General features: G+C 39.5%; 3 protein-coding genes across 6 annotated transcripts; 2 read left to right on the top strand and 1 right to left on the bottom strand.

The window, feature by feature from the left end:
* The first annotated feature begins 37120 nt into the window (after nucleotides 1-37120).
* On the top strand, nucleotides 37121-71581 carry LOC118691672 (RCC1 and BTB domain-containing protein 2). 4 transcript variants are annotated; one of them, XM_036391022.1, is made up of 13 exons: nucleotides 37121-37208; nucleotides 43867-43927; nucleotides 45890-46048; nucleotides 46534-46684; nucleotides 48185-48351; nucleotides 49037-49195; nucleotides 50175-50282; nucleotides 52359-52501; nucleotides 54223-54413; nucleotides 57951-58077; nucleotides 62188-62324; nucleotides 62932-63062; nucleotides 70321-71581. In XM_036391022.1, the coding sequence occupies exons 2-13, from the start codon at nucleotides 43889-43891 to the stop codon at nucleotides 70345-70347; spliced, it is 1539 nt and encodes a 512-aa protein (XP_036246915.1). In that variant the 5' UTR covers nucleotides 37121-37208; nucleotides 43867-43888; the 3' UTR covers nucleotides 70348-71581. The 4 variants fall into 4 exon arrangements, 3 of the variants coding, with proteins under 3 accessions (XP_036246915.1, XP_036246907.1, XP_036246923.1); XM_036391014.2 differs by lacking the exon at nucleotides 70321-71581 and adding an exon at nucleotides 66354-69990; XM_036391030.1 differs by lacking the exons at nucleotides 37121-37208; nucleotides 70321-71581 and adding exons at nucleotides 37329-37421; nucleotides 66354-69990.
* On the bottom strand, nucleotides 70834-142274 carry RB1 (RB transcriptional corepressor 1). The gene is made up of 27 exons (XM_036391002.2): nucleotides 142105-142274; nucleotides 141804-141921; nucleotides 131767-131879; nucleotides 129711-129845; nucleotides 128772-128810; nucleotides 127913-127980; nucleotides 126313-126423; nucleotides 123958-124106; nucleotides 123140-123217; nucleotides 119491-119600; nucleotides 118490-118567; nucleotides 115966-116053; nucleotides 115393-115509; nucleotides 114646-114702; nucleotides 114531-114562; nucleotides 114376-114452; nucleotides 113962-114164; nucleotides 78864-78982; nucleotides 78293-78441; nucleotides 77488-77633; nucleotides 76833-76937; nucleotides 75752-75865; nucleotides 75501-75667; nucleotides 74600-74630; nucleotides 74133-74278; nucleotides 73829-73878; nucleotides 70834-72831 (listed from the first exon to the last, which is right to left on the bottom strand). The coding sequence occupies exons 1-27, from the start codon at nucleotides 142194-142196 to the stop codon at nucleotides 72758-72760; spliced, it is 2766 nt and encodes a 921-aa protein (XP_036246895.1). The 5' UTR covers nucleotides 142197-142274; the 3' UTR covers nucleotides 70834-72757.
* Nucleotides 97863-100784, top strand: LPAR6 (lysophosphatidic acid receptor 6). The gene is given in 2 exon segments (XM_036391046.2): nucleotides 97863-99333; nucleotides 99336-100784. Coding segments are annotated over 2 exon segments (939 nt in total). The 5' UTR covers nucleotides 97863-98453; the 3' UTR covers nucleotides 99395-100784.
* Nucleotides 142275-144179: the final 1905 nt, after the last annotated feature.

The raw sequence follows: 144179 nt of genomic DNA, 5'->3' as shown, positions 1-144179 counted from the left end.
GTGAAGGCTGTGTTTGCCTAGCATATTTATCACTGTTCTTGCTTTCCACATGCTAGACTGGTTTTAACAACATCTTGCCTGCCTGAGAGACAAGAGGCAAAACACACAGCAGGCTGTCAGTAGATTTCCAGTTCAGATGAAATCTCATGGCTTTTGTCACACAGATTTTGTGCTTTGTCCCAATGAGACCCTCATGTGCATCAGACAACCACTGCTGCCACAGGAATCTCTCATGAGCTCAACCAATTCTCCTAGGATCAGAACATCAGCGCTGGGAAAAGGAAAGCTCTTATCAGTGAAAATTATGTGTCTGACCAACAAACTGATGTTTTGCATCTCTCAGTGTTGACTAATGTAATTTTTCTTTCTTGCTACAATCACCAGTACCCATCCACAGGACAAGAGTGGGACTGAGGCCCATCACATCTGGTTGAGATGCTTAAACTTTGCTAGGTTATTTTGTGATGCTAAAGTTATTACAGAAAGTCAAAGGCTTATGTAAAGAAGAAACAAGATGAAGTTAATATGCTTTAAAATCAAGGCAGCAGCTTACCTTTTGTATCTGATAATGACTTGAGAGAACTACATGATGCAGACTAAAAAACATCACTGAGGAAAGTTCCACAGAACAAGACCTTTATTATGTCTTTTGCACTTCATTTGCTTCATTCTACTTTTTAATTTCCTAAGCATCGCCTAAGTGCATTCAGTGGGATAGTAAGTATAATTCCTATGAGCTAGCTAAATTACTTCTAACAAATTTGTATCAGCACTTAGATTGTATTAGCATCATTACATTATAATTTAAACTTTTCATTTCACCACTAATCAAAGACAATTTTTGCATATAAACCAAATCTTCTAATTTGCCTAGATTCATGTCTTACTTTCTTTTTTCATAATTAAGCATGGGCACTATAGCCTCTGTAGGTAATAGAGTAGCTTCTACATATCAGCAACATTGCCTTTTGTCAAGCAAAATTCCTAGGTCCAATATCCTCTGCTTGCATCTCTGCAAAGCAGCATTATGTACAATATCCACCAGATATAACACTGGAAAATTCTGCTTCCCTTTGACAAGCAATACTGAAAACATCTGCTGGTGTAAGCAAATTGGCTGAGGAAACTGCATGCTCCCACTTTAGGAATGTTTCCTATTCATTTTTCATCTCTCTAGTGCATAGATCCATCACTTGTATTGCTGACACATATTAGAACAGGAATTGTAACACTAAAGTGCTGGAATTATCCAAAAGACGAAAGCACAATTTTGCTATGTCAAGAGTTTGCAAATGGGTGATAGAAGCTCTTTGCTATTTGAAATGGCAAACTGTAGTAAACCTAACACAATTTTAAATATTCTAAAATGAGAACTTCCTTTGCTTCAGAACAAGAAATCTTAGCCATAGCTAAGAGTCTCATCAATAAAGATACCTTCCAAATTACGTTTGGCTCTTTCTTGAGATACAATATACAATATCTGCAGGCCATAGCCATAGAAACATAAATATTTTGCTTCCCTTTTATGCAACTATTCAATAGAAGGAAAAAAGAAATCAAACTAGTGATGAAGAGCTGGTGTATATGTACGAACTCACTTCTGGGTGACCATCAGGCCATGCTTGTGTTCACCAGCAACAGGAGAGACTGTAGCTAGAAAGCAGGGACTGCCTTTGATGGTGCACAATAGTGACCTTCTTTAAACAATTCAGAATTATAAGCTATACAATAATAATTAGCCTTGTATCTCCACCATTTGTGTGAGCCTGGGAAAAAGCTCTTTCTGGTGTCAGTGATTAAAACAAACGAGATGATATATCCAAAATACTGCTGCCAGCTGACTGTTAAAAAAAAAACAAGCTTTATCATGAAGATCAGGTTTTGGGAGATCAAACCTATGGATGTACACATTCTTCACATCACTGCAAGAGCAAGTCAAATGTCAAGAAAGGCCACACAAAATCAGTCAAGATGCTCACTTTGCCTGGCACCCTGATTGTAACAGGGGACAAATCAAGGATGCCTGTGGAGCAGTTCAATAAAAAACAAGTATGTAGTGATGTTTTCCTATAATAGTCTTTCAGCTGTCTACAATTCTTGCTTAAAGATTTGCTGCAGGAGAAAAGTCTGGAGATTTAATAACCCTTGATGGGTTTTCCTTCAGTGAATGTCAGCCTTTGGCAACACAACATCTCGCACAGCAGAATTCCTTGAAATGAGTACACATCATGGAAAAAAATGCTGCAGAATTAGATCACGTACATTAGGCACAGATACATTAGAACCACCTGTGTGAAAAATCATATCCTTTCATCTTTATTGAACCTGCTGACTGTCACCTTTCTTTGAGACTCCTTGCTTCTTCTACTGAAAAAGGAGAGGAAAAAGTTGTTCCTTCCTATATTTGAAGAAAACATTGTCTGGTTCAGAATGAGGATGTACCTAGAGCAGCATCCAGTCTTCTGTGTGCGTGACAAAATACGGGAACAAGGCAAACTTACATACTACTTCCTTTAGTATTCTGCCACCTTGCAATTATTTTTAGCATGGACAATTTTGTTTGCTTATTCTAAATTATTTTTGGCCCCTTGAGCCAGAACAGAAAATCACGGTGCACATGACAGAAAGTATGCATCTTTCTGGCATTTACATTGGTGAAAGATTTTCTTTGATTTCCAAACTTGGTGTGAGTACAATCAATTTGTAATCACCCCTTCCAGGCTGTAGACCTTTGACACAACTCCAGGTCATTTCTGGCAGGTTAGAGGGTCCCAGCCTCCACATTCAATCCATGTATGGAAGCCAGGTTGCTCACCTTGCTCATTTTTAGCTGTAAATCTTATTGGAATTAATAACCACTGAGCAGGGCCCCTCAAAGTCACACAGAATGTAAAAAGCTCTGGATTTACCCAGTGGTGCAGTAACTTGGGGTTTTTGTCTTCTCCTGAACTCCTAGGTCTTCATACAATGAACTTTTGTGTTTGAGAGGCAGCTGTGAGCTCAGAGGGACCCCATCTTAAGGATGAAGGTAAAACTGCCAAATACAGAGTCTTCTGATGCACATCATTTTGCATACATCTCTGCTAAATTTCATGTGTCATTTAATTACTGTTATTCATACTCACATGGTGCTTTTGCAGCTCTTCAAAGTCAATCCTCATCTTTTCTGTTTTGCAGAATGGCAAAGTATTCTGCATATCATCTTCAAATTTTATCACCTCACTTTTTACCTTCCTTTCTAGACTGTTTTATTATGTAGAACAGCTAAGCCCCAGTAAAGGCTTCTAGAGCACACAGGTAGCAACCCCTTTTTGCCCTTAAAAAATTATTTTCCTCTACACTTTCTCCTAATTATTAATATAAGGACCTTCCCTTCTAGGCACCAGCTGCTCAATTGTTTGAAAGGTTTACGTTTATTGTTTAAACATCATCAGATATGCTGAATCCAGACCTCCTTCATTCTCATAACTTTTCATTTAGAGGAACCCAGTATGCTCTTAGTGATACAATTTACCACTGTAAAATTTCTTCCTCAATAGAAAAAAGTTCTTCCCCACACTGTCTGGTTTATGCATGTATCCACTAATTCTCTATGGTTCTTTAAGAGCATTACTAGTCATTTGCCCGGTACACATGCCACGTTTCCAAATTAGTGGCCTAATTTTTCACATTAACTCTCTTCCATTCATTTGGTAGTAATACAGCTCTAAGTGCAGTGTTATACATTACAGTGAGAAATGCAGCACTTTCTGCCTGGAGCTTCTTGGGTGCACTTTGGATAAAAACCATCAAGTAATGGGGACTCATTAAGGTTAATAATTTCTGCTTGTTCCAAGACACTTTTAGTTAAAATTGAGATGTCTACTGATATGTTCTCTGCAAGAAGAGGTATCCAGACTCTTCTTCAGTGGATAGATCCAAAAAGCATGAATACTTTTTTTTTTTTCTGTCTGTGGCTTTTTCTTCCCTGCGTGTTTCACACTCCAGTCATTGAGCTACTGAAACAAACCCCTGTCAGGCTTTCTGACATGGTTTTAGGATTTATTAATTGATTTTAGTAAATAACTGGATTATTTGAATTTGGAAGGGAGATTTAGGAGGAAGTTTTTTGGACTGCCTTGCCACACTTTTGATCTTAATTACAGCAAACAGATCTTCTTGTTTGGGCACAATTGTTTGGGCACAATTTCAGCTGCTCAAAGGAAGTCTTCTTGTCTGTAACAGCATTCCCTTCAATGGTATCCGTGTATGCTGCCCTCCTTCTGTGCTTTATCAAATCTATTTTGATTAACAGAAAGTATTTGTTTTCTTCCTCTGCTGTAGAACTCTTACCTGGTACTAAAGTTGTGTGCAGAGATTCAATGCCCTTGTAAACACTTAATAACACACTCTCCTTTATATAGCTCCCTCTTGCAAAATTTAAAAGCTGTAAGGTGTTTGTTGCTTCTTTGAGTGTTGTTGCTTCTTTTGATCCTGAAAATGCTGTGAATTCATGTACATCAGGGTCCTTTGGTACATGATGACCAAAGGGCTCTTCCACAGTAAGTGGCTAAATGCTAATATTGTTCCTTTGTGAAGTCCCAGGTAATCTACTCCAGCTGAGGCAGAGTGACTGGACTAGACAATATCCAGAGGTGCCTACAACTGTGATATTATTACAATATCTGTGACATTATTAAGTAATATTATTGATTAACAATAATATACCCAAAAATAATGTAATATGGTGATTTAACCGTGATTTTCTTGGCTAAGAACAGTACAATAATTGAAATAAAGTTAAATATAGTGCTACTACTAATAGCAATTGTAATGAAAAGAGAGATGGCAAAAAATGAGAGAAAATAATGCAGAATACATTACTTACTGCCCATTGGCCAATGCCCAAGTGTTGCCCTGTGTGGCCATTGGCCCCTACTCTCTCCCCCCAGCTGGAATTACATCTCTGTCTCTTCTTGGGCTTGCACAATGTGGCAGGAGCCTTTTGGACAGCACAGCCAGAGAGATCCTGATACTCAGCTTTCTTCTGAGCACAGGTCACAAGTAGCAACACCTCTCCAGTATTTCCTAGAAGCTGGTTCAGATGCACTTTGAGGTTCACTTGGCAAGGAAGCCACTGCTATGAGTTCAGTTATTTATGTGGGTGATGATCAAACTGGCCACTGCTACAGCTTTTCCTCCCTTCAATGGGCATCTCTGCCTCCAGAGGGTTAACCTTATGCAAGCAGCTTAATTCTGATATATAAGACATGGGGGAGGGAAGGGAGTGATGGCAGCTACTTCATTCTGATTAGTAAGGGAAATACAGCAATATCAGGGCACCCCTGGGAAAAAATTCATCTACTTGTGGTTTCCACTGTAAGGTAGAAATATGTCAGTATTAAGTTACTCCTGAAACAGTTATTTAAGGACTTAATAAAGGACTTAATTTCTCAAATTAAAGATCAGGGGATTAATTTTAGCCTGATAATAATATGTCTGATGCAGGAGAATCTGTTTTTATTGAAGCCAGTAGGCCAGCTAGTAGGCCACACTTGGGTCATACTGGAAATTAAATGCCTTCCTAAGTGACAGTAAAACTCTGCAGCAAAAGAGGGGAAGGTTTTAAGACTGAAGATTTAACTGAAAGGCTGTAAGGGGGCTTCTTGAAGCACAGGAAGAGCTAAAAGGAATCAAGGGAAAATGGTGGGTTTGGTTTTTTTTTTTCATTTTTATAGCACAAGATGACAGATTCAGACATGTTTAGTACTTGTCAGACCGTCACTGGAAGGCCTCAGAAGATGGGCAGAGATGTCTCCATCTCTCCCTGTGGCATCACTAATCAATAGATAAAGACAGGCTGAAGAGCAAAACACACAGATCAACACTAAGACCTGAACTGACAGAGACAAGGAATTGTCTTATGGGAATTCCAGTTTGTTCATATCCATGATGCCTGTTTATACTTGGAAAAGTATTAATAAAATGGGGACAGCAACAGAATGAGGTGGATTGTTGCTAACACAGCTGTGAAAGAGTATTGATAACGCAAATGCTTGTTTCTCTCCCAGGAACTGGGCTGGCAAAGCTGGGTTTGAAGGAACCTTGAATACTATCATTCAAAATAGTGCTGGGAGACACTGAGGCCTTTGGTGCCCAGACATTCATTAGGAGCACAAGTCAGGTCCTTTGAAGGCTGTTTTGGGCTTGAGCATCCAATTGCTGCATGGCTAAAATTCAATCCACCAGGAGGACAAGACCCAAGGTATGCAATTTGTTGAGGGTGACTTTCTAAATCAAGAAACAAAGGAAAGAATAGTTTTGTTAACAGACTTCATCCAGTTGTAGGAAGGATATCAGAGTCTGCAACAGATAGATATGGCTGGGTACACTAGGAGAATAGACTCAGAAAAGAAATATCCTCAGCTTCTGAGGCAGGGGAAGACTGTCACCAAGGTCACCAGTGTACTTTGTCCACTGAAAGCTGTCCCTGGGATCTCCTCAAACACAGGTGAGGAGGATCTGGCAGAAATTACCAACAACTCTATGTATCTATGATTTGAGATGAACAGTGAACATTTGCAGTAGAAAAAAATGCTAACCTTAGATGTTATTTCTGGAAAACCCCCCACTGGGAAATCTCATAAATGGATATTTCTAGGAAGACCGTGAATCTGTGGAACAGCTATTTTAACACATGCAGGCTAAAATGAGAAGAATGAAATGATACATGCCCAGAGATGTCCTCAGATGTCAGAAGTGTTCCCAGATAGTGCTAAATGGTTAAAACAATCTGGTACTGGGAATGCCAGCCTGGGGTCTTCCAATTTCCGTGTATGTTTTGGAAGTTACCGGGGTCACTGCGATGGGCCATTCGGAAAACACAGGGTCATAAAGTCTGAAGCAGCCAGTTTTGCAATGTGTGTGTAGGTCATTCAGCTCAGTGTTAGAGGATGGTTCAGCACACTAATTAGTTTAGCCAGAGTCATGGGAATTGCAATAGGTCTGGGAAGTGAGATGAAAAATAGGAATGACTATAGTGTATCAGAGCAGACTCCTCTGTAATTCAGAGATTCAGGACAAGAATTGAGGCATGATCTTGTTGGGAAACAGGAGGTTTCTGAGTAAATAAAATATGACTTTATAAGAAAACAGACAGATTTGAATTGAGGGAGAGGATCCTTGGCTGCAAAAACAATTTAGAGTGGCTCCCAAAGCAGGGAAAAGACATTGAAAAATATATTAACAATTGCCTACCATGCAAAGGCACCAACACTAATTGTAATGAAATGAGCATTCCTACTTTCAATATAATATCTTGTCCATGGAGTAGATTACCAGGAGATTTTACAAAACCACTGCCACTTGGCAGGCATACATACTGATTCAGCATTGAAATATTTCCCATTAAAGGCAAAAGAGAGAAAAACCTACGTGGAGATGTCAAGAAGAAGAGAGACTTTGCCAGAGGAGTTGCTTTTTTGGGAGACATTACTAAATTGTACCTCAGATCCACAATGATGAATGAATTAGCCTGTGAGCCCTTATTCCCCTTTCCCTCAGTGCAACAAGCCTGCAGAGAACACTGGGGCTATGAAATTTTTGATTACACTGCAGCAGAGAAAACAGTATTAGAGTAAGGATAGACAATATTCCAGTTAATTTAAAGGGTACCTGTTTTTACTTTGTTTCTGTTGATGCACAAACACTTGTCTATTGGCATAGGGTGCTGCTAGAAGTCTGGTTAAAGAATTATTTGCCTGAGCAAAGGTAATCCATGGAGCTGGGGTGTGCAAAGCCTTGCAGAAGTACGAGCAAAATGTGCAAAAAGGAAAATGATGACTAGTCTTACAACCCACCCATCTGTGTCTCTTCTGTCCAAAGAGCAGGTGTTCTATTAATGTGACCTTGACTCCAAAGCAAGTCTTGAACTGATGCTTTGATGTCTCATCTTTGTGACTGCACCTCTGACAGGTAATGCAGTGATATTTCACTAAGCAGGGTATGTGCACAAAGTTTACTTGATGCAGATGGCTTTCTTATATAAACTATTGTAAAACTCCCAAAATAAGCTGAAGGAACAGCCTGAGTTATTCTAGAGTGCATCTGACTGAGGAGCTGGACTACCTATGCTAAACCAAATCTTTCTCTACTGAAATTCACTTGGATATATTTCTGTTTTAAGACTGGTTGTTCTTGGCAACTTATTAGCAAAAGCAACAAAAAGCTTTCAGAAAATGGCTTAAGGACTTTGATCTAAGCAGTCAGTAGTCTAAAACTACAAATGTCTAGTGCATGTATGGACGAATAGGAAAGTCTTTTTTACAGCAAAATTACTTACCTATGCAGCAAGAAAGATTCTTTGAAGTGAATCAATATGCATTCATTTCTGATACACATTAAAATTATGGCTTCATCAGTGAGAAAATCATGACAGTGAATAAAAGGAAAGGCTATTAATTTTGAAATAAGTTTGGGCTGTTGTCTCATTATCATTGTATGCCAGAAGAAAGTAATGTTCAAGGCACTTTGTAGATCTTGCCTTTCCAGCCTACCTGTGGAAGGAAGTCATTCTAAGAAACCATCTTCATAAAGGTACAGAAAATAAGTCTAGAAAATACCAAGGAACAGCTAAATTGTATCTATTTAGGGAAATATCTGTAAGAGATTTTACTTAGAGCTCTTCCTTCCCACACTCTGGTGTATTGGCAACTGCATTGCCTACCTGAAGTGTCCAGGAAGATGAAGATTGCAAAATACAGAAGTGTTACTTAATGTACAGTGACATTAATTCTCAAATGCAGTATTTTCTTTGTATGTGTTCCTGTTACTAGCTATGGGTAAATTATATGGCACCTAAAATAGTCCCTCTGGTACTGTTCTATTGCAAGTAATGGTTGTACTGTGCCTAGCACGTCAGCTCCCAAGCCAAGGCTTGAGGACAATGTCATAAAGTGCACCAAGTTCATTTTGTGCTTGATCTCTTTCCTTGCCAAGTGCCAATGAAGAGTGATGGGCTTTGCTGGGTTTATTGTGGATGAGAGATGATATGTCAAGAACGATCTGAGAGGTGACAAATCCCTGACTGTCAGAAGGGACAGTGTCTTCAAGGATCCCAGGGGTACTGCAGCCCCTGAACTGAATACCCCAGCAGAGCCAGAGCTCCAAAGAAACTAGACAGTGAGAGTTACATATTAAAGGGCCAAAATGTGGATGGTCACCTCCTCAACATGGTGCTCCTTGCATTAGGTGTCCCGTTCAATAATATCTCCATGTAGATAGAGGAAAAAAATCTGAAAAACAAGCCTGAGCAAAGAACTGAAGGCAAAGTTGTGATCTCAGAAGACATATTTTAAAGTATCTGCAGTTTTATGAACCACCAAAACAAGTACAGGCAGACACTGCATTAAGAAGTACTTCAACACCCTCTACAGGAACCAGAAATGAAAAAGAAAGTAATTTATACCTGTAGCTAATTCTGACAAAATTTAACAAGAAGACTAAAATGATTTTAGATTACTCAGACAATCTTCAAACTCTCGTTTTTCTGACCAGGTTAATAAGTGTGTTATTTCCTAGAAGCTATTATTTGTCATGTTTATATCTCAGAAAAGATGTTGCCTTGAAGGATACAAACCTCCCTCACCTTGTCACTTGTCACTTTCTTAGTTTTAGGAATGGATTGTTACCACCATGCACTTTCTGAAGAACTTTAATGTTAATGTTTGAAAGTAAATTTAGTCCAAGCAGTCCATGCTATATCTAGAAGCCAAATGTGCCTCTTGGCCAGCATCTACTAACAACATTGTAGATAGTTTCTGTGTAAAATTCTAAGCCCTAACTTATTTTGGAAGTGCTGGGAAGGATTTACTTCATTCCTATTAGTTCCTATTGTGCCTCAGCATATGAAAACATTGTTTTCACCAAGCTGGCTTCCTCCTGCCACAGAACAAGGGAGAACAAGATCAGGTGGCCATGAGATAACACAGACACACAGATAAACCACCAGCACACTGAGGCCTTCTTCTGGCGTGGGGTAAGGTCCTGAAGGCCTTCTTCCACAGAAGAAGCTTACAAGCCTCAGACAAATGCAGCACACCTCGGGAGCACCCATGGACATGGCCGACCACATGCCTAGGCCATGGGAGAGGGGGGACAACTGTCCTCAGGGATTTATTCTTGGGTGTGATGAAGGAGTGGTGTGGGATTTGGGAGCTTTAATGCAACAAGTCAGGATGCAAGGCACACACAGTCAAGCAGTACACATTTCATTTCCACTTCCACTGCTAGGCTTAACACGTTTGTTTTCCTTCCTCACTGCAGACACTGCAGGGCTCTCAGGGGCAGTGTCCTGAGGAAGCCCTGCGGAAGTCACATGAGCCTGGGTCTGCAGCCTGACACACTGCGTGCCCAGGGGAGCCTGCCCAGGGCACTCAGGCAGGAGACAGGCAGCAGCAAGAGAACTCCTGATGGCCACAGCCCCACAGCTCTCACTGCACCCCTAGTCTGCAGCACAGTGAGGCTCCCCTGAGAAAGATGCACAATTCCCTGTGTGCCCAAGTAGAACCTGTGGGAGAAGTCAGACACATGTACCCTCAACCCACACTTCAGGGGAAGCCATCAAGGCAAAATCAGGGTGTCAGCTCTGTTGTTTGGGTTTTCCATCTCCATCTGTTTTATAAATCAGGCCATGTGCTGCAATGCTCTGAGCCCTGAAGGCCTGTCAATCTGTGCTGTGTCTGTCAAAATGTTAGGAGGGTGATGACACACGTTCAAGCCAGGACAGGCTGTGGCTGCAAACAGCAGCTACTCAAGCATAAAATCTCTTCAGGCACATACCTGTTGTGAGGTAAATTTGAGTCCCTTGGCCGTGGGGCAGCACTGAGGCAGGAGATGCCATTGAGGGGTGGTGCAAGGTCTGAGCAAGGCCAGATGTGCCAGCTGTGTACTGGGCAAGTCTGTCCTTGACAGCAGAAGAGAGGAGCTCGGTTATTCTGGAGTGTGACAGCACTTGGACAGCAGTGCTGGAGTGATGCAGGATTTGGTCTGGGGTGCTGCTGACAGGGTCGTACCAGTGTAAATACAGGCAGAATGCCAGCACATGCAGCCACAGTGCCCACAGGCTTAAATACCTCACACAAAATTGGATAATTTGTTAGCCACAAGCCTCTTGCCTCTTCTTGTGCCTGACTTTATTAGCCTCTCCTAACAGATTTGATGTGATTCAAGACATGGGATGGCAAAGCCTCTATTAGCCAAAGCTGTTCACAGTGAAGCTTCAGTTCATCTTTGAAAAGGTCAGACTTCTCACTTGCATGCTTGGAAAAAGCAACAATTGTGTTATAGAAGAACTAAAAATACCTAAAAACTGACTTGGAATTAATTCTCAAAGAGGTGTCAATCTGCTCGCTAAGTGAATTTGTCTGAATAGGAAGAATTGGTGTGAATAGGGAGAGCAGAATTTCAGGCATGCTGGTTCTTGCAGTCTCTTAATGGATGCCTATTTGTCATATAATTTTGCCATTTGCTATTTGATTAAGGGGTTTTTAACTTTTCCAGTAATCTGCTGAATTATGTGTGATCCGTGGGTGTGAGCATTCTTTGATCTCCATTTATATCTACAGAGTTAGCAAAAGTCCCTGCCAGTTCCTGTTAAAGGAAGAAAGCAAGTTCTTACGTGTAGAGTGGTTCATATGACACTTTGCAATCATCTGGATTAAAAACAGTGATTTTTTTTACTGAAGTGGCTTTGGAATTAAAATTCCTCAATTAAGCCTTTTTCAGTCTGAACTCCAAACTTGCTTTTATATACACTTGTATTTTCTCTCCCATGTATATCAAAAGAGAGACCAGGGAGTTTTGTTCTTTCTATGGTTGAAGCATGAGGGCTATTTTTAGGAACAGCACAGTGTCACTGCAGCATGGCAGAGGACTGTCATCTTTGTGCTTATGATGCACAGAGAATGTTCCAAGAGGTGCACAGGCAGTTCTGTTTGCAGGTTCTGCAGCTGATGGCTGACATCCACTCCAATACTGAAAGTTTGTTTCTGGAAGAAACAAAAAAATACCACAGGAAAGAGAAGGGAGAAAGCGAGAAGTGTCTGAGTGAATAGTCAGAGCAGGAAGAGCAGTGATGGGGATCCAGATGAGAATCGTCCTTTGGTAGCCCCTTAGGTGGAAGCATGTAAATTACTGGACAATACTCATTAAGTGTGTAAACTACTTCTATCTACTTTACTAAAAATATGTTTTAGATTTCTCTGATTCAAACTACAAAATGAGATATAAGGAAAAAGGGGAAATAAGCTGGCAGACTACTGCCAGTGGTAATTGTCCCCTGTGAAAATACATTATAACCATGCTTGGATTTGCAGGTACAAAACCATGAAAAGAGCATGAAAAACCACATAAGGATGAGCCCAACAAGGTAAAGGCACCTCTTCAGAAGCTCTGAAATCTGCTACCACAACAGCTGTGGTGAGAGGCTGTAGAGCTGGGAGTAAAATGCAGGATGCAGGGCTGCAAACAGCAGCCACTCAGCACGACCAAGGCAGTGGGACTGAGGTATTGAAGGTGCAGAGCAGCACCCATCCTGGGAGCTGGGCAGAAAAGCACCAGGTCCAGGCACAGACACCTGCTACAGCAGGGCTCCCTCTTCCCTGTGCCACCCAGGCAGCTGCTGGCTGCTGAAACAAATCTCAGCATCAAAGCTGTGAGTCACAGACAGATGTTTTCAGTTCAAGATTTCCAACGGGGAATGAAATCCTGAAGGAAATCAAAACGATAAAAACTGGTTTTAACCTTCAGGTATGCCACAAAATCCTCCTTCTTCTTTCAACATTCCTACTAGAAAAGCCAGAAAATCCCAGTTCCACCGAGGGCATTTGGGGTTTTGGATGACACATGCTGTAGAAAACCTTGTGAGTGACAGGTATGGATTTTGACTAGCAGAGCAATATAATAAAAAATCTGTTAGGCAGGGTGGGTAGACAAAGAAAAAGTTGGTCCAGACTTCAGAAAGCAACAACACCCTTGTAAAAAAAAACAAAAACATTACTTTAAGGAATAGCTCTTTATACCTAACTGCTCCTTTTCTTGGTTCTTTGTATGATTCATCTGAAAGTAAAAGACATCATCTTCGCTTGAAACAAGTGAGTGTGGAAAATCACATTTCTTTGTAATCAGAGACATGCATCCTGCAGGAAGAACTAATTTAAATGCTTTACCACCAATTAGGTGGTAAAGCATTTAAAACTACAGTAATATAAAGAATACAAACTGAACTGCATCAGTTACATGTGCAAGGATACCACAAACCCCCTGATTTCTTCCTTATACATGAACTGTGATGTCTCAGCACAAACAGGCTCCATTCTGCTCTTAGAGAATGTCTGTTCCTATGGGGCTGCTCTCTTGAGGGCCCAGGAGCATGGAAAAATTGGACTAATATCTTTAATCTTCTTTCATATTTGTTAACTGGCATGTTCCATTTAATAAGGCATAAAACAGGTGTAAAAGAAATACTAAAATCATGAACACCTGCAGAAAATGTTCCGTGCCATAAAGTCAAGACTGTGTGAAAAATAACAGCCACTGGCAAAAGTTAGCAGAACAGGATGCAAACCTGGGTCTTGGCAAATACCTATTTCAGTCATTTACATAAGCAGTCATTAAAATAAAAACATAAAAATAAGACGCATGGGGAGCAAGGAGCCATCTCAGTAATGAGACACTGGCGCCATCTAGAAGAGGAATAAAACACACACCCAAAAAAAGTGAAGTGGAGCATAAAAAGCAGCTCAGCCTGGTTTACGGAGTATAAAAGGCATTTCCCACCCACAGTATTTTTATGAATGACAAGGACACGTTTCAGTGAAAATTGTTCTCCTCTTTTCTAACTCTCAGTGACTCTAAAAAATACTTTAAAGTGTATTAATCCTGTTTTTATGCATATTTTTCATATGACCTAGACCCTGGATGTTTCTGCCCCATGAAGCACGAATTTTTAGGGAATTCTTGGTCAGCTCCTGCCCCCACTTTTCCTGTCACTGGGAGGGCCACAGCAAGGCTGAGAGAAGCACTGTGAATTGCAGTGGTCTGTGTGACTGTGGCTTGCTGCTGGGGAAGCTGAGGGAGGAGTGAGGGAAGGAATGAAGGCTTTTTTCTTTCATTGCCACAACAGTTTAGAACAGATAAGGAACCATTTCCAGATGGGAGAGCAAAGGTGGGAAACAGAATTGGTTTTGCTGGTGTGTTGAAAATCAACTCTTTGTGCTGTCCTTATTGAACTCTGGTGTTCACAAATATTTTGGACATTATTGAACCTTGTGACACAAGAGTCACTACTCACATATAGAATGGATATGTGGAGTCTCTCCCCTCCTTTTATGAGGGAGATATTGGGCAACATTCCTGCAACAAGGAGATACAGCAGATACAACTTGTCCTCTCTGCTAGTAGATCCATACGGAGAAAGACCAGACCCAATGAGCCATAGCACAGCTCAAACTTGTCGCAGACATCTTTCATGAAAAATCCTTTCTTAGGATTTTTCCTTATGAGAAGCTGCAGTTTCAGCAACCAAAGTAAACAATGGTTATCTGCTGCTGTGGAATGCAACAGGTAGACCCATGATTGGTCTCCTGTGGGTGTTTGGATTTCTTGACCACTCATGGCAGAGCTGGCTCTTGCTCTGTCTGAGACACAGATCTTTGTTATTCTTCTTTTCTATTCTTAGCTTAGCTAGCTTCTGAAGAAACCTTTTCCTTTCTATTGCTTTTTAGTATAGTCTTAATGTAACATATATCATAAAATAATAAATCAAGCCTTCTGATGATAGAGTCAACATTCTCGTCTCTTCTTCATCCTGAAAACCCTTGTGACCACAGTCACACAAACTGATCACCAGGAACCAGAGGATCAGCTATCCAAGATATCCCATTAACTGGGAATTCCCATCTGCAACTGCCATGTCTTGAAAGCATCTACCTGTGCTGTGTTTTTACACACACATCCCTAATTTTGCAATCTTGTCTTCTTCTTCATGTGCTGTTGTACTAAAGAGAAGAACTGACTGCTCTTCTTAGTCCCATTTGCCATGAAGAAACTGTTCTGTCCTTTCACTTATAAAGGACAAATCAAAGGCCTTAGCACATACCCTCTTTCAGGTTTAAATTCCATCTGATGTCCACCTGGGTTCAAATGACTTTCGGTTTGATTCTGTTTCTTTTGTGTGCTTGAGTCAACAAGTTTCATAACTGTGGTACAAAGTCTCTAGCATGTTTCCATGAGACTAGACAGGCCATAATTTCTGAGTTCAAAACCTGCCTATACACCCATGCTGCTCAGAGAGTGTACTCAATCCATAAATTAGCTAAAAAAAAAGGAGAAAGAAAACATAAAAGTATTATAATCTGTGGTTCCAAAACAGAACATTTAGACAAGATGGTACCAAACAAGGAGAGCTGTAAATGCCCATTTACCAGAAGATTTATATGTGATTTATGTGCCTCATGCATTCATTCCCTCAGCAAAACCCAGGGCAGAAGCCATTAACAAGGGTCATATTACTGGGTCACAGAGGTTCACAGAGGCAGCACTAGAAACACCAGGGACAGTTTCACCAGCATCTTAGGAGTAGCTGAATGAAGGCATGTGGGTATGATGCATGTGCCTCTGTGGCTGCCAGACAAGTGGCTGGACAGGGCTGTGGTTCTGAGCTGCACACTGCTGACCAGGTCAGCTGGTCACTGCTGCAGGGCTGCTCGAGAGGCCGAGGGGGCTGAGACCCTGCTTGAGGTGCTCTAAGGGAAGTGTCAACCATCTGTCTTTGAAGCAGCAGCTCTCATGAGACATGTGTAAGGTCACTGAGAGCATTCAAGATCCTAATATAGCCATAGTGACATAGACATAACTGAAGCTTGACCTATGGGAAACGGCCACAAAATAGCCAGAAAATTGCATGATTTGGGCAAAGGCTCAGGAATGCTTTTGGAAATGCCCTCCAAGCTCATTGCCCTTACATCTGCTCTTTCTCTTCTTCTGGCCTGAAAAGCAGCTTGTGAGCATGAAAAGCATAATAAGCTAATATGAAGTTATTCTTTGTGATTTTATTTTAATATATTGTAACAATTGTAGATGTTAACTCTACCTCCTGATTTCTGTTTAACTAAGCTTCTGACTTCAGTGTTACACTCTTGGAATGAGTTATCCAAATCATTCCCAGCTAAAATAAGCTCTGTTGGCACTATGTCCAAACTCAATTTAATCAGATGTACTTCTGTGTGTTTAATTCCAAGAAAACTGAGATTAAATTAAAATCCAAAAGTGGACTCCAGACTTTCCGGTCTCTGAATTTTCAAAACATTCAGACTTGGATCAAGATGTTGATATGGAAAACTTGAAATGTAGGAAAGTTGTCAGTCATGTTTGATTCAGCCTCTGAACTTTGAAGGCTGGCAAGCTCTTTTCCCCTGTGGTAAGCCTAAAGTAATAGCAGTCATGACATGGCACAAAGTCCATAGGGCCAATATTTTAATGAGGTCAGGCTTTTCTTTGGATAAGAAACCTACAAGCAAAGCCAAAATGTGACAAGAAAAACTACTGTGAGTGGAAGATAATTTATCTGAACCAGAGTCTTAACTCAGTGCTGGAGCTGACCTATGGACTGCTAGATATTCTGTATTTCAGATGTAGCTTTAAACCAGAGCCAAGGTGGTTACTTAATGCCAAGACAATTTTTTAAAGAAGGTTCTTGTAAAGAGCTATTCCTGGGAGACCCTTCCACTGTACTGAGGTAGCTGAGGAAGTTTCCTGATGTGGCTCAGGGGAATGAAAGCCCAGACTGAGGTAGCTGGAGAAGTGAAGGGGGCCAAGAGGAAGGCAGACCTGGAGCAGGAAGACCCGATCTAACAGAAATTGTAAGAGAACTGATGAATAAGGTAAGGGAAGGAGGAGAAAGCTGTGAAGTTCGGCTGACAGAAAGATGGTGTGGAGAAGAAAGCTCTGTTTCCAGGATCCTGAATGATGCTGAGCAGATTGTCTGCTCAAGGCCATTCACAGTGGCTCACAAAGTGCATTTTTCTGGGCTTGCCCTGAATCCTGTGAGGTGATCTGGACTTCATGTATCAACACAGAGCTACAGCCAAAGGCAACTCCGTCTTAATTTATATATAATGCTTAGTACATGGAAGCCAAAATTAACAGGGTTTTTTATTGTTATTCAGAATATCAGCTCTCAACAGATAAATGAGAGTTGTGTCATCCCCTCATTTTACAGGACCTTGAAAAAATGTTATAATTTGTAAAGCACTGAGATACTGAACCAATATGTATCATGGCAAATCACAAAGGGAAATTAACCATTGTTTGGAGAAAAGGAACAGAACATTTTCTGTAAACAAGGCTTATGGAACAGGTTTTTTTCACCTAAATAAATGCTCATTTAAAGTGCATGATACAAGCACTTATTCACCTTAAGCTCTCTGCTGCAGAAAGGTGAGAAAGAAATGCTTCCAGAAAGTAACTCAAAACCTATGCTGAACTGAAAAACTCTGAGGAAGCACTAATGTGTCTCCACTGACTCCAGAGGGAGCTTTGGACAACTGTCCTCTACTTTCATTGCCAGTAAACTAGGTCAAAGGCTGAAGGCTAAAGCAGGATAAAACAAACTGAGGAGCAGCTCTTGAATAATCAGCACTCTTCCTCTTTGTGCAGATCAAGGCAGAAATTCTTTGGAGGAAAAGTAACAGCTAAAGCCCATATTATAACATGTCTGTACAAAGGGGGGAAATTAAGGCTGCCTGTGCATTTTTTTCCCTGGCATTTCCTAACATTTTAGAGATTGGGTCCAAAGCATTCATGCTCTTTTAGCACAGCTTGGTGTGCCAGATGTGCAGGTACCTCTCATGTATTCAGGCTGTCTCTTGTTGCCAGATCTAAATACATCAGTCTCAACTTACTGACCAAAATGGCAACCAAAGACCAGTCATAATACTCAGCCTTTTTCCTTCTTGTCACCTTTTAATTTTCAGTTTTCAGTTGGATGCAGGATTTATTTAAACTTCAGCATTGCTCTGTGAATATGTGAGCTGGGTTTTAGATCACGCAATCTCTTATTTTAAACACAATATGCTGAGGTATATTATAATACACAGTATATTTAGGAGTAGCATTAGGCAATAAAAACATGCCTGAATGAAGAGGATTTTTTTAGAGAAAATAACAATATCTCAGTGATGACTGGATTCTGGTTTTCCTTAGTTTTTTGTGAGAGGAAGAAACGTGGCTTTGACAGCCCCCTCTTCTGTACCTGTGTTAAAGGCAGCTGAGATACTCCCTTTGTGAGGCTGAGAAAGAGGTTACAAGCAAGTGCCCTAATTCAAGTACAGATGTTTCCAGAGAGGATACAGAGTTCATTTCTAAAAAGCAGTGTTGAGCAGCTTTAAAGGGAGCTTTCCCAGGAGCCACAGAAAATTTCAGCCTGCAGCAGCACCACCAGCAAAATGCCTTTGGCCAGAACTGCTGGTGAGCTGCCACTTCTCATCTTCCCCTTTTCCTGCAGCTCTGGGTGGAAAAGCCACATCACTGCATATCTGGAACATACCCAATTGTATATGGAAACATTATTTATAGAGTATGATTATGTAAGCAGCACTGTCTTTGGGTAGAATTGCATACAGTATCATTCTTCCTGTATTTCTCCCTACTAAGGGAATTAGCTACTGCAATGATTTACACACTTGAGTAGGAATATTTGAGTTAAACCTTTGGTTACTACTGTCATGTTAGGAAAACAGCCATGTTATAGCAAACTACTTTGGTGAAGTTTCACAGGAATAAAAGATATTTTAGGAAAGGAGACTTTACTTCCATTTCCAACATGTCCCATCAGATATAAGCAAACAGAGTGACAAGTTATAGCTATTGACACATGGCAGCACGCACAGGCTGGTACAGCAAACAGTGCTGTGCTTCACAAAGCAAACACAGCTGCATGGTGTTATGCAATCTACCTGGCCTTGCTCCTTCTTGTGCTCTTCCAGGAACACAGTGGGAATTATCAAATTACAGGCAATCCAGAATAAAATCTAGAACCAATTATAGACCTCAGTAAAACAAAGGGTGACCTCTTTCTTTACTTATTTTCTGAATCTACATCCATCTATGGTCTGTCAGAATTTTTCTCCATGGTCTAATTACTGGCTGATTTGTGGCCAGGAGTCAAACTTTGAAACCATTTTGCTTCAACTCAGTAATTTCTCCCTCTGCAGTAGCTCTAAGTGTTGGCACTGCTCTCTTGTTTTCAGTTATTTCAGACTGAATACCTTATTACATCCATGATCTGATTCAATTCATGCAGCATTGGCTAGGGTCACAGGAAATGTTTAATGTGCCTTTTAATTCTGAGTGGCAATTCCAATCTAAACACTGTCTTACTGTAAATTCCAAGCAAGCTGGAAGACACTATTATAGTAATATGAAAAATTAAAATTTGGTTTTAAGGTGCCACTATTTCCGAAGTAGAATTCCTATTAGTGCCAAATTGTACACAAGTTACGATCTGTGTAGTTTTACCTGTATCCGATGCTTTCTTTACAGTAAAAAGAAGTGAGCAGGCATATCTGAGGCAGTGCATTCATTTCAGTTCAGACATTTAAAAAGGAATCAGGCCCCAACACCACTGCCCCTCTCTATGACTCACAACCAGCTCAGACACAGGCATTGACAAATAGAGTCCAATTTGCTCAGAAGGATCCTACACAAAAGCTTTAACTTAAAAAGTCAGTATATCAAAAGCTTACACCTGCATGAAAATAAGAGCTTGATTGTGCTTATGCAACCTGCTGAGAGCACAGGTAGAGTGTAGGTGCAGAGCCCAAGGGACAGGAATGGGTTGCTGTCAGCAGAACTGCTCCTGACTGCAAGGACTCGATGACTCCCTCTTTTCTCCTATGTCCCACAGTTGCTTAGAAATTGTGCTTTTCCATCCCTCCCTGCCCGTTTGTTCAGAAACACAGGTGCTGGGCCTAGCACCTTGGGCATAAATGCCACCAAAGCCAATGTTTGTAATTATTTTTCACTGGCATGTGGCCTGTGAGACCAGAGATGATGAAATACCATGTGTCTGATGTACTTTGTTATGGTTAAATGCATACATATCATGTGATTATCCCTAAGAGAGAACAGGCTCACAACAAAATTGAAAGCAACAACTTCCTGATTCTTTGCTTCACTTCCAACACATCTAAAATTAGTCTGCAGATTGTCTTAATTTGCAGTAATCAGCCAATGTCAGCTGTACATTGCAGGAGTGGGACATAATTCTGCCACTCCTTGAAATAAAACTGCCAGCACAAAGAGGAGTTGAATTAGGAAGCTTTCTCCATAATCTTCCCTCTGTTTAAACAGGCTAATCCACACTAACTCTCTCTCCAAATTTTGCCTCAAACTTTCTTTTCCAATCCAGATGTAAATTTTGAGGTCAGAAACTCATTAATCACACTGTCTGCCTTGGTTCACTGCAAGTCTGGGTGTCCATCAGTCCAAAAATCTGCCTTACAATGTGTGGTTCAAAACATAATTCTGTGATTGCTGAAGTAATTATAATCTATGAAACTGCCCAGAAAAAAAAAAAAAAGCTTATTTCCATTTGTTGGGGGGAAAAGGAAAGTTTTAAAAGTACTGTAAGTACTCCCAGAAATGAACAATAGGAAAAGGGTATTTAGACTTCAAAATCCAGCACCATTTTACTGGAAGATTGTGTTGATCCTACCAGCCCCAGCCACCATCACTGGAGGTATTTAAAAGGTGTGTAGGTGTGGCACATAGGGATAGGGTTTAGAGTGGACTTGGCAGTGCTGTGTTAATGGCTGGACTCAATGTTCTCAGAGGTCTTTTCCAACCTAAACAATTCTATGATTCTTTGATTCTATGCTACTCAGCAAATTACCCAATCACCATACCAGATCATGAACTTTTAAGAGATAGGTTTCAGGGCCTATATGCAATAAGGAGTAAAAAACCATATTAATTATTAATATTATTTTTCTCTTTCAGTTGCCTCAAGGTGTCACAAAGTAGGAATTTCAAAATACCTCATTTTCACAGCCAAGGTAGGTTAAAATCTGTTCTGTGGTGGAGTGTTAAAAACTTTACAGGGTTAAGGGTTTTACCCAGTTGGTACAAAATCACCTGAGTGCCAGATGCACCATGACCTCCTCCTTACAAAGTGATAATTCCCTCTTACAATGAGATCCCAGCTGGAGTTAGAGCCCACAGTGGAGGTGCTCTAGGCCCCTTTTAGGGCTGTGGGTAGCTCACCCCATGCTTTGTCAAGGAGAAGCTCCCATGACCAGGCTCACATGGATCCTTCCATCAGAAGGACATCCAGGGAGGGAGTTGTGATAAGAGTTCCAGGACTGAGCTTCATCATCCAGTATGTGAACTTCCAGAGAGGTTTTTTTCCTTCAGACAGCAACAGGTTTCTGCACAGGGCAGACCAAGCCCAGGAGCTCTTCCTATCACATGCAAATAATGAAACTGAAACAAATGCATTTGTACAAAAAGGAGTTTTCATTTCAGATAACTGGCATTTTGTACACACAGTTGCCTTGGTGAAAAGTTCTTGGCCATGTCTAATCCACAGAAAAAACTTCATTGAATGTTCTTTGCTTCTGTTTGTATCTCATTCTGCTTCTTGCACATATGCACTTGTAATACATCAAGCTCAGAGGCCACAATCCCATGTGAGGCTTCTACAAGTAGTGAGTAAATGTAACACTAATTGCAGTGTATCCACAGGGTATGTCATTCTCTGGCACAGAAATAGCAGCCCTGATTCTGAGTTCAAGGAGTTCACATTAAAACTTTGAGATCACACATCGCTTTTCCTGGAATTTTACTTACTTTTCTTGAAAACACGCTGAAAAGCTTATTCTGAGACAGTGAACCAAGGTCAAATTGACTCTGTTTTCAGTCTGTTTGCGTATTTGCACAAGTTTAGAAAGCTCTTATCAGTTCATTTAAACAGGGTAAAGTAAAGAAAAACAAACCAGAGGGCAAAAAAAGGCCCCTTCAAAGAACCTGATTCATGCAAGACACAAGTAATACATAAATCAGATTTCTTGATTTGGGTCCCTTCCTTTTATGTGCTCTTAAGTGCTACCACAGTAGCCCAACTTCTCCCCAGGTTCCCTTGGAATCTCTAAGGACCACAAAAATAATTGCATACTGGGGCCAAAGCAGTGCCACGACCTAGGTCTGCTTGTTTGTCCACCAGCAGAGCCCTTTGTCCAGCTCTTTCCTCTTCTGAGCTGTCAGTCTTCACAGATCTGGTAGGAATGTAATTATTCTGAAAACCTCTCTCCCTCTGTTTCATTTGGTTGAAAGAGGACAAGAAATGTAAAAGTCATTTGTCGAGGGGATGGGATGGGGGGAGGACAGCAAATGAAGTGGTCATATGGACTTTTATTTTTTTAGTAAAGCTGGTTTAAAACTCCAGGAAAAATTTAGACAGTGAAGAACACTCACAAAATAGGAAGAGAGAGAAATAGTACAAGGATTATTATTAGCATGACCAAAAAAGAGAGAGCTAGTCAGTGACAAGAATAGATTTCAATAATTAAACCTTCAGGTTTAGGAATTTTCAGGAAGCAGTTTGTATTTTAAGTAACCCAGTACATAGTGAAACTAATAATATCCAATATCTAATATTTTTTATGTCACTGTTCTAAAGAGGTATTAAGATTTTTTTGAAATTATGTTGTTTAATATCTTCATTGCAATTTAAATACCCAGAGAAGTTATCAATTTAAAATTAAGCCTGGGGGTTCAAAGATTATTTTCAGCTGTTCCTGATGGAGTGAGAGAACAGATATTTTTATTTTTTTGCATCAGAGTAAAAAAAGTGTGACTTAAAGCATCAGCTATCATTTGTAGTTCACTACGGTGTTGCACGCACTGTCAAAGACACAACTTCAAGTTCTAAATATCAGAAGATTTTCCAAAATCTCAGTGCATTTCAGCAGGTTGTCATGCTGTTACCTTGTAAACAGCCATGTTCCCATGAAGCCTAGTAGCCAGTGATGGATTTACCCCATCAAACAAGGACTTCTTGCCAGTCACCATCCCAAATTCCAACTATTTTAGCAGAGAAAAAGGGCCACTGCCAGGATTTAATTCACCTTGTCCTACAGGAGACATCTAAAATAAAGTAAATCACCTCTCAAAATTGGGATTGTTCTTCACTGATTAGAAGGGATCCATGGGTGATTGTATAGCCTACCCTGTGGATATCTAAAGGTAGGAAAGATGCTCCTACCTGAGATGCCTGCTTGTGTGGGGGCTGGATCTGGCCTCACTGAGGAACACAAACATTGCTCTCAGCTCAAGTCACCATCAACTCCAGTCCCTGCTTAAGAGATCATGGTATTTCACAGCATGAAGGAAGGAATACTTTAGATTCATTAACAAGGGAAGTCATTTACACTTCTGTGAGGCCTCTTATTTTTGGAGAATCCAGCCAGATTCCTCTTGATATCCCACATAATAAAAAGACTCACTTTTAGCCTGGCATTCTTCACATAGATTATTTTCTATCCCTATTTATTTGCTTATGTATTTTTTGCCTGTCTCTGAAACATTTTCCCATAGAATAGATGGCAAAGTCTGCATGTGCTGGGAAGATAAAGGTACAACTTGAACATCACTTTTTGGTTCATATTTTAATTCCTAATTACCTGGCTTCATAAAACTCTATCCCATCAAGAGTCCTGTTACTCAAGCAGAGCAATGAACAAACAGAAGCTTCAAATATAATTTAAAGCTTCCTTAATTTAGGCTGTGATACTGAAGTTAAGCTGCATCCCTAATTTAGTACTCACAAAGGCAAACCAGTATTAGTTTGGTTATTTACTTCACTGTAACTGATTTTTCCCAGTTAAATTTCAGGTTTGATTAGCCATTTGGATAAAAAGAAACAAGCAGAAGAAGTTAAAGGTTGCTTTTAGAAGATTGGGTAGAGGACAGAAGAGAACGTTTTAGATAGGATTGTAACCATAGGTCTCCCTTAGAAAGAAATTCCACTAAGGGGGAATAAAAGCCAAAGAAAGAGATTCTGAAGAACAATTCCCTATACATGAAGCCCCTGTGGGAGACAAAATTTCACTAAAGGAATACTTTTGATAAACTGGAGCTGGGAGAAACTTCTCTTGAAATTTTGAATAGTTCCATCCCAGGATTCTCTATATGAAGCTTGCACCCAATGAAAAAATACCTATTTTGACCAAACCCCATTTAGCCTCATTTAGCTTCTTTTTCTATCCACTGAACCAAGCTAATCTGTACCCTGCATGTTCTGTCACTGGTCAGGCAATATGCTTAGAAGTCTCCAGCCTTGCTTCAGTCCCCTGGCAGCAAGTCAACCACTCAGCTGGCAAAGCTGGATAATTGCTGCTTAGCCCTAAAGAGCTTAAAGTTTGTTTGCATGGACCTGTGTCCTGGCAACACCAAAGCATTGAACCAGAGGGCAAATTTTCCTTCCCCTGAACAATTTCTGTAAGGGAAGGAACATGGGGGACTTTCAAACAGATGCTAAATGGTGGTTACCAGGAAGGGCTACCAGGGACTGAGATATATGGACTATATTTTATGGTTGATTTGCTGTCATTATCAGGTAAAAGAGACCACTGGGCTTCATCTTTTCCTTCCTTCCTTCCTTCCTTCCTTCCTTCCTTCCTTCCTTCCTTCCTTCCTTCCTTCCTTCCTTCCTTCCTTCCTTCCTTCCTTCCTTCCTTCCTTCCTTCCTTCCTCCTTCCTTCCTTCCTTCCTCCCTTCCTTCCCTGCCTACCTGCCTGCCTTTAGAGAAAACTGCACATGGTTCCACTGGCCTAAGGGGTTTTTTTGGAAACTGCCTTTGTGGAAGTACTTAAAAGTACTGAAAAGTAGGCTGTGGTAGAGACAAGACAAACACAGACATCAGGTTACACGTTCTAAGTAAAGCTGGTGTTTTCTTTGTTTATTCAGTGCAATTTGCTCATGATAACTTCTGTCTTTTGAGATTCTCCTGATTGTTATTGTTGCTTTTTCATGGCTGAAGCAGCATGACCAGCTCCATCTGGAAGAAATAACACACAGGTGAGGATGATAAGGAATGTAATTAAGTAAGACTGAGCCACATTCAGCACTGTTCCTCTTGGCTGGCTGCTCCGTGGTGTCCGTGTACAGTGTGTAGGATGGGACACTGGAGCACCACCAGCAGCTGCAGAATGGCCACCCTTCATGTCACAGTCATGCCTGAATTAGGTGATCCTAGAACCACAGAATGGAAGCCCTAAAGTACTTGGTCACTAAATCATCTTGAAAATGTTGGCAGTCAGGTTATACAATCCTACTTGTGGTCTGAACACAAAGCACTAAAACAATCTTCAGTATTTGACCTAAGTACCCTCATGTTTCAGATGTGCTGCTGCAGCCACATAACTCCAGCAGCACTCATGCAATTGCATTTGTATTGAAACTGATAAGCACTGGGGTGATTCAAAGCAGTGTTAAACATGATTGATGCAGGGAGAGAAGTAGCAAGACACTCTGGAGTCCAGTGTGAGAACCACCAAAATAATGAGGGGAGTTGCATTCTACCTCATTATTCAACATTATTCAGGTCTGCAAAAGCAAACTTGAACTACTTTGGGACCAGATGTGCTGCTTGGTCACAAAAAAAACCTGTGGAAGTCTTCTGAGACAGTCTAAACTGTATGTCCAGAGAAAAACTTACCACTTTGTCAGGGGGTTCTGCAAGTGTTTTCCATCCCTACAGACCAGCCCAGCTGTGCCTGACCTCTCCAAACCATTTTGGATCACATGGCTGACATGTGTGACATGAGTGACAAACCACTCCGTATTCTTTCCTGGAGGAACACTGGCCCTGCTGTCAGCCAGGGTAGATGGGAAGTATAAGCAGCCTTAAATTGGGATGAGAGAAGTGTAGATGTTCAGGGAGAGGTTTAAGAAATGCTTTAAGCTTTGGGTTTGCAGCAGAAACATAAAGAGATCTTTGGAGGGTTTCTTAAGACTGAGAGGCTGTGGTTTGGTGTGCACCCCTGAACGTTGAGCATTAAGTACCAGAAATGCATTGTGCTTAAGCCTCTTAATCCAAGTTTATTCTTGAACAATATTCTACCTATGTTCCCTAAAATGTTACGGGCCACAACTCTGAGGAGATCAGAACTTCCTATCTGGCAACAAATGGCACCCAACATCTTACCCAGGGATCTGATTAGTTATTTAGAGAAGCTTTTTACTTGAAAATTTTAAGTGGTTGTAATAATACTTAATATGTGATATTCCAGTGCAAACTTCTCTTTCAGCAACAATACCAATCACAGCTGGCAATGTTACTGTGTTTGTCCATAACAGCACATTTCTTTTTCCGAATTCAGATGGGGGATTTTTTGGGAAGGTGTATATGGGGCAGTTCCAAAACAAACAAAAATTTATTGAAAATGTGCTTAGGGCAAGTCTATTCTCTAGTTACTGATGCACTCCCTTAAATCTGTCTAGCAAAACAGATGGCATTTTACTATTTTTTTGTTTACTTAGCAAATCCTGCAATGCTGATGTAATCTCTATTCTCTTGGCTAGTTAAACTATCGTGGCAGAAACATAAAACTGTAGAGCTTCCATTGATGATGCGTGGGAAGGAGTGACAAGCACTTCACCTGGAGAACCTCAGAGGCCTTAGGTACTGAAGCTGGGACATGGATGGAATGTCAGTTCCTGATTCCAAATGGTTATGAAACCTGCCAAAAAGCCATTGCCCAGCCTCAGACATGAATGTCCTGGGGAAGTGAGCACAGCTGGATACTGGCCCTGTTGAAAGGCCTGGGTTCTCATTTGTTTTTTCATACTGACCAGCACTCATAGGGACAAGGAGAGTCTGGTGTGCTGGGCACAATTCCATATGGTCATTTCAGGGATTCTTTGGGTTTTCTTGGTCCATCTTATCCCAAAAGGGTAGTAGCAATGGACATGAAAGATGAATGAAATCTGGCTCCCTGACATCAGAAAAGAGGTCTCCAGCCTGCACTGCCCTGCAGTGCTCACAGTCAGACCTCCTTCTCTCAGGTGCAATCACACAGGTCAGGTGTGGTGGTGTTCACAGGGGTCCCAGGACAAGGGAAGAGATGAGAATGTTGACTCCATGTTTCAGAAGGCTGATTTATTATTTTATTATATATATTATAGTAAAAGAAAATTATATATTAAAACTACACTAAAGAATAGAAGATAGGATTTCATTAGAAGGCTTGCAAAGAATAGAAAGGAATGAATAATAAAATCTTGTGACTGTCCAGAGAGTCTGAGACAGCTGGACTGTGATTGGCCATTAATTAAAAACAACCACATGAGACCAATCAAAGATGCACCTGTTGCATTCCACAGCAGCAGATAATTATTGTCTACATTTCATTTCTGAGGCCTCTCAGCTTCTCAGGAGAAAAAATCCTAGCAAAAGGATTTTTCATAAAATATGTCCATGACAGTCAGGTCTGGAATCTGCATTGGCCCAGATGTCAGTTGAGAGAAAGCCACTGGATATACAGGCATACAGATCTGGAAAAGGCATTTGGACTCAGGTTGGGAAATACAGTCAAGTCCTTGAGAAACTGGGTCTTTGTGCATTTTCAGAAGTTATGGAAATTCAAATATTCATTCTTCTCCTTGCCTGGGGAAAGAGAAGGCTCCTCAGGGAGGAAACTGGTCTCATTAGAGAGTTTCTCTAGCTGAATACACAAAGTGCCAGCCTCTCCTGGCTGGTGGTCATTGTCCAAAGGAGCCTTTCTCCTCAAATCCTTTCCATCTGCTACAGGGATGGTGCCCAGAAAAGCCTGGTGGCACTGGCTCGAGCAAGCAGCTAAACTGGGGCACAGCTCTGCTGCTTATCCCTTTTCCTCCAAATGAGAACTTTACACTTCTTTTCCACTTGATCTTGCTTCAGCTCATCCACCAAGACCATGGGACTTGCTGGGAAAGAGCAAATCAAGATGTGATCCAGCTGTATCCTGATGTCCCTGGAGATTGCTGTTCCTGTCTGATGGGGTTAAGTAACTTCAAGGCTAACATAAACCATTATGGTGTACCCAGTTACCTGGCAGCTGGAGTCCTACCTTCCAGTTACATGTTGGCTTTTATACACATATTTTTAAATTTTAATTTAGTTTTGCTTGTTTGTTTGTTTGTTTAATCTGCCCACATTGCATTATTTCATGAGCTGTGGGCTAAAAGTGTGCTCTGCCATTAAAGTCCTCCTTCACATGAATAGAATACCTTTAGTGATGGTAGGCCTGATTTACAGATAAGAAAGGTGTGGGCATAGAGCAGTGACAAGAATAAGTCTGCCCTTTGAAAATGGAATCAGTGGAATGCATACCTATAAGGTGAAGTTCTGAAAGTGATACATGCAGGAATTCTTAAGGGTTTCAGTGCTAAGGTGGTTCAATCCATTATCCAACTCCAAGCCTTTTACAAATTAATATGTAGAACCAACATCTGCATAACAAAGCAGTGCACCAAATGTTGATAACTCTTCTCTAAAGTTAGAAAACAAAGGAAAGACTGTACTTAAGGCATTGAACTTTCCCCCAGGAGGCCTTATTACATTCCTGGCTGCACCTGAAACCCTCTGTGATTTTGATCAATGCATTTTTTAGCTTAGTCTCTGTATTGGATTTGAAAAGGAAGAGAGAGGAAATAGTTCACAGCAAGAATGTTTAACATTGTAGGATCTTAATGTTTCAGACAGAAGAAATACTAATTCACTGATGGAAGGTAAGTTACTTAACTCAGGGTGATTAGACTTCTTCCTGAGAATGCCAATTCAGACACATTCCTTGGATAGCCAGGACTAGTTGGGACCCTTCTGTCTTTATCTCAAAACAATGCAAGAGAGAACACCACTGACCACAAGTAAAATTGTGGTGAATGCAAAACCATGTGACATCCACGACTGAAAGAAGTGGAATTGACCATCACTTATATTCCTTGAACATCGGCTTAGAGTTGTGTGCCCCAAACTTGACCCCAAGACCTGTTTACAGTATACACCAGTGCTTATGCCTGATGCCCAGACCCAGAGGAAGTAGCAAAGAGGAGTGACATCTGAAATGGTAATTCTGTTTTGGTGCTTAATTACAGGTCTGGGCCAAGCACTCTACTGAAGAATGCGATTTACATATCAAAAGCACTTCCTGGACTCCTGCATCTATTGTTTTAACAAGTGGGTTCTGTATTATAGCCGGGCAGTCAGAGCTCTGCTTTGGCCATTCAATGACTAGGCCAGAGGCAAGATTCAATCGAAGCAGTTTCACCCCATTTGTGAGATTTTCAAAAAGACAAAGGAAAGGTAGGGGTGTTGAGGAAAGAGAAGCGAAGGAAAACTGTTGAACATGTGGTGTATAAATGAGCAGGAGTAATAAAAGAGAAAAAATATATCCCTTAAAGACAAAAAAGTTAAGTGGAACAAAAAAGATATGTAATTCACTTTCCATGTAAATCAAGAATTTGAGATCAACTATTCTGTTCCATTGCTAAACTGTAAAGCATGATTTGTATCTATGACTCCAATAAATTTATTTTACTTAGATTAAAGTTTTTTGACATTAGAATTTGGAGAAAATTATCATTTTGGCAAGGTCTCTTTATTCTTCCAGTTTCTCTCACAAAAACAAAAGCTCCCCTGAATGGCGGAATTTCCATCAAGTTTTTTAGAACCACCTTCATTTTTCCATGGGAAGAGAGACTGACAGGGTGACTGATGAATTGTCACACACCATGACTTGCACTTAGAGAAACATATGAAAAAGCTGTGAAGCACAGTGTGAGTGATTTCCTAGGCTACAAAAAAAGAACATTGAAACCTTGTGGTGATCCAAAGACTCCTGTCACTGGGAAAGATTAAGGGTTTCAGGAATATTTCAAATGAAGCTGAGAACTCAAATTGTCTGTGTCCAGTTTATAGCTCCAGCTGTTTCCCCTGAGCAACTTGTTTATTTTCCTTTCCCCATGTATTTCAAGAACTAATGGTTACACATCACTTTGGGGAAAACGAAACATGATCTACTTCCTCAAGTAGACCCAGATTTGTTGCTTAATTGATTAATATTAATTTCAAATTCTCAGTTTATTTTTTGATGTTGCTGTTTAATAAACACGACCATCTATTTCCCTTATGTGTGGTGCTCTGTAAATCATCTGTACAGCTGCTATATCACAGATTAGTGTAGCATTTTAAGTGTATCAAGATCTATATACGGAGTAGACTTCATAATGAGCATATGGTAGAATACTATCATGCTGCTAATGGCAATAAAATACATTTATACAGAACATATAGTATGCTTTCTTTTCAAACTTATTAATTTCTGTATGCTTTAATATACTAGTATATAAGACACCTTCAATGTTAGATTCAGTGTGGGTTGGGGCATGCCTGGCTGCCCAGCTGGTCTTACAGGGAATTTCCAACTTGTCCAAAATCTTCAGTCCCTCTGACCTTAACAGAGAATAATCCTTACATCAACAAACAGCAACAATGGTTCCTTAAAAACAAAACATAAAAAATACTCCAATCCCAGAAAGCATTGAGCATTTCCTCAAAGGAAATAAAAAGTGCATATCAGTGTTATGCAGCATCAAAAGTTAGACACATACTTCAACATCCTCTCCATAAGGACACATAATGGGAAAAGTGCCAAAAAGGGTCAGGCCTTCTAACAAAATCTGTTCTCTGGCAGTGAGTTAGAAAAGAGCAGGGTAAGTAAATACAAAACTTCCTCTAAATATTATCCTAGGCTTTGAACATTCATAGCTCAGAGGTTTCTCAGCAGGACCGTGAGCAATCTTGAGTGCTCTCCCTCGAATTGTTCATGCAAAGTTTTAGCACTTACAGAATCTTAAAATGGAAAGTTCTGAAAATTTAATTGCAGGAGAAACACTACTTTTTTTTAACTCTTTTCAATTCTGTACATTGAAAAAAAAAAGGAAAAAAGGCTTCTTCTGACAATTATTTTTATAAGTTCACATTTTGATAGCAACCATAAATAACGTAACATTGCTCTTGGCTTCTGATAAAATGGGATGCCTCTATCATCTTTAACATTCTTACTAATACACATCCAAAAAGCAATTGCTTGATTTTATTTAGCTTTTCAACAACCCAGAGAGTGACTTGCAAATTATTTCCAATGGAAAAAAATCCAGACTGTTTTTAAATTGTTTGCACCAAATAACAGAAATCCCAAAAATCCTGAGATATAAGTCGTTACCTCTTATAAGGTTACTGTGTATATTCCTTTCCAGAAAGATATCTGAGAGCAATGCTAAAGCATTTGCTTAAAATTAGCAATTACCTTGTCTTTCAATAACACAGTTACACAACTAAAGGCAATTTGGTGAAAAATGTTACACCTCATCAAACACATGCTGCCATAAATTTTACATTTTTAGCACAGGAAATTGCTTTATTCCTGAGGGTCAAAGGCAATGTCTGCTAAGATGTCTGCTCCACAGAAAGCAGATGATGATAATGGATACAATATATTATCCATAAATAGCATTCACTTTGCCTTACTTATTACTTATTGCTGGAGTCCAATAATAGAAAATCAATCTACTTTAGCCTCACCATTACTGGATTCAGTGCGACCAATTTTGTTTCCTTTTGGAATTACATAAATCAAGGTTGTGAGTTCATTTTCCTGTTCCACAAACACTTCATATTTTTACACTCAACCTCAGTGAGTGGCATGTATGATTACATCAATGTCACCTTCTTTCAGATGCCTTAATAGATTGTGCAGTCAGCACTGGGTTGCATGACTGGGACCAACTCTTTGTAAAAATACTTTATTTACTCTCTTCCAGTCTAATTAACAGCAAACAAACAAACCCCCAAAAGACACCACCAGATTCTGTTTCCTTGGATATTTTCCCAAGAATACATTCAGGATGTGCATGCAAAATATAGTTATCCACAACACACCAATAATTTTAATTTCTTTTTTCAAATTCAACCCTATGCATGTAGGCTTTTCCCAAAGGCTTGACCTCCAGATTCCTGTTTCCTCAGGGCTTTCCGACAGACATAAAGCTTAAGGCAAAGTGTTATTTAGACTCCATAAACTCCCCATGCCTGACCACTTGACCTCTGATCGCCCAGGCTGCTCCTTAGCTGATTTCCCAGCAGACTTGGCCTGTGCCAACTAGAACAGTTCAAGAGTAGTGCACGTTAAACACCATTTCCAGCGAGCTCTATGGATAGCTCTGCTCCAAGTCTGCTCCCTCAATGCTATCTCAGCAGGTGTTGCACCCTCAAATACTACATGCTTTCATTTAAGTGACCTAATTTTTTTTTTTTTTTTTTAAACTGGGGGAAAGAAAGCTGTGGAAGTGAAACTTTTAAACAAAAGACAATAAACAGCCACTTTCAAATACAATGAACTGGATAAAAAGCCCTGCAGACATAAGCAAGTTATGCTTGAAGGCCACAGAATGACAAACAGCACAGGGGAGCTCCAGGGCCATTTGAGATGTAGTGCTCATTGGCCAATCTGATCTTAAGGGGAATACAGCCCTAAATAATATGGACATGAGCTAGGCTATGCCTCCAGGCAGGGAGAGAGGCTGTGTCCTGGCCATCTACAGTTTAGCAGAGGCATAGCTAAACTATTGCCTGTGATCTTTGTGTGACTGAGAACCAGACTGAGCTGTATGATAGCGACGCTCTCACCACTTACAAAGTAAGTGGGTAGGTACAAAAATGGCAAAAGCAGATTTGCTGCCTGAAAAGATATTTTGATAGCTAAAAAATTTGATTAATTTCACAATTCTTGAATGAAGTCTCCTTTGCAAGGACAATGCTTCAAAACTGCTTAAAAGTTAAAATTAAAGTGACATTTTTGTCACTTAAAAGTGACAAATTTCTTCTGGTATTCTTCAGGTCAATTCAAGTCCAAGTCTGTATTAAACAACAAGATCCTATGTGAAGTCCCACCTTCTCATCTAAAGTTACTTTGGAAGCTCAGTGAAAGCACTGGGCTCACAGCAGACAATGCTCTAGCTGGAATATTGAGGAACCTCCACCCTTCTGGGAATTCCCGTTCCCAGAATACTGCTTGTGTATTGCTCCTTCATTTAGTGCTTCAAGAAAAGTTGAAATGAAGGGAAATGGACAATATAAACTCTTGCATGACATTATAATTAAATCTGTGACTTGTCAAAATCTTTGTTTAACAGGACGAGCACACTTAGCCAGATCCCATATGTGTGTTAATTATAGCAAGAAAGCAAACAAAATGTCAATATTTAAAACAAATCCTACCAACAGGAAATGGTTATCAAGCTGTGATAAAATGTTTATCAGGAAATGTTTTTACACTATCCAAAACATTTCCTGTCTGTAACCTTTCTTTGTGGGAAGAAGAATATCTGTGGTGCTAGAAATAGAATCTTTGCAAGGAATTAAATGACAGTGCTTATAGAAAATGGTAATAGTCACAGATCTAGCTTCTTTCCTGTTTTCTTCTTTGTACATAGTATGATGTAACTCAGAAAGAAAACTGTTTTCGGAAGTTACATAGGCATCAGTAAAGCTTGTACATCACAGATTTAAAAATAATTCAAAGCAAATTTTTCATAGGTAATATCTAAACATGGAGGTAGTGGAAACTTGAGCCTTTGCTCCCTGAGACTGACACTGAAACAGTATTTCTATTAAAATATCTGAAAAGATCAAAAGAGATTAATTAGGCTGAAAAACAGTACTATTGAAAGCACCAAAAGATGATACTCAAGGGGAAGGGGAGCCAGAAATTATCTGTTGAAATGCTTACTCAAAAATCATGAAGAATTATATTTCCATAATCATGACTTTTCAAAACCAGGAAAATGCTGATTGGTTGAAAACATTATGGGTAGTATCACAAAATCACAACAGAGCTTGCATTTGAATATAAGCAAATACTTGTCAGGATCAACCTATAAGACTTTACTGAAAATAGAAGCATGATAGACAATTCTTCCTAGGTTTGTTCTATCAGCCATATGATATCTAACTTGTAGTCTGTTATTCCATTCTTAAAATAGTCCATCCTCCCAAAAAAGAGCAGTGAAATTTAATGGCTTTTTAAAGGGAATTCAGCCACTAAAACTGCTTGAGTATTTGGAAAAATTAGGTTATTGTGAAATAATCTGTTTATTAATCAACACTTAAACAAAAGACATTTTGCTTCGATTAAAAACTGTTATTTTTTCCTATTTTAACTGCAGGTTCTATACCTCTTATTGCATTCTTTTTTCCTGTACATGGAAACTACAATGGAGCTAATTTCTTGTACAATGGAACTAATGATAGAATCCTAAAAGTGGAAAGAACTTCAGCAGGTCATCTGATCAATTTTCATGACCTGAATTAGGATCAACAAAAGTTACTTTAATTTTTATCTACAATCTCAAATCATGGAAACTGCAACTTCACTGGGTAATCAATTCCCAAATTCCTTATTACCACTGTGAGAGCAGTTTCCTCTCTTGCCAAAGCTGAATCTCCTTGGCTTCAATATTTTTCCTGATCATGCAGTGATCAAAAATTCTCCTTGCTCTTTGCAGTAGCATTTTCTCACAACCTGGCAATGTTTCTTTTCTGCCCTAAGATACTGTTTTCGGACATCCCAGTACAAGGTTTACCTGTTTTGATGTGATGCTACTGTACAAGGTAAAATTGGACTGCCTTGCAGTGCACCATCAGTCCTTCCTGGCTTCATGTCAAACAGAAATGGAATGAGCATCATCCTAGTCATTAAGTGAAATATTGGAAGGATCTACAAGTTGCTTGCAAGCAGAGACAGGCACATATTAGAATCATACAATCATAGCATAGTTTTGGGTTGGAAGGGACCTTTAAAGGTCATCTAGACTAACCTCCCTGCAATGAGCATTCCTTTCCATTCCAATTCCCTTCCTTTCATTGCTGCTGAGTTCTAAATTTGGCATTACATTTAGGAAAGAAGAAAAACAACCCAGGGATAGTTCAGATGAAAGGAAGAAAATGAATCAGTTCAAAAAATGGCAAGTAAGGAAAGGCAGAAATAACTGGATCAGGTTTTTACTTGAAGGCATAAATAATGGAGGCCACTTCCCACTTTCCCTGTCAGAAATTTGTGCACCATTTCTCGTTTGAACTCCTGAGGCTTTAATACATCTCCACTGCTTTTTATTATGTTTTTTTCTTTTCCATTAAATTAAAATGCCACTCAGTACCTAATATTTTCTCATTGTAAGGAAGCTAAAAACTGCAATTACCTTTAAACTCTTTTCAATAAGCTAAACAAATAATTCCTTTATCTATGGCTAATTTTCAAGCCATTGATCATCTTCATGCAGCCTATCCCACTTTTAACATCCCTATCCAAATGTATAGTAGCATAAATGCAGCATCCTAATAACTGACCTAAAATACTAATTACTGGATGCAAATTACTTTTCAATTACTGTTGATTCCTGTCTGGGCACATTAATGAATGAAATCAGCCTTTTTCACTTTTACATCCTCTGTCATTCAGCTGTTGTTCACCAAACTCAATCCTTTAGCTACGTGTTTCGGAATGCAGTTTGTCTGCTTGTAGATCTACATCTATTGCTTGTAGATTTAGGGACACCACCGTATCAAACTGCATTTTGTTTCAGAGGATCAAATACACCACCTGCTCCACTGCTTCTAAGTGTGACCTTCCATGAGTCACATTAAGCATAACTCCTAGAAAAATACCCAATATTGTCTTAAAATATGCACTGTAGAACTGATACACACAATTGTTTTAGGGGACAATTACTCTTTGCTTTACTGCCAATCTAAATATTAATAGCTTCAGCTTCCAGCCTAAACCATTCTGTGATTCTTTGATTCCATGCACTGGGCGGCAGATCAGGGAAGAGCACTGGTGGTCGGCACAGCACTGCAGGCACTCCATGCATGATATAGGTGAAGAATGGGATGAAAGGCACGTGTAGGCCATGGATTGAGACTGCCATGCAACAGAGCAAATATGGAGAACATACACGTGTGGAACCTCTGCTCCTTTGGTAACTCTAAGGACAGAGTTTTTGCAACTTTAGGTACTTACACAAACCTCATTTTTGGACTGCCAGAGGCTTGCATCTGAGTACACAAATCTTTAAAATGTCAAAACATCCTTATGAAGCTGTCATTCCCACAAAAAAACCTGACACCTTCCCTAGGGCATAAAAAGAATTTAATTTTTGATGGGAGTTCCTTAGCTCCAGAGCAAACTTTCTCCTTCTGAATAAGGTTTCCACAGCAATAATGTAACAATATCATTGGGTATGGCAGCAAGGGTCTCTGAGAATTTCCCACAGCCAAACAATTGTCACACTCAAGGCAAGAGACACAACCAGGCATAACAGCCAGATTGTTGCTTTTAGGAAAACTTATCAAGTGTATCTTCTTTGGGGGTGCTTAACTTCAAGCATAAGCCATAGGAGATACAGAATACTTAATATCTCCTCACTTCCTTTGAGAAAAAAAAAAAAAAATTAAACGATTGCAGGTTGGAACGGCATAGCAATATTTGACATTCCCCTTTGACCATGCGTGTGGTTGACACGCGTATTTTGGCCCAGGCAACAGCCTGGAGCGGGCTGCGCAGGGACCTGCTGGAAGCACCGTCCCTGGAGGTGTTGAAGGAAAGCCGGGATGTGGCACTCAGTGTCCGGTCTAGCTGTCACGGGGTGCCGGGTCACAGGCTGGGCTCAGCACCTCAGAGGTCTTTCCCAAGCCGATTGAGTCTGTGATTCGGAGCCGGGAAGGGGTGGTGTCACCCGCGACGCCGAGCTCGCTCTGGGCATGACTCTTCCCAAAGCAGCCATGTCATCCCGGGGCCAGGCCCTGGGAGAGCTCCAGCCTCTCCCGCAGCTCTCCCCGGCAGCCAGCACTGCCCCTCAGCCGCGGGGCCCTTCCCCGGGACTCCCAGGACAGCGGCGGCCGCTCCCGGCTCCTGCTGCAGTGGGTGGATCCTGGGAGGCGCCAGCCGCTTCCCTCCGCTTCCCCTCTCCCTGCGGGCTCGGCGCTGAGGAGGCGCCTGAGCGCGGCAGCATCTTCCCTTGGCTCGCCGGGCCGGGGGGAGGAGCCGCCACCGCCGCCGCCTCGGAGAAGGAAGGTAAGCTGCGGAGCACGGGGGTGGGAAGGGGAGGGAAGGGAAGGGGCTTGGCTCCCCCCCTTCCCTGTGCTTTCCCTCCCTGGGCGGCCGGCGGTGGGGAGCGGGAGCGGTAGCGAGGCCGGGTGCGGCCGCCCGCCCGCCCGCCTGCCCGTGCTGCGTGTGCTGGGCCGGGCTGGGGCTGCGCTCCGCGGGGCCTCGTTTCTCAGGCACCTGGTGTGTAAATGGCCGATCACGGGGATGGCGGTGTGTCTGTGTGCGTGTCTGTGAGTCTGTCTGCGTGTGCTCCGTCAGGAGTCCCGTGTGTGTGGTGCCGGTGCGCGCTGCCCGCAGGTGCGCAGAGGTGTGGCGATGGTGGCACTACAGGCGAGCTGAGCTTGCCGGCCCGGTTGTGGTTTTAAGGAAAAGGAGGGATACTTTGGAAAGCAGTCACCGTTTGTTTATTGTGTCGGAGATGGGAGGATTTCGTGGCGTTTCCTTGGCAAGTGAAATTGCTAATATCAGGCACAGTTAGCAAAGAGGTTTTACTCAGGTTACGAATGGGGTGAGGTCTGTAGGAGTGATGCTCGTGTGCCATCAGAAACTATTTGGGCTGATGAACGATGTGCTTTCCAGTGCATTAAGGGAACTTATAGGAAAGATGGGGCAATCCTATTTATAAGAGAATGTCGTGAGAGGACAAGGGGAAACAGGTTCAAATTGAAAAGGAGTTTCAATATTTAGATTAGATGTTAGGAAAAAATCTTCACTGTGGTTGGTGAGGTATTGGAACAGGTTGCCCAGAGAGCTGTGGATGTTCCATCCCTGGAGGTGTTCAAGGCCGATTTCGATGGGGCTCTGAGCAACCTGGTCTAGTGGAAGGTGTCCCTGCCCATGGCAAGGGCTGAAACAAAATTATGTGTGTGGTCCCTTCCAAGCCAAATCATTCTATGATTCCACGTTGGAGGATGTGAAAGCAAACACAAGGTAAAGGAAATGTTTAGAAGTAATTGTCCTGCTTAGTGTTGATAGAAGAGATAATACCATCCAGATATAGGAAATAAATGTGACACAATTATGTAGGATGTGAATGAAGTGATGGACTGTAAAGTAGCAGGAAGAGACTGTGTATAAAGGAAAACAGTCAAGTGTATAATTGCTTTGAGACAAGAAAATTATAAGAGCTTTTGATGGTGTCTGCTATAGACCACAGAGTTGGATTTGTATAAGAATATTGCTTACTGAGAGATACTGTCAGGAATTATGTCACAGATGGATTTCTTTCTTAGACTGTAGAATCACAGAATGGTTTGTATTGGAAGGGACCTTAAAGATCATCTGGTTCCAGCCTCCCTGCCATGGGCAGGAATACCATTCACTAGACCCGGTTGCCCCTGACCACATCCAGTGGCCTTGAACACTGCCAGGGATGAGGCATCCACAACTTTTCTCAGCAAACTGTGCCCTCACCACTATCTGAGTAAACAATTTCTTCCTTGGATGTGATCTGATTCTGTCCTCTTGTAGTTTAAATCCATTCGCCCTTGTTCAATCACTATCTGCCTGTGTAAAAAGTTACTCTCCCTCCTTTTTACACTCCTTCCTCCTTTCAGTACTTAAAGAGGGCTTTTTATAAGTGCCCTTTAAATACTGAAAGGCCACAGTGAGGTGGCCTGGAGCCTCTTCTTCTCCAGGCTGAACAGCCAAGAGATGCAGGTGATGGCATCATTTAGACACACAGTGATCCAGATGATCTTATATACAGCTTGCCCAATAAGCACTGAATTGCCTTAGACTGGCTCTCAGGTAAGCAGTGTGAAAGTTCTGGGAGAAGGTGGTTCATTAGTCAGCTTGTGATCTTGGATCACTTTTCTAATTAGATTAAATAAATAGAAATAAAATAGGTGACTAAACAGGTTTGAAATTCTTTGTTTTAGAAACTTGGAACAATCAAGAGGATTAATTAGTGATGTAGTTTGTACAGGAGTCCTGAGGGCCCTATAAAGTAAAGAAGGTAGAAAGCTGTTTTATGCCAAAGGTAGAATCCATCTGGAATTTATGTCCAAAAAAAATTAAATAGGTCTGTTGAAAACAACTGCCAACCATCTAAAAGGATTTTAGAAATAAAGACTAGAAAAAGAATAGTCAAGCAAAGTGAAAGTGAAGAGGTAAAGTGCCGGTTCGATAGTAAGAATTGCAAAGGAATAGCAAAAGTAATTCTTAGTTGGTTACAGAGAATTGTTTTTTTAAGTTTCTTTAATCATGTAAGTGAAAAAAATAATAGAAGTAAGACCACTGATTGATAAATTTGAGGTAAAATGGCCTTGTAGTTTAAATCCATTGGCATCATGATGCATATCATCTGTTGCAGTTTGGAGGAGGGTACTGCAGTGAATATACTTAATGTTAGATACTCCAACTTTTGCCTTGAAAGAATAACATTTTGTCTCTTAATTATTTTTTAAGGGTTGAGAAACCTCTGCTTGTTATGTCTCATGCTGTTATGCTCTTGCCACTTGATGTCCAGCAGTTCCAGTATCAGAAGACTGGAACAGTACATTTGGGTATTTAACAGTATCATTTATTGATGGAGGAAGTGGGGTAACTTTTCTTTCTCATGCACATTCTATTTACTGTTTTTTCTCTCTCCTATAACATGCAGCATCTTCTTAGGCAGACAGCATTAAGAGTAGTAACAAATAGATTAATTTTGGATTAATTATGGATTAATTTTGTTTCCCTAAAGCTGGTTCATTGACCTCTCATGTTGGAAGGTCAGAATTAAGCTAAGTTATCAATTCTACCAAATCAGTTGTGTAGTAAATGAAGTTCTATGTAGAATATAAAGTAAGTAAGAGCCAACAATTGCATCAGTTGTAGGCACACAGTGGAACTTGCATCAGGAGCAAAGAATTCACAATCTGGTGTCATGGAGCAAGAAAGGAAGGAGAGAAGATTATACTTTAGTTGGAGTTTGAGGTTTTCCAAACAACCACTCACTGTTAAGGTCTGCAATTTTTTGGTAATGGAAAATGCCACATCAGTGGAAGAATAAATTATGAACTGAGTTCTGTCAATTTATTGTCAGCACTGGGTGTAGTACTGGCATTTCACTGTACATGAAGAAAGAAGATAATTTTGGAAATAGTCTTCCTAGAAAGAAATGTGACCTGTTAAAGGAGTGCATGTTGGCAGTATTGGTGATCTGATCTCTCCTGCAAAATTGCTTGGACAAGTTAGCATCATGTAATGACTACTCTTGTAGGAAACTGCTGAGAAATCAGGAATACCAGAGAAGGTTAGGTGCCTTTTCTAAAAGTCTTATCAAGTCACTTTTCTCTGTGACTTTTGCTTTGTAATCTTTCCTAAGCCTGTGGTTAGAGTCCTTGGGGAAGAAGCTGCAGACCTCTGAATCAGCAGATGAGGTTCATAAATGCTCAGGTTAAGTGGGAGAAAATACTAAGTGGAGTTCTGAAAATTTTTGTTTGCTTGCCAAGTTCCTAGAGAGAGACTCTACAAGAATGTTTACATTCAGATGAGTCAGTGAACCTGTTTAAATATTTAGGATTAAATGGTCTGAGGCTGTTAATGAAGCTTGGCTACCAGATTTAGTATTTATGTTCTTTAACTCAATCTTATGTGTACTGAAGAAGCGTCTGTGTCTTACCCAAAGACCTATTGTGGCTGGACCAAAACGATGGTCAAAGCTTCCAGTTTCCAAGACCTAAACTCAGACTGCCAGAGTATGCTGTCCAGATTCTTAATTGTACTTGGATTCCAGATAAGAGATTTGTGGAAGTTTAATATAAATATTTTTATATCAAAAGACTGTGCATGGCCTCAGGAAATGAATGTTTACAATAATGATATTTTCTCCTTTAGATTTGCACTTCAGAATTTTTTTTTTGGGAAATACAGGTAGTGAAAGTTATAAAACGTTTTCAGGCATGAGAAATGTTTCTGGCTCACCTTTTTACTTTCTAAAATAAGTATTGCATTCTTTTTAAATGTTGTAGCTAGCTATTTTAAAGTAATGGGTTTTAGCAGTTGTGCACATATTATAAGATTTAGTAGACAAACAATCCCAGTAACTTGTCTGAAATAGCTAGGATATGTTTTTCTCCTGTACCTGATTTACTCAAATATAGAGGTTTTTGTCTTTTCATTTTTGATAAAAATACTGTTTTTTCTTTGCTTGACTGCCTTCACAATGGTTATTTTTCTGGAGAAAAACTCATGCAAGTAGGAAAATATATGAATAATTGCTAATATTTTAAACGTATATGGATAAGAATGGTTCTTAAACAGGTTTAATTTTTTTCTGTCTTAATTTTTGGGATCCCCAGGTGGATATATACTCCTAAATCAATTACAGGTTTTTAGAAAGGACAGCTTTGCAGATACAGATATGTGGCACTCAGTATGTACTTTTATTAGAAGACATGAATTTGAGTAACAGAATAAACTGGCATAATTTGAGTCACCCTGTGTACTCCTGTGGGGTTGCTCAGAAATAAGGTGTCTGTGTTTGCAGAGCAAACTGAAAATTGAGTTGCCAAATTGGTAATTTTATCATAGTTATACAGAAGATAAAACATGTTCTAACTTTTGAGTTGGGAGGGCATGTAACTGATCTTTGTTATAGAAAAGTCAAGGCAAAACCGTCGGGAGTCTGAAAAGTAATGAAGTGGAGCACTTTTTATTAATTAACTGGGGTGGTTAGATCCTAGTGTATCTTTATGCTAACAAATCAACTGCTTTTAAGTGAAACTATGCTTTTGTCTGAACTGGTGCAATTGAAGTGAAATACTGGAACCTGAAGAATCATGGATATCAGTTTTGTATCAAATGGTGCTGCAAAATACTGGATAGCCTTGATAGTCAATGTCACAGGAGGACTACTAGCATACTTGAAATTAAATGTTTCAGAACAGTTCAGTAGTACAGGCAAAGGCCTTGATTAGGGGAGTTGTTTCTACTTTAAATAGAGATAATGTACACAAAATCAATTGTTGCGTTCTGATTGTTTGAACAAGTATGTTGGAGAAAATAAGCAATTGCTTAACTGCAAGAGCTCAGCAAGTTCCCCCATTTCCATGAAGGCATAAATCTTGATAAAAGGCTGTGTGTGCTTATTCAGGGCTCTGCTCAGCTGCACAGGCAGAACTGTCTGGTGCCATTTAGTTCTTGGCTGCTGCTCCAGCTTGGCATGGATGTGTGGATATCCCGTGGGTCCTGTATCATATCTGCCAGCCCTGTAGGGTGTCAGGGATCCCCAAGGTCATCTCAAATACCAGTAGGTGCTGATTTGTAGGTGACTGAGTCAGCTCTTCAGTCTGTTCTAGTTGAAGGGGAATATAACTTGGCTTCTGATTGTTTCAGTTTGGTTGTGTGTTTGAGCCTTAAGCTCAAAATCACCATGGACTTTCACACATGAGCTAAATTCTTCATGCAATGTCTCAAACTAGGTGTATAAAATACACTCTGTGTGTGTAGATTTGTGGGTTTTGTCAAAGCTAAAGCTTAACAGTTGTGCATATTCAGTATGGTCAAGCTGCAGAGTTGTTCAGGTTTTTATTTGTTTCAAGAAAATAATTTTTGTTTGTTTATTCAGTAGATTACATGTTGAATCATTAACATTTATCATACTTAAGTCATACTAATTTCATGTATTTTGTGTAATTGGATTAGGTCTTATGGCATGAAGTCTTTCATAAGACATGTTTAATAGTAAGAAAGGTATTTTATGCAGTTACATTCGATACTTGTTTTAATGTGGTATTAGTCTGAAAATTAATTCAGTAAAATGGTGACTTGTTTGTTGGATGTCATTCTGCCTGTAGTCAGAATTTTAGACACATGTGATTTTATGGGAGAAATACACAGATTTTAGCTATGTCTGAACCAATGTACCTCAAAGAAAATGATGTGTACAATTTTCATCACTGTGAAAGAGACCTATACAGCTTCAGAGCTGCTTCTCATTTTTGTAGTTTTACTGAAAACAGTGTTGCATGGCTTTATGTTAGGAAATAATTTTAGGATAGTAGAGTTGTGCATATTTGTGAACAAACATCTGGTCTGAAGATCTGTTTCTATTGATAATGTATGTCATAGAAATGATACAGGTAATTTACAGGGCTGACAATATTTTCTGAAACAGAATGAATTTTTTAGCAGCTCTCAGTAAACCTGAAAAGACACAAATGTTTTTCTAGCATTGGTTTCAGAATGGAACTGGAATAAGTAAATTTGAAGGCTTAAGCAGAAATTGAATTCTCTGAGCAGTGTGCTTTTTCTTTGCTGAAAGAAATGTCTTAAAGCATTATGTCAGGAAGGTTCTCAATTTATTTCTACTGCAATGAAAGGACATTGGAGTATGGTGCTCATAAAACATCTTTCTTTCCAATCACAATCTGATTAATTTTCCTATTTGTTTTAAAAAAATGTTTTGTCCAAGAATTAATATTTTAGGTAAGACTACAGAAGAGCAGAGTCTGCCTAACTGATCATTGTATAGTTGTATGTAACAGCAAAACTGAGGGCTTTGCATTTCTTGTTTTCTCACCCCACAGAAGAAGATAACTATCTTAACTGGCTCAATATTAAGTGCATGTGGTTTCAGAAAGTATTGTTGCAGCAATATGATATGATGATTTTAACCACAGCTCTCTCTCTGCAGGGGGACACAAGCACAAATCCATATGGAGGATGAACCTCCTCCTCAAGGAGTCAGTGCCAAGGTCAGAGTGTTGATTTTTATTGGGAATTCTGTACTGCTCTGCTCGAAAGGTTCCATTTAGCAATAGCTTAGTACATGAAAGTACTTTTCAAGATAGACAGAAAACAAAAGCTATGGTTAGAAGAAATTATACTAGCTGAAGAAATCTTAAGTCATCCACAAAATATTAGAAGAACAATATGTTCATATAACATTAGAGATTGGTGTCTAAGTCTGCCTTTCATGACTTCATGCAATATAATGAGGGAACTGATCACTTACGGGATATGAATATTGATAGGCTAAGAGTTGAAGCTGGTTTTCATATTTTTGAAACAAAATATAATGTGGAACTGTGTGAGGGGAGAATGTCTTGAAAAGTGGAAGAATATCTCTTACTGAGTGTAACTAATAATTCCAGAGACAGGATTTAGATTATGGATTTTTTGTCTGATAAAGTTTTGGTTCTTTTTTTTTTTTTTTTAATCAGTATCATAAGTATTTCCTTGGGTGCTTTTTATAAGAGTAGTTGGGGAGTTTTTTCTTTCAGTGTATTATTTTAGTGTTAAGAAATGCTACAGTTTGAGGGTTTTTTTAACATCAGTTAATTATGAGGGTATGACACGAGTGCTTTGTAGAATAAGGTTACAGAAAAAACCAACTTTTCTGTATAAGATGAATGGGTTCTGACCCACTGAGCACTTGGAATTTAGAGCCCACATTATAAAGAAACCAATATGTTATTCCAGTAAAGGAATCTGTAAAATTGAAGGACACCCTGACTGTCCTTTTGAATTTCAGGCTTCTTCAGTCTTGCACAAAAGTGGGATGCAGTTTTGTTGATGCGGTTGGAAGAATAGTCTGTGATGCTTTCAGTATTTATTATCATATCTTAAGAGGGCCTAAAATTCTCTGTAGAATGAATAGTAACCTCTTGACATAAAAGAAATTATTCTGCAAGCAGCAGATGAACGAAGACTGATTCCATATGGATTCTGGTCCTTCATCCCTGATAACCCTGCTACGTGTCACAAGGAACAATGTCTTCTAGGATTAGCTTGGACCTACTTGCTCACTGACTTATTTCATAACATAATGTCTGTTTGTCCAGCTGCCTGCTGCCAAGCTGATTGTGTCAGCAGAATCTTACTTCCCTTTCACTTGCAAATTTGGCTGAAGTTGGTCAGTTATTTGCTGCAAGGAGATGGGGAAAGAACTGGTGTGATCAAAACCGCAACATTTTTTCCTGTGAAGATGGCCAGTCCTTCTTTCCCCTCCTCTGAAGTAAATAATAGAGAAAGAAATGTGTGATTAGCTGGTATTATTCAAAAGAATATAATTTAGGATTGATTTAGGGTGTTGGTTTTGATTTACTAATGTTATGTATATTCCTGTGTATATTTTTTCATAGTCGGTGATACTAATTAAAAAAGCAATATTCTTATGGCTGATATAACATGCTTCAGACTCCAAACTAGAATTTATTCACATCTTTGTATAATTTGGAGGTAGAAAAAATACATACATGAAAACAAATATACATATTTCTCAAAGATAAGTGTATTCTTGAGCAGAGTTCTTTTATGGTTTCTTTTTTTAACAGCAATTTTAGCACCAAGGGAAAATACACAGATTTCAAATTTTGAATATACACTTTACACTTTATATTGGAATGCTGTCTTACAGAATTCAATGTATATTGAATTCTGTAAGACAGCACTTATGTTGCATGAATATAGTGAATATATGACTTCAACTTTTAACCTCCTACATGGTACTTTTCTCCATTAATGTTGATCCTTTATTTCTAGATCATGATATATTTTATATGTTTATTTAATGTCCTTCCTTTCAAGTATTGTAGAATTAATATACTGGTTTGTGAGTGAAAAAGGAGATGGTGGTGTTTATGTAATTTTTTGCTATGCAAAGGCATATGGGTTTTTTTTGTGCAGATATTTGATAGCATTTTTTGTAATACCAGGCCTTGGAGGCAACACTCTTCTCAGCCCTGAAGATGCTGGATGTTGGGAAATGGCCGATTTTTTCTCTCTGCTCCCCAGAGGAGATCAAGTTAATTCGTCAAGCCTGTGTATTTGGCAGTGCTGGTAATGAAGTGTTGTATGCAACTGAAAATGATGAGGTAATTGTCCAAGAGCGTGTATGAATGGGACATGTTTAATCAGTCATGTATCAAGTTATTCTGAAGGACAGTAATATAGTAGTACACCTAGAGAAAATTGCATGCAAAAATGTCTGATTGTTTTATTTGCTACGGAAACATGTTTGGTTTAAATTAAAGGCTTCTTACCACAATCATAGAACAAAGAGAAGATGGAGTTAGACATTTGCTGCAAATGCATAGGGACAGGATGAAAGACAGTGGATACAAACTGCAAGATGGCATTTTCTGATTCAGTACTAGGAAAAAAATGCCATAAGAGGGGTTAAATCCTGAAGCAGTTGTGAGATTTGTTTTCCTTGGACATGTACAAGAATCTTTTGAACACGGCCTTGAGTCAACCGTTCTGTTTAGATCTTTGGTGAGCACAGGGGTGGACTAGTTGACCTTTGGAGGAGGCTCTCTGTTGCAACCTATGTTATGAGTCTGTAATTCTTTTATAACAGGTTTTTGTGCTTGGCATGAACTGCAGTGGCTGTTTGGGAACAGGAGACATGCAGAGCACTATAGAACCAAGGAGGTTAGATTCCCTGTGTGGCAAAAAGATAGCCTGCCTGAGTTATGGAAGTGGCCCTCATGTTGTTCTTGCTACAGAAGGTAAAGTATGATCTGAATATTGCTTCTTCAGAGAGTCCACTTAAATTAATCCAGCAGGCGTGAAAGGTCTGGGCTGGTAACATAAGAGAGAGAGTAGAGTATTTGGGGCTGTTAAATCAAAAGTATTTTAGTTGGCAAATATGGCATATCAGCTAGCTTGTTATTTTCAGGAGTTTTTCAAGCCCTACTTCGATCTTGGTACTACTTTTGGAAGGGTTTTTTCTTTCACTTCTCAGTTAAGTTCAAAACATCCGATAGCTCTTGAAATGCATTAGTGGCTACATTATGCCCCTGTGTTCTTGTGCCAATACTGTCCTTCAGCTAAAATGCATCTTTTCCCTCCAGTACCTACTTTTGGATGTGCTTTAAAGACCCATTATGTTGCCTTCCAGCCTTCATGCTTCTTATACTGACACTCTATTATCCACATTGTGGTAGTGGCTTTTATGTTCATAATTAAGTATATTACACTTGGGGAAAAATTATTAATATTGTGTTCCCAGTGAGGTTCTGTTAGAGCCTAATTGATGCTATTCACACTTATCTGTCTCTGTTAATGAGAGGAAATGTTTTTCAGTATTCTAGATTATGACAAAAATTAGGTGAGGAGAATTATGTTGTAAATGTGTTCTTTTACATTCAGTTGTGTTCCATCATTTCCTCCAGTCTTCATGGCAGACCATTCTGCACACTTTTTTTTATGTATGCATCTGTATTCCTCTGAGTTTTGTTACTGGCAGATCCCACTGACACACTCACACTCTTTACCCTGATGATGAAGTACTGCCAAAGAGCAGGTCAAGAACTGATCCTTGATGATTTTTACTCATAACTCCATTTGCATTAATAGCTTTTCTTCAGCACAGCTTTTTTTAACTTACCTTTTAGAGGGCTGTTATATGTTACACAATTCTTAATTCTGTTAATTATTGTCATTGCCACTTTGCTGTATGTTTCTGTGCCACATGTTTACTGAAATTTGTATAGGATAAAATAATTGGATTTAACCAGTTATCGTAGTGAGGTATTGGTTTAGTGTATCATATTTTGCCTTTGTAGTTCTGAGGAATCCTCCTTAGGCAATATGCGTATTGTAAGGGAATGAAAGTTATTTTTTGAATTTTCCAAAATGGGAAACAGTGTCAGGGCATGGACAAGAAATTCTGATTAGTTGTCAGTAACATAGAAATTGAAATGGGGACTCTGACTGTAATTTCATCCTTTTCTCTTCTGTGTTATACCATCCCTTTTCTTGCAGCAGTATATTTTCTTTTGCTATGATTATGCTGATACTATCTATTTGGATTTGTGGCCAACACTGTGTGAGCCTGGTAGCATTGGTACATCCATGGGCTGAACAGTCCCATAGGTCATATATGTATTTATGCACTTAAGTATGCATATTGTTACTGAATTTGACTTTTTAGTTTGTAATTTTATGTTGTGTACTCATTGGAAAAGTAGAGATTTTTCAACCAGCTCTTTACATTTTTCTTGTAGAAGGAGAAGTGTATACATGGGGTCATAATGCTTACAGTCAGCTGGGCAATGGTACAACAAATCATGGCTTCATTCCCTGTCAAGTCTCTACTAACTTGGTGAACAAGAAAGTCATTGAGGTTGCCTGTGGCTCTCACCACTCCATGGTGTTAACCTCTGATGGAGAGGTGAGTAGAGTGGGAACCAGTGTTTGTTTTCTCTTAATGAAACCCACATATGTGAGAAAGAGGAAACACTTTGCACCTCTAGCATTAGACCTTGCTTCCTCCAATCCTCGCAGTGCTGATGTAACACAAATGTTTCAAAAAATTGAAACTTGTGAGGGTATAGCTGTTTTGAAGTGTGTGCAGAACGTTGATTTTTTGCCACTTCTGCTTGTAATAACAAATTACGCAGCCAGTCCCTTCCTATGCTATACTCTACTTTAAATGCTTAGTGGCATTACAGCTGATGTTAATGTAAATCACATTCACTGTAAGGAATTTTACCTGCCAAAGTAAAAAGTTTCCTGGAATTTACCTTGAGGTGGCATTTGTGCCACTTAGATATTCTAGTTTGGATTCTGGAAAAGTAGCAATGGATTCTTTCAGCATTAACTGCAGCCATCATGTTTCCTCTTACCTTCGAATGGAGGAACAGAAAAGAATGCAATATATAAATGTTTAGATTGGCATATTTTTGTTAGAAACAGTTCACTTGTAAACCTGTGTGTCTTCCTTGGTCTGAAAACACTACATCCATTTTCACATAAAAAAAGAAATTTTTTTATTCTTATGGCTTTTTCCTCTCTTGAATGTATACTTTGAACTGTATATTATAAAGCCATCTTTGATGACAATTCTTTTGCAACAGGTATACACATGGGGTTATAATAACTCGGGCCAGGTTGGATCTGGTTCAACAGCAAATCAGCCAATTCCTCGAAGAGTTACCAGCTGCCTACAAAATAAAATAGTTGTTAATATAGCTTGTGGGCAGATGTGCTCTATGGCTGTGGTGGAAAATGGAGAGGTAAGAAATTTCAAGTGAATATTTGGACTGAGTTTTACTTCATGTAATTACTTGGCACGTAGATAATTTCAAACTCAGTAGTAATGAGCTATTACTCAGAAAGGAAGTTTACCTTTGCAAACGCCCTTGAGTCTAGCTGCTTATACTGCTCATAACAACCTTTGTTATTATACCAACTGCTGTCTTTAGCATTCATAGACAAATAAATTATTGTCTATACTAGAATCTAAAGTATTGTATGGGAGAGTAGTCAGTGAATGTGAGAATAATCACTGAATGATATTTTAATTTTCAGTGCTCATATTCACATATCTTAAGAGAACAAAAGTACATTGCATATATTTTTTTGTACTGGAGTACCTCTTGAATCTCTCTCATACTTTTTTATCCTCTTTGCAAAGATACAAGTAGGTTGTAGAGTTCTAGATTTTGTTCATATGAGCTGATGATGTTGGGCAGTATACATCTTGCTAGCTCTATTTCTCCAAACACTTGAGTTTAGAACTAAGTAGGTATGGACTGCAGTAAAACATAATGTCACTGAAATTATCAGAGCTCAGTGTTTTCCCTTTTTCTTATGTTTTTCATGAAGCTGCCTACTCAAACTGTGCACAGCTTCCATTTCATAATTGTTCTAGTGTGTTTTCTGTTAGAAGATTTTGGAATGAGAAATCAGCTCTTTGAAGAAGGGAAGTATTGTGCAGGATTTACTCTGTGCTGGCAGGCAGCTGTATGAGTCACTGATTTTCTGTTCTTCCTATTAAAATATTGTAGTCCTACATAATCTAACTCCTAAAGAGCATGAATGTGGAAGTTAAGAATTCTAGATGAGTACATAACCAGCATTTTAAAGAAAAACGTGTGTATATATATGTGTTTATATAGGAAGGTATATGTGTGAATATGTTTGTGTTTACCTAAAACAACAAAAAGAAGTGAATAGTAGCAAGCAGCTAACAGTCCCTGTCTCTGTTTCAAGGTCTATGTCTGGGGGTACAATGGGAATGGCCAGCTGGGGCTGGGCAGCAGCGGCAACCAGCCCACGCCGTGCCGGATCGCAGCCCTGCAGGGCATTCGTGTGCAGCGGGTAGGTCTGTGCTGCTTCACTTCAAACCCTCCAGGAGCCTCTGCAAGAGCCCCATAGACAGCATATGCTGCCTTTGAAGGAGATAATCCTTTGTTTAAAAAGTGACATCAGAATAAAACACATGTCCTAAAGTGGACCTCTCCCAACAGGGGAGAAACTGTAACCCTGTGGAGTTCGGTGGAAATTTTGCCATTGACTTAAGTGAGGTCAGGATTTTACTTAGATGACTAGACTGTTAAAAATGTTTGTTTTGTTTTCTTCTTTTCTGCTGTGAAAGTTAATTAAAAATATTGCTGTTATTTTAGTAAGTAACAGAGTCTTTCTAGGATATTCCATTCTTCATTAACCTCTGCCTTTTTTTTCTGGAAAAATGCTGCAGTTTAGCATTTTGTCTGTCTTGTGGACTGAATTTCATATCAGAATGCACTCCAGCCACAGTGACTTACTGGTGTTTGGAATCTGATAAATTGCCTCCCACTGCATTTGGCTAACATTTGGTATGATTCCACAGTTAGTCTTGACCTTTGGAGATTATTGCACTTTACCAAGTAGTGGGGCTGCCACCAGTGTAACTAGCAAACTGATAACTTCTTTTATACAATAAATATTTAAAGTTACTGCAGGACCGATTCTGGAAGTTTTTAATTGATCCATGCAAAATAGAGGATACTGACAGGAAAATGATACAAACTGTTAGAAAACATCGGTTTTGTAACTAGTGAAAATTTGCAAGAGCATTTTGAACTTTGGATCCTATTTATTGTGTTTACTCAGGAAAGCTATGAATTTTTTAAGTATTTTAAAAGAAACTTATTTAATGACATCATTTTATATTCAGTGCCTAGGATGTAGACAGTAGCTTTGCTGGTAGCAACTACTGTTGGATAGTAACATAATAAAATGAATATTATGTTCCCCTGTACTTATTCTTCTGTTTAGAGAGTGAATGCTCCAGAAAGTTTGGATTAGATTCTGTTTGCATCCACTTCCTTTACTTGATACCGATTAATACCATGTTGTAGGTCTCCACTCAGTAAATAACTTGATGGTTTATTTCACTTAAAGTACATCACATGCTTCATGGATGTCAGTGGAGTATATGTGTTTATGGTGTGTCTTTGCAGATCATATAAAGACAGGTGAGCTGGTTATGAACAATGTAAATTGGTTTTTGGTAGCTGTCTACTAAGTTACACAAACTCCTGCAGAGCAGGACTGCTCCTGGTAATGTTGCCACTGTCTATCTGTATGTGGGGCATGTGCTGCATATATGAAGTGGATTTTTTGGACAATCTGATGTGAGGAGGCAGCTCAGCAGGACCAAGGGAGATTCCATGAAGTTATGAGTTGATACAGTCATGGGCTGCCATCAAAATGGATAGTTTTGTCTCTTCTCTCTCTTTCCTGGTTGATTGTTCTTTTTGCTTGTCTTGTGTGGTTCTCAGACTGTACCGTGAGAGTTTTCTTCCAGTGATGTAAGTTTAGAGAATTACAGAATGGTCTATAAGGGACCCTAAAAACCATCCAGTTCCATCCCCTGCCATGGGCAGGGACACCTTCCACTAGACTGAGTTCCTCAGAGCCCCAATAAACCTGGCCTTGAACACTTCCAGGCATGGCGACTTTTCTTAGCAGAGGGTCCTCTGATCCTCTGGCACAGGGAGGGGGCAGTTTTGTGTGGCTGTCAGGGATGAGAGGATCAGACATGGAGACCTTAGCTGTTTTTCCAGTGGTGAAGCTATTCATATTGGAGCAGTTTTCCATGGAGCAAAGTCAATGCAAGACAATCTTCACTCTTCTGCGTATTGTTCAAATTTGTCATATAGCTTTCCTTCTTTCTCAGTTTTCAACTATTCTTTTTGCTCTGCTCTTACTGTCAGGGTTTCTCATTGGTAAATTTTTTCCCCAGAGTCACTTCATCTACTTTCCTTCCATTTTTAATAAACTTATCTGTATTTTTAATTTTTACACTAGCCTAGAATCAATGGCATTAACCAATAGCATAAGATGTATCTATCTGGATTAACTTACTATTGCATAAAAATGAGGTTTTCTTCTTTTTATTATTCCTTACAGGTTGCCTGTGGCTATGCACATACATTAGTGCTAACAGATGAAGGTCAGATATATGCCTGGGGAGCCAATTCATATGGCCAGTTAGGTACTGGGAATAAAAGTAACCAGTCTTACCCTACAACAGTTATTGTGGATAAGGACAGGTAATCCTTACAGTCTTACAATCAGACATTGGTTGACATACTCACAGAAGAACTACATAAAATTATGGTATTTTTAATCTTTTTTTTTTTTTTTTGGGGAGAAGGAGGCTAAAATTTTTTGCAATGGTTAATCTGCTAAATGTGAAGAGAATTTTCACTAAAAGTGCTTGAATCTGTCCCATAACCATCCCTGTGAAAGAGAAACTGAACAGTCTGAGCCTGAATATGCTATTTTCTGCTTCAGCTCACACTATACTTTAAAGGCCTTAATTGCAGTTTCCCTTCAGTGGTGTAGTTTCATTGCTTGAAATCAACAATAAAGGCTTTATTGTCTGTGAATATAAATTGTATTTTAATATGCTACTTTTGACAAGAAGTGTACTCAGAAAAAGTGAAGGGTGGACATCTGCAATTTGTGTTATTTCTGCTATTAAATCTGGCTCATAATCCAGGAGAGAGAGAAAGGGAGGAGTTCTTTCTTGGTATTGTGGCCTAAAAATAAAGCTTCAATTTTTGCAAGTTAAATATTTTCCTCTAGGTCCTTGAGGGACAGTGGGGCAGTTGTTTCTGTTGTAAAGCCAAATATGTATATGATCAGAAATCTTAATTTTGGGCTCCTGTTGTGAGTAAGAAGGAAAGTGAGATGTCCCTCTTAACCCTGTGTCTGAGTACATCATTGTGAGGAAGTGGCATCTCTGCTCTGGTGATGAGACATGGCCTGATCATGAGCATTGCTATTTCTGTGTGTGTACTTGTTTCAAATGTTACTGATTTTTTTTTTCCCAGACACTTTTAAAATGTTACAGTAAGAATTTAATACAAGTTTTAATGTTGCATGCTACCTTTGGCTTTTGTCGGTCAGAATATGAATTCTTGGTGTCAGTGAAAATACTGCCTCACTAAAGCCTGCAAGATTTGTGCATACAGCTTTAAACAAGTTGTTTCCCTGCCATTATCCCGAGGCAGCTGAGAACACAAGTAAACAAGCAGTAGTTCAGACTGCAAAACAGTGGATTGTGTAATGCTTTACACAGTGGGAGTTTTGAAGTCCTAAATCAGTCTTGGGATTAGAGACATAGCCTAGCTAAAGGACACTTAGAAACAGCTTTAAGTGCTGTTTGGTTCTAAATTTTAGTTTTCAGAATGGAAGTCCTTTAAACATAAGTTATAATAATTACATGAGTAAGAAGAAGTATGTTTAACTTGTTGGCTTATAATTGTTGCCAATAAGCAAACAGAAAAAAGACTTCCATTGTCTTTCAATTATAAGCCAAAATACAATTTTAATTATTTTTTAATGCATCCTTATTTCCTCCTTCAACTTCTCCAAGTATTTGTTCTCTACAGCTTAATACAGCTACTCCCCTCACTGCCCAGCACCACCAAGGACATTCAGAGACTTGAAACTCATCATAGCTTTGCTTGAGAGAGCTGATGGGTCAGCAGAGTATGTGCTGCAGCAGATACAGGGCTCTGCTGCCACTCTGGCTGCTCTCTCCCAAGATGCTTTCCCAAGAGAAACTTGGAGCACTCACTGTTTGCAGAAACACTGCCAGCCCTTTTAATTTTGCTGTGTGTGACCAGAAAGCATTCTTGCTTACATGCACGCTTAAAAGCATGTCTTGCACTAGAGAAAGACAGGAGGCAGTGAGCTCATTTACTGCATTTTGTTCTTAATGGGAGTGACTCGCTTTTCTCCTTTTGTTTGCTTGCAAATTCAGGGTGGTGGAGATCGCCGCCTGCCACTCGGCGCACACGTCGGCGGCCAAGACGCAGAGCGGCCAGGTGTACATGTGGGGGCAGTGCCGGGGCCAGTCCGTCACCTTCCCGCACCTCACCCACTTCGCCTGCACCGACGATGTGTTCGCCTGCTTCGCCACCCCCGCCGTCATGTGGCGCCTGCTCTCCGTAGGTGAGCCAAAACGTTCTTTATTCTGACACCTTCCAAATAGAACCGGTAGCTCATACAACAGTTGCGTGTATTTGAAGCCTAAACATAGTTTCTCACAAAAACTTACACCAGGAAGCATAGTCATAATGACATGTTATGTATGTGTAAGTGGTAATGTGGAATGGTAAAAAATTGGTAAAGCCTGATGGCAGGGCTAGACAATTGTCTGTTTTATTGATGTGGCTCATTGTTGGAACCCAGGAAATTCCTCTGGCTGCCCTGAAGGACTCAAGCCCCTGCCCTGGAGGGCTCAGAGACCTTGGCACAGAGCCCAAGACCCCTTTGCCTTTAATTTAGCCCTTGGGAAAAAAAATTACCAACCTTATATGAAGATCTGCAAGCCACAGCAGTTTAAGTAGAATGATAGTGAATTTATCACGGGGTGAAAAATAGATTTTTGGGGTTTTAGAATGGGGGTTCAGGGGACAAGAGGAGGAATCTGGGCGTGTCCAGCCTTTCTCCTTCTTCTTTGTAGCCATCTTCTGCTGTGATGTTGGCACTTTTAGATTGGTTTAGGGTAGAAGCTCACTGTCTAACATAGGTGATGGGTATTGGACAGTAATTGTAAATATTGTACACGTTGTTTTTAGTATAAAAAGATAACACTGCCCTGGGGGCAGGCAGAGTGCCTGGACTGTCTTGCTGGATGGACCTCGGCAGGTCAGGAGAAAGAATTTTATAGATAAGATACAATAAACAACCTTGAGACCGAGATCTGAAGAGCTCTGACTCCTTCTTCGACCCCCGGGCTGGGAAAAGAGAATTTCTAACGTATCTTGGGGTTACTCTGACCAGCTAGAGATCCTGAGAGCTCATTTCTATGGGGAAGTGCCTCATCTGTGGGGAGGGGTTTTTTGTGTCACCTCTGTGTGTGACTGTCCAGTGGCTCTGGGTGGAAAAATCTGAATTTGAATTTGGAGATTTGAGTTGAGGAACTCTGAAGCTTTCTTTGATGCCCTTAAGTAGACTACGAAGAATTGAGGGATCCAAATTCCCATGTTCTGAATTGGCCACAAGCACTCAGTCTCATCACAAGTGATTGTGACCTGGTCTTCTGAAGAGACAAGTTGCTGGATCTCAGGTGTTTGATTAGCATTAAGATCTGTCTTGATGGCCTTGAGTAGAAAGAGTTCAGTATACAGCATTGGCTACCAGAGAGCTCATTCTTTAGCTACAATTTAATCCCATAATGATTTCTAATGAAGTTGCTGTGGTGTCGTTGGATTTTTTGTTTGGTTTCTTGGGGTTTTGGTTTTTTATTTGTTGTGGTGGTTTTTTTGTGTGTTTGTTTTGGCCTGTTGTGGGTTTTGGGGTTTTGTTTGTTGTTGTTCTTGGGGGGTTTGTATATTTGTTTATTGTGTGGGTTTTTGGGGGGTTTGGCATTTTTTGACCCTGACTTCTGGGTCCCTTTGGAAATAGAGCTGCAACACTGCAGCAATGTTGTACCAAAGCATAAGGTAAAGCCTTACAGGAGGAAAGGTTACTTTATTTTTAAATAAAACAAGTTTCAGATGCACTTTCAAAGCCACTTTTTCATATGTGCCAAGTAATCTCTCCAGCATCCTGGCACTATTCAGGAGGTCTGAACAGGGTTCCTTGTGATGACACAGGAAAAAGGATGCTGGATATCAGGCCCTTGTCATGTCTTCTGGCTTGTTTTTAGTTAGGTGACTGTGCTGGTGTCAGTTGTGCCTTTTTGCACACTCCAGGAGCTGAGGGTGACTGGCCTCTTCATCCTGTCCCACCCTGGCAAGCTCTCAGGACTGACTCACTGCTGTTTGTCATCTGATGTATGTGTGGTGAGAATCCTCAGGCAGCTGTGTCCTGGCATCTTACATCTGCTGACCTGTATGCCATGGACATCTGCCATGCTTACAGCCCTTCTCTGTCCCTTTTATTGGGGTGCTTCCATACCCAGGCATTCCCATTCTCTCCATGTTTGTGGCAGTTTTAACATTTCTAATACAATTCTTAGCACTGGCTGCTGAGGAGTTTTCTTGGCTTTGTGCCTTGTCAGTGGGAAGTGCCTCTTCATTTCCTTCCTCAGGCTCCCCTTTCACTGCTGTAACAAATAAAAGCAGCTGGTTTCTCTCTAAGAGTTTCAAAGCTGAACCCCACTATATTCAGTTTTCCTCTGATGGCTGTAAGAAGTCAACTGGAGATGTGTCTTGGTAGACACCTGGATTGCCAGTTAACTTTGAAGCAGAAGTCTGAATAAATAAACCACACATTGTACGAAATGAGAATTAACAAAGTACTTTATTGTATCATTGTTTCAGAAATATTTCTCTTTTTTATCATCACTATATTGTGTTTCTTTCCCCCATCCATTTTACCTGTACCTACTCAGATTGTGCATACCTGACATTCTCTAAATGAAGTGCAAAATGACTGTGCTAAACAAAGTGTAACAGTATCAAGGTGTGCGTGTGTGTGTGTGTGTGTGTGTGTGTGTGTGTGTATGTGTGTGTGTGTGTGTGTGTGTTAAGCTTTTTTAGAGCTTGTGGAGGTCTTTCCATTTCCAGCAGAATACTATTCTAATTTCTAGCTTGATAGGTTACAGGACCTAGCATTTATGTAATTTTCTGTAGAGAGCAGCTAATTACTGACCCACAAGATCTGTCTAAACCCATAACATGTATTTATATGGTAAGAAGGCAAAATGTTGTCACAGTTAAGAATAAGAGTTGGTGGTAGAGTGGGTTGTTGATATTTTTAGTAATATTAAAGAAGATGGTTCTCTGAGGCTGTGTGATGGAGATTTGGATCAGTTCAGTAGGTAAAAATTTTGTATGCAAATAATGGAGGACTTTTCAAAGCTGTTTGGTAACTTTATAATGCAAATATCATGTGCACTGTTGGATATGCAAACATATGACACCAACAGGAGTTATGCAGACCTTGACACACTGTCCTTCTAACACCATTAAGTCTAGGGAAAGCAGTTCTTTTAGAATAAACTTGTAAGTGTTGGTATTTACTTTTAGGGATATTGCACTGGGCAGTTTCACTGGCAACCAATATGTTGTTTCTGTAATAGATTCATTTTTGCTGTAATATAATGCCTCCTTATGGAAGCATTTCAGAAAATTTTATTATGATTTTTTTTTTGATCTTTTGAGGCTCTTATAATAACTAACAGTTTCAATTTGATATAATTTACTGACTAATGGTTGATAGCATTTTCCATCATTTGGAGAAGTAAACTTCTGAGACTTAACTTTTTTTTTTCTGGCCTTATATAGATGAGTTAGAGGAGTGGAATTCACAGCTTTTTTAATGGAGATATTTGCTTGGAGCAGGAAACTAGAAAGGACTGAAGAAAGCTGTCCTTTCTTTGCTTTTCTGGCCCAGACAGAACACATAGGCTGCTGGGGGGGTTTACTAGCTTTAAGATGTATTTATTAAGAGTCTTAATTGCTGACAGATACCCAGAATGTTGTAGTGGGAGATATTTGTATTGTTTACTACTTTATATAAGTCCCCTATTTATTCTAGAGCCTGATGACCATCTAACAGTTGCCCAGTCACTAAAGAAGGAATTTGACAACCCTGAAACTGCAGACCTGAAGTTCCTAGTGGATGGAAAATACATTCATGTTCATAAAGTTCTTCTTAAAATTAGGTAAGAAACAAACAGTATAAATTGTATAAACTAAACTGTGTAGTGTAGTCCACTGTGCTGAGTCATCACTGCAGAAAAATTCTTAAAAATTCTTGACTTACTCTTATAAATTCCCTTTTCCCTGAGTCAGGGACTCATCTGGTATTCTTCACTGTTACTCTCTTTGTAATTATCAAACATTTTGCTCTACTACCTGCCTACACTTCCCTCCATCTGACATTTATCCTCCTTTGTGCTCCTAAATGGCCTTGACCTTGATTTCCAATAACCTTTTGCTGCTGAGGAAAATGCTCACTTCCTTCTGCTGTCTTGTCAGTAGTTAGAATCAGTTCTTTCCTCCTTTAAATGCTTGGCTTCCTCCACCAGAATGATTTGAGGGGGTTGTGTTTATTCTTGGCACTCTTTCCTACCACAGGACCCTTCAGTTGCTTCAGCAACATCTGTAGGTGCAATCCAGATGACCTTTTCCTCCTTTTATGACAGATTTCTTGTTCTATGTGTTTTAAACATTCTAACCAGTGAGTTTGACTTTTAAGCTGGCTTTTTTTTCTGTTTTTACAATTTTTTGCAAGCTATGACCACTTTATGGTGAGATTTTACGTAAGCAGATCTACAGAATGATCTCATTGTTATTAACATGCAGAGAGATTAATTTGTTACTGCTAATGTGCTTTCTCCTGTGATATCCTAGAGACACTGCTTTAGGTCTCTTCTGCCTTGCTAACTGCTTCTGCTTCATCCTCCTCATAGTTATAATATTTTTCTCTCTTTGCTATTTTTTTTCTCAAGATGTTTGGCCATCTCACTCAGCTTATCACCACTTTCATCTTCCTACTTTTGCTCCTGAGTCCTCTTAGTGATTTCTTGTATATTACCGTGTGAAATTAAAATTACCTGTTAATTCTTGCCTCTCCTTGTTTTGTTGTTTGGGTTTTTTTTCTATCATCTTACTACTTTGATTACCTGTATTACTTTCATCTTCCCTTTATGTTTTCATTGCTTGTTCATTACATTCATGCCTGTAGTCCACCCTCTTCATTTGGAATGCCACGTGTTCTCCATCAGATACCACACCAAATCTTGTGTATGCCCAAAATGTTCCTTGTATGTGTGGGGACAGAATATAAGAAAATAAAGATAGTGTAGAAAGTAGCCTTACCCCTAAGGCGTTGCAGCTAGATTATCTTTGATAATCTAATTATCAAAGATTAGGAACAGGCCTGACTTTAACAGGCCACAGCTGTAACCAGTGAGAAGAAGAGGGCTATAAAAGAGTGGGGTGGCTGGTTGAGAAGGGAGCTGGAGTCAGTTGGCTGCTTTGTGAAGAAGAAAGAGTCAGTGCTCTGAGGAGCTGCCCATGAGAAACACCAAGAAGGTATGGAACTTTTGTGATAAGGAGACAACAGTATGGAGCCCCTGCAATAAGATTATAACGATTGGTGACCCCGACATGATTCAGGAAAAGGACTTAAATACTAAACTGTATGACCCCATGGATTCAGGAAAAGGGACTTAAGTATCAACCAATGAGATCCTGTGGCAATTCAGGAAAGAATACTTAAACATTAAGCAACGTGATCCTGTGGTGATCTGGGTAGAGAACTGCATGAGGAAAAGCAACAAAACTGAAAGAAGAAGGGGAGAATTTATTAAAGCAACTGTAAGAACTGGAAAAAGAATAGTTCTATTATTTAGTACAATGTGTTTACTGATTAGTGGAGTATATCAATTGCAGCTATTAATGTTTGTTAAGCATGAGTATAGAAGATTTTGAAGATAAGTACTTTGTAAACTGAGAAGCTGCAAAACTGAACTAACACTTAGAAATATATTTATATTCATAGTGTAATATGTTGTCTGAACATTTGTATAACTATTAGTTCTAAATGAAATATATGAATGTGTCATAATGTTAATTTATTTGAACACATCCTTCTAGAAATGCTGCAATTCCATAATTAAAAGAAAAATGGGGAATTGTAGGTGGATAGAATATAAGAAAATAAAGATAGTGTAGAAAGTAATCTTACCCCCAAGGAGTTGCAGCTGGGCCAATTACCAAAGATTAGTAATAGGCCACAGCTGTAACCAATGACAAGAGGGCTATAAAAGAGTGGTTGGCTGGTTGAGAGGGGAGCTGGAGTCAGCTGGCTGCTTTGTGAAGAAGAAAGAGTCAGTGCTCTGGGGAGCTGCCCACAATAAACTTTTGCAATCAGGAGACAACAGTATGGAACCCCTGCAATAAGATGACAACAGTTCCTGATGTTTGTTTTCCTGATAATCAGCCTATATGTAGCTTTCCCATATTTCCTTTTTCTTGCTTTATTTTTCTCAGATTATATGGCCTTCTGTGAAGGAAACGTCCAATTCTAAAATGGTTTTACATATATGGTGTTACCAAAATACTGTGAGGGAATAATAAAGCACAGGCACAGTCTGTAAAATTATTTTCTTTACTCTCATAGTGCAACTGGATCAAAGTATTTAAAAAGGTGTTTTGCAACATTTGGCCTGAAGCATTGTCATGGAAGCTGTGCTGCTAAAAGCTCCTTTTTATTGTTTAGTCATTTCTTCACTGCTTATGAGGACTTCTTTCCATCTTGTTCCACTCCTGTTCTTGAGCTGGGTGCCATTGTTGGTGGTTACTGGCTGGCAGTGGTGGAGGAATGTCAGTGAGAGCAGCCAAGGCCAGCGCTGCCTGCAGGAGCAGGCACATCCCAGTGCAGGAGTGGGATTTACCAGCCCTGCATTCAGCCAGCCAGAGCTGCACTGGGTGCAGCTGGGTCTGCTCAGGGATAGTGACAGCAAGAGAGACACTCCAAGGGATCAGTCACTCCAAGATAATTGCAGACTGGAGGATGTGTGCTAACCAATTTTTATTGTCATTGGCTTAATTTTTCAGGGATCAATGTGTACCACCTTCTCTCTGACTTTTGTGTGGTACTGTTGGAGCACAGACCATTCCCAAGGTCTGATCCATGCTAGATAGATAGCATGGTCACCACTACTTAACATGGGGCTCTGGGAAGCAAAACAATGAGGTTTTGTCTGCCTCTCCCAATGCCAGAATGTGGTAAAAGATGTGGCAGAGCCTAGATAATTACTTTATTTCTTTATGAATTAGACAAGAGGTTCCATTATTTTATTAAAATCCCCAAAATAATAAGATTTTTAAAAAGTCATTAGTTAAATATTTTTTCATTTGGATTTAAATGATACTGTCTTTAAGTTGTAGTTTTGTCTCAGAGACATTAAAAGGAAACCATCTTACTTTTTACAGGAAAGTCTGAGTAAAAGAAGAGAGCTCAGATGTGGGAGAGCTACAAATTAGTGTATTACAAAGTTACACATTAGTGTAGTACAAAGAAGTATGATTAAATTGTGGTTGTTGTAGGAGAAGTTATCAGAAGTGGAGATGTTCATTTTTATCAATAAAAAACTTGAAAACAATGTGCATGTTAGGAGGCTTTTTAGGGAACAGTAAGTTACAGTGCATTGTTGCAGATTACAGCTACCAAAGGCAGTGCTTTGTCCTTGTTTGTATCTGTCACAAAAGTATTCAGACTTATAAGGAAAAGATGATGAAAGATCTGAGTGAGAGTGTCTTCACTTTCAGTAATTTAATCCTTGAATGTCATGATTAATGCTAGATTGTGTATGGACTCTGACACTGGAGTAAATGATATCTAAAATCATAAATCATTTCCCTCTTCATTGGGAAATGCTAGAGAAATCAGGTCAAATCTCAGAAATGTCTAAGTTAATTGTAAACTTTATGTGCTACAAGACAGGTAATAAAATTGGTTGTTAATGTATAATGTATTTTTAAAAATGGCACCAAAACCAGATGGATAATCCTTGTAGATATTGTAAGTGAAAATGGATTCTGCCATAAAATATTAACAACAGAAATAAAATTCTGAATTATATATATCAGGCTTGTAAGACTTAAAGAAATGAACATGTTCAAAGCAAGAAATAATGTAGCTAGAGGTTCTGCTTTTGTATTTAGTCTGTAGGACTGACTTATTTTTTTCACCAACTTCTTGCTGCAGCTCATCTTTCAAGCTTAACTCTTTGCCATGTACAATTTTTGTTCATGTTTTGTAGGTGTGAACATTTCCGCTCCGTACTCAATAATGATGATGAAATTATAGAAATGAGTGAATTTTCTTACCCTGTTTACCGAGCCTTCCTGGAATATCTGTATACAGACAACATTAGGCTCCCTCCTGAAGATGCAATAGGTATTTGCCATAAATGTAAATTACTTCAGATGATTTGTTTTTGAAAAGTTCAATCTATGTTGTCATTACAGAGTAAGGAAAGCAGGGCTTGTTGGTTTTAGTTTCAGCACTTTAATCTTGAATTTGGCAGGTGTCAGGAAGAAAGGATGCAGTAGCAGGAAACATGCCCAAGGAGAATGAGTGGTGGGCATGCAATGAGATCAAAGGTGAAAAGTTTTCAGAAAGAACTCATTGTTGCTCTTATTAAGAACTTTCTTTTATTTAGAAAGGCACTTATTCTATCCTGAAAGTTTACTTGTTTGAGTAGCTGTAGCAATTTTTGATCCTGACTGAAAAGGCAGCTCTTCCCTGCATGAACTTAAGAGGATGTATGCCAGTAATTGATGTCCAGAATGAGAACAAGAGAACAGAACACTTCCATAGTAATAAAATGGTTCCTTTTTTGATAGGTCTGTAGAGGACCTTAAAAATGCACACATCATCTAGAGAAAAAAACCAGAGCAAGTCTTTGATTAATTCAGCCTAAAACAAAAGGATGATTGATTAATTTGAAAAGCCACTAATAGATTTTGCACCAGAATAGTTAAAGCTGTATAAATTTTCACAGGGCTGCTAGATTTGGCAACACTGTATAGAGAAAACAGACTGAAAAAGCTTTGCCAGCAAACAATCAAACAAGGCATTTGTGAAGAGAATGCCATCGCTCTCCTCTCTGCTGCTGTCAAGTACGAAGCTCAGGTAAGAACTTCTCCTCAGGTAAGCAGATGTTTTCTGAGAAATGAAGCTGCCTAATGTAAACATGACTGTATTTAACTGATGAGGCATGATTACTGTAATTTCCCTTTCTGGCTTAACAAATGGTTTTTTTCCCCTTTTTAAGCTGTTAAATAAAAATTTTAAAACTCCCATTTTAGTGTTTTTTTCCTGCCTTTTTGGCTTGCCCCTGTGAGTCAGGGTTCTTAATCTGCTTCCTTCCTTGTCATGTGGCATTGCAGGGCTTGGCATACAAATTTCTCACTGCCATTTACATCTCTGCCTTAGGAAGTGAAAGGGCAAAATCCAGAGTTCTCCACCTGATCATTTTGTCTGCCAGTATCTGGTACAATTATTCTGGTGCTGACTTTTACAGGCAGTGGAAGGAGTCAGCTGTAAAGTCCCTGCATATTTACACTTGTGCTTTTGAAAAAAAAATCCACTTTAGCAGTACTGTTTACAATGAATTATGCTGACGTACAATAAATTACCTATTGTTAATACTCCCCCCGTATCCTGTCATCTGCTCTGCCCTTGGTTCTGGAATGAGTCACTAGCACTCAACCTGTTATGCATGCTTTTTTGGTAAAGAAATACTTTCAAAGATATTTTCCTTTTCTCATCTTCCTAGTGCTGTGATGATTGTGGAAATAACTGTGTGGTGGGTTTTATTATTCAAAAAGTCTGCTTATGTATTTCAGATGTAGGGGACATTGTTATAAATACCTTTCAGGTATGGGAGGCAAGTAGAAGAGACTGAAACAAACACTGAATTTAAAACGTTGCAGTAGTCAGTGCTGTATGGAGACAGCAAACTACAGGGATGGATTTGTGTAGGAGTTGCAAAGAGGAGACTGGAAGTCAGTGAGTTTTGTGCATTGAGAGAGAGGATAAGAAGAGATCAGTAGATAGTAAGAGTGCAAGCTGCCAGTTACAAGGCATTTGTAACCCAGGTAGCAGAAGCAGAGGGCATGGATGGCTGGGTCCAAAAGGACTTGTGCTTTCAGTGTGCTATACTGCTACAAGCCCAGCATAGCAGGGAAAACTCTACAGGAAGGCATGACCCAATGGTTTGGTTCTTAACAGCAAATTTTTCATTAAAATTTTATTCTTTAGTTTCTCCTCTTACAAACTTTCCAAAATTTTTGAACATCTTCAAAGCAGAAGTATTTTTGGTTGGTCTGTATCTGGTGAAGGAGGTAAAGATCTGTTCAGGTGTGTTGTGAAGTAGTAAAACTAGCCTGAACAAAGTACCAGAGTTCATAAGGCCTGAAGCACAATAAAAGGGATTGCTGGATAACTAAATACATGTTATCCTCCTCTTCCTTCTATGATTCAGTGTTTTGCTCTTTCAAAACACTTTGTAACCGTTTTGTACAATTGTCAGATGAGGAATTGGTTCACTTGCCCTGGCTGCAGCATGTGCCAAACTCAGGAGTGTGTTGTTGCCCTCCTCCCTACATCCACAGCTCAGAAAGGGGTGGAAGTGCAGCAAAGATTTCTTTAAAAAAAGATTTCAAAAACATGGGGATAACCTCTAAGGAATCATGGAAGAAACCAGGATCTTCTAGTGTACTACATTGAGAACCATGTGCAGTGTCAGGACCTCAGTAGAAAACTGCCAAAAGAATTATGAAAGAAGCCTCATGTTTTGGAAGCTTGAAGAGATAGAATTCTATTTTTTGTCATTAAATGTGAACACTGCAAGTGAAAGATTACAGTGGTGTGTGGCATGCCATTCACATTGCAAATTAAATGAAGACTAACTTGACTACTGTATACATCTGTTAGGATTTAAAAGGTACAAAAATATTTTTTCTTATCCTCAGAAAATACAAAGAGTTTCTGCTACAAGTTATTTAAGTATATTTCTCATATACTGTATATATACTCATATACACTGTAGCAAAGTTTAGGCTAATCATCTTCTATAAAACAGAATTTAAAAAGACAGTATTTCTTGAAACTGCAAAATGAGTGACCAGGATTCTCTATAATCTATGGTCCTATTCATTACAGCATCAGATAAATTAGCTGCTGATAGTTTTAGCTAGCGTAAAAGTTCACACATTGACTGTAAAGCAGCTAAGGTTCTAAAAGTACCATTTCAGAAGTCTGCTGGAACTTAAGGTGTCACTGTCTTTGGTTGTCTACATTTTTGATTTCCTCTGTTTTTTTGCTGCTTCTATTCTCATTCTTTTTTTTACTTTCCCAGTAGTTGTTGATAAAAGATATTTGCTATACCATATTTCTTCTTTAAGCATATTTTGTGCTTCAGTTGATGCTTTAGTTACATCTTGAAACATGGAATCTAAGGAGAAGTTTTAAAAAGGAAATGCACAGGTAGTCTGCTCAGTATCTTGCTGCTATTAATCCCAGGCTGCAATGTTTGTGTAGTTAACATAGAATCAAATTGGCATGGGTTACTCTTTTTGCTGTAACCCTTGACGAGTTTTATAGTTTATGGTTTAATTCTGACTTCCTTGCTGCTGGCTCCAGCTCTGGCTGCAGAAGTTAATTAATTTTTCTTCACAGCAAGTTGTTGCATAGGAGCCAACTAAAGGAGAGTGAGCCAGTGCATGGAGAGAAGGATTGCCACTGTTGTGAGGAGTTTGAGTGGGAAGAATTTGCTGCATGCAATCCTGGTTGTTTGGCTTGATGGCTTGTACCCATCCTGTGCTGAACTGCTGAGCATCCTCTTACAGTGAGACCAGGACAAGACACAACCTTTTGTGCTATCTGGGAATCCCATTAGACAGAGGGATTAAATTCCTAGTTTGCCTAACATGTATCCTAACATGCAGTTTGTGTCCAGCAAGCCTCATCCCCTTTTTTATCATATTTTGCTTTTATTTTGAGCATGACTAGCAGATCTGCTGTTTTTCACAGGACATTCACTACTGAATGCAGTGCAGGGAGGACAAGAAAATGAGTTATTGATGCTCTAATAGTTCTGTTTGGTGCAATTTGATGGCTTCACTTGTTGGTAACTTTTCTAATGAATGTGTTGTAAATTCTAGTAAATGTGATGGAGTTGAGTTCTAGAGTTGATTTAGATGGCTACTCCTGTTTTCTCAAAGTGGGTTTATTGAATAGTTTGTATGAAAAATCTTCATCCAATCATTTGTGATCTCATCAAAAGGATTGGAAAAGGGATTGAGAATGGCAGCAATCTGGTGTATTTTCTCCTAATTAAATGACAGATTTGAAACAAAGTAACAATGTTAATAATTTTATCAGTCATTCATAATACAAATTACTCAAATTTATTCCTAGGACTTGGAAGAATTTTGCTTCAGATTTTGCATAAACCATTTGACTGTTGTTACACAAACTCAAGGCTTTGCAGACATGGACCATGACCTCCTGAAAAACTTCATTAGCAAAGCCAGCAGAGTGGGAGCATTCCGAAATTGAGGTCTGGCTACTACCAAGCTGAAGAGCACATCCTCTTCCCTTCTGGAAATACTTTTCTTTTGGAGAACTCCTCCGTGGTCAGAATGTGCAATGGTTTGGAAGGAAAGTCTTGGTGTCCATCAGCTTAGGGAGTGTGTAGAAGTCCACTAACATGTAGACTTTGTTGTAAGGATGGCTACAGTGTAGGTGTGTGGTGACTGTTCATTGCCAACAGCCAGAATTTAACACAAAAATCTAATGTAGTAACTGCCCTTTCCCACCCAAAGTCAAGCAAACTAAGCTTGTCATTATCTAGTCTGTCTAATTTTAATTTTTTTTTAAACAGTCTGTGTTTGGATTTTATGGCACAGTGACCTCTTTGCTGCTAAAACTTTCATAGTGTATTTTTGTCTCAAAATTCAGTTAATATGCCATAATGGGCTTCTTTTTATAATCCAGTGAAGACACAAACTTGTTTTTCTGGTAAAGTACCATAAATTCTTTAGGATGAGAGGCTTTCTGGTTTGTAGGAGGGTATGTCTCACTTGGTGTTTATTTGGGAGTTAATTTATGAGGATCTTTAGCAGGATATTACAATTTTGAGTTCTTGTCTCATTGTTTAGCCAGAATGCAAAAGATCTCCCTTTCCATTCCACCAGGCCATGTCCCTGGCACTCCAATGGAAGCACTCGTCAAGTTTGTCTGGGTGTGAATTATCATGCTGCAAGTTTACCTACTAAGAAAACCACCTAGTTACAAACCCAAACAAGTTTTCTTCAAGTTCTGCTTGAGGCTTATTTATTCCTGTTTTACTATCTCTCCTCAGACAGATCAACTTCAGAAAAATGGAGAAAAAGTGATTTTGAAGTGGTAACTTCAAATTAATTAAATTTTAAGAGTGAACTGACATTATATTCCAAAAGGTGATAAAGGTAACTTGTCCAAATAGGGCACTTCAGATTCTCCTGTGGTCAGAGCTGTGAGGTGACCACTCCACTTTCCTTTCAGGGCTGTTCAGGAGAGAGGAGATGCCCTCTGGCCATGCCTCTCTCCCACCACTGCTCATCGGTGGCTGAGGTAGAGGAGATGCTTCATTCCTAACTGGCCGAAGTGAGTTAAGGTGCAAAACCCACCCAGTGCTGCACAGAGTGAGGTTTGCCCCATTGCAAAAGATGTGGAGTTTATGGAGCATTTACTTGAATTTTCTAACAGGTAACCGTGAACTAACCCTGAGAATTTCAGATTTTGACTGAGTGTAGTGACTTCAAGTGCCTTTTGCAGTATTTTACAAATGGAGAAGAAAAAAGCTGGATGACCAGGCTCAGTACACAAATATAATTATGTAAGTAGTCATGCAGCCTTCCTGCAGGTCCCTGCTGTGCCACAGCATCCTTTGATGATGTTTTCTAATCCTCAAATGTGGTTTCTAAGAACTTAATTCCCTTAAGTTATCACATCTTCATGTCTAAGGTGGAAATAGCTGTTCTTTACTATATTGGAAGCTTATTTCTCAAACAATTCTGTTCTTTGAAGAACAGTAGGAGGAAAAAGAGGAAGAGGAGTAGTGAGTAGTACCCCCTTCCCTCCAAGCCCTCTGTGTGTGAGTGGAAAGGTGAAGCACACAGGTAGCAGAATTTACTTAGGAAGAGGGTGATGAGCAAATTTTTTAGAAAATGCTGTGGTAAATATTTAATTGTGGTTTTGACATTTGCCTCAGACCCTCCCTAGAAATACATTGGATTATCTACTGCTAACAAGCACATTCTTCCACCCCCTCTGTGATGAGTATGACTTCCTCCAGCAGCATTAAGTCTGTTCTTAGCAGCTGTGTCAGTATTTTGTATTCAAACAGAAGTGGTCAAAACCTTTCCAACACATAATGCCAATTCATCAAAAACACAGGTTTGCTGGGGGGGTAGGAATCACTTTTGTTAAAGTTGTGTTGAGAAGCACTTGGCACCAGCAGACAGCCAGAGGTTCCTGCAGACAGTGAAACAGTGTCACTGTAGGGCACAGTTTTGCTGCCGACCCTGTGTGCTGTAGGCCAGCACTGATCATACCAGTGTGGGCACAAGGGATTCCACGTAAGCCACGGCTCCAGATGCTTGGGTAAGCCTGAGATGCCAGCTTCACCTGCCAGCACTTTCTTCAGGGTAGCAGTGCACGGAACGAGGGTGTACAACCACATCCCAGCCTTGGGGCAGCAGCTGGCACCAGCCCCTGTCCCACCCACCCCCATGGCATCACACTGGCACACATCCAGTCCCACTGGGAAATGGAACCAGCTGGGCACCCCCACACCTGCTGCTGGCTTGGCAGTGGTCACTGCAGCTTTCCTAAAGTGTGGATTATGAAAGGTCTCTCCACGCACTTCTGTTGTTTTACTCAGAAGAATCAAACAAAAAACTATAAACATTAAATGATGGGGGTTTTTCTGACTCAGCATCTGATCAGAAACCTTCCCTGGCTCTCTAGGGACACTAGGCCATGGAATGATAGCACGGGAGAGGGACACCACTCTCCTCCATTAGCTCAAGTTCATAACAAAGTAGGTGAACAGGGATTGCAGCTGAAATGGCATGCTGCTTGGAACAAGACATTTTTGGCTTAATAGAACAAAGTGTCATTTTTTTCCAATTTACTTCCTTCCTGCTCATTATTTCCAGCCAACCATACACATTAAAGCCTACTTGCAATTTCAGAATACTTGACAAAGCCTGTAATTTTGAGAAAAAGCATCTCTGGACTGAATGAGGGTGATTCTAAAGGTCCAATGTGTCAGTGTTGGCTTTTATTTTGTATCATCTGACCTGCATGTGATAGTGTTACATTCATAGAAACATTTATTTATTTAATTTTTTAAAATTTTCATTGCATGTGTTCAAATAAAAACCACCCTTACTGGCTTAGGTGGTTAAATGTGGGTGCATGTATGTAAATATTGAAACCCAACTGTGGGACATTTCAGAAGAAACTAGGGATGTGTTTTACTGTGGTGAGATAGACTGCAACAACCTAGTGTTTGTGTATCTTGCAGACTAAATATTTAATAAAGTATTGTTCTGTTTTAGAATACCACAGAAAAAAGTTATTTATTAAAAAGTGAAAATTTGGTCAAGCAAACGTCTGGGGTTTAAATAAAAAGCAATGTTCTGTTTTCAAGAAAGGAGTCTGAAAAGAAAAAAGACATTACATGGGTAGGATCATTTGAAGGTTCTCCTAACTGAAGCTAAAAGCCAGCACTGCCTTGTCATCTAGTATCCACCTGTAGAGTTCTGTTACAATGCTTGGTAACTATGTAAACTGCTGTTTTTACATTATCTGAACACTGTCCATGGACTTTCCTTGTAAAACAGAGCATTTATTTGCCCCAGAGAGGCCGGATTCTTTGGCCACCACCCAATGATGTAGAAAGTTTACAGCCGGATGTTACATAAATGATTTTTTTGCTCTATATAAGCTTACCTGGTTTAATAAACCATTAATAAAAATGCCATAATATTTAAAACAGTTTGAATGGGACTTTTTTCCTTTCTTTTCAGTAAAAATGAAGAAAGTTTGATGCTTGCAGACTGAATTGACTGGGGGGGGGGGGGGGAAGTAAAGCAGATAATATTTCACAGAGGTACCTTGAAAGTTATTTGTGTTCTTAGGAAATCACTATCACCAGATAACACATTTGTAAGGTGGAGAATGTCTTCAAGTGTATTTCCATCTTTAAAAGAAATCAATGCCCTGGTGACTTAAACTGTGATTAATAAAATGGTCCTCAGAAGACTAATCATTGTTTCTTAAGCAAATGTATATTATGACAAGCTTGTTACATTTAAAATATTTCCGCTTGTAGCAGGGAAGAAGAAATAAGCTTCTATGACATGTAAGAACAAACAGCATTTGGAAACAGTGGACAGCAGGAAGAGATTAAGGTATAAAACATCAAATGAAGAGCCTGGGAGCCAGCTCATCCACCTTCACATGGCTACAGAGCCAGGCTGATAGATTCCATTCCCTTAAGCACCAATGGACAGAAATGGGCCTTTAAAGGATACAATTTACCTGACCTCATCTTACACCCAGGGCAGCTTCAGCTTTCTACAGAAACTGATGCTTGGTGTTAAGCACCTAAAATGGCCATCACATTTTGTGCCCAGTTTCTGCTGTGATTCCAAATTTTCTTTTTTCCTGGAACAGTTTCAATATTCCAGGCCATTTTTAGTACAGCAAGGCCTCACTCTAAGAAAAGTGCTGTCAAACATAGTAAGATTTCCATATCTAATAAAAAGCCATTAGTTTCAATATGTATTTATTTGGATAGGTACCATATGAAATCACCTAATATAAGGAAATCACTGACTGTAAATCCTTTAAAAGCTATTTTATTTATCTTGAAAGGCAAGAAACTGATTAGTTGTATAAAATAATATTGTACATTTGATGTAAAGCCTTCAGTCTGTTTGACAAAAAAAAATACATTGTCACAGTAAAGAAAGAATGAATCTGTGTAGATACTGGACTCTGTATCATCCCTCTAGCCAAAGGACTGCTGTAACAGAGCTTACAGTCAGTACACCCCAATGTTAACATATATCCTGTCTGTAAAACTGCAAAAAGTGAGAAAATAAACATAAGGTACTCCAGAACATTCTGTACATTTTTCAGTAAGGAAGTTGAAGCCATACTGAGTCTAAAACACCCCTCAATATTATTTTTAAATTAATTTACAGGTTTTGCTGCTCATAGAATTTTTAGTAGTTCTAGGGTTAGCTTTGAATCAACACAAGAACTTTAAAAAACTTCCTACTCTAAATACTCTAGAATCAGCTAAACAATCTGTAAATAAGCTCCCTGGAAGACATTGGTTTAAAATGTTTGTGCCATTAATAGCATGCTTTTTTACTGTACCTGTTCTTGACTTAAGAAGCTGCAAAAGCTAAAAGTCATAAAAATGGGTAATTTTGAAGCAGGACAATTGATTTGCTTATATTTTAATCCACTGGAAATAAAACATGTGCTTTTGTTAATTGGCTATTTTAACAAAACTTTCTTGTTGCAAGAAAAGTTCCAGTATCTGAATCAGTAACTTACAAATACAAAATATGAAAAAAGTATTGGATGGTTTTGTTTGGGTTTTTTTGCTAGTTGCAACCATTGACAAGTTGCCCAATTATCTGCCTTTTCAGTAAAGGCAGATGGATTTTCCCAACGTGGGTTCACCACGTTCAGGTTTTTACAGGTGCTGCAGTAAGGCCAGTTGGGGATGGCCTGTGCTTTTAGAGACCAGGCTGCTCTTACCTGGCACCCAGCTGGAGACCCTCAGCTTCCAGCTGTTCCTCAGGCTCTTTGGCTTGGCTACAATTAGGTGAAAATCTGAAGAAATCAAGGAAATTCTGCATCATTAGAATTTTGACATCTTGTGTGTCCCAGGTTTGGTTTAGGTTTTCTGGTTTTTGGGGGTTTCTCTGGGGTTTTTGTTTTGTTTTTTCTTCTAATACTTGAGATTTCCCAAGATAAGAAAGGGCACATCAATTACTCCGCATATGGGAAAGAAGCTTCAGCTTCTGGGAAGTTTCAATGTGGGATTCTGGGATGAATCTCTATGGGATTCATACTCCATGAAATTCAAACTGAGGGCCAGTGTAACTGCCTTCCAAAATGACACTGGAGTGGGAGCTGGGGAAGCAAAACTACAAAATGCCAAGTGTTGGTTTCAGTAGTAAGGCTATGAAATGAGTTCACTTCAAATTCGGGTTGTACTCCTGAGGTGAGGCCCCTTCTCTGCAAGGCCCCCAGCTGCTGTCCCATTTAATTTAATGGGAATTTGATGTGCTAATTATGAACAGAGACAAAAAGTCTTTGCAGTAATTGGCCCACCATTTTCAAAATTTGCAAGTAATGAAAATCTAATAATCAAATCTAAGAAACAAAATTAGTGCATTTCAAATCATTCTAGCTAACATTTCACCTTTAGACATAAAAAATTCAATCCAACGAGCCTGAACTGGCTTAAATCAGTAATGCTGCAACAGGAAATTCAGACACTTTCCAAGACTTTTTAAAAATCCTCAAAAAATATATAAATTAAATTCAGTGGCTTACATTGTATATATGCTACATCATAAGGCAAAGTATAATGGGAAAACATTAAACAATTTAAAAAGTACAAATGTTTTCAACTAGCAGTTTGGAATAGAAAGCAACTAAAAAGCAACTCTATTAATGAAGGCTGTAAAACAAAAACAATTTTAAGAGGGCTGGCAGTGCAGCCCCTGGTCCTGAGAAGAATCTCACTTATCTTCAGTGGCTGAGGTATCATTTCCATCATTCAGCTTCTGCTTCTGCATTCTTGTTCGAGTAGATGCTACGAGAAAACCCAACAAAGAAAAAGAATGAAATATTTTTTTCATAATTACTTTGGACTGATTATTGGAAAAATTTGTAATGACACAAGGAATAGAAGTACATTATTCTATTGTAAACAAACTGAATCCCTCATTATAGGATGAACACCTAATTTTGCACTGTTTCAGCCATTCTTGCTCAGTCTTACAGATCTTATGAAATCCCTTCCACCTGTTCACTCCAGTTCTCATTGTCTCTGTCCCCTCATTGTGTCCATTTCCACCCTCCAGGTGGGCAGATGCTCCGTGTCACATCAGGAATCTCGCCAGGCAGAGGCTGTGGGCTGAGCAGTGCCCACATCCCAGAGAAAGCCTGCCCAGGAATGCCTTTTCCCCTCAGTGGCAGACACCAACACCACTGCACAACAGACAGAGATCTCCTTCTTAACCCCTGCCATAAGTCAACACTGAAACATTTTCCATACCTTAAAATAGAGGTGCCTGGATCCACACTCATACCTATCTTGATGAGCAATGTAAGAGGTTTTTAATGGCCAAATCTGCTCAGCTGAAGAGCTCAGGTTCTCAGAGAGTGAGAAAGCCTGGCCAGGCCAAGTGTGCTCCTTCTCACAAGTGGAAAATACAACTCAGACATGGGGGTGGGGCTGTTTTGCTTTTTATGAGCTAGATTTGAATTTCATTTCAAAACAGAAAAGTGATGCCATAAGATCTGAAAAAATGCTGACCCACAGTAGAAGAAAAAGCAGTCTCAGACATTTCCCTATAAATGCAAAGCAACAAAAAACCATACATACGGTTTTCCTGTGTACATAAATTTCCATTTTGTAACCTGCATTTTCAAGATTATATGCAGGAAGTACAAAAGCTAAGCAAATTACCCAAATCACATCAGTGTTGAACAATGTTTTCATCTGAGTGGGCCCAAGCACTCTTATCCAAGGCACTCAGTGCACACAGATTATGAGAAAAGTAGTATATCCTTTTTATAATACTCACTCATTTCTGCAAGCTTTTGTTGGAACTTGGACTCCTGGGGTAGGTGTTTGCTACAGAAAGAAAGCATAAGGTTAAGTTAATAAAAATAACTTTTTACCTTCATTACCTAAACTTTAAATCATGGGAGTCGCTTTTTTACACCAAAGCATGTAAATGAAGAGCTTCATGCTTCCATTTCTCATTTGATACAGCTGCTAAAGCCCACAAATTAACACAAGACAGGGTTATCAGGAGGAAGTTAGGATGAAGGCCCCGAGAGCCCAATATATGCCAGATCTCTGAAAAGCCCGGGGCAATCTCTCACCTTCCATCTGCCTCGTCCGTCCCCTCTATATCGAAGCGCAGCCTCTTCAGTGGCTTCGGGGCAGCAGCTCCCACGTCTGCACTGCGCTTCAGCTGGCCCTCACTGTTGCACAACATCTGGTTTATTTTTTGAAACTTTTCAGAAGTCTGAAGTGACAAGAATATAGGGTAAGAATTGCCAATAAATCCTGAAACCACTCCAACTTTCCAGATTATCCAAAAAAATTAGGAGTTCTTAAAACTCTGGAGTTTTAAGAACCCTTATCTTGTGCCAAAGCAACTAAAATAAAATGCAACACATTTTGAAGGTGAAGTCAAGATATTTGAAAGGAGTTAACAGTCCTTCCCTATAATTACTTTAGTAAATCAGGCACACTCATTGGCCTGCCCTAGAGATGTGAGCAGGCTACCACATTCCTCCAAAAGTTACATGCATTTAATACCAGACATCAAGATGTTAAAACTCACCCCAAATGATTCTCCAATGGACACCAAAATTCTGCCAAATGAAGAAGAGAAGTTTAAGCACCACTTAACAATGTCAGAAGCAATGACTAATTTGCACAGGTTAACACAAGGTATTAACAAGGTCTCTTCCTCTCTCTCTGCATTAACAGTGCAAATCCATACTGTGCTTTACTGTGTTAAGACATTTCTCTTTGAGCCACTGCATGCTCAATCACCAAACAAACTGAATCACACAGATAGATATGAAATTGTGGCTTGAAAGAATCAGAGGCCCCCATCGTCTGTCCTGTATCAGAAAGAAGAGCCTTCAGTGCTGGGTACCCCGACAATCATCCTCTCATCTCCACCTTCAGGTGTCTGCTAATCAAAGTCATGCAGGACTTCAACCTAAATACACAATAACATTTAAACTTTTGTGCACAGTGGGACTCACTTGATCCAAGTCTGAAAAGCCACTGGAAGCTGGTACATTTACTGTCATCCTCATCTGCTAAGAACCAGTAACCAACAGTTTGAAATGTTCTGTTCAGCCAGCTAAACAAACATTTTGTTGCAAAAAATATTTTCTCTTTAAAGAAGCTGACAAAGCTAATCTGTGTTTTTCAGGAGTGTGATGCAGGGTCAAAGCCAACAACATTTATAGCAACCAGGTCAGGAAACTCTTCTTTGGTAGGGGGTAAAAAAAAAAAAGAGGAAAAAAACAACAAAAAACTTCCTTGAGCACAACAGAAAAGCATTGAATGATGAATAAAGATTCCAAATACAGGATAAAAACTATTAATCAGAAATTATATGATAGCCACAGACTACTGACAAACTAGACTGCAGTTTTTCAATTTGCTTAGATTAATATCCCCCAAATACCTTAAATTTAGTCCAAAAATGCTTGTCAACAACGTACCTAGACCTTGGAGTCATCTTTGTGGGTGACTGAAACCCATCAGAGAATTTGTATGGGCTCTTCAGAGGTGAGATGTAGATGTTATTGCCAGCAGGGACACGCCGAGGAGAGTTGGAGAACTGGTAAGGACTGCGAGGAATGTGTGGGATTGGTGACAGAGTGGGAGGCTATAAAAATAATAAAATAATCATAAGGTTTTATTGCCTATATATTTCTAGTCTATTGAATAATGAACAGAGATAATGGCTTACCCTGCTGGAAGCATACTGCAAAATGTTTGTTTTCAGCTTCTGCATAAACACTAAGTTGTAAAAGACTATGATGGAGTCATATTGTTCTTCTCGGATAAGAACACGTTTGAAAGTCTGCATAGAGTGATAAAATCATACACAGATTAAAAAAAATACAAGGAATGAAAATTTTACATTTGACAAACTCATAAAGTCACTCAAAGTCTGTGTTAGATTAAGAGCTAGGATGGCACATGAGTTGTATGCAAGCCATTGTAACTTCGCTAAACTGCTGGAGATTTTTTCAAATGTGTTTGGACACCAGCACCTACTTCATTAACTGGCACAGCCCCTTGGTGTGAACACAGTTCTAACATTTTCCAAATTTAAGTACAATTTGCTTTCACACCCATGTGTCAAAAAGTCTAGACTACTGTGCATGCCTTGGAAGGCTAAAAAACTCATTACTGACCTGATGGGGATAAAATAGTTCTATAGGCTTGGAGACAGAAGTCTGGAGTTTAGCCAAGATCCGCAAATACACTATGAGAAATTTTGCTACTGAGGGGATGCTACAGTTCCATTAACTGGTGAGGGTTTTTCTATAGATTTCATTACTGTGCTGTGCAAAAATTTCAGTACTTTGAAGTTCCTGTGAAGGAAGGAACTTCTTCATGTTAGAATTAAGCCTGCAACTTTAATACATACAAAGCTGTTTGATACATAGCCATACATCTCTATTTGCTATCAAACCGTGTTTCTGTTGAAAGCTTCTATAGAAAGTAATCTGCTTCTCTTCCCTTAATGTTCCAAGGAAGTTAGACAACTCATAAAGAAACTTGTGTTACTTTTGAAAATCTTATTAGCTCTAGACATAAATTTTTCATCTAGACTCGAAATACAGTCATAAACCATTGTTACATATTTTTCAAAAGATGGAATGAAATTTGTTTTCTGAGGAGAGTTACCAAACTATTTATGCAAGATGTTAAGCAGATATTTAATGTTAGAGTCAGCTTTCTCCTCCACAAAGTGGAGATGCAGTGAAGCAGGAGTTTTCTGGGTTTTTTTATGGAGGAATAACATTTAAAAACTTCCATACCTCTTGATTTGTGTTGCAAAGCTCCTTGTATGCTGAAACTATCATTTTAAATCGAAGATCTACATTCTTTACTTTGCATATGCCATACATGGAACACATCATGATCTATTAAAGAAACAAGACAACTGCAAATTAATTCAGCTTCTTCATTTCAAGTTAAGAAATAACTTTCTTTCACTGATTGTGCTCTATAAACTAGCAGACAACTCAACTTAAAAAGAACTTCTAGAACATAAGTTAACATAATGCTACCTCCATTCCTAAAAGACAAACAACTAATTGGAGCTGATGGTACCTTCTCAAACTCCTACCATATGCTGCAATTTTAGAGTATAATAACAAAAAAATTTATCAGCCACACATATTGTCTTCGCAAAGAAAATCACTATATTTTTATGCAAATTATTAGAAATTGTGATCTGTCTTTGTTATTTTGTAAAAAGCTCAAAATTGTATTATTAGGTGCCATATCAAGTAATTGCCAGTGCTTAAAAAACTGAGATGACAGACTTCAGTCTAAACTAAGTCCTCCTTTCAGTGATCAAGAGATTAATAAAAACCCCAGAGTACAATTTCTAATGGCTAAGAACATACAAAGAACATTTTGTTCAGGAGAGTCTTTTTAACTTTTTAAAACTTTTTTTGTCCTTGTTACCTGGTCCAGGTGCCTGTCTCTCATTAGTTCATACTCATTTTGCAGTGTGTGCTGGAAGAGGGTCCAGATCAAGGGTTCCAGGTCAGGATGGTCGGAGAGAAGGTGAAGGAACAGGGTATGGAGTCGACGATAGGCCAGTAGATACACTTCAGAAACAAAGAAAAATAAACTGCAATTGTTGTAACAGGAGCATCCAAAATGAAAGGAATGTAATGAAGGAGGGACAGCATTGTGCTGCTCACTGTCTGCAAGGAAAAAAGCTACCAGACATCAAGTGAAGGTAGTAGAAGCCAGGCTCAAAATAAATGGAGAAGGTTTTCATACAAGAGACAGCAGACAACGTGGAAGGCCCCAGCAAACACCACTGCACATGTATGTCTATGTCAATTTGAACAAGCACCTGGAACACGCATCTGCTGAGAGTTACTATGCAGACACAGCACAAAAGGTTCAGCAAACCCCCCAGGTGGGATGAAGACCAAGCCTGGGAAAGCACCAGCCATGTCTGCCCGGTTGTCCTCCTTCACATGACATCTCTTCATGGTCACTGCTGGAAAAGGATGCTACAAAAGCAGAGCCCCTATGGACATTCTTCCAGCCAGGAGAGGGAAGTTTTCACTTCTAACTTGCAGAGTGCACACAGGAACCACCGGCTGGCACCATTTTGCTCGTTCTTCAAGAGGTTTGCCTGGTGTTCACTAAAGATTCTACAACAAACTTTTCAGAAATGCTGAGTGCCAAAACCCAAAAATGATAAAGAGCAAGAGATAACTTTGCAATGTCAGCACATGCAGGAGGAACAAACCTTTCTTGTAGAATAGAGAGAGGGAGGTAGATTTCTGCGGTTTCTGCGGTGTTTGGGGGGTCACAGCAGGTGGAACATCTGGAGGGGAAGTAGCACTTAGAGGAGGTCCAGATGCCTTCTTCTTAGGAGATTTCACAGGAGAAAGATAGCTAGAGGTTCAACATATATTAAGCATTTAACACCATAGGATGAAGAATTTTCATTATGCAACTCTACATGAATAATACTTGCAGGAACTCTTCCCTTTTCCCCATCAGAAGAAATAAATTGCTATTGTGACCTGTTATCCCCAACACCTGATAAAGGGGCTTGTTTATTCCTAGGCAAGTGATGTAACAGTTTACAATTACATATTTTATAGGGGTGGGGAAAAATATTTCAACAGTTGATTTAACTTTCAATGTATAATAAATATCTGCAAATACAATGGTTTAACAAAACTTAAGTACCAAGCCTAAGAAGTAGGAAAACAGAATACAGGTGGACTTGAATATTAGGGGTAATATCAATTATATTAATATTAAGGGTAATATCAATTTCACATTTCCCTAGACCTCAGGCATTCACTTACAGGTCTGCAGCAGTGTGGTTATGCTGGAAAGGTGTATTGGGAGTAGAAGTGGGTTCAGGCTGATCAGCTTGGCCTTCTCGCTCTTTCGACTGCTTGATAAGATCAAACAGAGGCGACCCCTGGAAAAATGACAGGAATCCTGCATCACACTAAGAACAGACAACAACTCTGAATGGATTTAGTTCCTTCTCTAAAACCAACTACCAAAATGTGAACCTCAACAGAAGGTTAAAGCTTTGAAATACTTCAGAACACTCATACATTGAAAGATTAATTTTAACCATTTAATTTTGAGTTATTAAATACATCAAATGCTGTTTTTCCTGTTTCAACAGCAGTCCATTAGATATAGGTTAACTGCAGATTTGAGACAGTTGTATTAGCTGTATTCTAGAGTCCCTTACTACTTCCTATTAAAGCTATTTCTGAAAAGAGGAATAATCAATACAACAAAACAGACAAAATATCACATTTCAAGGAACACAGAACAATACTAACAAAAAATCCTCCTAACCACCCCAAAAAATCCAAAACCAAACCAACCAAACAACCAACACCCAAAAAATCCCACCAAAAAACAGCTGAAGGAAATCTCAGTCCATTGGTGACTGAAAGTGCTGTACCTACTGTCAATCCATTTTTGCTACAACATTTACCCAATATTTTACATTCAACAATATATAATATATATATAAATAATATATAAATCACAGTCACTTAACTGCACTGGGGACTATTCAGTCTCTTTAGTATCATGTTCCAGAGCCACCTCTGGAAAGAGTTAGAGTGACTCTGGATACATTAAGTCTCTGCCCTCATGGCCCAAAGCAAATCCTAATACCCTAATTTTGATTTGAGGCAAACTACCAGTACTTTAACCAAGTCCTCTGGAATACATCAGAAACAAAAAGCTTGAGGTAGGAGGTGAGAGAGGAGCAGAGAGAATGTAAGGGGAATGAAGGAGGTTCTGGCTGAAACCACATCAGCCCTTCTGCTGATGTTAGTAATAAACAGCAGTTCTGCAGAAACAAAGTCTCAGCCTGCCTGCATGTCACACACAGTAGAATTATGCTGAGACAGCAAGACCACATGGGAAAGTATTTTGACACCATATTTATAAATAAATTTGAAAGCACGGGGTTGATGGTTTCTGTTTGTTTTATTTTCTTTAAACAGGAGACTCATCCTTGAGTACAATGTTGCCTCTCACCAGTGCAGCATCAGAACTCCTGAAGCAACAGAGGAACATTTGGGTAGCAAATACATGCCTTCTTGAGAATGAGAGGTGGGGGAAGCAGTGTCCATAAAACTCAGGATTAAGTGGGCAAAACCAGACATGCAGCATTTTCCTCAAATGATCTTCCCAAAAGACAGCAGCAACATCTGTCAGCGCATTGCTCTGTACACAATGCACTGTCTCGTGGTTCCTGGTATGTTTGATCTTCCAAATGCATATTTTAGATATTAAAATGCACTGGCACAGATGACAAATCTATAGCTATGAACAGGAGCACAGCATGCAGGTAAAGCATGCAGCATCACCTGGCTAAGGCAATAAGAAATAGCCTAGTAAAATTAGACTACATTTACTAGAATTGAAACTAGCAGTAAGACATTCCTTATTTAGACTTATTCCTAAAAAAACCCCACCTTTTTTTAAGTGTATCAAATAGAAATTCAGAGTAACAAGGTGAGAGTGACAAGATTTACAATTTTTCACACTGCAATTTTTAAATTATGATTTTGGCAATACTGGAGCTGTTTCATCCATAGCAGAAAAAACCATCAGTTAGTGATTCATAACCACATAGTTGTTTCTCCATCATTTCTCAACCAGTTCAGCTCTTGGGCTGGTTTGCATCATTTTTCCCTTCACTTAGGAGTGCACGCACTTCTCACTTGTGTCTCTCAGTGCTGCCCTTGCAGGAAACACAGGCATATGACCTCCATTTCTCATTCTTCTGGCCACTTGGCCTCTTCCTTTTTTATTATTCCCACCAGCACTTCACTTTGCTCTGAGGAACCCAAATTTCTTTCCCAGAGCAATCATTGCTGAGATATCTTGACTAAGAGTGAACCCTGCTTCATTCACATCACATTTTAGTGATTAGTGACTGGAAAAGTATTGTTTTAATGAAGGAGGAAAAGGGCTTGATGAAAGGGAATGAGAGGTAGGTCTAGAAAGAGAAGCAAAAGTTACTATTCTTGAGTTAGCACTTGAGACCAGCAGTTCCAGGTCCTCTCTCACCCCTGCTCCAATTTTGCTCACATTATTCGGAGTGTGATTCCACTAGATAAGGTATGGGGACACAGCAGTTTGCTACACACAGAAGGATCTGCCTATTTCTGCATCATTTCCACTCCTCTTCTACCTGCCAACCTCAACAACCAGACAACCCCCACATAAGTCAACTAAACCATCAGAAAGCTAACAGAGAAAGCTAACACAGATTTAAATCTGCTCTGCAGAGAATCACAGAGCCAGAACAAGCACTAAGAACAGACAGGGCAGCCACACCACAAAGGCTGGGAGCAGAGCAGAATACAAAGTCCAAGATGCTGTACATTTGTTGACAACAACCTATTCCACAACCTGATTAGCATGTGGAATTTTATCTGACAGGAATGTAAGAGAACTGACTGCTGCTTTCCATCAGTTAGTTAGATGGGCTACCTTCAGCAAGAGGATATTTTTGTGCAGAAACATCTACCCATAGAGTAAGATGTAGTGAGTCCCATACATCTCTTTTGGTTCCCACAAATACTAATTGATGCTGTGGTTAAAAAGCTGGCAAGACAACGAGGGTGCTGCAAGCCACCTGGGCCCAGCAGTGCAGAGCTACCAGCACCAACAATGGCAGGGTGTGAGAAAGCCCATTCAATGTATGTCCCTGAGCAAACCACAGCCTTGTCACCTATGCTGGCTGCACAAACTTATCAGTCCTGCAGCTGCACAAGCAGAAATAGCTTTCTGCTTTTATTTAGCTTTCAGACCTAGTGACATTTGAAGTAGGTGTTTTGCTGATCACCATTTCCACCTTCTTCTCAGACTTTAGATGCAGCCCCCTCTGCTCTTTCCCCAGGGACCCCCACCACTCTCATGGGTACCTTTCCAAGTGCATGGCCACGTAGTTGGAGAAGTAGGTGCTATACTGACAAGACTGATGCCTCACAAAAACCTGTGTGTGCCACAATGCAGGAACACAGAGAGGGGTTTCAGGGTTTTCTCAAGTGCAACTACCCCCATGCTGTAAAACTGATGGATTTAATTACAGCTGTGTCTCCTTTCTTTATACTTGAACACGAAAAACACTTCTATTCCATGAATTCAAAGTGCATTCTGCAGCTTGCAGGGCGTTTCCAAGCTTATCAGGGCAAATTTCAGCTTCAGTTCACAATTTGGTATTCAAGACTCAAATGAGAGAAATACAACATCATTTACCAAGCAATTACCAGTCCTCTATGTAATAATCACAAAAGAACTTTAACCCCCAGGTCCAGCTTAATCGAACAGGAATATTTATCAGGAACTCTAAAGCCGTGTTATTCACGCTACCTTTACAAATTTCATATTGCTTTTTAAAGCTTTTAAGCAGCACTTAAGGTGAACAGGTCACCTCCAATGCAATGCTTTAACATGAAAGGAGATTTGCAATTTGTGTGTTAATTTAATGCTCAGTAAGTGATTAATGTTACCAGATGCAGCCACAGAATGAATTTCAGTAATTAAGCAAAATGTTGATTTTCATTCAAGACCTTCCCTGGGATGGCTACAGAAACCCCATTTTATTAGTGCAAAAAGTGAGAAAGCAAGAAATGAAGAGTTAAAATTTCTCAGGGTCAAAAGGCTGCTGGAATCAGCATGAAGAATAAGGCTGAAGTTTGACTCAGTTCCCTCTCAAAATACTCAGGGCTAACTAACTCTCCAAGGCTAAACTCTGCGCATTAAGTGGGGCTTTGTTAAGAGTGGCTTTGCAGGATGCTTCCCTGCAGCAACACTTACATCACAAGCTTCTGCAGTGATTTTTCCCCATCTGAAAGCTCCTTTTATGGAAAAAACAGGCAGAATTTCTTATTTGCTACTCTTTATTTGGCTACAGTTAAACTACAGGACACACAGGTGCTTCCCTGCTTTACAATCTTTGTATATTGGCTTTAACCCAACTACATGTTTAATTGGACTTTGGTTTCCATGAAAATATTTTTAAAAACTCTAAATCCTTATATATGGGGAAGAACCCCCCGGGGATTTGGGTGTATCCACTGACCACAGAGGAAAAGCCCTGAGCAGCTTTACTCTAAACAGTGCTATTAGTAGTTCACTACTAAAAAAAGAAAATCTGCTTTTGTCTTTGTTTTCTGTATGCTTTATGTTTTTTGTTTTGGTAATAATTTCCTAATATATTTTCAGGTTTTAGTCATCTGTTCACATTAAATTTTAATGCAGTGTTTAGCACTTAACTGTGTATATATCTCAATGCCAAGGTCCCTTGGGTGCTGGGTTTTTTTTTTTTGCCTCAGGCTTTTTTTTTCTTTTGCTTGTTTTCAGATTATTAAACCAGTCAATACAACACATAATGCTAAGACATGTTCTTCTTCATAATGTCATAAAAGATGGAAGTGATTTTGTAAGGCAAAACAGAGCCAGTTTAGAACTGACAGCTTTGGAATGGAAGTGCAAGGACTGGATCAGTACCAGGTATTCCAACCCTCTTTCCCAAGGGAAAACTGCATGCCCAGAAAGTTGGCTTTTGTTTGCAACTGTGTTTTCAGAAGTTTCACGTGACAATTAGTTACCAGAATTCTGAAATAATTCAGACCTGCTAAAACAAAGTCTAAACTGAAATAGTACTGACCATTAAAAAAATCAACAAAATTAAGGATTGTGTCCTAATTTCACACAAGAGTTGTGTTATATAAATTATGTTCGTACTGGGGCTTGTTTTTATGAAATTTATAAAGAAAAATATTAAAAACTACAGTGTTAATAGTTTAATTCATTTAAGAATACTGGCAGATCTGCTTTTAACTCCAAACAGTGTGTGTATGTTTAATACATGTCCTATTCCTATCCGACTCAACTTGAGCATTTAGGAGTCATCCAGCTTTGTGAGGATCTCCTTTTATCTAGTGATAAAGCAGTTCAAATCTCCTCAGAGAAGGAAAGCCAGGCTGCCACAGCCTGAATATACATCTTACACTTCATTGCTTTAAATGATGCTGCAAATCCATTCTCCTCACAGCTTTGCAATAATCTACTCTTCCTTGGAAGTCTCTGGAAAGACCTGGCAAATCTTGTTAGAAATCAGACTTTATTTCAGAATAATCAATGCCATACTTTTCAGCCCCTGTGCTCCTAAAATTATTCTTCACCAAATGAACGTCAGTTAACCAATTCTCTATGATTTAGAGCATCTCTTAGCAAAGGTCCATGGGATCCACCTCACGCTAAAAGAGCAGTACAGGAGCATCATGAAAACACCCTTCCTATCAATGCAGAAGGAATTATGTGACAACACTTTTTAGCCATAAAGAAGATAGACCTTCTGTCAACATAGTGACTAAAACTATTGGTTATGTTCAAAAATATTACACAAAGCAGTGATAATGCTTGGCAAATAGGGAACTTCTGACACAGTTACTGGTTTGTGGCTCCGCAACCAATCACCAGCTCAATATTGAAGGGAAAAAAAGAACCCGGGTCATTAGGACTGCTCCTGTTTGCCAAGCCTGTGAGGCTAACCTTTCAAAAATCACTTTGAAAGGAATTTTGAAAGACAGTCTACAAGCAGAACTATGCTTTTATACAACTGTTTTGTTTACACTGCTCAGGATGACCCTGGGCAGGTTGCTACTACAGGGTTTGCAGCTCTTGCACCACTTTCTTCAGCAGTTTTTCTGCTCAATTCACACAAGTGCACATGCAGGTAGACAAAGCACTACAAAATACAGCAATCCTTGCCTTTTTTTGCTGAACATTATCCAAGAAAATATAATTTTAGGCTCATTTGCCACATTTTTTTCCCCAAAACAATTGCTATGAGCATCTTCCAGAGGGATGCTCATGCTTCCAGTACTGCACTGGCAGTGCTGCTGCAGAAACAATCTGTATCTGAAGTAATTAGCAAGTTTATCATCTAGCTCCCAGGACAGCCAGGCTTCAGTATGACTAATTCTTGGACAAATCTCAAGATTTTTGGGCAAGAGCCAGAGGTCTCAAGGACAACTGAATTAATACCAGTTTCCCCCCACTATCCGCACAGGAAGTTGTGTGCAATAAACCAAAGCCCACCTGATGTGACCCACTTGACTGCTGGAAATGACAATATATCAAGAGAAAAAATCTTGAGGTTGAAAATTTTTCCAGCAGCTTTAAGCTGTGAAAAAACTACAGGGTGTAATGATTTTCAGCACAGGAAGTAGAGGAGAGATGCTTTAAGGGACCATTATGTTAACAAACATCAGGCAGTACTAGAAATAACAGTTTTATAGTTATTTCTATGCAGGAAAAATTCTTACACTGGGGAGCAAAATAGCACTCAAGCACAGACTTTCTTCAGAGGAACGTCTGGGTTACAAAATGCCTATCTTGGTAAAGACAACTTATTTACATAATTACTATTGTAACAATCAAATTGTCATGGTGTTGCCTCACATTTTCTATTGGTTTCATTTACACAGTCTCAGTCCCCAGAAAAACCATTAAGAGCAGTTCTGGGAAATATTTTCACAAGTACAAGTGGAACCGTGACAGTGAAGTGCCAGCTCTGAGACTTGCGGTTAAAGCCCAAGATTCAGTTTCAAGTTTAGTGCTCTTTCCAATTTCTCATTAGCTGGACAGATTTAGTTACAATGTACCATAAACAATTCTCTTAACAACATAGAAGCGGTAAGTGTGCCAAGAAACTTTGTAGACAGCAGTTTTTGCAAGAGCAGGAGAATATCTTTTAGCAATGTAACCAAGGAGTCAACCAATTACAGACTGAGCAAAAGAAGACGTAACAGATAACCTGCAGAGGATGTGACCAAGCTGCATGCACAGAAAGAGCAATTCCCCAGAAAAGTTAATACTAGGTAGGGGTTGTTACATGTCTTCAAACCATTAAGAGCAGACTGCTTGTGATATTTAAAAGATAAAAAGGACTATAAATATCTTGCATTGTACTTCATATAATCTAGAAGAGAAAAATGGCACAAATTGGAGTTCCATAAACAATATGCCATGTTTTTTAAGAAAACATGCCAACATGAGCATGGAAACCATTTTATGTCATGGATTTATCAACCAATTCTGGAAAACATTTCAACATGAAGAAAATTAGATGTGACAAAGAAGAAAAACCTGAAGCTGTAACAAAACTATCCATGTCACAACATTCTGGGTAGAAGCTCACCCTCTGAGAAGAGTTTTGATTCCAATTTAAGCCAATACTTGTATGACTATCATGATGAGATATCTCAAGCTCAGTTGTCTATACCCTGGTATGAGCTCAAGGCAGACAAGACCTGGCAGCCACCCTGCTGTGCTTGGCTTTTGAAGCAGAAGCATATACAGAGCTTCTGAGTGCTCAGTTGGCAGAATTTAAGAAGACATTTCCAATTAAGCATTTCTGCCTTACAAGCAGTTATTTGACAATCAGTCAAAATGTAGCATAACAGAGGTAAGGAAGACTGCACTGGAAATCAAATTAACAAGAGAATATTAAAAAAGGTCTTGGGATATTAATTATAGTTCATTAAAAAACAAAACAAAACATTCTTCCCAAATTGAAAATAAATAATTGAATTTTGACAATGTGATACAAAATAGTATAAAAATCACTAGAAACACCCTGAACTTTTCAATAACTTGTCTTATCAGAAAGCACTGATATCTATATCTTTTTTAATGTTACACCTGTTTCATACTCACTTCTTAGTAATTGTATACATTGATGATTTTATCAATTACTAAGTGTTTTTCCCCTCTGCTTTCTCTCAAAGTGTTGCAGCTGATTCTGAGGGAGATCACAGAATGAGTTGGGGTTGGAAGGGACCTTAAAGGTCATGTAGGGGTCCAACCCCCTGCCATGGGCAGGGACACCTTCCACTTAGCAGGTTTCTCAGAGCCCCATCCAGCCTGACCTTAACACTTCCAAGGATGGGATATTCACAGCTTCTCTGAGCAACCTGTGCCAGTGCCTCCCATCCTCACACTAAAGAATTGCCTACTAATATCTAATCTAAACCCAGCCTCTTTCAGTTCAAAGCCATTTCACTTGTCCTGTCACTACATGTCCTTGTCAAAAGGAATAAAAGATACTACAGAGATTTCTACTAAAATAAAAGAAAGAAAAAGTGCTGATCTCCTTACCACCCCAGCTTTTTTCTGGTTATTCCTTCACTTCCCACCACTCACCTCACGGGTAATTTCACTGACCTACAGCATTAGGTGGCTTCCATAACTACAAACTGTAAATTTGTATAACCATAGGAGAAATAATGCAAGAATTACTATGTCAGCAGAATTACTAGGTCATCATTAGCTTCACATCTATCTGAAGCAGAGAAACAATTGTTAATTATTATTATTATTATATGTAAGAGTATCCTTTAGCAAATGATAGGAGTCAAAAAATATCAAAAATATCTTACACTAAAATGTGGAATATCTGGAACATCCATATACATGGAATGTGTATATATATATATATATATATATTCATGTATATACATGAAGTTACTCTAGCATCCTTAAAAAGCAGCCTAAATAAACCTTAAAACAATGCAATATACCAGCTTTAATTTTTTTCTAAGACCAACAAATGTAGCTGACAAAGAAAGGCAGAACCAATAAAAAGGTGCAAAAAAATCTAAACAATTTATCTAAGGTCTAAATGAGTGTGTGGATGTGGTAAACGCAGACCACACTTGGACCACATCAACATCTGCAAGAAGTTTGAGCTCACATTTCTGCAAACTAGGCCAGTACTATTTTTCAGAAAATAATGTAAGACGTGATATTCAGTGCCTTTTCTCATGGCCACACAAGAATCTTTTATGAAGACTGATCAGTGATGGCCAGCTCAGGTCCTGGAAAAATACACTGGAAGGTGCAACATTTCCCCCTTGGGTATTTAGAGCAAAATTATGTGGCATATTAGAGAACCATAGAATGGTTAAGGTTGGAAGGGAACACAGTGGGGCATCTGATCCAACCTCCCTATTCCAGCAGGGTGCTTAAAGCCCAGTGCATTCCTATTTGGATGCATTCACAGGGATCTAGGAAAACATCTTCTTCAAGGTTTAAAATCTAGAGCTATAAAAAGATAATGATCGTATCTGGTCGGGTTTTTTCCAAAACACCACAAACCAGATCCACCAGCCCCTTCACATTTGAGCAGCACCAATGCAGAAAGCTCCCTCCCCACAGGAAACCTTTGTGCTCCACATCTATGCAGTGAAGGACCCAGACTCAGCATCCCACCTGCAGCCCCTTGCCCACCCACTGTGGAACCTGAAGGCAGAACTTGGGCTGGAGGCTTTGTGCAGGACCCATGAGGGCAACCAGTTGCCTCAGAGGGGCTCTACAAAAGCCATGCTGAGAAGTACACACCCAGCTGGGGACTAAAAAGCCAAATCTTGCCAAGGCACAGGCATCTGGGTCTTGGGCCTTCATAAAGATAATGAGGAAGCCAAGCCTCCTTTTAAAATAACATTTCAAAAGAAAGGATTTGAAAGACTGTCAAGACTTCTGATGCCCCTTTTTGGTGCTCAGATTCTCCTGAGCAGGGAGTGGATTTAAAATCAAGAAAATTTTATGCCCTCTGCTCTCTCCTTCCTCTGTATAACACTTGCTCCTTTTAATTGTATTACTTTGGCATACAATTAAAAACTGCACCACGAACATAGAAAGAACTTATGAGACTCTCCCTGAAGCAATAAATCAATGACATTAGGCAATACATGAAGAGTACATATCAATAAAGCAGTAAAACTGACTTGGATGATAAGGTGCATTCAATTACTAAATGATCAAAACTTGCTTCCCCGATCTCATGAAACTACAAATATCCTGCAAGAAAACACAAATGAAAAATGTGAAATCCCCCATGAACTGTCATTGTGCATGACTTAATCAAAGTATTTCACCTCTGTTTTACTAAAGTTACAAACAACCACATTGAACTTGTTACTGTTTACTTCCTGTGGGGTAAGCAGATGCAGGAAGGTTGTGATGACTGGGAAGATATCCTCTCCTGACAAGGGATTTTCAAGTGCTGAGCTTACAGAATGCCCCCCCCAAAATGTTTCCCTTTAGCTCTCAAGCTCCAGAGTGTGTAAAGGTCTTACATTACGCAGACAATAATGCAATTCCAAGTTCTGTTGAATTTTACAGCTTCTCATATTTGCTCTAGAAAAAACAAACCTGAACTGAGCTCAGCCATTTCTCCCAAACTTGCTTCTCACATACTTCCACATGAGATTAAGAAGTCATAACTCTCAAAGATCTAGGTTGCACTTTAATCAGGATAACCTGCCTGCCTCAGAAAGTATAAAGAATAAAAGGAAGACTTAAAAACACAAGCTGACCTTGAGATTTCACCACATTGCTTCTGGTAAAGAAACAGACCATTTTCACACTGGCTTAGGTATATACACTTAAGTTTATCTGTGCACCTATATATACACTCCTGATATTTCAGAGAAAGATGGACAAAGAACACATGGAAACAGTTGCCAAATTTAAAGGAGTTACTTTGATTTGAATGCACTTTTACTCTGCTGTCTTTACTTTCACTGTAAGGAAAATGCTTTTGGTCAGTGTGGGCAGCTCCACTGTCTTCACCACAAACACACTGGTGTCAAACTCATCGAGAAACCAAAGCCCAAGTATCCAAAAGGTTCTTTATTTGTCATTCAGTGGGAATTTTCTATAGCCACTCTGAAGCATAGAAACCAATGTCTGAGCTACCGCAAAAACAAAACAGGTTTTATAATTTACTTCCAAGGAAATAAGAGGCTGCAAATTAATGCATTTCTGAGGTTAGACCCACAAATTACAATCTCAACCTGAATCCATCTCTCTGCTACCCGACTCTCTATTTTGTCCACTTTATAACTTCAGGTGATATGAGGTACCTGTAGCATATTTATTTGTCTGTGATTTTCTAACTCTCTAGACTGGTTGGCCTGAGACAATGAAAACAAAAATCAAATATCAAGAGTGAAGACAGTTGGTCCAAAGCATGCAACACCCTTAAGTCAGTAAAAAAATTACAGCATCTTCAATGCACTCTGGATCAGATATTTTCCTAGAAAGCTGTCATCTTTTATAACTCCATCAATCTTATGTAAGAAAGCATGACTATACATACCCTGTCTGCATTACTGCTCATTTTTATCCTACTTTGTCAAAAATCAGTTAGGCATACATGGCTCTCTTTTAATACATTATAAGTATCATCATTCCAAACAGTTTACATGAAAATAAATTAGAGGGTAGTAAATCAAGAGCACAGATCTCACTCTTGAGTTTAGCTGAGGCTTTTAAACCTCACACCGCCCAACACCAGGCTAATGTCTGGCCAAGAGTCAAAACAATACAGATTTGAAAGCCTCAAAGTTGAACATTGCCACAACACTTCCAGCACAGTTTCACCACTGCCTTAAATCAGTGTAAGCACAATGGTGCTTCTCCAAGTTACACATCTGCACTTTGTACTTCATCCCTTGCTTCAGCATTAGCACCGCTCTGACTGCAAATTATGTATTTGTTAGCATTAGTTTTAAACCAAATAGCTGTCCTCATTTGCTGACTGCATATGTACACACTGCGCAAGGGAAGAAGCAGAGAGGCTTAAATGAACAGTAGCAGGATTACTTTGAGCAACAGCCCACATTTAAACTGTTTAAATCAACCATAAAAAACTGTATCAGAACCCAAGGAGTCCAAGAAGTACAGAGAAAGTTAAGGGAATATTTGTGAGCAGAAGTAGGACCCTTGTGATCCTTTCACAAACAACAGGTACCTCATACCTACTAAACCACCACGGACAACAGCTGAAGAAGTTTGGCAAAACCCAGAGGCTCGAGCAAAGGGTGAACAGGACATTGTTGGCTGCACAACACTACTTGGAACTTCCTCTACCACCTTCATTGGAGGAGCAAAATACTATTGCAAGGATATCTCACAAGGAAACACAGCACAAAGCTTCTGTTCTCAGTGTAGTGCCTTTTTCTGAAGCTAAACACATTATCACAGAATGGTTTGGGTTGAAAAGGATTTTAAAGATCATCTAGCTCCAAAACTTTCACTAGAGGCAGGGACACCTTTGCCTAGACCAGGAGGCTCAAAGCCCCATCCCCCCGTGGGCTTGAACACTTCCACAGATGGAGCACCTTTCCTCGAGAGGACCCACTCCCTGACAGCAAAGGATAAAAATCCCTCATAACAAGAGCACTTGCTCAGTGCATGAGATGTGGGTTCCAGTCTCCCCTCTCCTCCTAGGGTCAAATGGCAGATGTCTCCCAGAAAAACACCTTGCCACTTCCAGGAAGGTTATTAACAGAGATTCAATGAAAATGGATCATTTTGCATTTGAGAACATCACTCCATTTCTCCAAGACTGTAGCAGAAAAAGTGTTAATTATCACTTGAGAAGCATGACCTTTGTCCATCCTCCAAAGTTTTGACATTTCCTTTGTTATGTTCTAGGTATTAGCTGATTGCCACATTGAAAAAGCAACTGCTAAATGTGGTGAACAGTGCAGTAAAATGGTTCATAAAGTACCAAATTGGTTCCATAAAACTTCAGGATATGGGCTGGAAGGAAAGAGCAGTTGTAAGGGAAAGTCAGCTGAAGTATTTGTAATTGCTGTTTACCAGTACTAATGATATGCTAAATAATCATTTAAGTGATCTTATCATGCAGAATTTAAAGAGGTTATTTGCTGACTTACACATTTAGAAAGTAATAGTTCTTCACATTAATCAAGCCCAAGTTCTGCTTTTTGGCAGGAGTTTTCCCCTGACAAGCATTTTCATGTCAGTATTTATCTAAACTAATTAGCTTACCAGCTTGAATAATTCTTATGAAACTTTTCTTCCCCCCTCAACTTCTTATGTTGCAGTTTTGTGAAGGAAACCAAATTAATATCATGGGGTTTGGGTTTTTTTTTAAACAGTATGAACTCACACAGATCTTATTGAATGACTATGGCAAATTCTTTCAACAACTTAATAATGTTATACTTTATAAAAAGCAGTATAGGAATGTGACTGTGGGCTTCCTGCTGCCTCTGACAAAGAGAGGTTAAAATCCTCTGTGTATAAAGTCAGAGGCCTCCATTTGGCCAAAACTGAAAGAGGCTGTAAACACTGGATGCAGTATTTGCAAGTAATTTGACATGAAAATAAAACATGTCCTCAAGCACCAGTGCAGTAACACCAGTAATCCTGACACAGAACCAGACTACCTTAATCCTGCCCAGAGAACATGTTGGGCAAAACCTTACACTAAAGATACGAAAAATAGCAAGCAATTGCTTTAGAACAACACAAATTACAGGTGTTCTTCTACAACTTCTGTTACCCTGATCATCTCACCACCTATGCTTGGAAGAGTTTCCAAAATAATAGATAAGGCTTCTTCTTTCCTATAATTTCTAATGTTTGCTTACTATAGCAAGTGATTTTTAATTTTTTTTTTACGTTTTCTTAAAACAATCATGTTCTGCACTTGAAAAGTATTTTGAGTAAAAAAATTTAGCCACGGAACATCTGGCAAATTTCTGCCAACTCAAACGTTGAGTTTTTAATCCTGGGACTTAGAAAGTATAAGAATGAGAAGAGCCAGAACTTGCTGCAGTGTTTGGGAAAGGCATTTAACTTATTTCCTGCATCTACAGCAGACAGAAATTTCAAGTATTGATGTTATTTCAACCATGTTTGCAGAGTAACTGAAAACACACTTTTTTTAAGTTAGAAAAAAATGCAAATGAAAATTTAGGAACTCAGGTATTTTTTTCTAGTTAAGGCATTTCTCTTCCTACCTGACATTTTAGAGATTCCTTTCATTCTATTCCTATCCACTGAAAAACATGCTGTTAAGATTGTTTATAGTCCTTTTTCCATTTTTCTTCCCTCTGAAGAACATCAACATCCACTTTTCAAGCTTTTGAACTCTATGATCCTTTCCTTCACTGTTTAGTCCATCCCTTTTAAACCAATCAATCCATTGATTAAAGCTTGGAAAGATTTCATCTTTGATCTAACCTCTACTAGCCTACCATGAGATCAACTAGACTTACAGCATCAACCCAAGAGTACAGGGGGGAAAAAAAGTACTATAGCAGCCTAAAAACATTCAAAAAGAGAGAAATTGTTTACTCTATCTACAAGCAGGAGAGGAATAGCTGTGTCTCTTGTAAAGGAAACTGAAACAATTTCAAAGAGGGAAGAGAAGCATTTGAAATGCATGAGAAGAAAGAAGTCTGGATTTTTATTCTGAGCTTCCTTTTCCCTTTTTAAGCAATTACACAATCAACTTTTACTTGTAATTTGTATGGATTTCATATGCATTATGCTAACAAGTTTGCTGACATGGAGGAGCCTTTAACTACTTCTGCAACAGTTGCAAGGGATTAGGCTGGCTAGATAAAAATACTCTGTTCATCCTAAGTTTTATAATGCTCATTTGAAGACTTTTCTGCCACACCAACACAAAATAGGAAGTTTTCAGTGCCATAACAGCTTCACTCTATCTTCACAGGTGGAGACCACCACTGCATTTTAAGATGGCAGTGAGCCACTTCTCAGCAGTCCTAGAGTGACTTCAGGGTGGCTGAGCAGGGAGCCCCAACAGACAGCTGAGAAGGTCAAAATACCCAGCCCTGCTTCCTCTACATCTATTTTTCCAGAGACTTATGGAGGTGAAACTAATGAAGTCTCTTAATGGATCCTTTTGCTTGGCTGGAATCTAATCTAAAAATACAAATTTTTAATGTCAGTATTTTTGTCACATTCAGTAGCCACTGTAATTATCTCAAGATTATATTTAATAGAGGGTTCTCCATCCCAGGACTTCAAACTACAGAAATCAAGACAGTCTCACATCATCCCAGTGTGGAAGCAAATGAGCTCTTATGTGGAGGGAAGCTTGAGAACCAAGTCATAGAAAACTGCCAGGATTGGAACAGAAGGTCTGTGGCACAGCCAAAAAGATTTCCTGGCTCTCAGCCCTGCTTCTCAACCATAACAAATTCCTTCCAGCACATACACATGTTCAAAGAGAAACTCCAGTAAATATACCCGCAAAAAAAAGCTAAAATCCATTAAAATAACTAGATAAATAACAATACTTAGTCAAAGAAAATATTATCCTGCCAGGGCTTGTCTTCCCTGCACCAGACAGCAGAAGTTCTTCTGCATAAAACTGCTTAACCCAAGTGAGAACAAATGCCTGTACCATGACAGAGGTGTGTCTCTAAAAGCAGTGACAGTAGTTATTGAATAATGGTCTTACACAGACCATTTTGTGCACCTGACAACCTCATTTAACAGTGCATACTCTGGCCTTGGAAACACTGTAAGAATTTAGTACAACGCTATTGATGTTGAGGTTGCTTTTTTCCCCCCTCTAAATAACTTTCAGTATTAGCATCGGCACAGACTGAATGCGGTACATTAGACAAGTTCAAATGCATTTCACCTTTGACCACAACTTTGGTTTAATTCCAGCTCTGAAGGTGAGAGTACCACCAGAGGAACATACAACACTGGTCAGCATAACTCCAAAAGCTTGGAAAGCCTTCAAATACTTGTTTTATTTCAGTGAAATGGTTTTTGCCACTCAACTTAGGCTTCTCAATTTAAGGGATCCTGCGCCATGTCCTAAATGACAGCAAGTAATCAACTCTGTGGCATCCTGGGGAGGAAGGACTGTCCTACAGCCACTCTCCTAGGACACTGCTAAGGTTATAAGCACTTTTCCTTCTCCTTGAGGTGGAACAGGCTTGCCATACAAATCCAAAATCACTTAAATAGGTATCTAAACTCATAGAAGCAGAGTTATGTGGTAACCGCCTGAAGCAGTACAAAAAACTTGCTCGCTGCTGAAGTGAGAGATGATTTCAAACATCTCATCAGCTCCTGGCTTTAAGGAGCCCATTCTTACTCTGCCTTTGGTGCCCTTTCAAGAGCCACAGGAAGCCTGTTGATGGAAATGCAGGCTTTGCTCATATAGCACTAGCAACAAATGACAGGTCCTAACTCATTCCCATCTCCCGTGCAGAAAGGCAGACAGACTCACATATGCATTTCCCTGCAGCAATAGCATTGTTTCCTTTGGAGACAAAAAACCCCTCAGTGTACAAGGCCCGCCCTGCAGCTGCTTCCTCCTGCCTACCCCCTCCTTCCCATCCTAAAGGAAAATAGCCTGTGGTGAAGGAGTATAAGCAAGGCCATTACCCTGTCAATTCTTCTTCCATAACTGTTAAACTTCTTAAAATTTAAGGGGTTGGGGGCTACTGAAGTATTTTCTGAACCTGTCAGCACAAAGGCCGACATCTTAAAACATGATCCAACAAAAGGAGAGAGCAAAATGAGGCTTCCCCCTTGCTCATGCTGGAGCCTGGCCAGGAGGGAAGCCAGTCCTGACTCCCAGCTGCTCCCACTGCACTAACACAGGTTCTTCAGCTTGGACAAGCTCACAGAAATTAAAACACTGCTTGGTAACAACCAGCTACATCTAAATTAAGCAAGTGGATATGCAATTCACCTTTGCCATTCACACTTTAACACTAAAACGACTCAGCCTGCCTGCTCAGTGGTAACTCTCCTTGCTGAAACAAGAAGGGAAGGAAAAACCTGCCAATTCAGGGGTTTCGCATTTTCATCTGCAGGTGGGGAAACCCTGCAGCTGAATGCTGTTTCTGTACATACACAAATATCACTTAGGTCATCAATTAGCACATAGTGCATGTACTGTACTGCACCAGAAGGGTTCAGGGCAACAGAGTCCTAATGACAAAACAACCAAAGACATAAAGCCCTAAAATAGGCTCTGAGTAGTATCCATGCTTGTAATAAGAGCAACAACTAGGACCCACAGCAAGGCAGGAGCTCTGACAGATAGAGACAAGGCTGAGGATGCACCCTGACCACTACTTTAAAGCACATTTACAGTGGTAAAATGGACCAGACATCCCACCCTGCCTCTGTGCACCCACACCTTCGTCAAAACGCCAAAATAAGTTCTAACCAGTGAGATACACACTCATTGCCATTAGTTTCTCTTCCTAAACATGAATTATTGCTTGAGGCTTTGACCTGTGACACCAAATTTCTGTACTGCAGGGATTTTTATTCTTGTAACCGAGCCTGCCCCACAGAGTCTTCCTGTGCAAACAAAGTTGGAGCAGTAAAACTGAGCAGAGCTCCTGTGACCTGATGCAGAACATTTGCAGGAAAACCCTTCTTTTACCATGCAAGGTTGCCAGGAACAGAAACAAAATTTACTGTGCAATGATTGCTTTTGTGAGAAAAGCCAGGAAAGCCTTTATGCTAAGGTACATGTTAAGTGGGACAGGAGAGACTCTGCCAAGCTCACATTTTCATTTCCAACTGACTTAGAAGTCTCAGATGCACTATGCTTTACATTTAAGCATGAATTTCAATAGTCAAAAAGGTTTCTTGTGGTTATAAGCCTATTGAAGTTAAACTGCTTGATTTCACCTCAAATATCAAGGTGAAAATGTTTCACAGAAGATTATAAAGAAAACTTGAAATAAAATAAGCAAGACCCACTTTTGCATGTTTCTGAATTTCATCTGACATACCTTACGCTAAGAAACTGTGCCAAAATCCTGTGAAGCGCTATTATTTACTCTCCTTCACAGCAGACTAGAAAGGTTTTCCCCAGAGCCTTGCTTAGGTGCAACTGATTAAAATACAGTTCAAAAGAACCATACCACCCAGCCAGATATGAAGAGATTTGTTATTCTAAGACTTAGAAATAGACTGGGTTTGATGCCAGAAGTGAGTCTATCCAAGTTGTTGTTTAATAAATGAGTCTGTCTAAACTGAGATTTATCTCATATCTGCCCCTAAAGGCAGTAAGAGCTGCTTTTTTTTAATATTTACTTAACAGTGTAATTAGTTACAACATGTTTTTGTTTCAATTATTAGTGACTAATGGGAGTATTTTGTGCATATGTGGTAACTGTCCCCCTTGAAATTACCAGAACCAATTGCACAGCACACTATATGCATTTTCTTGTATTAATTCTGTGCTTACATATTCAAGAAAATGTTTCTGTATCACAACATTTCAAAAAACCACTGGAGTCAATTTTTTTTAACAAAAGAGCCACCTTTCTGATTAGAAATAAAGTTTGGGGTGTGCATTCTAATATGGAACAAGTTAAAAAAAAATCTCTCCTCCCATTGCGACACATCTCAGTCCTGTGAATATCCAAGAGTAACCCTCTCTTTTTCAGTAATTATTTGGTGCAATTATTTAATTACCTATCACTGTTACTTTGTCCCTCTTGAGGTTTGTACTGGTGTATTGGGGGAATTTAGTGAGAACCACTCAGCTGATTTCTGGTGATTAATCTAGTGTTCTCTATTACAAGCAAAGCTATTAACAAAAGGCACAATGTTAGTTAAATCCTATATAAAATCTCACAATTACTGCTATTGCCAAAGAAAAATAGGAACTTTAGAGAGTTTAGACATTGCAAAGTCTCATCATAACTGAAGAGAAAGGTTTCCAAACCCCAGCAACACTGACAAAGGACCTCTCAGGGGGCATGGAAAGAGTTAAGAAGCAGCTGCTGCACTCTACAAGCTGCATCTGCAAGGTACAGCAGAGACAGGGGAAGGCAAACAAACCAAACTGAAACCATTCTTCCGCGCCCAGCCTCTTCTTCCTGTGATGTCATGCTACAAATTGCCCAGGCGCTCTGCTCCGCTCTCCACAAGGAGCTGAGCTGGCAAGAGCTGCCGAGGGCTGCAGGAACAAACACGCTCTGGAATTTGGTCTCTGCCCCGGCAGGCAGCTCCCTTTGCTCCTGCCTCCCGCCCCATGGGGCCAGCCAGCAAGCCGACAAACTTGTTGCATGGAAAGAAGGGAGAGGGGGAAATGCAAGCGCCGACACTTCGCAGCATCCAGGAAATCGTTTCCTAAAGCACACTCTCCCAGTAAATTCGGATGGACAAGGCTTTGCTGGCACAGTCTGCAGCCAAGAGTAAGGCAGAAAGTCCTACAATGGCTTCATTGAATCGAGGTGGGAAATGGAACTAAGCAAGCTTTGGGGTGATCTCATCTGCCACAAACGATGCGCTTTCTGACTTTTGCAGACTGGCTATGTGATTACAAATAGCACTCGGCAGAGAAGAGAGACTTCCTGGTGATTTCTGCTGGAGATGTACTCTCCTGCCAGAGAGCTCACCTTCCTTCCCTGAAGCTTCCCAGCATAACAAACCTACCAAAGCACACCGTTCAAATACATCTGACCTGCAAGTTCTTCTGGAATTTCAAAAAAGTTGCAATAAAAATACCAGAGAAGACGTCAAATCACAGGAATTTTTAACATACCATTATAATGGTAAGCTCTAATTGTTCCACTGAGGACTCCTTTAAATATACTCTGTATGGGTGTATCTTTAGCATGGTGTTTGTTCTTGGCCTCATAGCAAACTGTGTAGCGATCTACATTTTCACTTGTACTTTAAAAGTGCGAAACGAAACTACAACTTACATGCTTAATTTAGCTATATCAGATCTGCTTTTCGTGTTTACATTACCCTTCAGGATTTATTACTTTGTAACCAGAAACTGGCCATTTGGAGACATTCTCTGCAAGATTTCTGTTACCCTCTTTTACACGAATATGTACGGGAGCATTTTGTTTCTGACTTGCATCAGCGTGGATCGCTTTCTAGCCATAGTGCACCCCTTCCGATCCAAGACTCTGCGGACCAAACGGAACGCAAAGATTGTCTGTGCTGCAGTGTGGATAACCGTGCTGGCAGGCAGCACACCAGCAAGCTTCTTCCAGTCCACAAACCGCCGCAACAACACGGAGCAAAGGATGTGCTTCGAAAACTTTTCAGAGGACACGTGGAAAACCTACCTGTCCCGGATTGTTATCTTCATTGAAACTGTTGGGTTTTTCATCCCACTCATCCTGAACGTGACCTGCTCCACCATGGTCCTACGGACCTTGAATAAACCGCTTACGCTAAGCCGGAATAAAGTAAGCAAGAAAAAGGTACTCAAAATGATTTTTGTCCATTTGGTGATATTCTGCTTCTGCTTTGTGCCTTATAACATTACCTTAATACTTTACTCCCTTATGAGAACACAGACCTGGGTCAATTGCTCAGTGGTGACTGCAGTCAGGACTATGTACCCCATAACTCTGTGCATCGCTGTTTCAAACTGCTGTTTTGACCCCATTGTCTATTACTTCACATCAGATACCATTCAAAATTCCATAAAAAAGAACCGGTCCACCAGACCACGGGATGTCAGATTCTCTGAAAGGCCAGTTTCAGAAAGCTTCATTCAACACAGCCTTCAGACCATAAAAATGAAAATATTTGACAGTGACTCTACAATATAAACTATATTGAGAGACTATTGGGACTAAACTGGAATTAGAAGCCTGCACATTTCTTCAGCTGTGGACATATATATGTAATATATAGGCTGTGCTTCCTTCACATCTGAAAAATTTATTACAGGGCTGTAAAAGTGTTAAGCATAATAGCACACAGAAAAAGTATTTTTAAAATCTATGTCAAAGGTTTGCTCTGACAGATTGTATGTTAGAAATGAACTTTTGAGTTTAGACATTAACCAAAGTCCAAGGATTGTTTCTCAAGTCAAACACAAATGAAAAAGTAGGTTGTTTTCCTTCCTGAAGTTAAAACAGTTGTTCAGTTTAATAATGATATCAGTTTCCAAGTTGCTGAGGACAGCGGTGAAGCTACCTGCTCCACACTGCAGGAAAATTGCCCCATATTGTCATATCACTTCAGCTACTGGGTCTTCCCCAGTTTCCTCTTGCTTCTCTTACTCCTCTCCCCTACTGTCTTTTTCCCTGCACTTCCCTTCTTAGAGACCATTATGTTCACAGGAGGCTTCAATCAGTGAGTTACAAGAACTTTGTTTCTCCCAGGTTTATCTGATAAAAATACATGCTCTCTCCACAAGCCTGGCCCCCATAAAGCAATTATGTCTCCTGGTAGTTTAGAGCATTTGGAAATGTCTCAGACAAACTGGTTTTTCTTCTCACCTCTCTCTCTCACAAGTCTGTGTGATTAAAACAAAGTAACTTGTGATGACTGAAGTTAATGCTCTAGGTACAGTACCACTTGATTAAACTCTTTTGTGAAGAGTTCTTAAACTAAGCATGACTTTTGAGGAAAATAACATCCTTTGAATAAGTTAATTTGATCTCAAAGTACAGTTTCTTAGTAAAACAAGACCTTTTCTAACTAGAAATATACATGTGCATCAAGTTGATTATTTCTTCCAGGAAACTATTTGGTGTCCCATAAAGAAATTCAAGATGCTGTAATTTTGGAGTTCAACTTCATCTCAATTTTTGCGTCCTAGAAATCATTTGAACATGAGCATTTAAAATTTCAAATGCTACTTTCTTTCAAACTTTAAAAAGTATAAAGTACTCGGGGCTAGTGCTGGCAAAATTAATCAAGACACTTGGAAAAGTCAGAAACACGTAAAAGGAGAAATCTACATATATTACTGTCACAAACAGGAATACATAGACAAAATTGCTTTAAAACATCCTGCTATATATGTTTCCCAGCTACTAGAACACTGTGTTTTCCTCAGAATTAATTTAACATCACTGTAAAATAAAATAAAATTTAAAAGGTAAAATAAGTGTTGTTTTTTCCTCCCCAAAAACAATGGAGTCAAGAATAAGAACTGAGTCTAAACAACTTTGCACTTAAGATTTAGGGCAGACAACTGCAACACACATACAGCACTGAGACATTTTTGCACCAGGGCTGTATACAGAGGAGTGAATCAATGTAGGAAAAAATGCATATTGAGCCATCAAACTATATGATATGTTGTTATCTGAATGAGTCTATTTCCCTATGCAAAGCTTCTGTTTAATTGTTATAAATCAACCATACATTGCCTCCTACTACTGGGAAAGTGAGTTGCTCAATGACTGCTAGGAGATAGTGCTGATTGAATTTTAAATTTAACAGCATTTTCAATCTTTATCCACATAATTTATGAAAGGAAGATTCATATAGGACGGGCTTAAGCTACCAAGACAGCATAGATATAAATGTCTGCATGACATCTGAAATAAACAATTATCTTTCTTGGGAATCCTAAACTCTTCTGATACATATCCAGATTCAAAAATGTGCATGAAACTCTTGGCATGAGTTAGTCTGTTTTCCATATGCTGCTGACAAATCCAAAGTCCAAAACTAGATATGCATCTCTAAAGTCTCAATGACTCTCTCTCTCTAAGGGCTGTGTTACTATTAGACTCCCTCCAAGAAGTGTGAGACAAGAGCCCCTAATGTCACTGCTGGGCTGCGTTTCCAGGGTACTACTCCCCTGAGCTTCTCATAGCTGTTACTCAATTGAGTGACAACTTGTTCAGCAGCACCCCCTCTGCCTTACAGCAGTGAGTACCCCAGAGCCTCACCCTGATGAACAGAACCTACTCTTTCTGAGATTAAAAAACTGCAGGGGAAAAATAAAAACCCATCACTGACTTAAAAGCAGAACAAGCAGACAAAGCCACATATATGAGTACTTCCCTTTTAAACCAAACTTTCCTTGGTATGTTACCTCAAGTAGTCTGCAGAAGCACAGCAGCTCTGCTTTGCATTCACTCTCCAGGGCAGCAGCTTCTGTGTTTTAAAAGAGCACAGTGCAATACAGTACAACAGCTTTCTGATCCGCTAATAGCTCGATGTCCAGAAGCTATCTGAGGAAACTTTGTATTTTTTATTATTAAACATTTTCACTTTTTCACAGGAGAGGAAAAAAAAACCCCACACAATAAATATCCTAACAAAAAATCCAACGCAGTCAAAAAGCATCATCTGTAATGCTGAGAATCAGATCATTACTTGAAAAATTCCTGATCTGACTGATTCAGAAGAGGGGGAGTAAAACTGTACCTCCCACAACAAGGTGATATCAAGACAGGGTACCAGATATTCAGGACTGGATGAGGTTTTCTCTGCCTTTTCTGGTTTTGCAACAAAATTATCCTGGAGAGCTGTGGATAGAGCAATTCCTCAACAGATGCACTCCCTCCCTCTGCTCTTGACTTTGATACTGACTCTTCTCTCTGGTAAGGTCTTATGACAAAATTTAAATGTAAAATCTAGATAAGAAGTTACATTCCTAAGTCATGCCAAGACATTTCAAAGAAAAAAAGGCTTACATTGTCAGAGCTCCTGAGGATCTGAATGTGTTGCAACCAGTACTTCCTAAAAGTGCATTATTTTTACTCATATGCCTACCCATGGAGAGCTAGGAGTTCAGTTTTAGGATAAAAACTTTAAAAACTGTTCTTTGCAGTGTGGTTTCTTCATCTACAGAGTGCAGAAAATGCACCCTTCCTATAAAAATAAAAGCAGGGCAAATTTAATTGATTCCAAGAAAGTTTTAGATCTAAAGGGAGGTAAATACTGATAACTAGTTAATTAACCAGCAGTTTTAAAAGACAAGGAAAAAATATTTGCTATAAATACCTTAAACTTACTTCAACATATCATTACTTCAACACCAAAATCAAAAGATGACCTATTTTATACTCTCTGTATTCAGCTTGAAGTTTTAATTTTTTAATTGCCAGGCGATATTTTTTTCACCTCAGTATGCAAATATTTTACATTTGAAGAAACACCAATACCAAGTCAAATATGTCTTTATATTTTTTTAAGTGTGTAAAAAAACGCTATAGAAAATACTTCAGGCAGGTAAGGAATCCTTAAATGAAATCAACCTCCAAGCTTTGGTTTCTTAAGGAAGTAACCTCAGTCACAGAATTGCAAAAATTGAAAAAGAGCTCTTGAGACCAGGTAAAAGATAAGGATAGCTGATCAGACCCCAAACATGCAGCTAATCTACAATCCTGACTCCAACAGCAGACAAGGCTGGATGCCTGGGGAACAAGATAACAGTAGCAGAAGCACACAAGGCTTTCTCAAGTGCTGTCCCACTTCATCAGTCATATGTCAGGATTTTCTGGGTCAGATATATTTGTGTGTTCAGGAGAAATTTTTCTTCTGTGAGCTTGTTCCATCTTCCTGTAAATGTGTGTAAAGTTTTAACGTTCACAGTAGTAAAAAGTTCACATTGTGTCTGCGCATAGGGGGAACAAAACTAAGAAACCCAAACATCCTTTTGTTTCAAATCTCCTAGTTTCCTAAGTGCCCCTCTCATTTCTTTGGAAAGAGGCAGGGAGCACTAGACTGTCATTCAATCTTTCCATATCACTTCTGATCCAACAGTCTTCCATCATCTCTTGCAAATGAGAAGAGATTTTCACTTGCAATTTCAAGCACCATCATAACCAAAGATGAGATTTCTAGAATTACATTAAGAACTCAGCTAAAATTAGAGAACCCAGTGAGGTTCACTTTAAGACTGGTAATTTTGAAAATCACACCTGAGCACAGTATCCTCTAGCCTTATTTATTCTCTCATTTTCTAAGAGTTTTATCCATGAAAAGTAATTTGTTCATACTTTTCCAGCAGTAAATATAATATTACAAGGTTCTTGCATCTAGAGAGACCTGTGAATCCTGACAAGTTCCTTTTTTTACTAGACTATCATCATTTAGACCTCAGGGTTTCTGGCATTTAAGCACCACTGACAAAATGACAAGATACATTTCAAAAGCTAAGGCAAAATGTAAATCAGAATGATTCTAAATCTAGAAGACAGAAATGCCTGGGCTGCATTTGCTATCCAATTACCATAATATTGAAAGCATTGTATAAACACAACTATCACTGCATTAGCACATTGACAGAACATACTCAGTAGGGTTCATTTAAGAGAAGCCAAATTCAGAAAGCCAAGCTTGCTAAGTCTAACACTTCTGCAAGAAGCTGCATGGAGAAGTTTTGCTTTCACAATTCTGGTTTGATACTGAAGCTTTTCACATTTATCACCGCACCCCCATCCAGTTCCTGTCAAACAGCTGCTTGTAAAAGCAAGCCCAGCTCTTCCCGCAAGAGAACTGAACTTACTACAAAATTAAAACAAAAAGAACTCTTCACACATTTTCTGGTCTTTTATAAAACCTATCACATTGTTGGAGAACTAAAAATTCCAGAGCTGAGAATTTAGATTTTAAATAATTATTTTTTTTTCTACTGAAGAAGCAGCCTGCCCACTCTAGTTCTGTCAGAACTAAAAGCTGTCCAGCAATAAGAAGGGGGAAATTTTCTGTAATTTAAACCTGAGGCTCAAACCACAAGCAATGGCAAAGGAAGGCCACTAGAAAGAAGTTCTTTTATGATGAGATAAAAAGGATATTTTTGCACACACATAGTTTTAATATTTCCCCTAACTCTATCTTTTTTAAACAAGGAGTTCCTGCCTTAAAGAACAAAATTCTTAAACAACAATGCTAGCAACAGGAGGCACCCAAAATTAATGCAACCATCTTGTGAATAATATTAACTCTACCTCACATGAAAACAACTTAGGCTAGGTTAACTCTGCTTTTCAGAAGAATTCTGCAAATCCTGCTGCTTTATGAAAGGAAGTCAATTGGAAAATTTTATTAAGTACACAGCAAAACATGGACAAAAATGAGAATACTGACAGTGAAGCAAGTACCAAAATATCTACCTTTTCAGCCTAACAAAAATGTTTCATTAATGAAATCAAATCCAAAAACTGCTGGTCTACTTAAGTTATTTCACATTTCTTACATGTGAAAGACAGTTTACCACCTATACTGCATGTTATTGTATTTCACACACTCCCCTAGGCAGCAAATGAAAAAGAAAAAAAAATCGCTATGGACTGCTGTCCAGATAAGATCTCGAGTTCCTCGTAGCTGCTGGAAGGTGCAACAGGCACGCAGAGAGCGTGCCAAGCACAGGCTCTGCTGCAGGCAGGGTGGCTCCCAAAGGGAAAGCACAGGCTGCTGGCAGTCCAGGAAGGAACCTGAGCCAAGTTCAGACCAGGCAGAGTCTACGTGGGTGAGCCTCCAGCCTCTGCTCAGGACAACACCAAGGATGCAGCTGCAGAGGCTCCACACTCAGCTGTACCATGGGCACCTTCCAGCCTGCACCTACCCCATTCTGACAGGCAAACCCAACCCAAAGGAAAAGCTTCCAGCAAACCTAGAGGGATTACCCTTCTGGAGGGTGCTGAACACTATGCCTGCTCAACAGCTGTGAACAGGGGCATCCACATCCCCCACAAGGGCTTTTTGTTACTGGAAAGTTACTGTAAGATAGTGATACAAACACAACTGAAGTACTATCTATTTATACAGTATAAAAGCAGGCACAAAAGCACTTATTTGGCCTACAAAAAAAGCATCTAAAACCCCATGCTTTTATGCATGCAATAACTTAAAGTGCAGCAAGAAAAGAAACAAAAACATTTTCCAATAATACATAATTTGGCAAGAAAAGAAACAAAAACATTTTCCAATAATACATAATTTGACAGTTTGACACGATACTAGTATCACCTTAAGAGCTTGAAAATTGAGCACACAGCTGGAAAAAAAACCCCAAACCTCCATATTAGAATGTTTGTTTGGCACCCACTTTGCTTCTTAACATAAACTAATTTTACCTTCCATAGAAAAGTTAGCAAGAGTGAGTCAAATGACACAGCAGTAAGGAAAGAAAGAGTAATAAAAGGTTGTGACAATTGTTCAGGACTTTGGCTCAGATAAAATAAGCCAGACCAAAACCAAAACAAAACCAACCTAACAACAACAACAAAATCCCAAAAATCAAACCAAAACTTCATTTCAATAATTTTACCTATTTCACTACAGAGATTCCTAAAACTACAAAGTTGGAGAGCATAGTGCCATCCAAGGAAGGAGCAACAGGGATACAAGTCACAGAACTTAACCCAAGCTTTATTTATTTTTGTATTTAAGGCGACAGTTACATCAAATTTGCCACAAGTCAGCAAGATTTTACAAAACTGAAGAACTGCCAAGATACCTCCCTGAATTCTAATACATTTTTCCCTCATGGACAACCTTTAAACATTCCTGCAGAGTATTTACAATGCAGATATAGCAGTGTTGCAGGATGAAAAGTTCAAACTACCTAGAAACATAGTAGGACTAAAATCAAATTCCTACAGCTGAAATATGACTACCAAAACATTGAACAGTATTAAAATAAACTTAAAAAAATTTTTTTAAAACCCCAACAACTTGAAAAGCAAGGATTCCCAGAAAACTATTGCACTATTCCTTGTTACTTTTAATCAGCCAACCTTAAAGAAAAACAGACTAAAGAAAAGTCTACCATGCTAATGCAGACATTTCTGTGACTAAATCTGTGCTTAGTACTGGTGTACAGACAAGATATCTTTATGGGGCACCAAGAGAGCTGGCAGCTCCACTGAGCACAGCCTATAAGTCCCAGCTCCCTGTCAGTCATGAAAAGTTACAAAAAGTAGAATTAAGCATATGACTTGCTAACTTGCTAAAGTAGAATTAAGCATATGACTCCTAACCTTAGCAGACAAAACTATAAATCTAGTTTAGGTTTGTCATTGAGGCAGATGACAGCGGAAAGTGAATAATCCCACTGTAAAATACCTGTTTAAAATAAATAGAATTAACTGCTTCCTGGAAGTACAGATCTGTCTCAAGTGCAGAGGAAACCTAAATATCTAAATTATAGAAGCAGGATTCATATTCTCTTAATTAGAGAAACTCTATACCTTAAATCAGCAGGAAAAAAACTTAACATTCTTAATCAAGAATGGCATCTAAATGTCAGGGAATGAAAACTCTGCATAGCTGCTGTGTCTTAGGTAATCCCTTTGGTCATGTCTGTACTTGAAGCAAGAGCATCTTAAGGGTTGGGCTGACTTGGTATACCTACAACAGATAAACCTGTTAACACTGCTAACATAACCAAAATCCTTCAGTCCTAGTGAGTGCTTTATGCACTTTGTGAGTGCCTACCAAGAAGTGAACACACTGTCAACACAGACAAAAGCAGGAAACACAGGACCTCAGCTTTAAATGTTCTGGCTTCTCTTCCAGTAGCCTGGAGGATTTGCTCAAATGGTAACACCCAAGCATGAATAACAGCTTGAGTCATCCTCACGATAAATAGGAGTGGCAGGGAAGATTTTCAAAGCGATGGGAGAGACAGTGAAGACTATAATTCGCTATTCTTCCTGGTTTTTCAATTTGCCTTCAGCTGTTAAGGCAGATAAAAGTTTCAACTCTCAAAAAGCACAGCATGGTATTCATTAAAGGAAACTCTTAAGGAGTACTAAAAAGGCAAGCATTTATTAAAGAGTGCACGTGTATATATATATATATATATATATATATATATAGCCAAAATAAAAAAGCATATAAACATAAATATATTCATATATTTCTATTACACCATGTGCTATTTTCACAAATACCCAAAAAGCAATCATCTTACAGAGTCCTAAAACTGTGCCCTGTATGATGAAGGCAAAATCATAGAAGGTTTTCCAGCCACAGCTGTGACAACTGAAATGTCATAGCCTTGAAAAAATTTAGAGCACATTCAGCAGAATCAGTATGAGCCTTTGGCACTATCACGCTGAGGAGCAGTGGTGGTCGTGACCTCTCTCATCCCACATGCTTCTGGAACACACTCATGATGCAAGCAGAAATATATTTAGTATGTACAGACAGAAAACCTCAAATATGTTCTCAGTTCCTTTCTGAAGGTTAAAGCTACATACTCCTAATGTAACTTTGTCAAAAGGAGCGTGGTGAGCACATGCCAAGCCATCCTTTGGTGACCCCTTAGCATGTTTTGTCCCCTGCAAGAAAAACCCTAGAAAATTTCACATTACAAATCATTGCCCATTGCAACTTCCAAGCTGAGACAAGATCCTAGGTGCCTAAAATCCAGAAACCCACAAGACATGAGTGATGCCTGCATGAGCAATCTGATGCCTGCAATTCCTGAGGTGCCTATCTTTACACTGGTGAAGCTCCCTTGCTAGATTGCATCCCGCCAGTGAGCACGCTTGCAGATGTTGTCGTTCTGGACATGCTCAGCGGTTTTTTGTGCCCAAGGCTGTTGTCCCCCATTCCTGTACCTGAGGAAAGGCAAATATTAGCAGGCATGGAAGGAGTGTGCCTGACATAGAGTAGCTTCCCCAAGAGAAGCCAGCTGCTGTGCAGAAGCGGGCACGAGTCCCTCAGCCCAGAGGGAAGGCAGCCCAGGAACACGTGACTCATTTGCCAGCTCCATTTGCCATTGGAGTCACTCGTGGCTGAACCCGCGACTGCATCTGGGCTTGGCAGCACAACGAGCCACAGCCTGTCCTCAGGCCTCACGGGCAAGCGGCAAAGCACAGCTTGCACCCAACGCAACTACACATTCTCCACTGCTAATCCATACCAGCAGCTGAAAATAGTCCCTGAGCTGCATCATGCCCCAGATCTTGCCTAGGCATTGTTCTGAGGAGAGCTGACAAATGCCAGAACAGGCCAGGGAATACGTTACCAAGGAAACGGCCCTGATGACTGTGGAGCAATACTTAAGCCCAAACTATTGTCCCTTTGAGGCCAGTAGTACAAACTCAGCCCCAAATACCCGGCCCTTGCTGCCTGGCCTTACTTGGCTGCCTATCAGAAGATTTTAGATTCATTCTTTTAACACAACAGCAAACCACTTATCCAGCAACCTAATGTATCAAATGTTAACAGTGTGACCATTCCTACTTCCTGATTTAAAGGGAATCACTTAAGATGTCAAAATGAAAGGGGGTTTTAAACTGCATGTAGACACTTACCTCCAGAGAAGCTGTAGGACTTCAGACACACCTAACAGAAATCCCTACTGAGAAGGATTCAACCCACAAGAAAATGTATTAACTCCCCTTTCTAGCTCAATTCCTCCTTACAAGGAGCACAGAAACCTAATTTGAAATTGTACATCCAAGGAAACAGGTACTAAACACTTGAGAACAGTGAACTCCACAATAACTGTGTCCTTGCACAAAGACCAGAAGGTTGCATAGCTAAGCCTGTACTATTCCAAAGCACTAAGGAGCACTTGCTGACCTGTAACTGCTCACAGCTTTACCCTGACCTGGATTTGTCTAACGTTTTTTATGCAAATCTTAAACACATTATTTAATTTTTTTTTCCCCTTAATGCATGATCAAAGTAGGTCTGCTGTTATTCCAGCTCAGCAAGTTCACCATATTAATGCAATAATATATTCTTTGGGAATACATGGTTTTGAGCACGAAGGCACTCTGCTGCAGTGAGCTGCATAATTTAAAACCAACAGAAGTCTTTGGTGTGGGATGAGGTATTTAAGTATAAACACTGACTACACAGATGACAAATACTTATTGCAAACATCGAGTTATTTTAAATCAACACTGCGTGATAAAACAATACTGTAGATTTTGTTGCAAATGTTGAATTGACAATAGAAACCACCGAAAAGGAGAAGCTGCACAAGGAGAAGCATTATGGAGCACAGTTTAGGCAATGCTAGATGAAAGACATTATAAATAAAGCAAAGCACACTTGTCTACTTCTACTCATATTTTAACCATTAAGAGAAGTAACTTCATGAAGCCGTGTTTTTCTTGCATCAGTCATTAAAACTCCAAAACATACTACAATTCCAAATCACAACATATATCAATACTGGTGTTCCTCCTTCCTTATAAAATTAAAACACTAATTAGGACAGCACATATTAAAAAGCAGTACAACCAAAGAAGGCTACAGTGTCAAAAGCTGCAGTGCAATGCAATGCACTGCTTTAGTTTCCCATCTTTTTGTTGTTCACACAAAAACAAACATGAAAACTACATCTGAAGTTACCAGACCAAAGCAGGCTGAGAATCGAATTCCCTTTAGCCTGCCACAATGAACCCTCACTTTCTGTTTTGAGCTGTTGGAGGGTTGCAGGTGGTGATGCAGCTGACCCTCATCTCTGTTAACAGCAAGAGCTACCACGCGACCTTCTCAAACTCCAGTCCTACAAGAAATACCACTTGGAATATTCCTACTGCTCACATGGAGGAGTTAACAAGTTAACAGAACACTGTGGTCTGTAGAGCTAACCAGGAAAGTGTGGAGAGCTTCTGTCTCTAACTTGCTTTACCTTCACACAAAGCTGAGGTTGGCTCCAGTGCAGAAGAACAAGACCCTTTCACTACCCCAACACTGCACATGTGAAAGGGCATTTGCAAGGAGCACATTCTCTAAGCAGCAGCATGAAAAACACAGGACCTTACTTGTACCTCCCCATTCAGAGCACTGAGCAGAATGGAAGCTGAGAGGCAGGGAAATACAGCTGGATTGCTCTTCAGATACAACAAACATACTCCACAGGCATCTACTTCCATGAACGGCAAAACCAAAACCACCTCACAGGTATTTCACTCAAAATAGATTGAAAACTGAGAGACTCTGTGTTTGATGTGCTTGCCAGAAAACCTGCTCTTCCTTGTTTATTCCTAACAAACTGCAGCAAACAGCAACAATACGTCAGTCAAAGATGTAACATGGCAGTTGACAGGGCTTTCTGCAAGGGAAATTCAGATATTCTGGAATTTGTTCACATAACCTTCACTTGAGATATTCAAAACAATTACTTTTTTGGGTGGCCACAAGGGAGGTCAAATTGATAGAATTATGGAAAAGGCTGAGCATGAACTCCCAGGCTGGCAGGTAACAAACTATCCCTTTCAGAGGAAACAGATATTAACTGTGGAAGGGTTTAAATCAAATTTCTATAAGTATGATAAAAATGAAACAAAGGCTATTCGGCATTTTGAGTCTAAAGTAATTTCAGTTCCCTTTAAAGTTACAAAATCAAAACAGTGCTCAAAATAGTGTAAGTGAGCACAAATTCAATGTAAAGAATATTGTAAAGTGTACTTCTATTTTGCAAATAAAAATTATGCAGCATATATTAATATATTCTAAACTGATCTCTACAAAATCTTTATCTGGAAGCATCATAACCTCACTGGTAAATATTTGAGTGGTTAAATAGGACTTCTTCTCTCAGGGTTTGATAAAGATTTAAGATAAAGGAAGTACTTTTCACATGATTTAGTCAGTATGGATTTGCCCCTTTTAAAAATCAAGAATTATTGAGAAAAACCTTTAACTGGTTTCCACCCTTTATTTTGTCTAGCTATGCTTTTTTTGTTGTTGTTAAAAGAAAGGATGACCTAGAAAAGTTTCATTTCCTTCCTAAAACACAGATGACTAAATCAGCTAGCTATGCAAAAGCCATAAACATATTCACAATGAGTAGCTAAGGAGTAATATATTATCTTCAGAAAACAGTAAGAAACAGAATCTTTTACATTCACTTGATGCAGCTTCCCAAGTCAGGTAAAGGTCAGATGAATTTGAGACTTTTTTCCCAGAGAAATTATAGATGGCATTTTTCCTCACAAAAGCTCAGTGACAAGTAAAGCTGCAATAAATTCAAGCTATTTGGTATTAAATTGCTCAATCCTTTTAAATCTCTCATCAAATCTTCCTTTTTAAAGCAGTCAGGAGAAGAACTGAAGCAGACAAGCCTTGTAATGAAATGCACTACCTGGGAGGGTGGAGGACACAAGAACTTAACAAAAATAGACAGCAAGTAACTGGGGAAATCAAAGTTGCATTAAGCAAATATTTGTAAATAAATGTTTCTCAGAAGTTTATATTCTTATTTACTAAGCAAGATTTTTTGGGGATTTTTTGCATAAGCTTTACTCATTCCATGCTTTTCTTCTTCATTTAAAGACTTTCTTGGGGAGGGAAACAATTAAAAAAAAAACCAAAAAACAAAAAAACAAACCCACTCTCTAACCATACGTGGACACTTGAACTTTCTCAAGATTCCATCTTTCTTGGACTGTTTACAATTGACCCAAAGAAACCACTTATGGTAAGACATTCTTTAGGAGTAAGAAGAAGGCATCTGGCTTTTCTCTACTCCTTTATCAAGTGTTTGGAGGTTCAGAGGTATTTACTGGTATGAACTACGCTTCCCTAATTGCCTGCCCATTCTCGAGGGAATTGCTAATTAAGCAGACACTTGCAAACCTTGTACACCATTGCATGGAGGCAATACCCAGATAAGGAACTGCAGAAGAATACAGTAAACCATTCTTTTGTTCACCAGTTAAGCCTTTCTGGGATACCTCAACAGCATCCCGAGTCAGCCATCTAAGTATTTTCTTCTGTTTCTAGTAAGTTAAACTTTTCAGGCAAAACCAGCCAACATTCAGAGGTGAGAAAGGGGTAGGTTTTCTGCACTAGAGAACTCTTGCTTTACATTTCTATGTGGGGCTTCAGGTGCTTTGCTGCAGTGACCCGAAGACTCACCAAGACATTCTGGCACAGATAATATTTCACTGCTCTGCCTCCTCCTCTCCTGAGCACTCTGCCATTTACAGCTCACAGCCCTTCCTCCCCTTGTGGGCAGCCAGAGGGGGCAATGGAGGCCAGCACAGAATCTTGGGGTGCCTGTCCTGGCTGCCACAGCTGCCCTCAGCTTTCAAAGGAAACCTGCTGTGGCCTCTTGGTGCCAAGGTTCCAACAACAGGAGACACTGACTGTCTGGAGCCTGGAGCAACCCAGACCAGGGGATATCGAGATCAGTGAAGTAGCAGGGCCCCTGGATACATGTCATGCACATTTCTTTACATCCCCTCCACTGGGCTTCACTCCACATCCTTCTCTGGCACTAGGTGATCTTTGCAGACCCCTTCCAACTGAAAAATCAGCCACCCCACACTAGTACCAAATGCCCCTCTAGAAACTCAAGGACAGAGAGTCAAAACATTAAAACACATTCAAGCAGAGCACTCAAAAAAAACCTGGAATAATTCTGTGCTTGTTAATGACATTATCATTTGTTTCACAAAAGCCTGCAACACCCATAATTTTTGAAAACAAAGCTCTCTGGATTTTCCAGCCTGAAAGTCCAGGTCTAAATTAGATTATCTTGCATTCCTTGTTTGACTTACTGGGTAAAAACTGGTGGATTTGGTGTACTGCTGATCAGCAAGCTGGCTTCAAGCTGGTTTGTAGAAGGTAGCAGGAGCCACTTCTTGCTTGTAGAGTCAAACCCAGGTATCTTTTGTCCTCTTAAGGTTAAAATTCCTAAACACCTTTTGCTTGCAAGTTTCCTGAAATAGTGTCTGCCTCTTAAAATACCCCTTCCTCTCCAGAACTAAAAGATATGGGATTGGTTCTAAAATGGCTCCTTTATGTCTGGTCAAAATTACCAGCCTCTACAGTCTCCTGCTTTGTGGCATAAACAGCCATTTCTGGTTTATAAGTAATGAACAATGAAAAGAAACAAATGTTTGATTTACTGAAATACAGCCTAAAAAAACAACCCAACCTTTCAGCACTTTATTTTAACAGCATCCAAAAATACCAAAGTGACTGGAATGCAAAGGACAATGCGAAACAATATTTTAAGTACTATTAGCAAATATATCAGATGCCCAGAACAGAGGCCCTATTGCCAAGTAGGAATACCAACTGGATAAAAATTAACTTTCAAATAAAAACATTGAATTTATTGCTGACTTTGGTTCTAAAACACAGTTAAAGGGTATTACCCTTATGATTTTTGCCAGACTAGTAAAATTATGCTGGCTTACAGTCATGTAAATCAGCAGACCTATGTTGACTTCTTCCTCTGATATGCTCCCTTTTTCTAAAACCAGAAGACATGACAAAACTAATCCTGTTTTGCTCTTTTAATTTTTTCTAGAACCAAAGCTCAGCAAGACCACAACTTATTCTATAGAGTTGGGTGTGATGTTTTTCCTAGGCAAGCACACTACACAAGGGCAAATTCTGCTTTAAAGTGTTACTTACAGATTGCCAAGCGAGAGACTCCATAATTCGATGTTCACAGTGTTCTAGATGCTTTATCATTTCCCGTGTTAGGGTGGGTTCTGCTCTAATAAAGCTTTCAATCACCTTGTAGAAGTCAAAAGCTTTTAAATCAAATACATTGAGAATCCATGGGAAAGACAAGTCTGTTTCAGCACTGGTACTGTCACTTTGTGAAGCATTTCCTGAAGAGAAAATAGACTAAAATTATCACATATTCTACATTCTTTCACTTTTGATGTTTTTTCCTTTTTGTATTTATTGAATTATTCTAGCTCAGACATTTCAGTGAGTCGCTTTTTGTGTATTGGGCAGATTTTTGCTATTTATATTAGAATAGATAGTAATAACTACCAATAAGTAACAATGCAATTAAGGACTTTAGATTTAACTTACTGCCATATGTAGCCATGACAACCTCAACAGCACAGGCCAGAAGAGATGTGTGGAAGATGTTATCATTCAGAAGTTTGCTGAAGAGAAAGGAAGTTATTAGTACTTGACCCAAGACTTCAAATAGCAGACTTCAATAACAACTTAGGGGCAAGTACCTGAAATTTTGCACTGAGAGGCGCTCTTCCTCCTGAAAGAAATAAATCAAACTTGTGAATATTCTTGGTAATTTCAGAGGTACTGCCAGTACTGAGATAGCAGCACTAAACTTACCGACTTCAGCATGGACTCCATTACTCTGTAATAGAGACGCACTCCAAGCTTGTACCTCTGTCAGAATGAGAAATTCGGGAATATTACAAGAAGTTTTGACAGAATACAACAGCAAGACTCTTGTGTTTTAACAATCCAGAACATTCCAGTTTTTGACAGAGCCACTATAAACAAGTTACTGTCCCCAGTTCCACTGGCCAGTAACACTGGAGAGGCCTCAAGGGCTACTAAGGTGTGCAGCTACCCCAGCCACGTGAAGATTTAACCAAGTGTAACAACCTGAATTCTGTTCACACTGATTCACAGCTAACAGGATAAAAAAGCAGGGCTGACAGACAGGAAGGAGACTGTCGAGTACAAACTTGGTTGGGTTTATTTTCTAAAATCCTTGTTGAAAGCACAGCTGCTCTCTTGACTTTATAAGGAAGTGAGTCACCTTTGGCAGTTTTAGGCCAAATTAGCCTAATGAATGCAAATATATGTTTCACTTAATGTATTTTGCCCAAAAAAAATTTCCATTCTTCAGTAAAGTACTTCCAATATATTTCCACCCAATTATTATTGCTCTTTACATATTAAGAGGAATTTCCTACATGTTATCTTTACAGTGCTTCCTCAATTTCAAAAGCATACTGTTACTTTTTACGTTTACTGACCTACACTGAATGAGGACAGTCAGTAAGTCAGGTCTCACACAAGCTAGAGCTAACAGAGCTCAAGTGAGTGATATTCAACCCAAATACTTACCTGTGAGCCAATTTCAGCCCATCCCTGTCCAACTGCTTCAGCAAATTTCTTTTTGAAGATGTGTTCAAAACTTTCCACTCTTTTCAGGATACTATCCTTAGGATTCACTGTGCAATTCTAAAAAAGTACAGGGAACAAATTAGGGGAAGGAAAGACAAAGAAAAGACATTTTACTTCAGAAACATTTCAATCATTTAAATGATTAGAAGTCCTGCTTCCCTTTGTAACACCTTTCAATATAAGGTCATCAGCATAAATAAAAATGGAGTATTTAAAAGAGTGCTGTACATCTTTTTCTCTTTTTTGTTTCCCTTCTATACCGACTCGCTTTTCCATTCAATACACACATAAAAGAATTTTAATATGTTGCTCAGTAAATGAAGTATTTAAGCACTTAAAAGGTTCCACTACACAACAGTTAGAGAGAAGTGCTTTCTAAAATGACTGATGACATTTAAACCAGCCCAAATAAAATGTACTTTCTCAAATAATGTGCACCAAATCTACAGGTGTATATTTTGCTTGAGTGGTAATTCCAAGAATCCTACACAAATCTTCTTTGTAGTCACTTACATTGAAGTACTTGATGAGAGTATCTGATGGTTTATCAGTTGCTGAGTTTAAAATCATAATCAACTGTTGAATGTTATTCATTGCCGCTCTGGAAAAACACAATAAAATGCGTAATAAGCATTAAGGTTGGCTTGTCAGTTTCCAGAAAATGAACAGCAAATCCACACACCAAAAAAAATTACGATTCCAGTTCTCACTCCAGTTATCAAACAAACTGTTCGAGAAAATCTACTGTGGTAATGACTATGAGTTCTAACAATGCAATTTATCTAATTACTTACACGTGGATTGTGATAATTTTAATAACCAAAAGAATGGCTTAACAACTAAGAAATAGCTTGATTCTTCTATGGTATTGTTACTTTCTGAATTCTTCATTGCTGATTTTGGTTTTAAGTAGAATTTTTTGTGTTTGTGTCATGGTTTAACGTAGTTTAGCTTTTAGTTAAGGAAAAAAATCCAGGAGTTACAGAAGCGATTCCCTGTAAGGACCTTGGCAGCTTCCTCTGGACCTGACAGAACCAATCAGCTGGCTAGTTCTGAATATTGACACTCTGTTAAACGAGTGAGCTGAATACACCCTGTGAAATCACATTTAAAGATGAACAACACCCGGGAAAAGCTCTCTTGCTTCCAGCTTTGAAGAGGGGATGGGACAGTGGCGGGGCCAGGCCCCGCTTTGCTGCTGCCGAGTTCCAACCATGGCTGGAGGGCCAGGCTGGCTCTGCCCAGCTTCAGGTGGAGCCAAGCCAGGCCCTGCTCTGGCCGTGAGCTGCCCAGCCATCCTGCTGAAAAAGAAACAGCAGAAAAGAGAACAGAGGTAGCCCTGCAGCCCCGTGGCTGGAATTGAGCATGGCAGGGGCTGGAAAACAGCCACGCAGCCCGAGCGGCCACCCCCAGCAGAGAGCACATCACCATCCACGGGCCCGGGCGAGATATTGACTCTCTCACAGATGAAACTTGCAGGCATCAATCCTCTCTCAAGTGACAAAAAAAGGAAAGAGTGAAGAGAAAACAACACGTAGAGAAAACAACATGGAGACACCAAGGTCAGTGAAGAAGGAATCAAATCCCGGGTGGGGGGAGAATGAGGAGATGCCTCAGTCTCAGGCTGAAATTGTCTTGTAAGGGTATGGTGAAGATATAATTGATACACCAGACTTTTTTTTTCCCCTGTAACTCATGGAATGCATGGGGAGAATGTAGCATTCTAACCATGAGCACCCAAGCAAATGTTGAAGTAGCTGTGTTCCAATGAGAAGCCTGAACCAAGAGAGATAAAAGTGAACTGAAAAAAAAAAGACTAGGCAGTAAATTGACTGAAAGTTCCTGGTTTTGTCTCTTTACATTGTTAGTGGGAAAGGACAAGTGTTCTGAAGGTTTATGAAGGTTTATTCAGATTTCTTTTTTTTTTTTTTAGTTCTGTTAATAAAGTTTTCTGTATACCCTTTAGGGTTTTAAGCCTGCTTTACTCTCCTCCTAATCCTTATCTTTCTGTATTAGCAGAACATGAGCAAATAATTCTAGTGGGTGCACTGGTGTTTGGCCGGCCCACTACAGTTTGTCTGTTTCAAATCTCTGTATCATTCAACCTCAATTTGGTTCATATCATCAGTCAAGTAACTGCAAACCCAACAAAAATATGTTCAGTCATTGCAACTTAATGCATTTTTCTTTAATCTACTTTTTACAAAGTACTGGTAAAAATCACTTCTGCCACAACTCTCCTAATGATAAGGAAAAGCATAAGAACACTGAAAAAACATAAAATGAAAACATACAACCCAGTCTCATTATGCTCATAACTAGTACTTACACTCTTTTTATAAAATAATTTTTACATAAATGACCAGATGCAAATCCACCGATAAAAATTATTACATTCTCTCCAGTTTCAGGGGGCCTTAAAGCAGATTCTATGAATCTAGGTTCAGAAATACGATACTGTAAGGTAACTCAAAGGAATCAGCATGGTGCTTTCAGCTTATACTATACAGGGTACTTAATACAATATTTAATCAGGGAGAGATAAGGATACACTTTCCACTCTAAGATGGTGATCAAACCTTTGCTGCCATCTACTGACACTTCTGTGGCTTCATGAAAAAGTTACTACAGCCCAAATTCAGTGCTGGCAAATAGGCCTTCACATGATTTGCCTTAAATAGCATCAGTTTTGGAAAAATCAGAGCAAAGCCCAAGTATGAATGGAAAGAATCTAAACATCACTAGACACTCTCTCAAGAACAAAGTTGGTTTAGAACTTTTCAAATTTTTAGCAATGCAGAAACTTCATACTCCAGGACTTTTCTAATGTCAAGAACTTTAAGGAAGCATCTTTGCCATTTTTATATCTACTATAAATAAAAAGTATCAGTGATCAGAACTACAGTATAGTTTGTGGGAAAAAACCAACAAAACCAAGGCCACATTTCCTTAAAAATTAAAAAAAGACTACGCGAAAGATAAATATTTTTAGCTATGATATTAAACAAAAGAACACATTCAAGAGAAAAACTCATACCGAACAGGAGTCTGTGGAAGTATAGTATTGATTTCCTCATCTGCATTGTTTTTTAGTGGTGTCCTCTCCAACTGTGAGCTACAGAAATGGAAAACAAACTTATCAAAGACTAATACAATTCAAAAGACAATGTTTTCTATCAAGACTTAATCTGAAGAGAAAAATGTGTAGCATATTCTTAGAATATCTAGATGCCCAATTACTTGAGTTGTTTAAATTCCCAAGTAGATCTGCTTTGAGCAGGATGTTGGACTAGACAAGCTCTAAAGTTTCCTTCCAAACTTTTCTTCTTTTCTAGAATTTCATTTATAAACAGCTTAATTTATATGTAGAGATGGTATTAGTTGCATTTTAATCCCATTTTAAAGTTCATGTATTTTCATAGCATAAATAAATTCAGACTCACATGGTGAGCTCACATTAAATTATAGAAATGTTGAATTGTCAGCAATTGCTAGCATATAAGTGTAGGACTGAAAAACAAATTAAATCAAACAATCATAAAATGGTTTGGGTTGGAAGGGGACCTTTGAAGGTCATCTAGTCCCATACACCTTCAATGACCAAGGACATCTTCAACTAAATGGGGGTCCTCAGAGCCCTGCCCAGCCTAACCTTGAATGTTTCCAGGGATGGAGCATCTACCACCCAAACCATTCAGTGCCAGCTGGCTCAGAGCCATAACACCACCTCTGGCACATCTAATCAGCTAGTATGCCATGCCTCTCCTCATGATTCCTCAGCTTTTCCTGGATGAAAAGGGCCTTGCACAGAGGAAGAGTTAGAGCAGAGCTTCCAAATCAGGCAGTCACAGTCATATGTTCCCTAATTATTTAAATGATGATGCAAAGCAAGGCTGGTGATGCCAGGAATTCCTTATCTGAACTACAAAACTAGTAGGTCAACAGGATAGAGAGATCTCCATTTATAACACAAGGGGGCAGAGAGCAACACGAGTTTGCACTCTGTTAGGGAATGAAAGCAGTAAATGGAAATATTACCATGCAATGACAGCAGGCTGCAGAGTCTCGTCCTGATTCAGAAATAGTCTCGCATCTATATCTTTGTTCTTGAGATAGAGCTCGTCATACTGTTTCAAGATAACTTCAACCTCAAAAAGGCATTGAAAAAACACAGAATTCATTATACAAGAACAAGTTTGACAACCTACTGAATAACATAAGTTATTCCTACTTCATGATTGCAATGCTGAAATGCTAAAAGAATGACCTTGGACCTCACAAAGTTACTTCTTATACAACAGCTGAAATATACCCAGAGGAAAATTACTGTTTATAAGAGAAAACAATCCAAGATCATAAGAATTTTTTTGATGAAACGTAGATCTTGACACCGTAAAAATAGCTAGGTCAGGAAACAGACTTGCAAATCAAACTAACATTTCCATATTTTTAAATCTTTCCTTCTAGAAAAAGGAGTGGCTCCAAGAGCAGGAAATGTAAAATGCTTGCTTTTAGAACAGCTGTTGGGCAACTGACTCAGTCCCTGTCTCTGCTGGTTTGGACAACACGGCCTAAACCCAAAAACTTTTTACCTCAATAGGAGCTTCCTCATTTTATATTTTTACACTGGAGTAGTTCTTAAGAAACCCATCTATTGCTACAAAAATAGACTTGTTATTTCATAGCCACACTGTAGTTTCTTTACCAACTGTTAACAGTTTTTTAATTGACAAAATCCCAGAATGCTATGACTTCATTTTGCATGGAGAAATTTATTGAATTTTTTGGAATGTTTTTTTTTAATTACTTCTTTTTACTTTTAATGACTAACATTAACTGGAAGTCTGCAATTTTTTTATCTGGCCCTCCAAATCTTCTGCTGTGCTCATGTAGAAGTATGCAGCCACCTCAATTATCTGATCCCTGAGCCCTTGAACTTATTAAATGATGCTGTGCTCTGGCAAACTCCTGCTAGGAAAACAGACAACAATGCACATGAACCCAAATTAGTCCACTCTCAGTCTTAAGATAGAGAAAGCTGCAAATACCTCCTACACAGCTTTGCTCCTTACCCTCTCATTTACCTCTGCCAAATGGATTTGCTCCAAACTGATCTTACAATTAAAACTTTGAGATCAGGTCTACCTTTTAAACCAAAGATTATATTTCAATTCCTATTATCACTATTCTTTTTACTTAAAAACTTAATTATATTTTCATCTTTTATTATCTTCTTAATGGATTATGTTCTTTTAATCTAAAATATTTCAGTATTTCATAAATTTCTAAAAAAAACAGCAGCTCTCAGACAAGATGGCTATACTGGGCTAACTTGGAAGAAACCTTCAGTCAAAAAATAAGAGTTCTGTATCAACCTATTCATTAGTGCATAAAGCCTGACCAGCAAACACATGGGAAAGATAAACAACATACCAACATTAAGCCTCAAAGCTTTTCTTGCTCTGGAAGGAACACTAAAATTTTTCAAAAGCAGAGTGGTTTTTTATGAAAGTCAATTTAAATGTACCACATTACTACCTATTGTACTGATGATCTCATCCATGATTTTTGGTTAGCTGATTATATGTATGAACCGACTACCTCTGAAATACAGCTCTAACTTTCTGATCTGGCACTCAAGGTTAAGGTGCAAAGATCATGTGACTCAATTTTTCTTCAAATGCATCCTTTTGTAAAAGTTTCACCAACAAGTCTTATGCTAATATTTTGATATTGCGCTTAAGTGGAGCAGTCTTGGATGAAAACCCTCTGATTTGAGAATATGCTGTATAATGACCTTTGCCTGGACGTTCATATAGGGTTTCCCAACTATACATACACACACAAATTAAAAAGTCTAAACAGGCTACTGATACCCTGGAATTAATTTAGGAAAAGATTAAGATCTTCATTGAGTCCTGTACTTTGTTCCCCACCCAACACACTATGACAGTGAACAGAAGATACATTTGATTGAACCCTGCAGACTCATTGCTCTGATCAGCTTCAGAGCTGCTTATTTTCAGGTTACCACATCTATTGGTGACACACAGCTAAACTTACACTTTTAATAATGATGAATGTAAACACACTGCGAGAAGTTACCTATTAAAATACACTCTGGATGCAATTGCACAAAGAGAGAGTCTGCTGCATCCAGGCAACAGCTCAGCAAGATGAAAGCAATTCTGCACAGACACAGCAGTCCAAACTCTGCCAAGTTGTGAAACTGAGACTAACCTTCTGGATATCTTTCCAACAACACTACAATAACATGTCTCATTTATATTTAAATTAAGGTGTGTAATTTAAGACTTTAAGCATTTATAGAGTGACTTCAGAGACCTAGTATTGTAATTGTTGTATTTCAGACGAATGGCCTTACCAAGGTCATGGATATGCAACTCTTACGTTTCGCTTGGAGTAAAAGCTTTCTCCTTTGAGCAAAGCCTGGTTTAGCCTCAGGAGATTAATTTATTAAATTCAAAAGTAAAGCTAAATATGCTTTATGAATACTGGATTCCCTGCTAGCCCACATTCCTAAAAAGCAGTTCATTTTGCTATGTGATTTTAGAAAAATCTATTAGAACTCCACCAATAGGTAAAGGGTATCTTAAGCAATTTGGCATGAAGTAAAACACAGTTGTTGAACTGTCTGTACTGTGTTTGCATGGGAAGGTTTTGGTAACCAGGGGGGCCACAGGGGCAGCTTCTGTGAGAAGCTGCTAGAAGCTTTGCCCATGTCCACCAGGGCCAATCCTGACGGCTCCAGGACTGACCCTTTCTATTGGTCAAGGCTAATCAGGAATTATTAGTAGTGCCTCTGTGATAACAAATTTATGAAGGGTAAAAGTTACTACACAGAAACAACTGCTGTTGAGAAAAGAGGTGTGAAAGTATGTAAAAGGAGCAACTCTGCAGACACCAGGGTCAGTGGACCATGAGGGGCAGGAGTGCTCCAGGTGCCAGAGCTGAGATTCCCCTGCAGCCCCTGGTGCAGACCATGGTGATGCAGGATGGCCCCTGCAGCCCAGGGAGGACCATGGGGATTCAGAGATCCATGCACAGCCTGGGAGGAGGTGGGTGCCTGAGAGAGGCTCTGACCCCATGGGAAGCCCATGCTGGAGCAAGGTCCTAACAGGAATTTGCAGACCTGTGGAGAGGGAGCCCACACTGGAGCAGGTTTCCTGGTAGGACTTGTGACCCCTGGGGGGACCCACACTGGTCTAGTTTGTGAAGAACTGTTGCCTGTGGAATGGAATCATGTTGGAAAAGTTCACGAAGGATGTTCTCCTGTAGGAAGGACCCCCCCACTGGAGCAGGGGAAGGACTCCACTCCCTGTGCAGTGACAGGAACATGTGATAAAGTGACTCCCCATCTCCTGGCACTGCTGATGGGGAGCAGGTCGAGCCTGGGAAGGAGGCAGGGGTGGGGGGAAGGTGTTTTTAACATTTATTTTACTTCTTATTATCCTGCTCTGATTTTGCTGGCAATAAATTCAACTAAAATCCCTCAGCTGAATCTGTTTTGCCAGTGATGGTATTTGGTGAGCAATCTAACCCATGAACCTTTTGTTATATTTTCTCTCCCCATTCTGCTGCAGAGAGGAGTTAAAAGGGGCTTTGGTGGGTTCCTGGCACCCAGTCGGGGTCTGCCCACCACAATGTCTTAAATTCCTCTACTTACCTCTGGCAGTCCATTGGAAGCTACAATACCAGCAGAATTCAAGAAAGGAATGAAGCTTGTGAAATACACATTTTTGACCTAAAAAAAAAAAAGGAAAAAATGTAGTATTAGCAAGGTAGAGAGTCAGCCATGCGTACACTGCTTGCACATCTTTAAATCAAGAAACTGAGACAGTTCTGTAATGCACTGTGGCTTGTTTTCAATAAAGCAAGAACAAAACTTGCCATACATTCAAAACACACTGATATGTAAGCAAGCAAATACAACTCTTTGCTGGAATACTAAGTGATTAAATTGGAAAAGAACTGCACTCTTCCCAGCCCTCTCACATTTCTGCTTCCATCATCCATTTGGATATTCAAAAGATCAGTTCTTTTTACACAGAAATAGATTTAAGAGCATAGGGAAAGGCAAATGGGGGTCTTTTAAGATCTTTCACAGAAGCAATGTGCTTTTTGCATACATTTTCTCATCATGGGATGCAGCTGTGAAACTCCGTCAGAGCAGCCCTTCATCCATATGCTACATGCTGTGATCAGCCTGTAACTTCATATTGTATTCTTCACAAATCAGTTACCCTGGCAAAATTATCACCCATACCAAAGGGTTTGTTTTGGGTGGTTTTTGTTTGTTTTTTACACTACTGAGTAGAGAAGCTATAAAATGGTAAAATACCTTCACTACTGAAGGTAACTACTTGACAGAATAGTTAAGCTGGCCCAAATAATGACACTTAAAAAAAAGACCATTTAAATAAATACATATTCCAGATGGAGTCTAGCAGCAAGATCTATCAGACTTTGAAGTGCAGGCATTACCTCATCTAAATTACAATCATGCTCTTTACAAAGGATTTCAATAATTTTTGTGTCAGTATCAAGCTGCTTGGCAGTGCGTGAACTCCTGCTCTGACCTCTTCTTGGAGTGCGAGCTGAACCATTTACAGTCACTGCAGGCACAGAAGACTCTGCAGAGAGATTCAGAACCATCACAAGGTTAGAGCCATCTTAAGAAAGAAGAAATTCAAGTTATTAATCCTAGAAGATGCTACTTCTTATTTACTTTTTTCAGGTCTTCCCCTTAAATATACTTTCTGTCTCATCCGTTCAGCTAGGTAAGAAACCTTCATTACAGAAAATGTATACAAAAAGAAAGTTAATTTTTAAAATCCTGTATCAGTATTTGGACATTTTGTTTTTAAGAAGCTACTCTACACAGAATGTAACAGCACTTTCTCCAAGTAGCTTTAACTGAGAATCTGCTTTGCAAAGCTAGGAAAGCCTTATCTTTTCACAGATGAGTAGCTATTTTTCTATTTTTAAAGAAGTATAAAACAAGAAGCTGAAGGTCAATAAATCAATGCAGGACTTAAGTGATGTTGGGAGCCTGAAATATGGTCCTGGAGGGAATTCCTCCTTTCCCCAAATACCCCCAGACACACAAGCAGAAACAAACAGGTCCACCTAGAAGAAAGTATCAAAAAACCTTAATACTGTGAGGTAGAAATATTTTATTTTGTTAAACTCAAAACAGATGGTTTAAATATGTGAATTATATTAATAACATACATTAATATGATTAAATATTGTTGTTTTAAACCTGACACTGTAATCAGCCTGCTGTTCTCACTTTTAACTTCATCTGCATTTGACAACTGATCTGAGAAACCCTGACAAACTACACTGCAGAGGTGGCTGCATCATAATCCCCTGTCTTAATCAGATCATAAAGCCTGGCATCATTTACCACAACATGAAGCCTCTTGGTCACGAGGGTTTGAACAATATATTGTGTTATTTTCTCAAAGAATGCAGAGCTGTTTGACAGTTCATACACAGCTTCACATCAGAAACCCAGTGCTTTGCCCTTAGGACAGTGACACTCGTATCTGCAATTCAGTCTCAAGTGGCAGAATTTTTTTTCGAGGTATGATGCACAGAAGCAAACTGTTTCTAAAAATGAGCTCCTATTCTGCATAGTTTTACTATGAAAAAATAAATCAGTGTGAACACAGAATTCAAAACCAGGTAGCTTTAATTCAGTGGTTTTTGAAAAGGATCTGCTTTATAACACCTGAAATAAGCAGCAGCGTATATGTCTGTCCTACTAGGAATGACAAATTTAAATTCAAAATAGTACTGGAGGAAAGCAGGGATCTGCTTGTCCCAAGTCCATCCTTTATTCACATTAGAATAAGATCAAGGTTATTTTTCCTTACCTGCAACAAATAATCACTGGGTCAGATAAATATCTCCAAAATACAGAATTTAAAGAATATAGTAGTGAATACCTTATCTATTGTATGACATTACAACCTAGGTAGATGTTACCAAAGAATAGATTTAAGCTAAATATACTAGGGTTGCATCTTAACCCTCCAGAGGATAAACTAATTACTAAAAAACTGAGTCACATCCTGTGGCTCCAAGTATTTCAGTAGATTAATTCCATAGCTTGCTGAAGAAAATAGTTAACTCAAACAGAATTCTATCTTTGAAAGTTTTTATAAATATTTACTTTAACTTTTTTGTGAGGTTTTCCAGGTTTTAGATATAAAAACTTAATGGGTAAAAGCTTACTGTTGAATAGAAGTTTTTATAGAGAAGACTCATTATATTTTTATTTAAAATAGTGACACTTGCAATAGCAAACAGGATGTAATAAAAGCAAAGCTGTCTATATTTTACCTCTACTCTTTTATTTTGAGCTGCTTTCTACTGTGTTTTTGTTTTAAATATCTGTACAGTCCAGTATCTTGTACATTTCTGCTGCTGTCATACTGTTAAACATCAATAAAGTAAGAGTCCACTACACCAATAAAGTAAGATACCACCACATTTCCCTTTTCTGTCTCAAGACAAACATAAATAATAGTTCTCAGTTATAATCTACCCAGAACCTGAATTCTTTTACTAAATTAGACTTGCTGTTTTAACAAGTCCCTAAACAACTAGTATGGGGGGAGGACATAGCAAAAATTATATTAAATATACTGCCACATTCAGGTAATTGAATTCAAGTTCACTATCATGTAAATTGACTAAAATAAAAAAAGAAATGCATTTCAATAAGCTTAAGAAGTTTAATTATGTTAATTATGAATATTAGCATGGCTAATAGAAATATAATAAATTTACTTTCTACTTGAATGAGAAATACAAAAAAATTCTTACTGTATGGTTCCTTGAGCATAGCAGGAGGTGACAGTTTGATAAAATAATCTAAGACACACAGCAACAACTGGAAAGAAATCACCAGGTCGTCTTCTACTTGCAACACTTTACCTGCAAATATTTAAAAGGGTAAAGAAAACCTTTTTGAGAATGGCTGACTTAATTCTAGAAGTAATTTTGCAAAACAAAGATTTGGAAGTTCATATAGTAAAACAGAAAAAAACTAGAATTGAGAAAGCATCATAGAGGAGGCCAGTGCTTTTTAAAGGTTATTGACTTTGTAACTCATGGCACTTCAGTTCATGGCTTTAGAGACAGCATACAAACAAAATTACTGTGTACAAAACCCTGCCCTCAGTGCTCAATCTTGATTCTGCTTTTTACTGTAAAAGAATAACCTCTTACTTCCATGTAATTCCTCCCCGCTTTCTTTATCTGTGGTCTCATGCAAGCTTTTTGAAAGCTGCTAAATATTCAGAAAGCAGGAGCTGCTAGTATACAGTGAAGAGAAATTCAAAACATGCTATCACAATGTAGGCTCAGCCTGTCAAATTTTTATGAAATTACTTAGAAGTCAACCAAGTAATAGCATGAAGAGCACTTTCAGAACTGCATAATTCCAGTTTTTCCCAAATTATGACTCATATGCCAGAGAAGATCTACAGAGCTGTCCCAAGATAGCGTGCATTGCCACAAAAAAATCAGGAAGTCGAGAGTGGTTTTGAACAGGTACAGATCTACCTGTGCTCTATTTACATGTGCAATTTTTGTATTTCTTTTTTATCAGACATGGCAAGCATCACCCAGGCTCTTCTGAAACTCCAACTATTTTCTAGTAAATTTCAGCTTTTTTGTTCTCAAGAAAAGGTGGGCTAAAAAACCTTTTGTGGGTTTTGCTTTATGCTTACGCTTGGAGAATTCTAGTGACAAAGTTCCAAAAAACTCAGCTGATCCAAATCTGACTTTGATATCAGAGATGCATACACTTCACTGATCACACACACCTGCAGTAAGCAGCAATTGAGAGACATGATTCACTCCTTTTAGTAGGAGTACAATGAGACAGGAACTCCATGGACCACTATAAACATTTCATCACTCAACATTAACTGTAACTTACAACTTTTCAAGAAAGATTTGTAGCATTCAAAGGACATGCTTTCAGAAACTTACTATAATACCTTGTAATTAAATTTGTTTTATTAAACATAATTTATAATATATATAGGCTTATTTTTGAAAATATGCCAGGTTTTTAAGGTAACTATCCATTATTAAAATGCTGGCAGACTACAAAGCACCAGCACCTCAGAATAGACTTAAATACAGTAAGAAGACTTAAGAACAGCAAGCTTTAAAGGAAAAAAAATCATAGAAATTTTAGAAAGCTTAAGTATATGTTTATATACAGAGAGTGTATGAGTGAGAAGAACAGCCAAACTGTATATAAAGAAATATTATTGAGCAGTTACAAAAGCCAGGCTGGGTCTGTACAATACTTATTTGTAATAAGGACACTAGTCTCATGTTGGACATGTAAAATAAATACCCTCACTTCAAAAATATTCATCAAAATTATTGTGTTTTAACCAAAACTCACCTTTTGCCAGCAAAAAAGTAATCCAGTAATTTTTTAGGACTAATACAGAACTGAGTTCAGCAGAAATCCTGCAGGGAAACAAAAATACTTTGCATTGATAGCTCTGTAATAATTTAAACGACAATGTTTGAAAACATGCTTCTGTCTAAAGAACTATTTAACAACATGCAACACTTCCCATGGACTGAAGTTTACTAAAAATCTCAACCCATTCCCTCTGTAATTATGAGTACAATGTTTGAAAACCTTAGGTCCCTGTAAAGCCATTCAAGAATCAGGAAATATCTGTACCATCCTCGGAAAAGAAACTGAATGTAGACAATTCAACTGCTCTGAGCTCTCTTCTCTTATGTCTTTGACTAATGCCCTACTCTACAGCCCCAATGAGCATGAACTCAAGCTCATTGGGAAGCTGTTAAGGCATCATTTAGTACACTCATTTGCTGCTGTGATTAGGAAGCTCACTCTCCATCCCAATGTTCATTTCCACCAGGCTGAGACATATGCCATTGGGTGGCAATACTTCATGGATGAGGGATAGATATATAAAAAAATATATGTAAATACAATATGGTACATATCTACTGATATATACATACACATACACTATATGTTTTTATAAGAATATACTTATATAATATGCATAATGTGTATAGATCACATATATAGAGATATATATGTAAAATATATATAATTTCTGCATTTCCCATCATCTCATTGAAATTCCAAGTCCACACTAAATCTAAAGTAAACACACAGCATACTACAACTTAGGCCAGTGCTGAAGGGTTAAAAGATAACATGCCATCATCTTTTACATCTTATCTTGACAAACACAATTTAGGAAAATCAAACTTACTCACTACTAGGTTGTTCCAGATAAATAAGGCCACAAGTCCTAGAAAATAAAAAAATTCTTATTTTTGAACATGCTTCTGTAAGCAAACTATGCAGTATCGTTGACTCGACTGTAGTTAAAAAAGACATCAGTTCACAAAACATTTTTCTAACTTTAAAAAAAAGCTGACTCAACAGTTAACAACAGATCAACTATAGCCCTGCCAAGCCTGAAATAATGTTGTTGTTTGCATATTTATGTCAAAGCTTAGACAGCAAAACAATTTTAACTTGGTATAATAAAATTGCCTTCTTCCAGAAAGACAAGATTTGTACATACATTGTTACTCAGTGTTTTGTACAACACAGCAAAGTGTGCTACAGCTGCACAAAACACACTATAAAAGGCATTTAAAAATCTTTAGTATTTCTTCAGTGTCATTGCAAGCCTCGTGGTGTAATGTTGCTTCCCAATTATTCTAGGTACATAGCATTTCAAGAAAATAATTTCGTTTATGCAAAAACAAACTAGGATATATATGCCTTCATTCTATTAACTACCAAAGAGTGATCTCCTACCCCTTTCAAAGGTTAAGAGATATTTGAGAGTCTTTTGTGATTTGGAAGGCAAAATGTTAAGTAAAAAAAAAAATATTTAGATAGTAAACCAATCCTCTTTATATCTGTAAAAAGTTTAAAGTGAGTAGTAATCACTTGTCATGCTACTCTTACTACTGTTTGTACTGCAACAAGGAGGTTGTTTAACACAGCATTGTGATAGTTATGGAGTAAATGTAAGAGGTGTTTATTTAATGCATGTAAACAGCTCAATTTCACTGTTCTGCAAATATTAGCCCACACAGTTTAAATGGGCTCCTATAACACACAGTTTGAAAAATTCAAATACTTAAATGTTGATAGACAAAGAAATCAATTTCAAAATGAAAAAAGCATACACTACCTTTCAAACTTGTGGTATAGTGCAAATAATACATCGTATTTCTTTTTCAGCCTTGATACAGTGCTATCAACTTTAGTGCTTACAGTATCTATGTTAACATCCACCTCTTTCAGAAACTGAAAAAATGTGCATACACTGAAAAAAGGGAAAAAAAAAGATGACACATTATCATAACTTGTGAAAACAAGTATTCTGAAATAGCTCTTACAAAAGAGAAAATAAAAACACGTCTCCGTGAAAACCCATTGCCTTATTTCACTAGACTCCAGCATGTTCTTACTACTATTACCAGTGACTGAACCCTTGCCTTGGGAAACATTACTTGTTTACCTTGAGCCTCACCTTCACATTTTCCAGACAGTAGGAATACTGTTCAGAGCTATCTCACGATACAGGCTCTACCACAGAAGAAAGGTTTTCCTGCCTAGCACAGATATCTCTGGAAGTCAGAATTTGCTAACTAGACACACCTTTGTTCTTGCAGTGCTGGTAGTACCACAAGTATCCAGCACACACCTCTCAGCTCTCCTGTTCTACTTTAGAAACGCTCCTACTACTCTAGGAACATGAACCTTGGCTCCATACATGCTAAAGAAAGACCTAGGAATGAAAACTGAGATAAATGCATTGAATTATACAGAATTTCAAGTCTTTCAACAGGACATCTCCACCCTTTGGAAATATTACACAAGGGATCAAAGTTCTCCCTATTCATCCATGTAGTATTATGGCCACCAAGGAAGCATTTTGTCACATTCATAACTAAAATGAGCAGATTGCTAAAAATTAAAGAGGAGGAAGGTATCAAATATTTTCAACTATTTCAACTGTATCAAATATATTTTGATCCTTTATCAGAATATAATATTCTCAGAGATTTTTTTGATCTTTGTCAGATTAAAGATACAAGACACAAAACCAGTCAAAAGCTCATTTAAGAACGCTTATGATGGAATAAAAGATCTTTCCAATATATCTGAAGGCTCTAGAGGATGACTAGTAGAAATCTCTGCCAGTTTGACCTTATAGCTGAGAAAAAGCCCAGGGCTAACAAGCAATTGAATATTGCATCACAATAAGCAGAGTAACAGCTTACTCTTTGAAACCCTAAGGTAAAAAGTCACTTTTCAGCACAATTTGTCTGTGGAACTAGGGTGGAACACGCTGGACGTCACTGCACAAATGCAATTGGATTTCACACAGTTCCAAGGCAGTCAACAATGAAGAGAGTAAGTCAAAACATTGGACCTGACCCTGCTCTGGGAGATGATGCAAGGTAGAAGAGGGCATGGAGAAGTCTAACCATAATAGATGACTTCAAGGAAAAGGATATTCTGGCCCAAGTCTGAGGTTATTGCCAGGACTTGGCCTTCTGCCCTAGAGCATTGAGAGGCTCTGCTCCTGCACATGCCTTCCACACATGGCACAGTTCCTAGGCAGATGGCACTGGAATCCTTTCCTTAGATGAATGTAACACAAGGTTGCTGTTCCCACCTAAATTTACCTTAAAAGCAGATACTATAGTCTTAATTTTTGTATTATGAACTTAATTAATATACAATATAACAGTAACACACCCCCAGCAAAAAGAGTGTATGTAAGTACAAAGTTTAGCCTGGCATTAAAATGTTTGAGAATGAGCAGCATGCTGGTAAACTGTTTGAAGAGTAATGTTTCTTTTCCCCACTTCTTGATTTAGCCTAAGCCTAATGCTGGGAAAAAGGTTTTATGGAAAATCATCATAGAGGGAAAGAAAGAAAGAAATATTTTAAGTGCAATTTGCACCAACCTGAACCAATGAATACTTTAGGAAGATCAAGAACAACAATGAGATGAGTGATACAACCAAAGCCAACCACAGATGAATCAAACAACATCACTGCTCCCTCAACTTCTAGTTTACCAGTATATTCATAATTTCTGTAAGTAACTTTCATTGTAAAATCAACTAGTCTGATATGTAGAAAGATTCACTATGCCTTAAAAACATTCCCTTTATAAAAATGTTGACAAGTTAATTGTTAAAATCTAAATTCAGACACTTAAACTCACTTACCTCATTTTTATACTTTTCAAAAGCTCAGTGAAAGTAAATGTCACTTCATCCAGATCAATTGCTACAATAAAGATACATACACCCCATGTTTCCTTTTTCTTTGTGTTGCAAGCCTTTTTGAAAAAGAGAAGAAAGAGTTTTTATTAATCAACAAAAACGGGTAATGCAGTGGAAGGCAATAATTTGTCCAAACATGATTAGAAATGGTTAAACAAAACATCCTCAAACAAGCATTTGACTATGACAGCCAATTATTTTATAACAGAAAACCATTCCAGGTTAATTACAATTACCATTTACAATACAGGTAAAAGACTGAGCATTTCAACTTTTATTCCTACAGTACAGGATCAATTTTACCCATACAATTCAGCAAAGCTTCAAAATACAAGCTTCGGTTCCATGGAATGTTTTTTCAGAGCAGAAGTAATGATTTCTTTTTTTTTTTTCCTAAATTACCATATTTGATCATAACAAAACACTGAAAGTTAAGGAATAAGAAGCCAAGTCATAAAAACATAATTGAAATCTTTACAATGACAGGCAATAAACACTCATAAATGAGTACAGCTGTGTCAACCACTCATCACCGTGGTTTGCTGAACCACAAATCCATCTCTGCTTAGTAAAGTTTGATAGTAACAAGCACTTCCAGCCATTTTCCTACCATACATCTACATTTAACGTCTGCTTTGTGCTATTTAGAAAGTGCAAGTTATAACCAATCATCCTTCATCAAAAGAAGCCTACCCACAATGACCGACATGGAATCCACATGGAGTAGAACTCCTAATGATGATTCACAAGCCATTCACTTGAAGCCAGACAGATATCACTAAAGATTCCAATACCCTTCCACCAAAACAGCAACTCAGTGGAAAACCCCTAAAGAACAATGACTTGTAGAATCATGGAAAAAAGCCCCTTAAGCACGTATATCCCAAGTTTTGGAAACAAAGCTATTTTGAAGACAGAACTAGGCATGGGTGCAGGCCAAAACTGCAGAAACAGCAAACTTGTAAAATATTTTTTGGAAATCCAGCATCCTTGTAAATAAAACTGCAACACCACTCAGGCTCACAGCAAGGGAGCAGGATCTGAATGCATTATCCACAGCTCTAGGTTGGACATGTCATCTCTTGGAGGACAGAAGTGAAATGGAGCACTAGGAGCGAGGGAATGGAAACACTGCATTCCTGCTCTTCCACATTGCCTAGCTTTAGCCCACTCCCCCGCCTACTTTTTTATCCTTGCCCTGATCATTCCACCGAGTTGCCTCCTAAACAACACCAATGCGAGTTGCAGGGGCCTGCTCACTCTAGAAAATGTTCCCCAAAGGCAGTAGGAGTAAGACTGCACCAGACCAAGCTCACTCCATGTTATGCAGTCTTCCAAACCTGCTCCAAAATCCTCTGCACTGTCAGCATCCACTCATGTCCTTGCTTATTCAGCAGTGTAACCGTGACCAATAACCCACTGTACCCATAAATGATACAATTTCACTAATACTGCCAACATTTTGTTTTGTTTCGGTGATAGTTGCTCTGTGTCTTTCTTGGGAACAGTATTTATACATCAGGGAAGAGTGGCTGGGGTCTTTCTCCAAAGAAGAAAAACTTTGACTGGCTTGTGCAATTGTTAATAGTTATAGAACAGGCTTCAATGCAAAACTAACCAGCCACCCTCAACAGTGTGACAACTGACAATTATTTAAGTCACTATTTTCTTCCTGCATTCCTATTTGAGTGTTTCTACAAATCATGACTCCTTGCACAAGAGAAAATTACTTTGAAATAAGCAGACTGAGATGCATTTGTTGATACACAAAGGGATATAACAAATTATGCAGGTTAATGCTAGCTAGTGAACTACCAAGAGGGAAGACTACTCACACTGAGCATACCCCTGCCCCTGGAGTCAGCTGACCTTGTTTATTAAGTAAGTTCCTTTCACTCCATGCTCCTGCAAACTCAGGCCATGATGTTGACCTGTAAATACAATATCTTGTAGGGCAGGAGGACTGAGTGCCACCAAGTGATGAAATTGTTCCTGGTTTGTTGCCTATCCAAACAAGCCCAGCTTTCCTGGGCAGCCTAGCTCAGCTCTGGCAGGATGAGTGCTAGAAGGCTACAGCAATGCTTTATTTGATAGGAGAGAGGTCTCTTTTATCAAGAACAACCTTTAAACTCCTTGTGCAGTATGGTTGGGGGTAATAACTTATTTGTTTCTAGCATTAAACAGGAAGCAGTCTCAAGGCAACCTAGCCATCCATGAGATTGAAACCATTACAGATGGCCAAACTCCAGTATCAGGACTACTCCCACACCCATTGCTGAAGGTACAGGATGCTTTGGACAACTTCTCAACACAAGATGTTGGCTGACTGCTGGCCTAACAAGAAAAATTACACACAACCCAAGATAAATAGGTTATGGATTGGGGTTTTTTTCCTAGTAGCAAAGAAAAGGTGAGCAGCACCTGAGCATGCCTGCCTTATAACAAAGCTGAGACAGGAAGGAGAGGAAAACATGAAAGAGCACCAGACTGAGACTATCCCACCAGCTGCTGCTGGTTAAAACAACAAAAGACACAGGTGAACTGCAGTTTTCTCAGAAAACAAGGTATCTGCCATAGCCATGCATGAAAATTCCAGTGATTTAAATCCATAAATATTGTCATGGTTTAACCCCAGCTAGCAACTAAGTACCACACAGCTGCTTGCTCACTTCTCATCCCCACAGTGAGGAGGCGTGTCAGAAACCAACCATCGCAGCTTGAGAAAAGAACAGTTTAATAACTGGAACAAAATAAAATGCAGCAATAATAATAACAACAGTTGTAATAATTGCAATGGAAATGAAAGACAGAGAGAGACATAAAACCCAACAGAAACAAGTGATGCTCAATACGTTTGCTCACCACACCCAGCCCATTCCTGAGCAGCAAGCAACTCCCAGCACAACTCCAATGCAATTTATATAGTGGGCATGACGTTCTTTGGATATGGAGTACCCCTTTGGCCAATTCAGGACACCTGTCCTGGTCATGCTTGCTCCAGATTTTTGGGTGCATGCCCACTGGCAGAGCATGGGAACCTGAAAAGTCCTCGACTTAGAGCAAGTACTACTTAGCAAGAACTAAAGTATCAGCATTGTCAACATTCTCATATGCTAAATCCAAAACATAGCGCTATACCAGCTACTGGGAACAAAATCAGCTTTATTCCAGCTGAAACCAGAACAAATATAAACATCATGGGGCAGGGGAAGGGGAGAAGAAATAAGGAAATATCTTCCTGGCAAGTCACACTCATAAGAACTCTCCTCTTCACACCCCTTCCCTCCCAAAGTTCTCTTCTTTCCTATGAGTTAAATTGACTGCTGAACAAAAAACACAGCAGCATCACTTCTTCCAACTATTTTGCTTTGTTTACAGCCAAAGCAGATGATTCATCTCAGAGGGATTTGGATGCATGGGAATGCACTGAAGAAATTAAATGAAATGAAGGGAATGAAATGAAGACAAATTCATAGCCAGAAATTAATTTCTGAGGGTTTTCTTCTTCACCAGTCTGACTCAAGATCTTTGTTGATATGGCATCACTACAGAAAATGGGCAGGACAACAGCTCAACATCTGCCCTTGGCTGTCCTTCAGTTTAAGTAAGATGACTTGCAGTGATCTTAATTCAACTCATCATGAAGCAAAGCATACCTACCAATCACTAGCCCTAAGATTATTTAACATGTAGGAGCCCACATAGATTTCTTTCTCTTTTTATCATCTTTTATTTAGGATTCCAAGGAACCCATGCAATTCCAAGGAACTTTGGGCAATGTTCTGTAGAATCAATATAGTTTTCTGTAAGAAAAAGATCTCAAACTCTTACAAAATATTTCTCATTCTAGACTTACCACTACTTTTATTCAGTCTGATTTTTACCAGATGACTAGTTTATTTAAATCTAGTGAAAACCACCTGGGAGAAGTCATTAGCTTAAAATGCCCATTCAACATTTAATTATTGTAAAATGGGATTCTTGCCTCTCTTCTTTCCAAATGTAGCTGAAAGGTGTTAAAGGCACTAACAGGAATAACTTCTGTTCCCTGCCTCCAGAGGTTCTCCAGTGTTAATCAGTCCCAAGGAGGAGATGGTCACAGGAAGTCTCAGCTCTAGTATACAGTTAGAGACATTTACTCTTCTGCCAACACTGATAACAATTTTGGTGACAGCCTACAAAAGTGATCCAGGAATAGAAACTTCAAATGCTGTTGTGTAAAAGAAGGTCAAAGGAAATGCACATGAAAAATATGCAAACACAGATACTTGAACCAAATGGGATATAGGATGTCTCACTGCAAATATCAAGCACCTGATTTTTGAAGACGAAGATATGGAACTTGGCTTCCTAACATAAAATCTCAGTTACTACATTCCAATCAACATGGAGAACTAGCTTGATGGTAGAAAAACACAGACATTTGTTAGAGATAGTCCTAAGGAGGTTACAGAGATGATCAGGGGGCTGGGGAGAGTTGGGGCTGTTCAGCCTGGAGAAGAAGAGGCTTCAGGGAGATCTTACAGCATGTTCCAGTACCTCAAGGGAGCTCTAAGAGAGCTGAAGAGGGACTTTTTATAAGGACATGTAGCGATAGGACAAAGGGAAATGGCTTCAAACTGAAAGAAAGCAGGTTTAGATCAGGATTAGGAAGAAATTCTCTACTGTGAGGGTGGTGAGACACCAGGACAGGCTGACCGGAGAAGCTGTGGATGCCCTATCCCTGGAAGTGTTCAAGGCCACGTTGAACAATCAACTTGGGCCCTGAGCAATCTGCTCTAGTGGAAGTTGTCCCTGCCCATGGCAGGGGGTTGGAATGAGATGACCTTTAAAGGTTCCTTCCAACCCAAACCATTCTGACTTTACATCTTTATGATTACAGTGGGTGGAAGATGACTGGAGAGTAGACTCAAGAAGTCTCACAATAGAAAACTGTTCAGAATAAAAACCTGCAGGAAGAATACCCCAGGGGAAAAAAAAAATCTGTGACCATTATAAGCCCTGTCTACATATAAGAAGTTCCATGTAAAGACAGATCCTTCATTTTTTCAACAATACCAGGTTTAAATTTTCTATTGAACATTGTCTGGGATAGAAGATTATTATTAGTTCACAACAGAGGAGATCAAATTCAAACAAAATACTAGCTGAAAGTAATGAAGTCAACGGAAAGTAGTGAAGTAGTAAAAATAGTTCATCTGATATGCAAAGTTCCCATTACACTTTTACATGCGGCAAGACTGGAGAGGTCATCAATCTCTCCTCAGGATAGGCAGAAGATGAGTAAAAAAAGAAACTCTATACCAGTTGCTTGATCTTTTAAAGTCCAAGGGCACATACAAGCAGCGCATCTGCTGCTAAGATACTGAATATCATCAGCAAGAGGCCATGGAGATGATTTGTTTGTTTTGGGACTTGCAGTAGTTCTTCTTTTTTTAATAACAGAGGATCCTAAAATATCTGTAATTTTGCTCATCCATCCAAAGTTTCAATGGATTCAGGTTCAGTTCAGCTGCAGTTCTATAAATTAGAGACAAAGTCTAGACAGAAAATACTTTATTATCTCATGTGTTTCATGCTTTTATCAAAAGCAATAGGCCTCTTTGTCTTTTAACATGAGGATGAGGTGGCTTACCAATTAAAATATTCTCTATTTAATAAGAAACAACAAACAAAAGGAATTTTTTCAATTTAAAAGTGAAATTTTATGGACTGGGGACACTTGGCCTCCTGAACATGAACTCTTTGATCTATGCAGACCAACCTTCCATATTTAAGTAGTCTTTACTTCATTAATGCCTCAACTTAAGCAACAGTTTACTGGTACATTTTCTTCACTAAGAAAGCAGTTCAACTCCTGCACAAATCAAGTGCTCTGCAGTATCTGCATACCAGTGTAAGTAACCAGTTGGGGAGAATTTCAGGATGTAAGAAAAGTAATTAGAGACAAGAAAAAATGCCTAGAATGTCTTCATATGCTAGAGACTTTCTGAAGGAAAAGGCAGCAACAATAACTCTCTCATGAAGTACAGAATTTTACACCACTGGCTTGAATTACAACAGAAACAAATTAGTACAGTACTTGGGGGAAAAAATAAATGGGCAAATAAAGCTAAACTAGGAAAACCTAACTATGCAGAGTGCAGATCTTTCACCACGACAATTTTTTAATAGCGGGTTAGACAAATACTTGATAAAAATGGCTCAGGAATTCCTGACTCTGAACAGCTGAGCTGCAGCAGAACAGTGAGCCACATTTCCCAAACAGTGCTATGAACAGCCAACAAAAGAATGGAGCTCCTACCCACGCACCACATATTACAGCTAACTAAGCTGATGAGCTCGAAGCATACCAGACCCTAATGCCTTAACGTCCTCAGCAGACTCCAAATTCTATCAACTTCTTAAACCACTTCAATTTTCCTTGGAGAAGTTTGGTTCCAATTTAGTCACCAAATCATCCTGTTCCTCACATGGGTTCTTTCCAATACATTCAGCAACAATTTGCTCAAGCTTTTCTTTCCTGCTTGTATCACCCCATATTCTACTTGAGATTCTCATTTTGCTGCTCTCTACCAAAACAAACAGTAGCAGAACATAACAAACGCCCTGAGCTTCTTCACAGCAGTATTAGTATGGCTTCCTGGACTACTTCTAATATCCCTTACACCAACAATCACCTGCTGCTCACCAAGGTACATTAGTAATTCCACTAAATCTATTCATTCCATCTAGAATTTGCAAGCATTTTGGTTCATAATACAGATTTCAGGAGAGTTACAAAAAATTAAGAGTACAAGAGAAGCAAGGATCAGAGCCAATGTTAAGCCAACAACAATCAGTGTGTAAAAGTTTTGAAACTAAGACTGTAAAAACTACAACTCTAAAAAGATTCTGTTCATCTAGGTAGCTTGGTTTGATAAAGAAAAGAAATGATAGAGAGAACAAAAATATTTGTATGACACCAATGAAAAGCTCTTGTTTATATAAACACTCCAATGTTCACAATAAGCTTGTGTAGAAGTTCACCAGATAGCAAAAGAATTTAAAAAGAAACATCTTTCTGATTACACATCAGATACCTTCCTTCAGCCCTGCACACCAAGAGTGCTGATTCAGCATTTGCGGTTCTAAGACATTTTGAGTTACCATTTTATTGTAGAAGAATGTCATTAAACTTGGCTGTCACAGAGGGAAGCTTTAATGTTCTCCTACTATGAAGGAAAACACCACCATATTTAACAACACATTTAACAGACAGCTGTGGTGCTTTTGAACAATCCCCCTCTGCAGACCTGGTTTTCACAACTACAGGTCAGCCACAGTTTCCAGAAAAGTTGTGTTACCATCTCTCTCTTGTCACCTTCCTCCTCCTCCACACCTCTCAAAGGGGTTCAGCTGTTTCAAGGACTCACAGCCCAGCTGCAATAGGGTGCATCTGTATATCCTTGACTCACATGCTGTGGACACAGATAACTGGAGAGCACTGCAAGGAAAGCTACAGAGCATGGAAAGGAAGTGCAAGATAAGAAAGCTGAAATTTCAAAGTATCATCACTAGTAGCTCAAATGCTCAAAAGAAAAAATATCAGAGTGGAAAGGTGTGATATCCTGAAGGAAAAAAAGTAGGCATTAGCATTCATTCCAGGAAGCAGCAGATAAGTTCTCTCCTCCTGGCTGATGCCTACCTGGTCAGTAAAATATCTCACTGAAGCACAGGCACATTTAGGCTGGTAGGTCACTACATTCTAGCAATTTTTTGTGTATATGCCTGCCAAAAATAATTGCTTTATACTTTTAAGCCACATGTACCCAGTTTATGGAGTCTCTGCACACGCACCCTGAGCAATTCAAAAAGGACAGCACTACAAGATGTTTTTATTTCAAGTCACTAAACATTCACTAAGCAAGGATACAGCAGATGTTCAGACTGCATCCAAACCACAACTGCACCCTGAGTATCTGCCAGTTACCACAGTACCTAAAGTCTGGGCCACACTGCTTCCCAGTTACCACTACAAGTGCTCTTCACATCCTCAGAGATTTGGCAGGCACAATTCTAACATCAACCACAATAAAATAAGGCCAGTGAGCCAAGAAAGGCAAGGTTTCAGGTCTTAGTACTTTGTAAATGGCTTGAGAGGGGGACTTTTAGATGCCACCTCTATTTCCATCAGCAGCCTTTTAATTTAAGTTTCCTCAAGTCAAACCAACTACATTGCAAAACAGAAGTGTTCTGGTATTTGTCTCAGCTGGTGGTCTGCTGCTTAACTTTTTGCTTGAGAAGAGAAAGCTGCTACACAGCTTCTGCTCCAGTTCAGAATTGAACAGGTTACTACTGAACCTCACTGATTAAAACACCTACAGCTGGTGCTTGCAGGACAAGCCCTGGGACAGCCCCTCCAACATAACACCTTTACTAGAAGGAAGAAAAGAGCAGCCTCCTCCTGAATCCCTGCAACTTGAACTAGAGAGTCATCCTGAGAAGCCAGGCTCACCACAGCAGCTTGACTTGGGAAAAGAAGCAGCAATTAGCCAGGCTGTAAACTTGCTTTACTTCAGAGTCAGATAAAGCCTGCTCTCAGCTAGAAGTAGCAACTCCAGCACCTTCCAGATCCCCGTGGAGGCACACACTTGACAGCTTACTCTTTCAACACCCTGCAGGTACATCCCTAAGTTTGAGGGAAAGGCCTTGGACTGAAATATAATGTAGATTTTTTTCCCCCTGTACATTGAAAGGCTCTCAAGAATCAATTTTACTTTCAAGACAACAAATATTAGTTATATATCATAATGAAGATCTGGTTCTGAATAGGTAAAGGAAGCAATCAGATGCTGTAAGGTTTCAAACACCATGTATCTTATCTGGCCACTGCTAAGTAATAATCAGTGAAAACAAAACTTTACCTGTAAATGAAATTTGCAGGATTATACTGCAACCTGCCCTGCTTTTTTTTCAGTCAAGGGACCTGACCACTCCTGTTTTCATTCTTACAGGGGAACTCAACTATGCTTTTAGGCAAATGCTTCCAAGAACACCCGTGACCAGAAATTGTATCTGTTACTGAAAGAGCTGTGCACAGTCTCTCTTCCATGCTATTATTACTCCGTGATGTGAATGTATCAAGACCTGATATAACCACATTGCAGTTTAAAAACCACAGATTACAAACTATTAGTAGTGACAGCATAGCTGTGACAGGTCAGCTCAAGCTGCAGAAGGGTAAGCAGAAGTCAGAACATGTACATCAATGCAAGTGCCCACAGCAGGAATAATACCCCAGATGGGTATTAGAAAACTGCATCTGGACTTTTTAACAGAGCTTCTGCCATGATTTAGCTGTATTATAGCTGTTCTCTGAGCCAGCTTGTTGACACAGCAGTCATACTGAGGAGAAGGAAAAGTAAAAATCAAGAAAGGCTCTAACACTTTATGAATCTGTTTACACATGCCCAATGACTAACTTTGAACGGAAATGCCTCAACGATAAGCACAGGTTTAACATTATGCAACAAAAAAAAGAAAACGTTCCTTTCTCTGCAATAGTCATCTCCATACCCTTTCTGCAGCCTCATAAAGGATGCAGAGGGGAAAAAGTACACAGAAACACGCAGTAAGACTACCTGCATAAAGCTGACTAAGACATATTTGAAATAACTTACAGTTCGAAGAATTAGCTGATCGCATGGTGCTGTTTTCTACTGCCACTTGTTAGTAACCTACAAAGACTCCTGAGCACGTACTTTTATCACAAAATATTAACCAAAAAGGGCAATCCACAGAAGCTAGTTTACACAGACATGAACATGGCAACACCCCACTTCTTTCCAAGTCTACCTTCACTTGGAAAAAGCTAAGTCACAGTACATGAGCTTTGGCGGTGAGACCCTCGGCGGCCGCTGCAGCGAAGTTACGGCTCAGTATCTGAGCTGGGGCACAGAACTCATCTGCCGAGCGATGCTACGAGCAGCAATACTCACCAGAGCTCCATCCGCTGCCGACAAGTTCTCGTACGTCTTCCACGCTTTCTCCCTCACGCTCTCCGATACCTTCAGCGCATCACAGAGCACGACGAAGTCCGCTTCGCCCACCTCGACCCTGGGAAAAGCATCGCACATCGCCAGCGGGGACACGGGACCGCGGGGCGACCACGGAACCCACACCACCCGCTGCCGGAGCCGCCCTGGGTGACACCGCCCCACAGCCCGGACCGCCGGGCGCCGAGAGCCCCGGCCCGGCCCGCCCGCCCCCAGGCCCGCTCCCGGCCCGGGCGCCGCTTACCGGGGGGCGGCGGGCGGCGCGGAGCCGCCGCCGTCGGGGCTGGGGCGCTGAGTCCTGGCGGAGCCCGCCCTGCGCGGGGGCTTGGGCGGCATGGCGGGAGCGGCTGCCGGGAGCGCCCGCCGCGGGCGGCACTGACCAGGGGCCGCCGGCTCCCGCTCCCGGCCCCCGCCCGCCGCCCGAACCGCGGGAAAACGGCGTCAGCGCCACTCTCTCCGTCACTTCCGCGCCGGCAGCCGCGCCCCGCCCCGCCCGCGGCCCCGGACGCGGGGCGGGACCGAGCGGCAGAGGCGGCACCGCGGCCCGGCCTCGCCTCAGGGAGCCGCCCGGGTCCCGCCCGGGTCTCGCCGTGCCTGGCGCTTCAGGTACTCAGCGGGTACAGCCGATACATCTTTTCCGTGAGATGGGAAGGAACGCAGATCTGTGTATAAGAATAAACTGTACAGAATGACTGCACAGATGCAGAACAGGGCAGGAAGTGCAGATCCTTTAGGTTGTGCTGGTTCAGCCAGACCAAGTGCCATGTCCTACAATTTGGCCAAAACACCTACAGGCTGGGGGCAGAGTGGCTGGAAGGTGGCTCAGGGGGAAAGGGCCTGGGCGTGCTGGTCGTGAGCCAGAGTGTGCCCAGGGGGCCAAGAAGGCCTGTGGCATCCTGGCCTGTGTCAGCAATGTGGACAGCAGGAGGGCAGGGATCGTGCCTTCATACTCAGCACTGGTGGAGTTATAACTCAACTGTGTCCAATTACTCATGAGAAGAAAGTCCAGAGAAGGGCAGGGAGCTGGGGAAGGGTCTGGAGCACAAGTCCTGTGAGGAGCTGCTGAGGGAGCTGGGGGTGTTTAACCTGGAAAAAGGAGGCTTGGGAGACCTTCCTGCTCTCTGCAACTGCCTGAGCAAAGGCTGTCACGAGGCGAGGGTTGGCATCTTCTCCCAGGTAACAAGTGACAGAACAAGAGGACGTGGCCTCAGACTGCACCAGGGGAGGTTTAGTTTGGACATCAACAGGAATTTCATCATGGAAAGGGTTGTTAAACACTGGAATGGGCTGCCCCATGGGTAGCAGTGGAGTCACCATCCAGGAGGTGTTCAAGAAACAAGTAACATGATGGCATTTGGTGCCACAGTCTCATTGGCAAGGTAGTGGGCAACCAGTCAAAGGTTGGACTTGATGATCTCAGAGCTCTTTTCCAACCTAAATGATTCAGTGACCTCTCAATCTGACACTCGTCCAAGTCCTAACTGAAATGTTGTTTTTAACACTGTGTGGTAAAATTATATTTAATGTAAGAAGTTCAGGCTGTGGGCATCTCCTGGATTTTAAGTCAATGAGATTCAAATTGCCAGTGCTCTGATTCAAAGATCTTAAAAGTCTGCTTTGTTGTCTGCAGTTGCATACTCACATTTAGAAGGCCAATCTCTGCTGCAAACAAGAACATTTGTTTTCAGACTTACATGATGACAACTTCTTAGAAAAGGAAAAGTATTTATATGTAAGGATTCTTACTACCTGCACATATCTGTCATTCACCTGTAAAGCAACTACTTTTAGTGAGACTGCTGTCAAAACTCTGGATTTGAGAAAAACCCAAAAATCAGCATGAGCATTGATATGTCGCACAATTAAAATTCCCTAGTATTTTTACATTCATACATTCTAGTAATTTGGCTTATCCTTTAGATTCATTAACCTAAAACAGGAGAACAGTGACCGGCTTTCTGCTTTATAATTAGAATTAAACCAATTACAGAAAAGTGAATACAGAACAAATCAAAGTACATAAACTCCAAATTAAATGTTTGAGTTGTAGACTGTAGTGGGATTTGGACATTCCTGCTTATGATTCTAGTAAAACTGTGGCAGTAATTTTACCCTTCTTCTACGCACATTTAAATACTTCTTGTATTCAGATGGTACCAAATGCTGTGGAAGGTTTGGCGTTTAGGACTGTCTGTCATCAACCACTGAACCACAGAAAAGTAGACAGACCAGCTTGGAAATGTAAGCTGAACCCTTAAACCACAGCTGAGTCCATTGCCTTCTCCTCACAACTGGCTTTAAGAGCACAAAAGAATTTAA

Source organism: Molothrus ater, chromosome 2 (assembly GCF_012460135.2).
Source record: "Molothrus ater isolate BHLD 08-10-18 breed brown headed cowbird chromosome 2, BPBGC_Mater_1.1, whole genome shotgun sequence".
Classification (NCBI taxonomy): Eukaryota; Metazoa; Chordata; class Aves; order Passeriformes; family Icteridae; genus Molothrus; species Molothrus ater.
This window is presented reverse-complemented; position numbering and strand designations above follow the sequence as displayed.

Excerpts from the sequence above, each read along its gene's own strand:
- RB1 (XM_036391002.2), bottom strand. The coding sequence starts at position 142,196 with ATGCCGCCCAAGCCCCCGCGCAGGGCGGGCTCCGCCAGGACTCAGCGC. Across the intron at positions 126,424-127,912 it reads TACTTTTTTGCTGGCAAAAG|GTAAAGTGTTGCAAGTAGAA; the intron begins GTGAGTTTTGGT and ends AAATATTTGCAG. Across the intron at positions 115,510-115,965 it reads CTCTCATCAAGTACTTCAAT|AATTGCACAGTGAATCCTAA; the intron begins GTAAGTGACTAC and ends GTACTTTTTTAG.
- LOC118691672 (XM_036391014.2), top strand. The coding sequence starts at position 43,889 with ATGGAGGATGAACCTCCTCCTCAAGGAGTCAGTGCCAAG. Across the intron at positions 54,414-57,950 it reads GTGGCGCCTGCTCTCCGTAG|AGCCTGATGACCATCTAACA; the intron begins GTGAGCCAAAAC and ends TATTTATTCTAG. Across the intron at positions 62,325-62,931 it reads CCCTCCTGAAGATGCAATAG|GGCTGCTAGATTTGGCAACA; the intron begins GTATTTGCCATA and ends AAATTTTCACAG.